This window comes from Lithobates pipiens, unplaced genomic scaffold (assembly GCF_037356315.1).
Source record: "Lithobates pipiens isolate NorthernLeopardFrog02 unplaced genomic scaffold, aLitPip1_a1.2 Scaffold_19, whole genome shotgun sequence".
Taxonomy (NCBI): domain Eukaryota; kingdom Metazoa; phylum Chordata; class Amphibia; order Anura; family Ranidae; genus Lithobates; species Lithobates pipiens.
In genome coordinates this window covers 554,973,680-555,117,858 of record NW_027507764.1, presented here as the reverse complement: position 1 = coordinate 555,117,858, position 144,179 = coordinate 554,973,680, and the positions used below count along the sequence as shown (strand labels likewise).

Sequence of the window (144,179 nt, the reverse complement as noted above, 5' to 3'; positions counted from 1 at the left end):
GATATACTACTTACACTGTGTTGTCTCTCAGCTTTATTCATCTTGTAGTGCAGTTCAGTGATATTGATCATTTTTGTTACAGATTTAAAGAACTCTCAAATAATTTCTTCATTGTTCTGCCCCCAAGGGGTCAAAGTACATGGCCTACATAGTCCTTTGTTCCTACATGCTTTGTAGGCCTAGCTACAAGGTTGGATGAGACGCCTAACAACGTAACTAGCAAAGAGACAGCTGTTTGTTAACAGACGCTGGTCTCCACTCCAAGAAATTGGGTGGGTGTGTTGGATGGCCTTCGTGAAGGTGGGGGCTCCCCTGTCTGATCTTCTAGCTAGGCTCACAAAATACGTAGGAACATGTAACTAAGTACATGTACTTTGTCCCCTGGGGCAAAGAACACTTTTTTTATTTTTTAAAAATAACAATCATGTTATACTGACCTGCTCTATGCAGTGGTTTTCCACATAGCAGCCCCGATCCTCCTTTTCTTGGGTCCTTTGCCAATGCTCTGGGCTCCTCCCCCCTGCTGAATGCCCCAACAGCAAGCAGCTGGTAAGTTAGTGCATGGATTCCAGAAAGAACATGCTCCATAAGGATAATAACACTTCTAAAAAGCATACTGTACATATGTTTATCTAAACCTGAAAACTATAGTAGATAAGGGGATTATACTGCATTAGCCATTGATTAATGCCGAAAGTTTAGTATTTTAATGATGCATTTGTTTTGGATTTACACACAATGCAGAAATGCATGAAAAATGCATAATAAAAAAACACATGACCGTATATGAGACATGCATGTAGTAAACACATACAAAATGGGAGTATTCAATTATGGTGAGGTTAGTAGACCTTGTGGAGTGCCATACCTCACTTTCTGCCAATTGTATTTTCTTGCCTAAAATTCAGTTCTGTAATCTGTTTCTTCCTTTATTGTAAGTTGGCAGTTATTTGCCTTGAATTTGATTTTTTTCACCCTATGTTGTCATCTGATGGGGACTTTTGGTCATATAACTGGTTTCAAGTCTATAGCTCCTAGTTATAAAGCTAAAACAATTGTATTTCATTGTGCTGTGTTTTTTGTATTTGGCCACTAATCTTCCTCTAGATTTTCTCCTGTTGAAGTACTGTATATGTGTAGTCATGCAATGCAAATTAAGCTATGACATTACATTTTTAAATATTAATGCATTCTTTTAAAAAAGAAAAAAACTTCCCGTTAACTGTATTTCATAGATTTATCAGACATGACCCTCAACCCAAACCATGAACTATGTACACATCACAGCGTAGATTTTGGTCACACTTAAAAGGTAAACAGTTACATGATCAAAGGTCCTTTAACTGAAGAAACTCCTCAACTAAGTAATCATTTGAAATCTAAAGTTTCCAACTTTAAACTTCTGTTGATCTCATTCTGTTGTGCTACTCAATATGTGCCTGACTTCTAACCCTACAGTGGCCCTTTCATGGGTCCATGTTGTCTTCAAGATCATGCTGTCATTTTTGATGGCCCCTTCAATTAATATTTTTTTATTGTACTTATAGCAGGGCTGGATTTTCATCATTTGATGCCAGGAATCCATGATTTTTGCTGGTCATCTTGGCCTTCATTCACACAAATAAATGCATGTCAAATAAACAAGCAGTTGATGTTCTCAGTACTCTCATGTCACGTTTGAACTGCCTCCAATTATCAAAATAAAATATAATCACAAAAGTGTAAATAATCGTCAGTGATACACTAATATTAATGCACAGTAGAGGCCGTGTTCGCGGTAAAGTGCCAATCCTTTTAGTGGCGCTTTACTGCTGTTTAAGCAGCGCTTTTTGGGGCGCTAGTGGGCCGCTTTTAACCCCAAAGAAGGGGATAAAAACTCCTGTGTTGCGGCGCTTTGGAAGAGCTGCCCATTCATTTCAATAGGCAGGGCGCTTTGGGAGCGCTAAATACAGCAATCCCAACCCACCCCAAAGATGCTGCTTGCAGGACTTTTCGGAACATCCTGCAAGCGCACTGTCAGAGTGTGAAAAGTCACACTTGAATGAATGGGAGATGGTTTTCAGGCGCTTAGCAGAGGCTATTCCCAGCGCTAAAGCGCCTGAAAACCGCCTCAGTGTGAAAGGGGTCTTAGAGTAGCACTCACCAGACTTAATCGCCATTCATTCTCATAAGTGAGTCTATCTGGGGAGTGTTCTAAAGGGGGTGGAACACGCTTTTCTCACTTTGGTGGATTTAAGGTGCATCATCTCCAGCAAGAATTAACACTTGTGTGTGACATCTATATTGACTTTTATTTATAGGACTTATTTGTACATTGATATTTTCTCATATTTATTTGCTGAGTATTTTTCTTGCGTTACTGTGTAGTATTATTATTCATGTATCACTGATGATATTTTTCACTTTTTGATTATATTTTTAATATGAAGTTCCAGCACAGATAGGAATTTCACAGAATATTGTGTTTGACGACTTTAAAGATCGCGGTGGAATTTTGATGTATATCAAAATAAAATATTTCCCGCAGTAGCACTTCAAGTCCCCACCATATATGGTAGCAACAGACAACGTATACAGTTTCCTATAGTTGGACGTTTAGCTGTGATTATTTCATTCTGGGGATGTTGTAGCTGTACTTGTAAATTTAATTCAGCGACTAGCATTTAAACCAGTGCATATACAGTTGTGCTCATAAGTTTACATACCTTGGCAGAATTTACGATTTCTTGGCCATTTCTCAGAGAATATGAATGAAAACACAAAAACATTTCTTTCACTCACGGTTAGTGTTTGGCTGAAGCCATTTATTATCAGTCAACTGTGTTTACTCTTTTTAATTCATAATGGCAACAGAAACTACCCAAATGACCCTAATCAAATGTTTACATGCCCTGGTGATTTTGGCCTTATAACATGCACACAAGTTGACACAAAGGGGTTTGAATGGCTATTAAAGGTAACCATCCTCACCTGTGATCTGTTTGCTTGTAATTAGTGTGTGTGTGTGTGTGTGTGTATAAAAGGTCATTGAGTTTCTGGACTCATGACAGACCCTTGCATCTTTCATTAAGTGCTGCACTGACGTTTCTGGGTTTTGAGTCATGGGGAAAGCAAAAGAATCATCAAAGGATCTGCGGGAAAGGGTAGTTGAACTGTATAAAACAGGAAAGGGATATAAAAAGATATCCAAGGAATTGAGAATGCCAATCAGCAGTGTTCAAACTCTCTAATCAAGAAGTGGAAAATGAGGGGTTCTGTTGAAACCAAACCACGGTCAGGTAGACCAACTAAGGGTTCAGCCACAACTGCCAGGAAAATTGTTGGAGATGCAAAGAAAAACCCACACATAACTTCAGGTGAAATACGGGACTCTCTGAAAACATGTGGTGTGGCTGTTTCAAGATGCACAGGAAGGAGGCACTTGAAGAAAGATGGGCTGTATGGTTGAGTCACCAGAAGAAAGCCATTACTATGCAAATGCCCCAAAGTATCCCACTTACAATACGCCAAACAGCACAGACAACCCTCAAACCTGGCACAAAGTCATTTGGAGACATGAGACCAAAATTGAGCTTTTTGGGCACAACCATAAATGCTACATTTGGAGAGGATTCAACAAGGCCTTTGATGAAAGGTACGCAGGTGGATTGCTGATGTTTTGGAGATGTGCGACCTACAAAGGCAAAGGAAATTTGGTCAAAATTGATGGCAAGATGAATGCAGTATGTTATCAAAAAATACTGGAGGAACATTTGCATTCATCAGTCAGGAAGCTGCGCATGGGACGTACTTGGACATTCCAACATGACAATGATCCAAAACACAAGACCAAGACAACCTGTCATAGGCTACGGCAGAATACTGTGAAGTGAAGGTTCTGGAGTGGCCATCTCAGTCTCCTGACCTCAGTATCATTGAGCCACTCTGGGGAGATCTCAAACGTGCAGTTCATGCAAGACAGCCCAAGAATTTATGGGAACTGGAGGAATCCTCTTTTTGCCAAGAGGAATGGGCAGCTTTACCATCTGAGAAGATAAAGAGCCTCATGCACAAATACCACAAAAGACTTCAAGCTGTCATTGATGTTAGAAAACAAACGAATAAGCCTGGACAGCAGCACTCCAATACAACACCTTTATTGGGTTAAAATCCAGTGTACAGCAGTCAATCCATATGGTACAAAAGAGGGGGATGCAAGCAGTTTACATGTTTCACACCTGAATCTGGTGCTTAATCATAGCATGCCATTGATGTTAAAGGGGGAAATGCACGGTATTAAGAACGGGGGTATGTAAACTTTTGGTCAGGGCCATTTGGGTAGTTTATGTTGCCATTATGATTTAAAAAGAGTAAACACAGTTGATTGATAATAAATGGCTTCAGCCAAACACTAACCATGAGTGAAAGAAAAGTTTGTGTTGTTATTCATATTCTCTGAAAAATGGCTAAGAAATCATAAATGTAAACTTATGAGCACAACTGTAAGTGGATGGTACGCTCTATGGCTCAAAGTTTATAGACTCCTTACCATCACACCTATATGAGCTTGTTAGACCTCCCACTCCAAACCCATGAGCATTAATATGGAGTTGCCAACCTCCCCTCCCTTCCTCGCTTGCAGCTATAACTACCTCAGCTCTTTTGGGAAGGCTTTTCACAGTATTTTTTTATTTTTTTAGTTCTGTGAGAATTTGCCCATTTATCTAAAAGCGCATTTGTAAGGTCAAGTACTGGTATTGGATGAGCACACCCAGCCCATAATTGGCATTCTAATCCCAAGGATGTTCAGTGGGGTTGAGGTCAGGGCTCTGTGCATATATTTTCTGTTTTTGGATCCTTCTTACTACATTTAGAGTTTAACTATTCTAATACTAGGAGAGGAATTGGCTGCATATACTATACAGAGACTTAAATAGTCTATTGTGCCAGTGGCCTCTTGGGTATCGTGATGCTACAAGTTAAAGATGATCTGTACTATGGAGGCTGTGCCCAAAAAAAGGAGGGCAAAAAAAATAGAACTACAGCTTTTCCCTATTACCAACCTGCCTTACCTCATATTGTATCTTTATGCAGGGGTGGAGACTTGGGGGCAGGGCTTTGCCTTATAACAAAATAATGGGTTGGGCCACTACATGGCAAATGGTTTATTGTTGAAAAATTTAAAGTAATGCATTTGGGTGCTAAAAATACGAATGCAAGTTACTCTCTAGGGATAGAACCTCTGAAGGAATCCAGGATGGAAAAGGATCTGGGGGTCCTAGTAGAGGACAGGCTCAGCAATGACATGCAATGCCAAGCTGCTGCAAGCATAGTTAGCCTATTAGCATGCATTAAAAAGGGTATTTGCTCCAGAGATTAAACAAATTCTGCTACTCTCCTAGACACTGGTCCGGCTGCATCTTCAGTATGCCATCCAGATCTGCTCACCAATCCTCAGGAAGGAAGTGCTGGAACTAGAGAGGGCCCAGAGAAGGGCAGCAAATCTAATAAAGGGACTGGCGGACCTTAGTTATGGTGGAAGATTACAGGCATCAAAATTATTCTCTATAGAGAAGAGATGCTTAAGAGGAGATATGATTGTGATATACAAATACCTCAATTGTGACCCTAGAATAGGGAAAAAACATTTCAGTGAGGCGTTTAAAAGACACGGCCATTCATTGAGGCTGGAAGAGAAGCAGTTTAACATTAAACTGCTTAGAGGGTTCTTTACTGTCAGTGGTGAGGAGTTGGAACTCCCTTCCACAAGCAGTGGTATCAATAGGGAGTGTCGCTAGTTTCATAAAACTTTTAGATAGGCATCTTAACGATTGCAACATACAGGGATATGGGATTTAATATTGACATAAAGTTGCACACAGTTTTAACTTGTGTCTTTATTCAACCCTACCAACTACGTTGCTTACACAAATTGGAGCTGCCCCCAACTGGTGATTCACTAATAAGAAAGGGTAAAGCCCAAGAAGGATCAGAAGTGGTGCAGAAATTACAAATCCACAGAATGAAGCAGAAGCAATAGAATCCTTGCACTGTAGATCCCCAGATACAGCTCCCACTCCAGCAAGGGGAACAGTGGGGAGTACAGTAGTGACATGCTCAAATCTCATACCAAATCTGTTGAGTCTAGCAGTCCGAAGCAGCAATGCTTAGATGATCACTCTTTAATAAAGTATTCTGAATCTTACATATTAGAAATACAGCTATGAAGCTCGGGGTACAGGAGTGCCTAGGCACAAGTAGTGCACTGCTATTTTCAGCCTTAAAGAAGAAATGTACATTATTTAGGGTACTGGTAGAGCACAAATAACATGTCTAGATAGGAAATCTTCACTATTTTAGTTCTAGGACACCCATGCCAGTTAGAGGTGTTTTTTCTTTTTTTTTTTTTTTTGTTAGCTAGAAGCAGTTTTATTTTTCATCGCAATAAGTCTAGTGTCACGTATTAAAGCAAAGGATTGGATTCACCTCTGCTGACAAAATAGGAGCCTGACATGATGAAAAATCCAGCCCTGATATATGCCATTGTTCTCTAATTTCTCTATGTACTTGCTTTGGGGAAACTAACCTTTCCTTAAAAAGAGTTATGTTGGAAACATCCATACACAGCCTGTAACCTTTCATTCAGGACTGGGCTAAGCCAGGTCCATACGACCAGCCTGTGATGAACACGCTTCAGAGACGCAAACGTGAAGTTGACCCTTCTTCAGGAGCCCAGTTCATGCATCCCGGACTAGTTAATGAGGCTCATTCACCCCGCAGTACAAGATTGCTCGTGGCATCAAGGGTAAAGTGTCATCTGACCAAAAAGCATGTCTCTAACACTTTGTTCCTTTTATTCTCAGATACTTTTCTTTCTCTAGCTGCTAACACCAGTCTTCAGGAAACTGTGCTTTTTTTTTTATCTATTTATTTTTTTTTACTTTTTTGCAGCTTAATTAGAAACTCTTAATACCTTGGCAACTGCAATATACTATGCTTAAGCGTAAAAATTACCATGACAGGACTCTTTTAACATTCTTGATATCTTCTCTGTATGCTTTTCGACACTCAACTTTGAGTTTGCCAGAATGGATATTTGATTTATTGTTGTCTAGAGCAGAGGTGCCCCACCATTTTTTTAACAACAGGGGAACAGTTAGCCTACAATTGTGGCACAGTAAATGAACAAAAGATGGGCCTATTTCAGTTATGACCCCAGACTGCAGTTTTAGGGCAACTGCCCTTCATCATTTGGCTTATTCTTTCAGTAGTCTCAAATTTCTATTTGCCTTTGTTCTAGAACTCCAAGGAGTTTTGTTTTAGCAGAACAAATGATATATCTGATTGGATCATAATCCTCAACTCTGGCACCTCTGGTCTGGAAACAACCTGCAGGTCTTCAGCGAAGAGTTAGGCATGTCGGCATTGCTCACAGGGTCTCCGGAGGTTGAGTTGAAGCACAATTGAGCATACTTTCTAGCACTTTACCAGTTGGAGGCCTGCGGGTTGCCCTTATCTGTTTACCACAAAAGACACTATCGCAACCTGTGCTTTACTAGGAATTTTTCATTTACTCATCGTCTTTCTTGTGTCCCCCACCAGCAAGGGGAAGAAGCAGACAACTGTGACGATCTGGCTCTTGCCCTGAGCAGAGGACTGCAGCTGGATACACAGAGGAGCAGTCGGGATTCCCTGCAGTGCTCCAGTGGATACAGCACACAAACCACCACCCCATGCTGTTCAGAAGACACCATTCCATCACAAGGTAAGAGACACAATAGTCCTTATTCTAAAACATCACGGATGAAAACTGTGACACACAGCCTCGAATTAGCATCAAAGTTATTGTAAGTTGTTATATTAAAGAGAGCCAGTCATAACCAGGCTTATGCAAAAATCTGAATATTCAGTCCTACGTTGGTAGAATTTTGAAGGCTTAAAGTGTAAGTTCAGGAAAAATTGAAAACTCATGTGTGCTCTGTCAGCTGGTCAGAGAGTGTGTGGGTAATTAAATACTCTTTAAACAGGGAGTCCATGTAGGATAGTTCATGTGCAGCACAATAATATGATGATGGTCTCCGGTGTGGTGACTGAGGACGGCTGCCGGCTTGTAACGAGCTAAAAGGGGCTCTGCAGGAAACAAGACACAAAGGAGAGCAGCGCCAATCTACATGCAGCAATGTAAAAACATTTATTCAAAGTAGACATTCAAACATTCAAAGTAGACAATTGGTAACTCAATCATAGAACAAGATCATAACTTTGTCAGCGCATTGGAATATTAAGGAGGTTCATTCACTCATTATGGGAAGGCGATCGGATCGCAGGTGGAGAGGCAGCTGGCAGTCCGGCTGATGCTGGTGGCTCCCAGCGCTTCGGCTGGGGTGGTCATACACGTCTCCTCCTCCCCACTCCTCCTCCAACCGGAAGTGACGTGTATCGACACCCCCGTCTTGGAGCCACCAGTGTCAGCCGGAATACCATCTGCCTCTCCACCTGCGAGTCAACCGCCTTCCCATAATGAGTGGATGAACCACCTTAATATTCCAATGCGCTGACAAAGCTATGATCTTGAGTTACCAATTGTTTGCCTTGAAATAAATGTTTTTACATTGCTGCACTTAAATTGGCGCTGCTTTCCTTTGTGTCTTAAAGTGTAAGTTCACCTTTACAGAAAAAAAAAAGGTGAACTTACACAGGACCCCCACCTTGCCCCCCAATCCTGCTGACCTGCATGGCAGCGATAGCCTGTTCTAAGCCCTGGTATAGCCACCTCAGGGCTCCAGAGCTTAGAAATCCTCTGAGCTTTCTCTCTTCTTCCCCACTAAGAAGACTGGCTAGGCGGCTTCTGATTGGTGATGCACCGCTCATGTGATGGCGCCAACCAATTAGGATACTCTTGAACGTATCTCCTGATGGGGTATATTTAGGAGATCAAGTTTCTGGGGATTTCTAAGCACCGGAGCCATGAGGCGGCTATACCGGGGCTCAGAACGAGCGATCGGCTCCATGCAGGTCAGCAGGATGGGGGGGGGGGGGGGGGTGAGGTGGGAGTCCTGTGTAAGTTCACCTTTACAGAAAAATCTGTAAGGTGAAAAGGTGAACTTACCCTTTAATGATGGTGGAGCAGAGCAGTAATGACTAGGCCTCAATTAGCAATGTCCTGGGAGTATTCCATTCAGGCTTCATGAGGTATGTAATTTGCCTACACCTATAGTAAGGGCATTATTTAACTTTAATCAGAGCTGCACAGTTTGTTTTTATCTAAAAACACCCCTTATCCTGCATAGGCATTTTGTAAAGATGAACTAACCCTTTAAGACCAGTCTATCGTGTACTGTTTGACCACTTGACCTCCGGAAGTTTTATCCCCCTTTTGTGACCAGGACATTTTTTGCAATACAGCACTGTGTTACTTTAACTGACAATTGTGCAGTCTCTGCTTTCCAGGGACACAAAATCCATCACTTTTTCCCAGTCAGAACGGAGCTCCGCTTTGTTTACATAGGCAGAGCTCTGTTCTGTGTGTCTCCTCAGTGGGTGCCGGCAGACCTCTATTGGCACAGCTGCGGCACGTGCCACCTACCTGGAAGTGCCAGGTGATCCAGCACAGGCGAGTCGCTCTGTCGTCGTATGTCCACGTTATGCGGTTGGCAAGCGGATAAAGTCCATATTTATCATTTATCAGGGGGGAACTATGTTTGTTTCTTTTTGTTCATAGCAATCTTTTCTTTTTTTATGCCTGTCTGGGAGAATGAAAGGGAAACCCTGGTTGCATGTTATAGTGAAAAATAACTAAGCAATAAAGTATTTACCCCAGCCACATAATAAATATAAAACCGCATAGTATTCTACAGGATATGCACTTCACACTTATACCTCCCTCTTTTTTTCTAGTTTCAGATTATGATTACTTCTCGGTGAGTGGAGATCAAGAGCAGGAGCAACAGGATTTCGACAAGTCCTCCACCATCCCGAGAAACAGTGACATCAGTCAGTCATACCGCAGGATGTTTCAATCCAAGCGCCCTGCGTCTACTGCAGGATTGCCAGCCAACTTTGCGCCTGTCATAGTCACTCCTGGTGTGGCCACTATCCGGAGGACACCGTCCACCAAGCCGTCAGGGAGACGTGGCACCATTGGAGGAGGTCCCATTCCAATAAAAACACCAGTTATCCCGGTCAAAACCCCAACTGTCCCAGATGTTCCAGGTGGGCTTCCCAGCAGCACCAGTGAGGAGTCGCCTGAGCAGACCCCCGACTCTCCATCCATCACAGAAGGAGCTGTGCTGGGCGGTGACATACCCGCATCTTTATGGAGCGGACAAGCTTCTGTAAACCCCCCACTACCGGGAACGCCTGGCGTTATTGCTGAAGAGCAAAGGCCAGGTCGGTCAGAAAATGAAGACGAAGAAGATGAACAGGATGGTCCTGTCATTTCTGAACCAACAGGCCAACCAGACCCGGAGACAGCAGATACTGCTCTGACAGATGCACCACAGGGAGAAGATATGCTCAATGCAATTCGCCGTGGGGTCAGGCTGAAGAGGACCACCACAAACGATCGCTCGGCTCCTCGAATCTCCTAGAGAAATAAAATTTAAAAAACGAGTGTCTTCCGAGCCGGGTACAAGGAACTGCACCCTGACACTTGTCTTTAATCCATTCCAATCTACATCTACGATCGGAGGATTTTGTAGGAGCATACACAGGGTTGACAAACTCTTCAAGAAACAAATACTACAATAGTTCCAAAAACAGCAGCGTAGAAAAGACAACCTTAGAATCTGTTGGTGTTCCAATTGTATATAGTGATTTTACTTCTGCACATAGTTAATCCCTTTGTTTTTTCCTGCTTTTCATTTCACAGATTCATTTTTATTTCCATAAAGTGCCAAAACCCATATTTTAGTTTCAAGGAAACCCTTGTAAATTATGTAAGCTTTGGACAGGAAAAAACAAACAAAAAAAAGCAAGAATAAGAAAGTGTTCCTACGGAGAATGAAGGACTGGGGGTTGTCTTGCGCCTCCTCTTGCATTCTGTTTTGGACTTGTACAGATGGACAACGGATGACCCGTCTGCTTGGCAAGGGGCAGGTGCAGTTCAATGGAACAGCCATGGGGCTACTTAATAAGAGGTGTAGACCACCTTTGCATCAGAGCAACCTTACTTTTCCTATACAAACACTACGGCTAAGATTTTTTTTTATTATTATTATTTTAAATTCTTTTTTTTTTTTTTTTTTTTTTTTAATGCTGATATTATAAATTATTAACAATTATGAGCAATATAAAAATTGAAAAAAGTTTTAGCATGTAACGGGGGATTTAGTGATGAAGACTACCATTGTGACCCATACTGTCGCACTGTAATCTAGACATTACCGCTTGCATCTACCATGGTGATACAGTCCAAATAAGCCATACCGTAATAGTTTCCCGTTTCTTTTGTTAAATGCTATTAAATATCATCCTTTTAGTTGTAGTTTAATACCAGCATGCCACTTTAATTACCTAGTGTATTGCAGTGTAGCCAGGGTTAAAGTGTAACACAGTCTACCAACCATAAAGATGGCCGTTTTGTGTTTTGATCAGTGGTGGAGACCATTTTGTCACTGAACAAATACAATCTTGAACCAATTTTGGCAGTGTTACCTCTGTATAGTCTATAGACGAGGCTTTCTCAACCAGAGTTCCATGGAACTCTTGGGTTTCTCCAGAGGTTGCTAGGGATTCCTTGAGCAATTTCTCCCTCTCATACAAGTTCTCATTGATCTTTTTAGCTATCTGTAAGGGGGTAATTCTTTCCAATGGCCTCAAGTATAGGGAGCATTCTCCCCACTGACTGTCAGACTAATGTATCATGAGTTGTAGATATAGAAAATTTTAGCAGCTGTTCTCTGCGACCGGAAAGTTATTTCAATGGTTCTTCTGTGTTGAAAAGGTTGAGAAAGGGTGCTATAGACTTTACAGTCTTACAACCAGAGACATCACATGTAACTTCTATTAGAGTACTTAAAGGGGAACTGAACTCTGGAAGCTGTGCCCAAAAAAGGCAAGCAGAGAACAATTGAGCAGTATTTCCCATGGTCTCCCTGCATCTGAACTTTCCCTATTACTGACTTAGTATGGCTTGTTCTGCACTGTTTTTTGTGGACGTGGCTTTCTTGGTAAAGGCAGGGCTTTTCTTCCTCATTGATATCATAAAACCTCACCCCAGATCTTCTGATACTAGCAGTCAGAGGCAGCAGTGCCTTAGATCTCACACTGCAGATATGTAGCTACAGGAGAGCCTAGGCACACTCACATGCCAGGAAGTGCACTGCTCATTTTCAGGAAGAATTTAAGACCAGTTATCAGGATACTGCTTGGGTACAATGAACCTTTCTAGATGTTCTCTATAACAAAGCACATCTTGGCCTTTTCAGTTCAGGTCCAATTTAATAGGCTGAAATTCCATCTTCTCAATATTTTTGACCCAACAAAATGGCTACACCACTGCTCACATAGATAGTGCACTTTAAGTCTCTGCCTCCTTTAAAAGGGATTGGTTTTTATTTCGATGTTAAATCCTAAAAAACACACTCTTGTGTTTGTGCTCCTCTCTTCTGTGTGCTCACATTATTTCACTAATTAAATAAAGGGATAGTTATAACAAAGGTAATTATAATTCATTAAAAGGCTAAGGCAATTTATATAATTATATTTATGGTAGCAGGGAGTATATTAAAAAAAAAATTACATATGCACCACAGGACCTAGCTGGCTGGGTCTCATTTGAACCCCCCTAAACACGTTAATGTAGACGTTCGCTGCACTGTTAAAATTAACATAGAGGCAAGTCATTTTTAAACCATGTTAGAAACATGTAGCACAGAATTTTTTTTTTTTGCATATGCCGATTGAAGGAACGTCAGTACTGTCTTTTAAAAACTAGAAGTGAAGTAAACTGATCAAGCAGGCCAAGATGAAACCTGATTGGGTGGTAGGACTGCACGACTTCATCCCAGTCTAGTTTTTAAGGGACAAAAATCCATTTTATAAAGTCTATTCTCACGAATGACTTTTTGTTTTTGTATTCTATGTATTTTAGGATTGTTCATAGATGGAAAAGAAAACTGTATAGATTTTGTTTTTCTTTCTTTTAAATTAGACGTGAATAATTAACACTGTCTTTTGCTGTGATACCCACTTTTAGAGGTCATAGGATATCTGCAGAAATGGCTATTTGGAAATTTGAACTCTTATTTCCCAGGTCAGATTTATTATTATCACATAAGTATTGGTATTATAGAAACTGCATGCTCAAATGTCTGAAGGAAGCAACATATTGATTTCTCTGTGGAGACTGAAAAGGAGAATCTCATTCACACACTGAGGCCTACGTTTATGTGGTTAAACCAATTTCTTTTGTACGCGTAATTCGGTTAGGCATAACCATTAAAAAAATAAAAAACTGTATAGTAAAAATAAAATTGATACTTTAAGGGGAAATAAGTATTATAAATCGGGGTGTACTTAAAGCTATCTACAGAGGTAGTACCCAGCATCAAAGGTGTGAGGTGACTTAAGATGGCATTCTTGTACTTGAATATTTGTGGAAGAAGTGCCAAGCGTAAATGGTATATTTTTACAAAAATATTTCTGATTTTATTACAAAAAAAAAAGCAGAAGAAAATATTTCAATCATTTTTTTATAGTAAAGGTAATTCTTTGTCTATTGTGCACTTGGCATATACAGTAAGCAGGGCTGGTTCATGGGACCAAGGACAGATATGGATTATTAGGCTTACATGGGCCTGAGAAATAGAGCCAGACATCCCCAACCAAGATTTCAATGGAACCTTAGGTCTCCTCCAGAGGTTACTAGGTGTTCCTTGAGCTGTGGCTGATTTGAGATTAACCTCCTATCAGATGGTGACGAGCACAAGCTGGTTACTCGATGCTGTCCGAGATCCAAATCTTTATTTACTATGTGTTAAAATTACAGTGGATATAGCTATTGTGTTTTGGCCATAGTGCCTATAATAATCATATCATTAAGGCTTCTACGGCCAAAAAGTGTTAGCTGTATCCACTGTAATTTTATAATGTAGCAAATAAAGATTTGGATTTAGGAATACACAGAGTAGCCGGCTTGTACTCATTACTGACTTGTTTTGGGAGTGAATATCCCAGCCCAGTGCATTGGTTTTCGGCAACGCAAGGTTAACAGAGCAGTAGAGCTTGAGTCCTGTTACTTGTTATAGTTCTGTCAGATGGTGCCTGCCAACTACAGAGCAATGCCACTTGGCAAAACCAGCAGCATGACATCAATGTTTTTTTTTAACTGTATGAGTGGCATTCTGACTATCACTGTAAGGGGCATTATTGTTACTGACCACCACTGTAAAGGGCATTCTTCCCACTGACTTTAATGTAGATGACCCTCAATATATAAAAAAATATTTTAAGGGTTCCTCTGTGGACAAAGATGGAACAATGCTGGGTTATGTTATAAATTAAAGAAATTACATTACTTTAACCTCAAGCCACAGCTCTGCCATGAGAAACTTTTGGGGGTAACTAACACAATTTTATCTCAGACAATAATCAATTTCTCAAAAACAAAAAACACGAAAGTGCAAATGTTAGAAAAAGACGATAGGTATGTATCCTTGTCCACCAAAGATGCACCAAATGGCTACAGCCATTTTGTGGGCTATACCAATGAATACCGTCATTAGCTGTTTATACCAACATTGAGAATAACGGAAGATCTTGTGATCACAAATGTACATTATTAAACCTCCTAATTTCCCCATTTTACCCATTAAGATCATTGGCTCTTAAAATAATGCACAAAGACTTTAAATTAGAGTTTCTAGATCCCTGGCAGAAACCACAAATATTTTTGTGAAAGATAGAAGAGGCTGCAATTTGTTGGCCGTGAAAGCTGCCATTTTGGAACCTGTGGGTGTCACAGATGAATCGAGCGTTTCATTAAACTAGTCTGTGGGCTGGAGAGAGGTTACCTAGTTAGGATGATATAAATAATCTGTCCTTTTGAGTTCAACTAAAATGCAAACGCATACGCATGAATTATACCTCCTTCAATAGAATCATAAACCCACAACTGATGCAGAAAAAAACAAAAAACCTTTATATGGCATGGTCCTTTTTTATTCTATGAGGCAAAACCTGATTCTCTAAGACAGTAGGATACTCCCTGTCCTTGATCAACAATCTACAGTGTTATTTCTACAAATAGTCCGGTATATTTTGTGCAACATAACAAGCTACTAATATAGTCAATCATGTTGCACCACATAAAATGGCTGTGGATAACTGTAATATGATATACTGTTTAATCTAGCGGATTCAAAATGGCTTCCTGCTTTTTGTTTAACACTGATTGGACAAAACCTGACTTTTTTATTTTTTTTTGCCAGTTCCTGCTTTGTAATATAACTAAATCGCCCTTTGTTCACTGTCATATGTCATTTTATTAGTCACATTATAATAAAGTATTAACAATGCTTATATTCCATCCATAGTGCACAGTAACAACTCCAGAATCATTTTGTAAAAAAGAAACAAATCTTCCCCCACACAGTGCTCTTTTATAGAGAAGGCATGTTCATACAAATACATATTTTTTCTAGAGCAATATCATTTGTTTAACCTATTAAAGTATATAAATATATTTAATGTCACCGACTACGCTCATTGGACAACAATGATTTTTGTGGCTTAGCCGAAATGCAAAGTGAGTTGTCCAGCCACCGAATTAGTTTGATGCCAAAATATCCATACCGTAAAGGTGCTAGTCTCAGAGAAACAATGTCTGCAAATTTATTGTTGGCTGTTGTTAATGGCGTAAAATAGTATGTGAAGTTGTCGTGTTAATATATGAAGATGTACACCGCTGTGACTCCTTTCAAGATGTTATGTTACAGTATGACAATATTATTAAAGGGCATGGTTCAAAAGTATGTCATTATTTTGCTTCCTTTCGGTGTCAATATGGTAAGTTCGGTTACAGTTAGTTTGGGCAGTGACCACACAAGGGAAAAAAAAGGTATTGGAAAACCAACTTTTTTAAATACAAAGAATGGCGTTGGCACTGTCCACAAGCTAGGCCTTTGGAAGATTTTTCTTTGGGATGTACCTCTTACCTGTACACAGTGGGGGCAGCCAAGTTTTGAAGTGAACCAGGAACTAGTAGCAACACCAGAGCCATGTTATGCTGAACATATGCAAAACCTAATGAATGAATAGTAATGGAGTCTTCATTTCCTTATCTCCAGTGACAACACCAGGAGTATTTTGTTTTGTGAATAGGGTTTCAACTCGTCTGCTAACCAGGAGTACGTAATGAAACTAGTCTTTTACCTATCCTTTAAAGTGAAGCTTTTTATTTTCCAAGCATGTAATTATAATCTGTTCTATTGGATGATTCAAACTCACTATTTCTACTGATATGTAAATTTTGACTTTTTGTTAATAGTCATGAGCTAAGGTCTAATGTTCATGTGCGCAAGCATGTGAAACAGCGCTACAACCTCCCTAATATCCACGACTCCACGTACCGGGTGTTCAGGCAAAAGTACTCTGATAGTCTCTAATATTATGTAGTCCACAGGGAAAAGCCGGCACTTCAATAGATCAGCACAAATGGATATTCCTTATTGAAAGAGGGGAAGTACAGCAGATAAAAACGCCAATGTGTTTTGGCAGTCAGGCCTTAATTATAGCCATGATTAAGGCCTGACGGCCAAAATGCATTGGTGTTTTTATCTGCTGTACTCACCATCTTTCAATAAAGGATATCCATTTGTGTTGATATATCAGAGTTCCGGCTTTTTCCTGTGGACTTCATGTTCATCTACACCAGTGAATGTCACCCCCACTGCTTTATAAATATGCCCCTTAGTGTTTGGCCACTGGTTCTCTTACAATTAGCCTATCCATTCACTGGAAGGAAGTGACCAAACAAAGCTCATTTTGTGCATCGAACAGTAAATAGTGTATCCATTTCACAGTGAACATATGAGGGTTCTTCAAAACGTTTTTGCACTTTTCTTTTTTAACCTTATTAAATATAAAAAAGTGCGGAAACTTTTTGAAGACCCTTCGTACTAAGTAATTTGTTTGAACAGATAAAGTTGCTCACCAGTTCACCAGAGACTATTGACAACACAGAAGCCATTTTGTAAAAGCAAAAAAAAACGATGCCAAGCTTTGCCATCTAGTGGGACCACTTTGGGAAGGATTTAATTTATTCATTAGGAACCAATGATGATGGCAATGCCATTTAGATTAAACAAAAGTAGTCGTATTGGGAAGTGTAGACAATGGTTTCTGGTGCTACGTGATATTGCTAGTTCCTGGCAGACTGGTTGAATGGTTATTTGTTCACCCCCACAATATGGCTGTCTGCACAGTGCTACGGCAATTGGTACATTTTATGCAATACATATATCACAATAAAGTTAACGTTCACTGTAGGATTCTGCCCTCTTTTCCCATAGGACTGTTCCTTTGTGTTCTATTGCATCCTGTATAGCACTGTCCTAGCAGAAGAGATGTGTACATGACAACAAAGATGTCTTCTGCTATGTTAGTGTGTTTAGTTGATATTCTGTACTGAGAGTTGATCTCTCACACTCTCTCCCTGTGCGGGTTGTTTTCAAATTGTTTCAATACATTTTTTGCTGTAATTGTGCCTCCCTCTACATTGTAATGACTGCTTCAGCCTACATAAAAAAAAAGAATAAAGAAAAACTGGATAAAGACATTCACTTGTGTCTCATGGAATGTTCAGCTAGGAATATGTTACAGCTTTATGTACACTGGGGTTCGAGATTTACTGCTGACCAGTGAAGATGTTTTAGAGGGACTGGCATGCAGTTTTGGAAAATTTCATTTGGGTTGTATGGAACAATGTTCACCTGAGTTTGTTGCCTTTTATTGTATCCTTTTAACAAGGCTGGTTTCTTGGCCATTATGTCAAGCAAAAGACTTCAGTACTTTGTGCCAATGACCCAGAACATGTAACTTCTAAAGCTTTGAATACAGTGAGGATGGGGAGGTTAGAAACCTTGTCAAATTTTATTTGCTCTCTGTATATCTTCTAGGGAGAGTCACCCCTCTATTTGTTCTGGTGACCTCTTACCTGGCACAGAAAGTGATGGGAAATTTAAATTTTACTGTTGTCACCAGAACAAGAGATATGGGGAAAACTGCTGGTGTCAAAGAATAAGTTCACCTTTCAGAGCATGTTATATATTACACCCATAATTCAGGTATAATGTGAAACATGCTTTAGACCTGCCCCTCCGATCTTCTCCCTGCACCAGCTGTCACATTTTGAAACCGGCGAGGCTATGCGGGGCTCTGCCCACACAGCCACGTCGTTCATTCCCAGCGATCCATGAATGAGACAGCTTCAAGTACTGTTAGCTATTGCGGCTAACAGCTTGTAGTTGCATAGTCTGGTTGAAAAAAAAGATGCAAGTCCATCCAGTTCAACTAATAAAAGGAAAAAAGAAAAATCATACAATCCCATATACAACCCCCCCCCAGCAAAGCATGATACAATTTTCTCCAGGAGGGGAAAAAATTCCTTCCTGATCCCCTGAGAGGCAATTGGATATTCCCTGGATCAGCTTTACCAATAAATGTTAGTATCTAGTCGATTAACTGCAAGGGTGTTCCATACAACCTAACTGAAATTTCCCAAAGCTGCATGTCCAAATCAAGGCTTGAAAACTAGGGGAGGGGACACGTACACAACCCAAACAAGAGGAAACAAGACCAACATGAGGCAATGGCAAAATGCACTGTGCCAAGCCCCAGGAAAATAGGTCCCTAAATGTAAACTTGGAAAAACAAAAGTCCATAACTAGCCCATCAACAATAGAAGCCTCAAACTTAGTATTCCTAACCATTGGAATTCAGGAAAAGGTGGATATTTGATGAGGAAAGAGGTTGTCTAATCAGACTCTCTCGCAGCAACAGAACAATGGTAGTGAGAATCCTCACAGTATAATACCCCAAAAGATAGGAAAAATTATTCCCAAAACTGTTGGAAAAACCAAGGGTACAAACCTTGAAGTCCTAGACTCCTGACACATTAACAAATATAATGAAAAAATGAATATCACAAAGTCCACCCGATGAAAGATGAAAAAAAATTGATATGAAGCTGACAAACGATGCACCCAAAGAATGTGATAGAGAGATAACTTCCACCGCTACACACACTGACGCTTACTGACTTCCAATGATCTCCTATCATGGGAGATCACAAGCAATTTCGGCTTAATACCCAGCCCGTGCCTTTGGTAAACACAGCAATGGTTTCAGCCTCTTCCTGGATAACACCACCCAAAAGGTACATATTGCCATACGATCCCCATAAAGAAATTAAAGGCTTCCATAGTGTAAAATCTTTATGGTAATTTAATAGGTAAAAAAGTATTGCACTTACAGTTAGGTAGAATATGTAAAGCATAAAAAACAAGGCGACTGGCTCTCCAATGCAGCCCATCACAAGAAGTTGCAGCTTGGTTTCACAATTTGTTTGTAAAACCTTGAAGTCCACCTGAAGGAGGGGAAGGGTGAGCTAGCAAAGGGACAAAGGGTCCAGTGAAGTTTGCCCAACCCTAGACTGGTGCACAAGAACAGCAGAATCAGAAGGATGAGCAGGACCTTACAACCAAACACCCAGAGGTGTTCTTGAGGGTGGTAATCTGAAAGCTTGCTTAATCCCTTACCAATTTCATGATTCTAATGCCCTGCAGACACAATCGGACTTTCCGACAACAAAACCGTGAATTTTTGTTCGAAGGTTGTTGGTTCCAACTTGTCTTGCATACACACGTTCACACAAATGTTGGCCAACAATTACAAACATGGTGACGCACGGTGAGCCGATTTAAAAAGGAAGTTCGTTAGTCATGCGCCACCCGTTTGGTCTCCTTCTGCTAATGTTGTGTTTGATGAGGATTGATTCCGAGCATGCGTGTTTGTACTTTGGACTTTTGTCCAACGGACTTGTGTACACATGATCGGAAAGTCTGACAACACACATTTGTTGGCGGAAAATTTGAGAATATGCTAGCCAACATTTGTTGGCGGAAAGTCCAACAACAATTGTTCGATGGAGCATACACACGGTTGGACTTTCTGCCAAAAGTTCACATCCAACATTTGTTGGAAAATCGTGTGTATGGGATTCAGCCCCAGGCCCCTCTGGTTATCGGGTGCCACATCTGGACAAACTCTCGCCCATAAGTGAGACCTTCAGCATGTTCTGCCTCCTGACTTTCCAGGCAGTACAGGGCCATCCAGCAATGGACACTTACTTCCAAGCTGGAAAGTAGAGACACTCAAGTGCTAAACCCTTGTGGAGACCATATGTTAAGGGGTCCAGAAGATCTCTAGAAGACAGTGTAGTACTGCACATGGACTGGGTCACCCAACCTGTGGCAGAGACTGGTGTATTGGTTTATTTTTGGATTGGAGACCATCTGCCCAGAGTCCATGCTCTCAAACATAAAGGAAGAGGCTGAAAAGTACTGAGGTGGATAGACTGACAGTTGTGCCAATGATTTTGATGGAAAAGCTGGGAAAGGGGGTACAGGGAGGAAATATTATGAGCTCTGTGTTGGAAGGATTTAGTTTTAGGAAATGATTTGACACGCATACTATCTCAGTTGGGAAATTTAAGTGATGGGCAGGCATGTCATCAGTGTATGACCAAGGGAGAAGGTGTAGCTGGAGAACAGAAGTGGTCCAAGGAGAGACTTGGAGGACCACTATGGAAAGAGGAGGAGAGGACAGTCAGTAAACCATTATTATAGAAGGTTGCAAAATGAGTTTCACAGAAATTATGATGGCCAGTTGTCAAGCCCAAGCACTGTCGCACGGGGCTTTGGATACTTTGTGGTAATCCACAGAATGGGTTTTTTCTCATCTTACCTGAAAATATGCAACTTAACACTATTAGATTTTGTGAAGATTTCTGTCTTCAGATTTACCGAAACATGTAGTGCAAGGGCCTGCCTGACTGCATACAAATTGAAACACTTAAGGTTTGACCTCGTATTATATGGTTTTGGTAAATCTGAAGACAAAAATCTGCAGAAAATCTAATAGTGTGTATGGGGCCTTAAAAGCGCTGAAGCCAGAAGCAACACTCTTCAGGTGGTCACCATTAGCAGTTCATGACCAATTTCCTTGATGCCAGGATCCATTTGACAAGTCAACAAAGTTAGATGCAGGTGTATCCAAAGCCAAAACATTTTCTTTTAGTTTAAGAATAGAGTAGGGAACGGTAAACACATGTGAGTAGTTATATTTGTTTTTTTGAGGTTTGTCCCATCACAGGAATTTCGCTTCACTCCCTGCCTTGTAGACAACAAAAGGAAGGGAGAGGAAATCCCTCTTGGATAGTTGCCACCAGAATAGGAGCCTTGATGGGAGATTCTCCTCTGTTCTTGCTTTGGTGGGAACTCAGTGTTGGCGTTTCCCTGTCTCTCATTCCTAGTGACATAATTAGGAGAGATCAGGAGGGTGAATGACCAATGCAAACCCAACAGGGTTATCGTTTTCCATATTTACCTACAAGAAAAGCTGTCCAGTAACAGGACAGTAATGAGTTAGGACTAACAATGCTTTGTCAGGCGTCAGTTTGCAAATGTGAAAAAAATGAATTCTAAATATGTGACATAAAACAATGGATTATATACTGAATATTATTACATGCATAACCAGCATACAGTTATTAATTAGGAGGACTTGTGTATTTGTGCAAATTAGCCAAATGCATTGCAGCATAAAGTCATGCAGATCCAATTCAGAAGCTTTAGTTATTGTTCACATCAAACATCTGAATGAGGAAAAATTCTTAGTGATTGCTGGTGCCAGATGGGTTAATATGAGTATTTCTGAAGCTAATGAACTCCTGTGATGTCCATGCACACCCATCTATCAAGTTTACTCAGAATGGTATGAAAACATAAAGAACAGCCAGAATCAGCAGTTCTGTGAACATAATTATGAATTGTTGATAAGAGAGAAGAATGGGCAGACTGGTTCAATGCTGATAAAGGGCACTTTGATAACTTTACAACAGTGAAGAGCAACTCAGAAAGTTCACCTTGAATCTTCAGGCACATCAGGTTCCACTACTGTCTTTAAAAGCAAAAAGTGAGGCTGGAGTTGGGATAGACTCACCAAAAGTGGATGATTGAAGACCTGAAAAATAGGATTTTTTGTACTCACTTTAAAATCCTTTTCTCTGTAATTCACCGACCGACACAGCACCTCTCTTAGCCATTGAGTTGTTAGCATTATTACTAGGAGAATACTAGGCATTAGTTGTAACACACTCAGAACATAGTTCCGCCCAGGGGGGCGGCGCCTTGGGTAACAACCCTACTGTCTGCCAGACAGACCTCAGTATGTCAACAAGCAGTATAACGTAAAGAGAAAAAGGAGGGGCGGGTGCTATCTCGGAATTACAGAGAAAAGGATTTCACAGTGAGTATAAAAAAATCCTAATTTCTCTTATATTCACCGACCGACACAGCTTCTCTCTTAGCCATTGGGATGTCCCCAAGTAGTGCCAAAGGGGTGGGAAAACCGCATACAAACTTCATCCACCATGGCCAGTGGGAACTAGTGAAACTTTATCCACAAAAAAAACAACAGTGCGTATAAAAAAAACGCCACAAAAAAACAGGATATCCTCAACAGGAGTGATTACCCAAAACCGCACCAAAACTGCGGAAGTAATGCAACAGTGCATTGACACAACAGTACTGTGTTTTATCGAAAAACCAGGAAAAACAGAAAATATATATTGCATATTCAATTGCAACTATACGGCCGCCTGCAAAACTTTGTTGCCAAAACAGGCATCAGCCGATGCACTGACATCTACCTTGTAGAACTTGGTAAACATGTGGACAGATGACCAGGTTGCAGCTTTACACACCTGAGCGACAGACGCTTGGTGTTGGAAGGCCCAAGACATTTCCGATTGCCCTTGTGGAGTGGGCCGTGACCGGAAAGGGGGGGCACCTGCCCCTTCAAGGCGTAGGCTTGTACCACAATCTGTCTGATCCACCTGGAAATGGTGGCCGACAAGACCGCCATGCCTTTCTTTGAACCAACCACTGAAACAAACAGTGAGTCTGACTTCCGAAAGGGAGCCGTGGCAAACAAATACACCTTCAGAGCCCCGAACCACATCCAGAGTGTGAAGGGTCACCTCCTTAGGGTGCTTCGGCTTAGGACACAGAGATGGTAATACAATGTCCTCATTGATATAAGACCACTTTTGGTAGAAAAGACTGTTGCGGACGCAACACCACCTTATGCTTGTGGATAATCAGGGAGATTTGCAAGACAAGGCCGCCAGTTCCAAAACCCTCCTGGCTGATGTGATGGCCACTAGAAAGACCACTTTCTGGGAAAGAGTCAGCAATCTCTCTGATATTTTCAAACGGTGGCTTTTGAAGCGCTGATAACACCAGGTTCAAATCCCAAGGGGGTAACGGACGCACCGGAGGGACTACATGTCGTACCCCCTGAACAAAGGTACTCACTAATGAGTGAGACTCCAGGGGTCGCTGAAAAAAGACAGCCAAGGCTGAAATTTGCCCTTTAATGGTGCTTAATGCCAATTTATGGTCTCTTTGCTGAAGAAACAGCTAAATCCTGGATATAGAAAAGAAGCGCGGATGCCATCCTTTATCCTCACACATGGAGATGTAAGTCTTCCAGGTACGATGGTATATCTTCCTGGGAGGAAAATTTTCGTGCTCTTAACATAGTTGGGATCACCGAGTCTGACAGACCCAGGTTCCTCAACACCTGGCTCTCAATAGCCATGCCGTTAAAGCCAGCAATGGTAAAGCAGGATGGAGAATCGGACCTTGAGAGAGAAGGTCCTCCCGCAACAGCAGTCGCCAGGGAGCGTCTGCCACCAGACGTACCAGGTCTGAATACCAAGGACGCTGAGGCCAATCTGGGGCAACCAGTATCACTGGGATCCCCTCGGCTTCCACTCTGCGAAGCAGACGTGGTAACAGTTTCAGTGGAGGAAAGGCAAAGATCAGCTGGTACTGATCCCACGGAGCCACCAGCACGTCTGACGCGTCTGCCCACAGCTCTTTTCCTGGACACGAATCTTGGCACCTTCCGATTGAGACGGGAGGCCAGCAGATCCACGTCTGGTGTGCCCCACTTCAGGCACAGTAACCTGAATATCTCCGGATGCAACGCCCATTCTCCTGGGGCCAGCATCTGTCAACTCAGATAGTCCGCCTGCCAGTTCTTCACTCCCGGGATGTAAATGGCCGACAGGGCCGGTACGTGTCGCTCTGCCCACCGAAGTATGTGAGCGACCTCCCGTGCAGCGGCTGAGCTTCTTGTTCCCCCTTGGTGATTGATGTATGCCACCACAGTGGCATTGTCTGACTGGATCCTGATCCGACGCCCTTGCAGTCTCATTAACCATGTGGAGAGGCACAGCCTGATCGCTCTCAATTCGAGCAGATTGATCGGCCAAGAGAGAAACTCTTTCTTGTAGCCTGTGGAAATCAGATCGCAGACCCATTGGTCGGATAACTGGCAGGACCACCGGGCTGCAAACTCCCGAAGGCACCTCCCCACCCGAGACATGGGTGGGGGCAAACCTTCATGCGGTAGCATTTTTGCTCGCAGGCTTGTTAGGCTTGTGGTTCCAGGGGCGTTTTTGTCCGTCCGTGGACGTCCTTTCGGGCTGGGGACGACTGATCAAAGCTCCGGATGGACTAAAAAGCCATTTGTTAGCGGAAAAAGAGGGTCCTTGCCTACGGCGCAGCTCCTTAGCCTTCCTGGCCTGTGGGAGTAAGGTACCACTGGTGGAATTTTTAATAATGTCATCCAAAGAGGCTCCAAAGACCCAGTCGCCAAGGAAGGGAAGATCCGTCAGGGCTTTTTTGGATGCCTGGTCAGCAGACCAGCATTTTAGCCAAATCAGGTGCCCCAGCACCACAGCTGACACTGAAGTCCTGGAAAACAGAGAGAGAGTATCCAGGGCCGCATCACAGACATACTTAAGGCCTTGTACTAGTTGGTCTGCTAGTTCCATGCAGACATGAGAAGCCTGTTGCTCTCCCAGTTCGCAGTGTAAAAGTTTTGCCCACTGAGTCAGTGTCTGCGACACAAGTGCGGATGCCAGTACTGGTCGTACGGCTGACCCTACAACCGTAAATGGGGAACGAGCCACTGTCTCGGCCTTCCTGTCCATGGGATCCTTAAATGCAGGAGTCCCCTCAAGCGGGATTGTGGTTACTTTATATAACCTGGATGCGGGGGGGGGGGGTCCACGACCGGAGGAGCCGACCATTTTTTGAGAAGGCTCTCCTCAAAGGGGTAACGCACCGCCATGTATTTGGGGACCTTAAAAGGTCAGTTGCGGGCGACCCCATTCCTTGTAAATTAACTTGTCCACCTAAGGTGTTCCCATATCTGACTTATTTTAACGTGCTGGCTTGCGGGATCCAAAAGGGACCAGTTCATCAGCAGAGCGATCTGCTGGCTCCAGAATCTTCAGGGTATAACGCACAGCTGTGATAAGTGCTCCAACAAGCGCTTTGTCCGAATGGTCCTGGTCCGTGTCATCTGACAAGACAGAGCAGGGGTCACCAGCCTCAGCAGGACCCGAGTCCGCATCAGAGCTCTCCCCAGAGGACGGGGGGGCCAGACCTGCTTTAGTGCACCTTTCTTCCCACGCACCGCCTCCATCTTGGCAACGAACGAATTGAGGACCGCCGTCAGGGTGTACATGGGCACTGCGCAGTCCACAGGTGACCCAGTTACAATTGCCTGGATTTTGGGAGAAGAAACACCAGTTTCTGAAGCCATGCTGACCGTAACCTGTCTGCCACCCGAAGGGGACTTAGGACAGTGACAGTCCCACCCTCCTTGCTGTCGCTGACTGAGGGACTCTTTCCCGCCGGACTCACCACCCTGAGCAGTTCTGCGCTGTCCCATAAGTAGTGCCTGTAGTCCCTGAGTGCTCCCAAGTGCAGAGGAAACAAAAGCTGTGTCGGTGGCAGCCGCCATAAATAGCGCCAAACCACTCTAGAAATGGGCTCGGGCTTCAATAAAATGGCCGCCCAGCGTCCAGTACAAAGACAGAAAACACAGGAAAATTGGCCGTGAGAGCACATGAGTTATGTTGCTGGAAGAGAACACTGAAAACGTGTTCGGGCTTCCAGAAAATGGCCGCCAGTGTCCTGAATAGGAGATCACTGGGAAAATGGTCGCTGAAGCCCAGGAAGGCATGTTGCCCTCGCCCACACCTAAAATGGTGGCCAGTAGCTCCACGAGGTACAGAAAGAAAAACAATGGCAGAGAACACAGCGCGGCACCAGACAACAGCAGACCCTCACAGGCACCTTCCAGGGGCATAAAACACAGGACCCAGGACACCGCTAGAGCCAGCCCCCCCATTCCAGGTGAGAGCCCACCAGAGAGCCCCTGTATATGCACACCTCAGCAGCCCCATGCAGCATCCCCCCAGTGGAGGGGGAGAGGGAAGATAGGGACAGGGAGAGAAGAGAGGGAGGTGAGGGACCCCCGAATCGACCTCCCAGGGAATGCCCAGCTGCTCAGCTCCACGAGGCATGGAGAGCTGTACTTACCAGTCCTGAAGAGCTGGGAGACATTCCATTGCAGAACCACTCACTGATCAGTACAGGGTGGCTGCTGGCCTCGGCCCACTGTGACGCAGACATCAGTAGCCCGGTCATAGGTGGGCCCTGGAGCATAAAAGCTCACTGACGACCTCTGGAGCTGAGGTTTTGTTGTGACCTGCCGAACGAGTAGCTGCTGCTTGAACATGCTCGATGGCCAGACTGGGGAGACTACAAGGATAAGGGTATCCAGCCTGTCACCCAGCCGGCTGTTGATAGCAGATCACAGGATCATTCATCATGCGCAAACAGTCAAGCTTCTGCATAAAAAAGCACGGACCGATGGGCCTGCAGGGTTCTTAGGTCGTTCTCCTTCACTAGGCAAAATAAAACTGAAGTCTGTCTGGCAGACGGGAGGGCTGTTACCCAAGGGACTGCCCCCCTGGGCGGAACTAAGAGTTCTGAGCGTTGTGTTACTACAAATGCCTAGTATTCTCCTAGCGATAGGTCTAACAACCCAGTGGCTAAGAGAGGAGCTGTGTCGGTCAGTGAATATAAGAGAAATAGAGCCTGGTTTATATGAATCTCCGTTTCTGCTCAGGCACACAGATGGTCAGTCTGGGTGGTCACTAAATTTAAGTCCAGTGGAACACCAATGGGATGTTGGAGAACAGGAGATTCACAGCAGGAGTATAAGACCCCTTTAACAGCTTTTCAGGCGGCCCCGATCAGACCATCCATAGCTCTATATGGAGTGGTGGGTGTCCACGCATCCGATCCAGTCCGCTAAAAACAGCCATTCCCCATCGATCCAGCAGATTGGATCGGATGATAGTCAGATACAAATGGACAGGTAGTTTGTTTCCATCCACCGCCCCATGGAGAAGAGCGCGCTGTGTCCGTGTTCGCTCAGCAGGGATTAGCGGACAGATCGCTCCCTAAGCAGGCATATCTGCCTTGTCTGCAAAAGAGGCCTAAATCTGACAAACATGCTAAAATGGAAAATTGCTTAGCGTAATCATATCAACACAGGACAAAATCTCAAGGAAATGTTTGTGGAATCCATGTCACAAAAAAAAATAATGCGTTTTCATTCAAGAATATGTAAACCCAACATTTCATATTCCTGATATGTACTTATGAAACAGTATCCTGTTTTTTTTTTGTATTGCTTCCTTTGTGTGAAATCCCTGGTGTTCCTGCCAGGCCCTCTGTTTTTCTATTAAAAACTGACCACTCTAGGCATGACAGCACAGCGTGGTAAGTTCTCTAGGTAAGGCAGAAACTCAGCCTGCTCTCCTCCAATGAGACTTGACCTGACACACACCCACTACTACAAAAAAAAATGCATTTTCTTTCATTCATTGACAGACACAGCATCTTCATCTTGACCTTAGGGTTATATCGCCCCTTTAGGAGAGGACTAGGCAGAAAGTGTTAAAAACAGCAACACTTGCACAGTACCGCTCAGGGGACGGTCCTACTGGCTATAACCCCTCACACTGAATCCAGCAGCTCAGTTTTTTTCTTCCTAGTGTAGAAGAACCTGGCTCCTGGTGGGACCATTGGTTACATAGTTAGGTTGAAAAAAGTCCATCCAGTTCAACCACAACAAAAAAAATATATATATATCATACAATCCCATATACCCAATTCTATATCCACAGTTGATCCAGAGGAAGGCAAAAAACCCCAGAAGAGCTAAAGCAGGGGAAAAAAATTCCTTCCTGATCCCCCCCAAGAGGCAATCGGATTTTCCCCGGATCAACTTTACCTATACATGTCAGTACCCAGGTATATTATGTACATTTAGGAAATAATCCAGGCCTTTCTTAAAGCAATCTACTGAGCTGGCCAGAACCACCTCTGCGGGGAGTCTATTACACATTTTCACAGCTCTCACTGTGAAGAAACCTTTCCGTATTTGGAGATGAAATCTCTTTTCCTCTAGACGTAAAGAGTGCCCCATTGTCCTCTTTGTTGACTGTAAAGTGAATAACTCAACACCAACTTCATTAGATGGACCTCTTATATATTTGTACATGTTGATCATATCCCCCCTTAATCTCCTCTTATCAAGAGTGAATAAATTCAGTTCCTCTAATCTCTCCTCATAGCTGAGCTCCTCCATGCCTCTTATCAGTTTGGTTGCCCTTCTCTGCATTTTCTCCAGTTCCCCAATATCCTTTCTGAGAACTGCTGGCCAAAACTAAACTGCATATTCCAGATGAGGTCTTACTAATGATTTGAACAGGGGGGCAAAATGATATCATATCTCTCTCTCTGGAGTCCATACCTCTCTTAATACAAGAAAGGACTTTGCTCGCTTAGGAAACCGCAGCTTGGCATAGCATGCTATTATTGAGTTTATGATCTACCAAAACTCCCAGATCCTTCTCCACCACGGATCCCCCCAGTTGTACTCCCTCTAGAATGTATGATGCATGCATATTCTTAGCCCCCAAGTGCATAATTTTACATTTCTCAACAATAAACCCCATCTGTAGTGATGGACGAACTTCCGACGGGACGTTTTGCGAACGCGGACCGCAAACGTGGCCGATAGTTTGCGAACCGTAACGTTCGCGGCGGGCCCCATTGACTTCAATGGGAGGCGAACTTTGCAAACCTACAGGTCAAATTTGCAGCCACAAAATAATTACTAGCTGTGCAAACATAGTCCCACCACATGGCCAATGACATAACACATGTATGAGGTGAATCTGGGATCGACAACTACAAGCATTCTTTTTTTATATGTGAAATTGTGACAATTCAGGACTGTGGTGCGCATGAAGGCAATTGAGGAGAGGGAAGGTCAGGGTAGGCAAAGAAGAGGGTGCAGGAGATGATCACCAGTAGCGTGACATACAGTAATGACACCTGCACCGTGATAGTCATCTGACACCAGCACCGTGATAGAGAGCACTGACATCAGCAGCGTGACATACAGCAATGACACCTGCACCGTGATAAAGTGATCTGACACCAGCACCGTGATAGAGAGCACTGACATCAGCAGTGTGACATACAGCAATGACACCTGCACCGTGATAGAGTGATCTGACACCAGCACCGTGATACGGAGCACTGACATCAGCAGCGTGACATACAGTAATGACACCTGCACCGCGATAGAGAGCACTGACATCAGCAGCGTGACATACAGCAATGACACCTGCACCGTGATAGAGTGATCTGACACCAGCACCGTGATAGAGAGCACTGACATCAGCAGGGTGACATAAAGCACTGACACCAGCACCATGATAGAGAGCACTGACACCAGCACCGTGATAGAGAGCACTGACACCAGCACCGTGATAGAGAGCACTGACAGCAGCGTGACATACAGCAATGACACCTGCACCGTGATAGAGAGCACTGACATCAGCAGCGTGACATAAAGCACTGACACCAGCACCGTGATATACAGCACTGACACCTGCACCGTAAGCAGCCCCAGGAGAAAGTCAGCATAGCACAGGGATGGTGGGAGCCCCTCATAATGAGCATAGCACAGGGATGGTGGGAGCCCCTCATAATATGCACAGCAGAGGTACAGCCCCAGGAGGAAGTCAGCACAGCACAGCACAGGGATGGTGGGAGCCCCTCATAATAAGCAGCCCCAGGAGGATGTCAGCATAGCACAGGGATGGTGGGAGCCCCTCATAATAAGCAGCCCCAGGAGGCAGCACAGCACAGGGATGGTGGGAGCCCCTCATAATGAGCATAGCACAGGGATGGTGGGAGCCCCTCATAATATGCACAGCAGAGGTACAGCCCCAGGAGGAAGTCAGCATAGCACAGGGATGGTGGGATCCCCTCATAATGAGCATAGCACAGGGATGGTGGGAGCCCCTCATAATATGCACAGCAGAGGTACAGCCCCAGGAGGAAGTCAGCACAGCACAGGGATGGTGGGAGCCCCTCATAATAAGCAGCCCCAGGAGGATGTCAGCATAGCACAGGGATGGTGGGAGCCCCTCATAATAAGCAGCCCCAGGAGGAAGTCAGCACAGCGATGGTGGGAGCCCCTCATAATGAGCATAGCACAGGGATGGTGGGAGCCCCTCATAATATGCACAGCACAGGTACAGCCCCAGGAGGAAGTCAGCACAGCACAGGGATGGTGGGAGCCCCTCATAATAAGCAGCCCCAGGAGGAAGTCAGCACAGCACAGGGATGGTGGGAGCCCCTCATAATAAGCAGCCCCAGTAGAAATATGACACCGCTCAACCTCTTCAAACAGGAGGGTACGGGCATATAGTACGGTGTGCTTTTTTTGGACAAGGAAGTGAGCCAAATGAAGAAAGAAGGTCTGTGTGCTCGATTAAAAAAATCGTTTATAGACATATACATGGTCTACTGGTCACATGTTTTGAATTCCTCCGAGATCCATGCCTCATTCATTTTTAGAAATGTGAGGTAGTTAACACTGTCGTGAGCTAGGCGAGTACACTTATCGGTCACGATCCCCCCTGCTGCGCTGAACGTCCTTTCGGACAGGACACTGGACGAGGGGCAAGCCAACAGTTCGATTGCAAATTGGGCAAGCTCTGGCCAGAGGTCAAGCCTGCCCACCCAGTAGTCCAGGGGTTCATCACTCCTCAGCATCCACATCGGCCGTTAACCCGATGTAGTCGGACACCTGACGGTCTAGGCGTTCCATGATGCTGGATCCGGATGACACCTGTCGATGGGTCGGCTGAAAGAATGACCTCATATCAGAAGTCACCAACACGTCTTCAAACCGGCCTCTTCTTGCAGGCGCTGTTGGATTGGTACCCGCAACTCCTTCTCTGGGAGTGGGACTTGCTCCTCTGCCAGCGCACGCAAAAGCAGAATGCAGCATTTCTCGAAGCAAGGCCTGGAAGGGCTCCATTCTGACAGCCCTCTGTGACGGCGGTAACATTTCCGCAATTTTGTGTTTGTACCGGGGGTCTAAGTACGTTGCCACCCAGTACTGGTCCTTGACCCTTATGCTTTTTATACGGGGGTCCCTATTAAAACACTGGAGCATGAAGGCCCCCATTTGCACTAAACTGGAAGCGGTGTGGTGGCCTGGCTCCTGCTCATCATCCAGGATAATGTCGTCCTCTTCATTCTTCTCTCCCCATCCACGCACAACAGGGATCCCAGAAAGATACATTCACTTGCCGCTGAACATGGCCATATAGCTCTGGGATGCCCTTCTCTGAGAAATACTTCCTTCCTGGGACCTTCCATTGTGGTGTTCCAATGGCCACAAATTTTCGAAAGGCCTCCGAGCCCACCAGTTTATATGGCAGTAGTTGGCGGGCTATCGGTTCTGACAAGCCAGCCGTCGACCGTTGGGCAAGAGGGTTATCCGGCGTCATCATTTTTTTACGCTCGAACATTAGGCCCACGGAAGCCTGCCTTTTTGCAGAAAAAACATGAGCTTGGCGTGATGGAAGGTGGAGTGGAGGACAATTGTGAGGAGAGAGGAGAAGGAGAAGTAGAAGACGAGGCTGGACGGTGAGAGCCTGGAGCGTGGCTTTGTGTGTTCCGTTGCTCCCACTGGGCTCGGTGATGGCTGCTCATGTGCCTTCTTAAGGTGGTCGTCCCTAGGTGAGTGTTGGGCTTACCGCGACTAATGCGTTGACTGCAAAGATTGCAGATGGCAACACTATTGTCAGCAGCGGACACGTTAAAAAAAGCCCACACCGCGGAGCCATGTGTCGGTGTCCTGGGAGCGCCAGATGTGACCGTACGTGGTCGATGACTCGCTCCTGATACATTAGCAGTCTGCTTTGTCCCTCCTGTGCAATGTAAGTTATTCCTGCTTCTCCTCCCTATCTGCTGGTCCATATCTCCCTCTGAACTCCCCTCCTCTTCCTCTCTTGTGGGCACCCACGTGACATCACTAGACACGTCATCATCGACGTCACCTTCCCCACCGCTATAAGTAGAGATCTCGGAGTAGGCAGCAACACCGGGGACCAACTCCTTGGGCTGATCTGGGTACTGTCGTCAGACCGCTGAGTGGCGGTTGTTGCTACCTCCTCTTCCTGATCCAATCTCAAAAGTGGCTGCGCATCAGAAATGTCTTAATATGGATCGGAAAATAATTCCTGTGACTCAAGCGGAAGGTATGTGGTGGTGGTGTTGTTGGTGGTAGTGTCTTTGGGGGGTGCACATAGCAGAGAGTGAAGAAGAGGGTGCAGATCGAGAGGATGAGGAGGGTGCAGAAGAGTAAGGCTGAGTGAGCCACTCAACCAAGTCTGGTGCGTCCTTTAAAGTAATTGAACGCACCTTCTGCAACTTCCCACTTTGGCTCAAGCCTGTTGCTCCTGCCCTACCCCTACCACCCCTGTGGAAGGGCCTGCCTCTTCCTCTGCCTGTCATTTTTTAAATGACCCTGTGACAAAACTCTCAGTCCCTATACTTATAAAGGACTGCTGCAGTATAGGGCAGCAGTCAGCAGTAGTGCACCTCAACCCTATATATTGTGGACCTATACCAGTCCTTAAGGAACAGTAGACTGTACCTCACTCAACCCTATGTACTGTAGTACCCTATACCTTACCAGTCCTTATAAGGACCTGTGTGGAACTAGTAGGTTGTGAATGATTAGCAGACTGTACCTCAGTCCCTATACTGATAAAGGACTGCTGCAGAAGAAGGGCAGCAGTCAGCAGTAGTGCACCTCAACCCTATATATTGTGGACCTATACCAGCCCTTAAGGAATGGCAGACTGTACCTCACTCAACCCTATGTACTGTAGTACCCTATACCTTACCAGTCCTTATAAGGACCTGTGTGGAACTAGTAGGTTGTGAATGATTAGCAGACTGTACCTCAGTCCCTATACTCATAAAGGACTACTGCAGCAGAAGTGCAGCAGTCAAGTATAATATTCTTTCTATATTTGGAAGAAAGAATATTATACGTGTACAAGCCTATTACCATACCAGTCCTGAAAAGAACCTTTGTGGACCTAACAGTAACAGCTACTGATTAACCACTTGACCACTGGGCACTTAAACACCCTTAATAACCAGACCAATTTTTAGCTTTTGGTGCTCTCACATTTTGAATGACAATTACTCAGTCATGCAACACTGGACCTATATGAAATGTTTGTCCTTTTTTTCACACAAATAGAGCTTTCTTTTGGTGGTATTTAATCACCTCTCAGTTTTTTATTTTTTGTGCTATAAAAGAAAAAAGACCGAAAATTCTGCGGAAAAAATGAATTTTTCTTCGTTTCTGTTATAAAATTTAGCAGATTAGTAATTTTTTCTTCATAAATTTTGGCCAAAATTTATACTACTACATATCTTTGGTAAAAATAAGTACAAATTGGTGGATATTATTTGGTCTTTGTGAAAGTTATAGAGTCCACAAGCTATGGTGCCAATATCTGAAAATTGATTACACCTGAAGGACTGACGGCCTATTTCAATTCTTGAGACCCTAACATGCCAGAAAAGTACAAATACCCCCCAAATGACCCCTTTTTGGAAAGAAGACATTCCAATGTATTTAGTAAGAGGCATGATGAGTTTTTTGAAGTTGTCATTTTTTCCCACAATTCTTTGCAAAATCAAGATTTTTTTTCCTTTTTTTTTTTTTCCACAAAATTGTCATATTATCAGGTTATTTCTCACACACAGCATATGCATACCACAAATTACACCCCAAAACACATTCTGCTATTACTTCCGAGTACGGCGATACCACATGTGTGAGACTTTTACACAGTGTGGCCACATACAGAGGTCCAACATGCAGGGAGCGGCATCAGGCGTTCTGGAGCACCCAGGACAATTCTGACATTTCTCTCCTACATGTAAAAATCATCATTTATTTGCTAGAAAATTACAGCGAACCCCAAAACATTATATATTTTTTTTTAGCAAAGACCCTGGAGAATACAATGGTGGTCGTTGCAAATTTTTATCTCACACGGTATTTGCGCAGCAATTTTTCAAATGCGTTTTTTTTGGGGAAAAAACAGTTTTGTGCTTAAAAAAAAACAAAAAAAACAGTAAAGTTAGCCCAATTTTTGCATAAAGTGAAAGATGAAGTTATGCTGAGTAAATAGATATCGAACATGTCACTCTTCAAAATTGCACATGCCCGTGGAATGGCGCCAAACGTCGCTACTTAAAAAATCCCCATAGGCGACGCTTTAAATTTTTTTTACTGGTTACATGTTTTGAGTTGCAGAGGAGGTCTAGGACTAGAATTATTGCTCTCGCTCTAACGTTCGCGGCGATACCTCACATGTGTGGTTTGAACACCGTTTTCATATGTGGGCGGGGCTTACGCATGCGTTCGCTTCTGCATGCGAGCACATGGGGACGGGCGTTTTAAATTTTTTTTTTTTTTTTTTTTTATTCATTTTACTTTATTTATTTTAGTTTGACATTTTTTTCCCCAAAAATACATTTTTGATCACTTTTATTCCTATTACAAGGAATGTAAACATCCCTTGTAATAGGAATATGGGGTGACAGGTCCTCTTTACAGTGAAATCCGGGGGGTCAATATGACCCCACATCTCACCTCTAGGCTGGGAAGCCTGAAATAAAAAAATAAAAAAAAGATTCTGGCTTTGATCGTACTGGCAAATTGGTAGAAGCACCGGAGGGCGGTGAGGGGTGGGGGGCGTCTATGGCTGGGTATTTCAGGGTATCACCGAGTATGGCTGGGTATCTCCGAGTATGGCTGGGTATGGCAATTTATGGCAGGGTATTGCAGAGTATTGGCGGGGTACTGCAGAGTAATGGCAGGGTACTGCAGAGTAATGGCAGGGTACTGCAGAGTATTGGGGGGTACTACAGAGTAATGGCAGGGTACTGCAGAGTATTGGGAGGTACTCCAGAGTATTGGGGGGTACTGCAGAGTAATGGCACGGTACTGCAGAGTAATGGCAGGGTAATGCACTGCAGAGTAATGGCGGGGTACTGCAGAGTAATGGCGGGTACTGCAGAGTAATGGCGGGTACTGCAGAGTAATGGCGGGTACTGCAGAGTATTGGCGGGTACTGCAGAGTAATGGCAGGGTACTGCAGAGTATTGGGGGGTACTACAGAGTAATGGCAGGGTACTGCAGAGTATTGGGGGGTACTCCAGAGTATTGGGGGGTACTGCAGAGTAATGGCAGGGTACTGCACTGCAGAGTAATGGCGGGGTACTGCAGAGTAATGGCGGGGTACTGCAGAGTAATGGCAGGGAACTGCAGAGTAATGGCGGGGTACTGCAGAGTAATGGCGGGTACTGCAGAGTATTGGGGGGTACTGCAGAGTAATGGCAGGGTACTGCAGAGTAATGGCGGGGTACTGCAGAGTAATGGCGGGGTACTGCAGAGTAATGGTGGGGTACTGCAGAGTATTGGCGGGTACTGCAGAGTATTGGCGCTTACTGCAGAGTATTGGGGGGTACTGCAGAGTAATGGCAGGGTACTGTAGAGTATTGGGGGGTACTACAGAGTAATGGCAGGGTACTGCAGAGTATTGGGGGGTACTGCAGAGTAATGGCAGGGTACTGCAGAGTAATGGCAGGGTACTGCACTGCAGAGTAATGGCGGGGTACTGCAGAGTAATGGCGGGGTACTGCAGAGTATTGGGGGGTACTGCAGAGTAATGGCAGGGTACTGCAGAGTAATGGGGGTTACTGCAGAGTAATGGGGGGTACTGCAGAGTAATGGGGGGTACTGCAGAGTAATGGCAGGGTACTGCAGAGTAATGGGGGGTACTGCAGAGTATGCACTGGTATTGCAGAGTATTGGCAGGGAATTGAGGGGTTAAATTCAGTGAGCAGCGATGTGGGCACTGCAGATGCAGCCCACATCGCTGCTGACACCGATCTCTTTCCCCTCCGCTGTACCGATCGGTACAGAGAGGGGAGGGAGGAACCGGCGTCATAATATGACGCCGGTTTGTTTACAAGTGATCACTCCGTCATTTGACGGAGCGATCACGTGGTAAACGGCCTCGATGAGCGGCCGTTTACCGTGATCCGTGATGCGCTGGGTCCTGTGGACCCGGCGGTCACGGATGCTCTTGAGTGCGCGCCCCAGGGGGCGCGCGAGAGCAGAATTCTGGGAGGCCGTTAATTAACGGCCTCTCAGAGTTAAACAACCGCCCTGAAGCCGTTAATCGGCAATGGGCGGTTGTTAAGTGGTTAAACTGACTGTCCCTGCTGCACACAGCGTCCTGTCCCTCTCTCTACACTGACAAAAGACAGGCTGCTGCAACAATCACTAGCACAGCAGTGCCTCAAACCTATATCCTGAACTACACCTAACACCTATACCATACCAGTCCTGAAAATAACTTTTGTGGACCTAATAGCTAGCGATTTGGGTCACTGCAGTCTCTCCCTGCTCCACACAGCAACCTCTCCCTATAGTGACATACGAAAGAATGTAAAATGGCCGCCTGATCGGGTCTATTTATAAGTTAGGGGGAATGTCCAAGTGTCCATGTGCTGTAATGTCTCAATTGGCTGTCCTGTACCCCATGATGGATGTATCATCATAGGTCAAAGTTCTTTTACACAGTAAACACGGAAGTCCGCCGGGCGAACGGCGGCAATAGTCCGCCGATTGGGCGGACCGCGAACAGCCGAAATTTGCCGCGAAACGACCGCCGGACGAACCGTTCGGCCATCCCTACTCATCTGCCACATAGTCACCCAATTAGGCAGAGCATTGAGGTCGGCTTGTAAATTGGAGACATCCTGTAAGGACGTTATTCCACTGCATAGCTTGGTGTCATCTGCAAAGACAGAAATGTTACTTTTGATCCCAGACCCAATATCATTTATAAAGATATTAAAAAATAAGGGTCTCAGCACTCAACCTTGGGGTACACCACTGATAACCTTAGACCATTCAGAGTACGAATCATTAACCACTACTCTCTGAATTCTGCCTTTTAGGCAATTTTCTATCCATTTACAAACTGATATTTCCAAATTGGTCCTGGGAATTTTCTTTTTTCTGCAGTTTTGATTCCTGTGATCTACAATCAACAGCCAGGCTGGGTGACAGGCTGGATAATATAGATCCTTGTAGTCTCCCCAGCCTGGTCATCGAACGGGAGCAGGCCCTACCTATGCGCTGGGTCCACCATGACATGACCAGTCTGATCCAGGGGCAGCTGGTGAGCTTTATGCTCCGGTGCACACATATGACCAGGCTACTGCTGTCTGTGTCACAGTGTGCCATGGCCGACAGCCACCCCGTACTGCTCGGGTGATGGGTCTGTCTGTGGAATGCGTCCAGCAGTCCCTGCAGGAGGGGTAAGTATGGTTACACCTGTCTCAGCAGGATGGAGCAGTTGGGCATTCCCTGGGATATGATATGGGCCACTGTGTGACTGGGCACATACCTGAACGGGGGTCCTCCGGAGGGGGGCTCTGGGTCCTGGCAGGGAGCTGCGCTGGGTGCTGGGGGTCCGCTCGTCCTCTTCTCTGTATCTGGGCTACGGTGGGGTGTGCTGTGTTTGACATGTGGGGAGGCCGCCACACGCTCCGTGGCCATTTTTTTGTAGCCACAGACAGTTTTTTTGCCTTTCAGACATTTTCTTGGCACCCTCATACATTTTTGCTGAGGCGGCAGGTGGCCATTTTCTAGTAGCCTCAGGTAGATTTGCCTCTAGCGCTGGGTGCTTGTTTCCTTCTAGAACAGCAGGCTTTTCACACAGACATTTTGTGGATGACAAAGGGGAGAGCGGACATCAGCAGCACAGCTCAGTACCTGGGTCAGAGTGGCATGTTCTGCAGGGGGCCCCTCAGTCTGTGGCAGTTAGGAGGGTGGACATTTTGTGTAACTTGCCTTAGGTTCCTAAGTGGTGACAGGCGAGTGTGGGTCAGCATGCCGTCAGGCGGCCTCTGTTCTGACGTATCAAAGAATGCGGACCAGGACCATTCAGACAGTGAGGATGACTCTGTGTCTGGGTCAGCGCAGGAAAATACACTTGTAGGAGCACTTATTACAGAGGTGCGGGATGCACTAAAAATGGAGAATACGGCAGGGGCATCTACAGAGGTGTCAGTCCCTTTCAGGTCCTACAAGCCGGCCCGCAAGCCTAAGGTGTTTGCTTACCCAACTTATTTTGATAAGTTTATTTTCAGTCCTGAAACGCATGGCGGAGCGTTACCCTTTTGAGGAGAGTTTCCTGAAGAAATGGACATCTCCTCTGATTGTTGACCCCCCGGTATCCAGGTTAAATAAGGTAACCGCGATTCCGATGGAAGGGACTACGTTCAAGGACCCTGCCGACAGAATGGTCGAGGTGGTTGCCCGCTCCATGTTTATGGTAGTGGGGTCAGCATTGTGGCCAATGTTAGCCACGGCCCTGGTGTCACAGACACTTACTGAATGGGCAAAATTGTTGCACCGTGAGTTGGAGAAGCAACAGGCTTCCCAGGTTTGCATGGAGCTGGCGGACCAGTTGGTGCAGGGCCTTAAGTATGTCTGTGATGCAGCCTTAGATACGCCCCCCTTACTCTCTAGAGCCTCTGTATCAGCAGTAGTGCTACGTCGCCTGATTTGGCTGAAATGCTGGTCTGCAGACCAGGCATCTTAGAAAGCACTGGCGGACTTGCCCTTCCAGAGAGAGAGGCTATTTGGTGCCTCACTGGATGACATTATTAAGAATGTTACTGAAGGTAAGAGTACGTTGCTCCTACAGTCCAGAAAAGGGAAGGAGCCACGCCCGGGTTGGCAGGTAAGCGTTCCCAGTCCGACAAGGTGCCTGCTGATCGACAAAAGCATCCCTGGTTTTGCAAGCCAAACAAGCCTGCGAGCAAATCTGTTACCGCATGAAGGTTTGCCCCGCCTGACTCTCAGGTGAGGGGTTGCCTTTGGGAGTTTGCAGCCCAGTGGACCTCCCTACTTTCCGACCAGTGGGTCTGCGAACTGGTTTCATCAGGATACAAGATAGTTTCTTATCCGCCAAACAGATTTCCCCCCCCCCAACTTTCATCTTCTGGCTTGTCGGGAGTCCCTGTTTGGAGCAGTACAGGACCTGCTGCCGCGTGGGGTGATAGTACCTGTACCGACGCCGGAAAGGTTTCAGGGATTCCACTCCAATAGCCCCAAAGAAGGAAGGGGTCTGTCCAGTCCTGGACCTCAAGGCCCTCAACAGCTTTGTGAAGGTACAAAGGTTCAGGATGGCATGAGTTCGCTCAGTGGTCGCTGCACTCCATCAGGGGGATTTTCTGGCATCCCTGGACATGAAGGACACATACTTGCATGTCCCCATATGCATCAAGCATCAGAGGTTTCTGCGATTAGCGGTCGGGGATGAGCACTACCAGTTTGTAGCTCACCCCTTTGGCTTGGCGTCGGCACCGAGGGTCTTCACCAAGGTGCTAGCTCCAATTTTGGCTTTGCTGAGGCAGAAATGGCTTGCAATCATGAGTTACCTGGATGACCTACTTCTGAGGGCAGCTTCCGCCTCAGAATTAAGGGAGGATGTGGTAATCACCATGCAAACTCTTCGGGAGTTTGGGTACTGAACCTACAGAAGTCGGTGTTGGTGCCGACTCAACGCATGGAGTACTTGGGCCTGCTTCTGGACTCCTCAAGCTGCGGTAAAGTTGTTGGTGTCCCGCAGGTAGTCGTTGCTGCGTTTTTGCATGCGAGTCTTGGGTCTCATTGTAGCCACTTGAGAGGCGGTACCGTATGCTCAATTCCACACTCGAGTCTTGCAAAAGGAGATCCTGTCCAAATGGGACAAATATCTGTTATCCCTGCGTTGTCAAATTTGGGTGAGCTAGCTAGTCAGGGATTCCCTGCTCTGGTGGCTGAGGTCACCGGCCCTTCGGACCGGGAAGTCGTTCCTTCCTCTTCATTGGACGGTGATCACAACAGACACCAGCCTGACCGGTTGGGGGGGAGTTTGGGGCGTACAGTCAGCCCAGGGTCACTCGACCCCTGAAGAATCCCACCTGCCGATCAACGTGCTGTAACTTCGGGCAATCAGGTGGTGCCTCTACACATGGTCAGAGGTTGCAGGGGCGTCCGGTCAGGACCCATTCGGACAACCCCACAGTGGTGGTGTATGTCAACCATCAAGGGGGAACAAGGAGCTTGTCTGCTGCACTGGAGGTCACATTCTACGGTGGGCAGAGTGGGACGTGCCAGCTCTGTCGGCCATGTACATTCCAGGAGTAGAAAACTGGCAAGCGCACTACCTAAGTCGTCAGATGCTGGTCCAAAGGGAATGGTTGCTACATCCGAATGTATTTTGGCTCCTTTGCCTAAGGTGGGGCATGCCAGATGTGGATCTCCTGGCTTCTCGACTCAATCGGAAGGCACAGAGGTTTGTGGCCAGGTCAAAGGATCCCCAGGCGGATGCGGCAGATGCGTTGGTGGCTCCATGGGGGCATAATCGGCTGATTTATGCTTTTTCCCCCACTCAAACTTCTACCACGTTTGCTTTGCAGCGTGGAGGCCTAGGAGATCCCGGTAATTCTGATTGCCGCAGATTGGCCTCGACGTCCATGGTACACCGACATAGTAAGAATGGTGGCAGATGTTCTTTGGCAACTGCCGATGGGACAGGACCTTCTGTCGCAAGGTCCAATACTTCATCCTGCTTTACTGTCACTGGCTTTAACGGCATGGCTGTTGAAAGCCAGGTGCTGAGGGTCCGGGGGTCTATCGGATTCTGTAATCTCCACTATGCTGAGGGCGCAGAAGTCATCTTCTCGGAAAATTTATCATCGTACATGGAAGGCCTACATCTCCATGTGTGAGGAGATTGGGTAGCGTCCGCTCACATACTCGATTTCCAGGTTCCTGCTGTTTTTTCAGGGAGGACTGGATTAGAAACTTGTCTTAAAGTGGAGCTCCACCCGAATCATAACTCATATACTCTTAACATTGTTATATGCTCTAATTTCATTATAGCACCTTTACCTTGCTGCTACATTCTTCTGTCTTTCTTTTTTTCTTTATTTCCTGGTCCTGGACGCTGCGGATATGGGCGGGGTTTCAGCGGCCAGGTCTGAACTTCCTCTTGGCCGCACTGTCTCCTGGGATCCTTTTTTCAAGTTCCCAGGAGTTTGTGTGGCGCCGAGGTGCGAGTTATCGCGCGATTAAGAAAAAGGAAGTTGTTGTCAGCGCTCGGATTAGTTTTAACTGTGCATGCGTGAGATCGGCGCTTGAATGGGCGGTGCATGCTGGGACATCAGCAGCACAGTGTCCCAGAAGAGAATGCCTGTGGGCTTCACATGGCCACAGGCAAGATGGATACCAGCAGCAGAAGATTTTATAAATTAGTATCTTTTTGGAAAAATGGCAGCAGGACATTTTAAAAAGGGAACAAGTAAGTGCAACATTTAAATATAGTACTCCTTGTGATTTCCCCCCACCAAAAAAAAAAGACGGTGGAACCCCGCTTTAAGCACCATCAAGGGGCAGATATCAGCTTTGGCTGTCTTTTTTTCAGCGACCCTTGGCGACTCATTAATTGGTGAGTACGTTTGTTCAGGGGGGTTTGACATGGGGGCCCTTGGGTATGACCACCGCTACCTCCTTGGGATTTGAATCTGGTGCTCTCGGTGCTTCAGAAACCGCCATTTGAAAACATTAGGCAGATCCCCTTATTGGCACCAACTCATCAAGTATTCTTTCTAGTGACTATGACATCTGCCAGGAGGGTTTCTACAAGGATAAAGCCGTGCTGCATCCGCAGCCTTTGTTTCTTCCAAAGGTTGTTTCGGCCTTTCATCTAAATGAGGACATTGTGCTTCCATCCTTATGTCCTCGCCGTCACACCCCAAAGAGGTAGCCTTGCATTCCTTGTACGTGGTCCAGGCTCTGTGGGTGAATCTGTCTGCTATGGCTCCTTTTCAGAGGTCAGACTCGCTGTTTGTATCGGTGGCTTCGGCCGCAAGGTTTTGCAAGCGGCTGTTTAACCCTTTCATAACTAAGCCTATTTTTGGCATTTGGTGTTTACAAGTTAAAATCCATATTTTTTGCTAGAAAAGTATTTGGAACCCCCAAACATTATATATATATATATTTTTTAGCAGAGACTCCTGAGAATAAAACGGCGATTGTTGCAATATTTTATGTCACACGGTATTTGTGCAGCGGTGTTTTAAACACAACTTTTTGGGAAAAGGGACACTTTCATGAATTAAAAAAAAAAACGAAACAGTAAAATTAGCCCAATTTTTTTGCATAATGTGAAAGATAATGTTATGCCGAGTAAATAGATACCAAACATGTCACACTTTATAATTGTACGCACTCGTGGATTGACGACAAAGTACGGTACCTAAAAATCTCAATAGGCGACGCTTTAAATTTTTTTTAAGATTACCAGGTTAGTGTTACAGAGGAGGTCTAGTGCTAGAATTATTGCTCTCGCTCTGACGATCGTGGCGATACCTCACACGTGTGATTTGAACACCGTTTACATATGCGGGCGCGACTTCCGTATGCTTTTCTTTGCTTCGCGGGGACGGCGGGTGCTTTAAAAAGTTTTTTTTTTGTTTTTATTTATATTAAAATGACTAAGTTGTTTTTTTAAAAAAAATAAAAAATTTGATCACTTTTATTGCTGACAGGTACTCTTTATGGAGGGATCGAGAGGGTCTAAAAGACCCCCCACCCCTCCTTTATACTTCAATGTATTCAGATCGCCGAAAACGGCAATTCTGAATACCGTATATTTTTTAAAAACCGGCGCCATTGGCAGCCGAGTAAAGGGGAAGTGATGTCATGACGGCTTCGATTACGATTACGGCTTCGTTTCAGTTCCTCCCCAGCAGCCGGAGGCGTCGGATCTTGAATCGATGCTCCCGTGCGAGTGGGAGCACCGGTAACAGCGGTGGGAGGGGGGACGTCCCCTCCCACTCCTTGTGCTTCGGTTGTTATGGCTGGATAGCCAATCGCCCGCTGGAAAAAACGGTACTGGGATGATGCCTGCAGGTGCGGGCATCATCCCGGTATACCCCCCGGAAGCCGAGTACGCAGATCTGCGTATGCTCGGTAGGAAGGGGTTAAGATTGCAACTCCTCTATTGAGGAGCACTGGTTGTTATGGGTGGAGTTATTTTCTTGTTGTTCCCACCCCTCGTTTCTTTGACACTGCTTGGGGACGTCCCTAAGTTCAAGATGAAGATGCTGTGTCCGTCGATGAACAAAAGAGAAAATAGGATTTTTGTACTCAACATAAAATCGTTTTCTCTGAAGTTCATTGACGGACACAGCACCCACCCTCCTATTTATGTTTGTACTGCTTTTGGCGAACTGAGCTGCTGGATGCAGTGTGAGGGGTTATAGCCAGTAGGCCCCCGCCCCTTGGGCGGTACTGTGCAAGTGTTGCTGTTTTTAACACTTTCTGCCTAGTCCTCTCCTAAAGGAGCGATATAACCCTAAGGTCAAGATGAAGATGTTGTGTCCGTCAATAAACTTCAGATAAAAGCATTTTACGGTGAGTACAAAAATCCTATTTTTACAAACAAACTCATACCAATAAACAGCCAAAACCTGACAAACTACCCTGTTTCCCTGAAAATAAGACCTAGCGTGATTGTCGGTGATGGCTGCAAAATAAGCCCTATCCCCCAAATAAGCCCTACCCTGAAAATAAGACCTAAACGTCCTTTAACTAGGACTTATTTGGGGGGTAGGGCTTATATTGAAGCCATCACCGACAATCATGCTAGGTCTTATTTTCGTGGAAACAGGGTATTATAGACAGACTTAGATGCAATAAAACAAAGTCATAGCCAGAAACACCTGGGGGTTGATTTACTAAAGGAAAATCCACTCTGCACTACACGTGCACTTTGAAGTGCAGTCGCAGAAGATCTGAAATCAGGGGAAGCTCTGCTGATTTTATCATCCAATCATGTGCAAACAAAAATTGTGTTTTTTTTTTGCATGCCCCCCTCAGATCTACAGTGATTGCATTTCCAAGTGTACTTGCAGTGCAAAGTGCCCCCCCCCCCCCCCCCCCGAGTCATTATTTATCATACACAGTGGCCTGCTAGCAGGGATATGCAATTAGTGGACCTCCAGCTGTTGCAAAACTACAAGTCCCATCATGCCTCTGGGTGTCAAGCTTGTGGCTGTCAGAGTCTTGCTATGCCTCATTGTAGTTGTAGATCTGCAACAGCTGGAGGTCCGCTAATTGCATATCCCTGTGCTAGAGGATCTACTGCCAATTATCCAAAATACTGTATGGTAGCATAAGAAGGGACTCGCTCATCACCTCTCCATAGCCCAGCTCTCCCAAACCAAATTTTGCTAGTGTGCGTTAGAGGGTTGTGCACACACACCCATATTTTGTGGAGCTGCCCATTCATTTATAAGATTTTTATTTATTTTTTTTGATAACATTAAAAATGTCCCCACATCTTCTTCTAGGACTACCCTTTCTTCAGAAATTGCACTCCTCTCTGCAACCCCTGGCTATATTTCAGCTGTTAGTCTTTCTTTCCTTGCACCCAGAGAACTTCTCCCTAGATACTGGCATTCCATTAAAGTGCTACTAAACCCCGGACCCTGCATTCACTTTATCTGGTCTCCCACAGTACAGAGCAATACGATTATTTTAGTAAATATAAACAGCTAAATACCTTTTCTCATCAGCAGTATATAGCAGTCTTGTGACTTCTGTCAGTGTCTGCTTGTAGGAGGAGTTTTAATTCTCCTCGGACTGTCCTATGAGGCTGCAGGACCCCTGACCCTCTCTCTGGACAGTGCTGATTGGCATTGTCCTGATCACATGCACCCTCTCAAGAAAAAAAAAAACTGCTCTAGCAATACACACCAAACTGAGCATGTGCAGCTTGTCCCCTAGCCCTGGTCTTATCAGGAGATGGATTGGGGGTCAGTGGAAGAAGGGGAGGATCAGAGAAGACAGGATCAAACAGCCTTTTTACACAATGCACAGGATTAGCCCCTTAGGTTTCACAGTGAGTATAACACGCATGCTTTACTGCGTATACAGACAGATTTTACTGTTGTGGGTTTAATAACACTTTAAAGTGGTTGTAAAGGCAGGTTTGTTTGTTTTTCTTAATGCTTTCTATGCACTAAGATAAAGCCTTCTGTGTACAGCAGCCCCCCTCACACTTACCTGAGGTCCTTCTCTGTCCAGCGATGGCCACGAGTGTCTCAGCCGTCCAAGATAGTCTTTCCCGATTGGCTGAGACACAGCAGCAGCGCCATTGGCTCCCACTTCTGTCAAAGTCAGCTTGCCAATCAGGTGAGAAAGGGGGTGGGGCCAAAGCTCCATGTCTGAATGGACACAGAGAGCTGAGACTCGGGTCAGATGCCCCAATAGCTTGCCATGGGGGGGGGGGGGGGCTGCGCTCAACAGGAGGGAGAGGCCACGATAACAGAACAAGGACCTAAAAAGAGAAGGATTCCGGCTGCTTTGTGCAAATCCACGGCAACAGAGCAGGTAAGTATACCACGTTTGTTTTTTCCCTTTAAAAATAACAAACAAAAAAAAAAAACAAGCCTTTCACAATCACTTTAAAGCTAAATTCCAGGTATGCATTTTATACAATAGTTACACTGGTCTCGCTTGGACCAATGAAAGCATGCATATGCCATATGTGTGGGATCCTTGTAATAATTGCTACTACAGTTGCTACTTTTGTTTAAAAAAAAAAAATGTAAAAAGACCAAATTTAAAAAAAAAATATATATATATTTATTTATTTTATTATAGCATTTTAAAACAGGTAATTTTTGTCCATCATTGATGTACACTGATGAGGCGGCACTGATTGGTTACACTGATTGGCACCACTGGTGGGCATTGTCAGATGGTAGAATTGCCTCTTCCTCTTTGGGACCGATGTCCCTTTAAGATGAGCTGGTGATCGGCTTTTTTTTTCTCCTCCACTGTCAGTGTGAGGGGAAAAAAAAACGATTACTGAGCTTTTGTTTTGATCACATGGTAAGGTGCCAGGACCGCCCCCTTACTCGGTCAGTGATCACCCGAGTCTTAGTGATCACAACGTGCGCCCTGAAGGCCTGTGTTGGCCTCCCAGGAATTCAGATCCGAGCTGTGATCATCATTCGGCTATAGCGCGGATGTCAAGTGGTTCTAAAGCTTAAACATTTTGCATTATGGTAAAAAAAAAAAAAAAAAATAAATATACATCAGCATATTCCCCCCCTTTTACTTACCTGAGCCCTCATTGGATCCAGCACTGTGCATGTCTGCAGCTCTCCTCTCCCCTCACTTCCAGGTCTTGCTGACTTTGCTGGGGAACCAAGAGCCATTGCCTCCCAGTGCTGTCAATCACAGCCAGTGACAAGAGGCCGGGGCTGAGTCCTGCTGTCGGTGTTAATGGAGGTAGCTGTGGCACACACACGCACACACACACACGCACACACACACACACACACACACACACACACACACACACACACACACACACACACACACACACACACACACACACACACACACACGATTACCCCCATGGTAAGCTGCTTCCTATAGGGGTACTGGACTGAGAAAAGGGGTCAGCAGTGCTGGCAGGGGACCCAAGAAAAGGAGGTTTTATTTTTATTTTTTAAAGAATGATGTTCATATTTGCCAATGAATCTTCCTGGTGAATGCACTTAAAATATAGTGAATGAGATTCCACATTCACTCCCTATAAATCAGAAATATTCTTAGGTCATTTTGTGTGTACCGCATGTGTCACACCTACCTACACATTTTCACTACCTAAATTCAGCAAACTGCTATTTTGCAGCAACATGTTTATGTTTTTATTGCATCTTCACGTCAGCACTCAAAACGTTTATTTTTTTTCATGCATCTTTAGGCTAGGTTCACACTATTGCGATGCGGGAACGCCGCGAATCCGCGGCGTTTTCCCGCATCGCATACCTCCCGCCGGCAGTTCACACTGCCCTATGCGGACGGCTGGGGGTGTCAATGTTATGTTAATGACACCCCCAGATCCGTCGGCATATCGCAGTGCGATCTGCCGACTCGCACAGGAATCGGATCGCATGGTGTGAACCCCCCATGCGATCCGATTCCGTTGCGGACCCAAAAAAGGGTCCTGTGCGAGTTTGCTGCGGGACAGCTGCGAGTTCAGCCATACTATCTGTATGGCTGAACTCGCAGTGCTACGGAGATCGGATGTGATTTGCTGTGCGAATCACATCCGGATCTCCCCCCGCAGCAGTGTGAACCCAGCCTTAATATCGATCTTGCAGGTTTTAATCGAAGCTCAATACTCAGTAAATGGAACAATATTTCCTTAGGATTCAAGTTGTTTAATGGATATTGGTGAAGTGGAGTTGAAACATAAATTACATGCTGCAAAAATACAGCAATTTAGATGTTTAGAGCTGTTTATCGCATCCCTTGTGTCTGGCAGATACGACGTCCAGCTGCCTCTTCAAAAAAGTTTATGGCGAGGTCGGGTCACAAACTCCCACCAAAACGGAGGAAGATCGCCCTCCTTACGGGCTGGCGGCAGAGCTTCAGTGCGTGGTCCTTCTGCTGGGGTCTCCTCTAACAGCTGCTGAACCTGAGGGAAGACATAGCAATACATTCTGATCAATAACACATGGCTTAATCCAAGGCGCTATCCCAGGTGGGGGGCAAATTTGGGAAAATATGGCCACTGACTAAAATGTGGACAAATAGCCGATACTAAGCCATACCAAGAGTAGAGTTTAAAAAGAGATTTATTATCAATGATCTTTATTTGATATTGGAAGACTACCCAGTCCGGAGGTGCGGGGGCCAGTGGATTGGTAAGGCCCATTTCACACAGGATTTTCGATCAGGTCCACCTATCAGTTTTTCAGGTGGACCTGATCGGATGCTCCATTTACTCCTATGGAGCGGCAGTTGTAAACTCTATTTTCAATCCGTCTGGAGGATTGGATGAAGAAATAAATAAATAAATAAAAAAAATTAAAAAAAACGGACAGGCGGTCCGTTTTCATCCCATCTCCGCATAGAGAGCAGGTCTGTCTCTGCACAGTGAGCGTGCAGAGATGGACTGCTCAGATGAACGGCTCGATCCCCCGCTGAAAAAACTGGAGTCTACCGGGCGGACCACCTGTGTAAAAGGACCCGAACATGTTCTACCCTGAATACGGGTAGAACATGTAACAAAAAGGTGACCTTATCCTTTAAAGTACATCTAAAAAGGTTTTGGCGTGGCAGTCCAAAATGACTTAAACCTGCATATCAAGATTTTACTACCACTTTAAAAAAAAAAAAAAAAAAGGACTCATGAACATGGTAGAAAGGAAGGGAAAAAAAAAAAAAGCCACTTTTATAGGCGTTTGAATTTTTTTTTTTTTTCAGGCTGTAAAAGCACCTATAAATTAGCCATATTATACATATATTAGCACCTATATATTAGCCACGCATTTACAGGCAGGAAAAAAAAAAAAACCCTTAGAAATACAGTCACCGGTAAGTCTATGGGCCTTTCAGGACAGCACCTTGGAGAGATCGTAGCGCCACCTCTGAACAGGAAACACTACATGACAACGCCCCTTTAAAATCAGCTGCTTCTACCATGCCATCAGTTGTTACCGGGAATTCCTCCGACATGCTGGAAGATAAACAGACAATTACCGAGCCCAATGATTATAAATTTATACATAATAACCTAGGGAGGGAAGTAGGCTGCTGTCCTGAAAGGTTCGTAGAAATACCGTCACCGGTAAGTTTAAGGTTTTCCCCCTTTGCCTTTCAGGACAGCCCCTTGGAGATGATAACCGAGAACTTACTTCAGGGTGAGACCATTGCTTGTAAAACCTTCCTGCCAAAAAGGACTGGTCTGAGGCTGACAGTAGATACAACCTGTAGTGCCTTATGAAGGCTGAAAAGCTGCACCACATGGCAGCCTTGCACATCTGCTCTGGTGATGCCTCCACCCTCTCTGCCCATGAAGCTGCCACTGCCCATGTAGAATGAGGCAAAGTAACCTCTGGAGGCTCTAATCCTATGTAAGGGTATGTTTCTTTAATCGCCTGTTTTAAAGACCTTCTTAGGATACCTTTGGAAGCTTTATCCTCTTTGTGACTTCCTTCCATTAGGACAAAAAGAGAAGATGTCTTTCTGAGATTCTTTGTTACTTCCAAATACTTTAAGAGGCACCTTCTGACGTCCAGAGTATGGAAGGCTTCTTCTCCCAGCCCAGAAAGTAGGGAGTATGATCTCCTGTGTGTGGTTTTTCATAGCACACACCTTAGGGAGGAAGGCTGGATCTGTCCTCAGCACTATCCTATCCAGGAGACATCTCATAAAGGGCTCCTTGATTGATAATGCCTGTATTTCACAGATTCTACGCGCAGACGTCATTGCAACCAGAATTGTTTTAAGGGTTAAGAATATTAAAGATATCTCTTCTAGCGGCTCAAAAGGTGATTTAGTAAGTCCCTGAGGAACCAAAGATAAATCCCACATGGGAAAACTAAAAAGAGGCCTAGGCCTAATTTTTGCCATAGCCTAAAAAAAAAAAAAAATCAGTCTATCATTGAGAGCACTTGCTGCTAAATCTTTCTCCATTCCTTCCTGGAGAAATTCTAAAAATGAAATAGTGCTAACGAAATTAAAGTTCTTGCTAGAACACCGGGAACTGTAACACTTCCAGAAGTAAATTGCCCTGGTGAGCTTCTTCCTATTTGCAAGAAGGGTGTCAAGCTTTTCAGGCCCCTCTTTTTCTTAAAATTTCTTCCTCAGAAACCAGGCAGTTAGATTGAGGTAGCTGGACCTGGATAGAGAATCTGACCCAGAAGGTCCTCCCTGATTGGTAATCTCCAGGGAGGTTTTGCTGAGAGATACAATAGGGTAGAGAACCAGGGTCTCTATGGCCAATAGGAAGCAATTAGGATCAGATCTGTGGGCTCTGTTCTGAATTTTGTCAAGACTCTTGGTATTAGCTGCAACCGGGGGGGACAGAGGGAAGTCCCATTTGTGAGCTAATGAGTCTATTCCCAGCACCTTCTCCCGTCTCTGGAGAGAGAGAGAAGGCTGATGTTTTTGATTTTTTTTGGGGTTTACAAAGAGGTCCATCTGATGAAGAAAGCCCCAACTCTCAGGGATCATCTCAAATAACTTGGTTTAATGACCATTCCGCCTCCCTTACTTCCATTCTGATAGGGTGTTTTCTGTGCCCTTCAGATGGACTGCGGACAGCAAGGCCAAACTGTCCTCTGCCCAACTCAGTATTTCATGAGCTAGTTCCATCTGGGTCTTTCTCCTTGTGTCCCCTGCTTTGTTCGGTATAATACTGCCATCATATTGTCCAACAACACCTGGACATGCTGTTCGTTTAGGGTCTGCTGGAAGAATAATAGAAGGCTTAGATGGATAGCCTTTAACTCCCTTCAATTTGAGGACCTTTTTGCCTCTGGCTTGGACCAAACTCCCTGTGTTGTCTGCTATTCAAGGTGAGCACTCCACCCCCATGCGTTTGCATCTATCATTATTCTCCGTGATACCGGAAAAGTCCAGGGGAGTCCTTTTGAGATGTTCTTTTGGTCTCTCCACCACCAAAGTGACCTTTTTGCTCTTGTTCCTATTTTGAACTTCTTTTCCAGAGGAGCCTGAACCTTTTCTAGAGGAAGTACGCCCATGTCCTCAAATGCTAGATCAATCCTTCTAGACACTTGGGAGAAGGTGGTATCAATTTTTGGCCTTTTATTCCATACCGATGCTTCATCCTCCTCAAAAGGAAACCTTCTTTTGAGGGCTCTGGAAAAAAAAAAAAAAAAAAACAACCACACTCCTTTTTCTGGATCCTTCCTTTCCTTAATTGTATCAGTCGGGACTTTATGGACAGGAAAAAATGTTTTGTCTCTTCTAGCCCTGGTACATTTTGTCATGTAACAACAGCTGGGCTTATTCTTCTTGAATTTCTAAAGTGGTATAGACCGCTTTTAGCAAGTCATCCACTTCTTCAAGCATTCGTTTATATCGTTTATATCTAGACGTTCTCATCTCCTCTTCCCCCTCCATCTTCCTCTGAGGATGAGAATATTCTTTCTTTCTCTTCCTTTCCTTTGATTCACTTTCAATTAGTCTTGAAGTGTTAGGAGGAAGACTGGACTGGGAGCTCTGTTCCTGGCTGGAACTCTGGCCCTGTTTTTTCATAAGGGAACATACCCGTCCCTAGGGTCTCTGTAAATTCCTTTCTCACTGAGGAAAAGAGCTCCTTACACTCCTGTGTGGACTGTTCCCTTACTAAACCAGCGATGCAAGATCTGCAAAGCAGTTTGGGTCACGAGTCCCTTAATGGGTTTTTTGCATGAAGGGCATTTTCTTCCTGCAGTTCTCTCAGTGGCTTTCTGTAAGTAGTAAACAACTCCCATACCTCTATTAGGGCGAGATACTATTGTAAGTGGAGAAACGAGAAACACAGTGCCCAAAGCATACTCCCCACCGTGCCCCAGAGTCTCCCTCCATGCTGAACTGCTAATAGAACATATCATCCTAGCAGACAGCTGCAGGCTCTAATCATCATCAAAAACAATCATCCAGTGAAGAAAAGAAAGCAGCGTCTGCACCTCTCCTACGTGGGCCTGGTCAGGAACCTGGGCGCCTGCATCCGCCATTGCTGCCAATGACTCAGTCTCTTCCATCCCAAGCACGGCAGTAGCCGTCTGTGCGTCTCCTTAAATGCAGCTCCTCTAGCATTCAGTGCTCAGGAGCAGAAAAAAGGCCCGGCGAGATGACCCCCCACCCCTTCCTCCTGCGTTCCAGCAGCCGGAACCATGTGCTGCTACGCCCCGCTGGAAGTCTCCAGCCCCTGGGAATGATGTTACCCGCCATCCAGGACTCGGCACATACGCTCCATCTGAGCACACCCGCGGCCCCCTGAGCACACCGGGCGGATGACCACCAGCGGACCCTTACTCTTGTGAGCCGGACAAGGAACAGGCACAGGAGCCACCCACCTCTCGTGCGGAAGGGGAGTTGGGATGGTCCCATACAGAAACAACAAAAAAGTACTGCCAAAACCCCCTCCTTGGAGAGAGTGCAGCCCCTCCCCAGTAGTACCTTCCACCATGGAGGAGCAAACACTAAAACAACTGATGTCATGGTGGAAGCAGCTGATTTTAAAGGGGCGTTGTCACACAGTGTTTCCTGTTCAGAGGTGGAGCTAGGCTCTCTCCAAGGTACTATCCTGAAAGGGGAAGGGAGAAAAACACATCATCAGCACATTTAGAAGAAGAGCTTTTGGGCAGAAAAAAAAAAAAAGGATTTGATGCACCTAAACGCTAGATACATTTAGGGCTTGAACGTTCATTCATTCCAAAAGGAACAATACAAGGAATAGAGCGCATGAACAACCAAGTGTAATACAGTTTATTGATAAAATAAAATGTGCAAGCCACCACACATGCACGCACATGTTAACAAAGCATGTCTTCGCTCGTCCCACCTCTCCTCAATGGCCACTGCAAGATCCACGGCTGAAAGCTCTCAATGGAGCCTGCTGACATTTGCAAGCCAAATCGCCGGTCCTCGGCGTACCGAAGCTAGTGTGGCCATTGATGAGAGGGGTGATAAAACTGAGAAATGCTTTGTTAACCTCTTAACATTTCCGTGCATGTATGGTGGTTTGCACATTTTATTAATAAACTGTATTACACTAGGGCAGCCATGCACTCTCTTCCTTGTATAGTTTCAGTGCACATCCGTTACCCAGTGGGATTGTTGGAGAGCAGCAGAGCCCAGTGTCATGCACAGCTTCAGAGAACGTTCTTGACAAGGTTGCAGTTGCCTTAATGCAGCCCAGCAGGAGAGACTTTCCTCTCCGTTTTTTTTTGGGGGTTGAACAATGAGCATTAGGTGGGAGAAGACCTGCGCAAGTGGTAGGGGTTTTGTTATTCATTACAAAAGGGCAGAATAAATTATGGCCAATGGATACATAAACACTCAAATGCCTGAACGCCTGTCCAAAAACATGGCTTTGGCTGCATTTTTTTCCTACCAGGAGTAAAAGGCGTTTAGAGGAGCTGAGCAAATGCTCAGTGTGCATGAGACTTAAATGGTAGGCGATAAGGCTTTGAAGAAAAAAAAAAAAAAAAAAAAAACACAACACACCACAAGCCTGAGCTTCCAAGCACACTTTCACAAAGCTTAAAGCTGCGTTCCACCCAACTTTACAAGGTGGTCTTAAACTAAAGACTACCCCTTGTTTTTGGATATCTATATACTTTTTTTTTTCCTTCTTTCCTACCTTTTTAGAAGTACAAAGTGTACTTCTGACCAGCCATGCCGTGGTGAAGGACATAATTTCCTTTGCTACGGTGAGCCCTCCTCCTTCTACCCCACTGCCTTCTGGAGCCTGTGTGTGTGTCTCCAGAAGACAAAGGGGCCATTCACAAAGCGCCGCGCAACTCGCGCATGCGCATTAAGAAACCGCCTGAAGGCCCCACTGCCGGGTTCCCTTCGTTGTAATGGCAGCGATTGCACCCAAGCCGGTGGACCGACATTGCGGGCTCCCAGGTAAGTGTAGTACTTGTAGCTGATGACTTTAAAAAAAATTAAATAAAAAGTCCCTCTTTAAAGCGGAACTTCAGTCATAATTTTTTCATCTTTCCATCTATTAAATTTTTTGCCCTTGTTATTTCAACTTTGAATAGTAAAACATTTTTTTTTCTGCCAGTAAATACCTTATACAGCCCACTTCCCTGTTTCTTGTCTGGTCATTAGCCTAGGCTGCACAACTCTCTCTCTCACTTTCATGACAGTTTGCCAGCAAGGGAGGGGGGAGAGAGTCATAAGAGGGCCAACGAGAGCTGCAGGCGTGCCTGTGTGTAAACCCAGGAAGGGAACAGGCAGCAGCTTCAGCTGCCCACAGTTAAAATGATTGGCGCCAGACTTAGTGGAGGGAGATCTCTGCAGCATATTTGGCAAGTACAGAATCAGTGTGTGTGTGTATGATATATACACACACACACACACATACACACACACACATACACACTATATATACACACACACACACAAAGTGGTTGGAGGGAAGCTTCAGAATGGCAAGGATGTTTTTATTACAGATTTTGTGAGCAGACTGTAGTTACTCTCCGAGTGTTACTTGAGAGCCAGCTAGCAGTTAGTTGTCGATGTCTAGAAGCCCAGGCCAAAATGTATCCAAGCTAACAGACTGACTGGAGACTGCACTGTCCAATAACTCTTTCCTAAGACCGGAAGTTCAGGGAAGCAGCACAGAGAGCAAGAGCCAGCAGGATTTAAAGTTGAAAACAGCAAAGAATTTTAACAAATAGTGTATTGTGGAATGTTTATGTTATCGTGCTCAATGTGATAGACTGGAGCTTTATGAGCTGGAGCCTGCCAACTGCTTCTTTCAAAGTGTCTCTGTCAGAGGTACAACGCCGGTACAGCATCCGGCACCAGCTTGTTTGTAATCATCATGTGATCGCCATGATCTTCTGGTGATCACATGACTAGAAACTATGGGGTTGATTTACTAAAATTGGAGAGTGGAAAACTGGGTGCAGTTCTGCCAATCAGCTTCCAGATTTTATAGTCAAAGCTTAATTGAACAAACTGAAGTTAGAAACTGACTGGCTACTATGCACAGCTACACCATCAACCCCACAGTGTTTGGTTCCTGATCGCTGTATCTGCTTTAGGCCGGGAACACACATGTACGAATTAGATGTGGGTTTCCTTGCATTCCACTTCGCTTAACATGCGATTGCGACCAGCTCTCAATGGAGCCGGTTCCCACTTGTCCAGGGCGGCCGCGGTCCGCATTCCAAAAGGATTCTGTGCGTGTTTGGGTCCAGCGCAGGTGCGAATTCAGGCCAAATTTCAAACCAGATTTGCACCTGAAACTGAACAGAAACCCCCCCGGACCCCATGCTGGGAACCACGGCCGGACATATGTGAACCCGGCCTCAAGGCAGAGACATTGGTTGGTTGTAGTAATCTTATTCAGTCATTGTTACAATGGAAAGCTGGCTGAACATGCTACAAAATCTGCTTTTGTGCTTGATTGGCATTAGGACCAAAGCACCAAATACGTGCTAAAAATTAATTTGTGTGTTTTGGAAACCAACTAGTGATTACTTTCACTGGGTTGGGGCTCTCAGTGACACTCAGACACTGACCTCACGTTCCCAACTCTCCTCCCGAAGTTTCTTCCATTCCTCCCTCTTTGCAAAATAATCCGGGTACTGGGCCTTCTCCGATGGGTGCCAGTAGTCCAGGGCCCACTCTGGAACCTGCACAAAACAAGTTGGATTAAAATGAAATAAAACATTGTATATGATCGCAAAAAAGGACATATGTTGACAACATTAAAGCAAAAAAACTAGAGAGGGAGATGCATCAAAATTTTGGCAGCCGAAACATATTGGGCAAAAATTATGTTTTCAGCATTTTTCAGAAAGAGAAAAAGAGGCTGAGGTGCCGACAATAAATTCTTATTAATTAAAAAGTTGAGTATACAGTGCTTTAAAAAAGTATTCATACCCCTTAACATTTTCCACATTTTGTCACCTAACAGCCAAAAAGCTAAATGTATGTTATTGGGATTTTATGTGATAGGCCAACACAAAGTAGCGAAGTGGAAGGAAAATGATTTTCAATTTTTTTTTTTACAAATAAATATGTGAAAAGTGTGGCGTTCATTTGTATTCAGCCCCCTTTACTCTGATACCCCTAACTAAAATCTAGTGGAACCAACTGCCTTCAGAAATCACCTAATTAGTAAATAGAGTCCACCTGTGTGTAATTTAATCTCAGTATAAATACAGCTGTTCTGTGAAGCCCTCTGAGGTTTGTTAGAGAACCTTAGTGAACAAACAGCATCACGAAGGCCAAGGAACACACCAGACAGGTCAGAGAAAGTTGTGGAGAAGTTTAAAGCAGGGTTAGGTTATAAAAAAATATCCCAAGCTTTGAAAATATCATGGAGCACTGTTCAATCCATGGCCGTCCACCTAAACTGACAGGCCGGGCAAGGAGAACATTAATCAGAGAAGCAGCCAAGAGGTCCATGGCAACTCTGGAGGAGCTGCAGAGATCCACAGCTCAGGTGGGAGAATCTGTCCACAGGACAACTATTGGTCGTGGACTCCACAAATCTGACCTTTATGGAAGAGCGGCAAGAAGAAAGCCATAAGAAGTCCCTTTTGCAGTTTGCAAGAACCCATGTGGTGGACACAGCAAACATGTGGAAGAAGGTGCTCTGGTCGTTTTTTCGGTATAGGGCTTCCCTGCTAAATACATACCAGGTGACAGGGCTAGCGAGGTGTTAATCTCGCCGATGGAGGCACCGACATTCACTTCCTTCGCTAGTTTCGTCTACCTGGAGCCACGTTCAAAATTAAACGGACTTTACTCCGTATGTGGGCAAGTCCGTTCATTTCAAAAGTCCGGTCGTGTGTGGGTAGGTTCACTCGTTTGGAAAATGCGACGGACCTCCGCTGCAAAGTCCGGCGGATTGTCCGATCGTGTGTACACGGCATTAGAGGGAAACCTGTTAGAGTCTGGAAAAGACTTGAGACTGGGGTGGAGGTTCACCTACCAGCAGGACAACGACCCTAAACATACAGCCAGACCTATAATAGAATGGTTTAGATCAAAGCATATTCATGTGCTAGAGTGGCCCAGTCAAAGTCCAGACCTAAATCCAACTGGGAATCTGTGGCAAGACTTGAAAATTGCTGTTCACAGACTCTCTCCATCCAATCTGATGGAGCTTGAGCTATTTTGCAGAGAAGAATGGGCAAAAATGTCACTCTCTAGATGTGCAAAGCTGGTAGAGACATCCCCAAAAAGATTGCAGTAAAAGGAGGTTCTACAAAGTATTGACTCAGGGGGGCGCCATACAAATGCACGCCACACTTCTCACATATATTTGTAAAAAAAAAAAAAAAATTAAAACCATTTATCATTTCCCTTCCACTTCACAATTATGTGCCACTTTGTGTTGGTCTATCACCTAAAATACATTTATGTTTTTGGCTGTAACAACAAAAGGTGGAACATTTTAAAGGGGTATGAATACTTTTTCAAGGCACTGTACATAGTTGTTTGGGCCAGCTAGGTTTAGGGTAGAATTCTACTTCAATGTAAACACAAATTCACATAACTAAACCAAGTGAAATTCACTGTGCAAAAAAAAATAAAAAATCACTTTGCTGTGTACAGCCTCTATATAGAAGCGGAAGGGGTGGGGGAGTAAATGCCACCCATTGTATTGTTCCGCAGCCACCCGGGACACGTCACAAGAGGCTACCGAAGTTATTCACTGTGGTATCTCACGCATGCGCAGTAGAGAGCTGGCTGTGGTTCCTCAGGATGCTACAGCTGGCTCCTGTATCCAAGGTGATGGCCTGGAAACTGGCAGCAGTAAGAAGCAGCAGCTGCAGGAAGACTGCACTGGACCCTAGGCAATGGAAGTACCTTTTTTTTTTTTCAAAGTAAGCCGCTATAGTATTTGTAGCAGCTGACTTTAACCACTTGCAGACTGCATAATGTAAATATATGGCGGCAAGGTGGCTCTCCTGCTCTGGATCAATATACGCTTATTAGGATTTTTTTATTTCATTTTTTTAAACAAAAATATGTAGCAGAATATATATTGGCCTAAATTGATGAAGGCATTTTTTTTTTATATTTTATAGCAAAAAATAAAAATAAAAATATTTTTTTCTAAAATTGTTGGTCTTTCACCTTTCCACCTTTCACTGCAATTACAGCTGCAACCACAGAGGTGATCAAATACCACCAAAATAAAGCTCTACTGGGGGGGGGGGGGGGCATACATTTTCTTTAGGAGTCGCACAAATACTGAATTGTCAGTTAAAATGGAGGTCCACCCTAAAGTGGACCTTCCGCTCATTGGAATCCTCCCCTCCTCCGGCGCCACAATTGGCACCTTTCAGGGGGGAGGGGGGTGCAGGTCCCTGTACAGTACAGGTATCTGCACCCACTTCCAGCATAGCTATCTGCGGAAAGGGGTGTAGATTACGCCCCTTTCTGAAAGTCCCCCGCTGCCTGCTGGGAAACACACAGATCCCAGAGGCAGCGGGTCCATCTTTATTGCGCAGCGCGACTTGCGCATGCGCAGTAGAGAACCGGGAAATGAAGCCGAAAGGCTCCACTTCCTGATTCCCATACCCAAGATGGTGGCGGCAGCATCCGAGAGACGATCGAGAGATCGGCTTCAGGTGCCGACATCACGGGCGCGCTGGGCGGGTAAGTGTCCTTATTTTAAAAGTCAGAAGCTGCAGTATTTGTAGCTGCTGGCTTTAAAAAAAAAAAAAAAAAAAAAAAAAAAAAAAAAAAATGGCGGAACTCCCGGTGGACTCCCGCTTTAAAGTAATGCAGTGCCGTATCGCGAAAAATGGCCTGGTCAGGAAGGGAGGTAAATATTCCGGAGCTGAAGTGGTTCCTTCACTAGGCAAAATAAAACTGATGGCTGTATGGCAGGCTGGGGGGGGGGAGGGTTGTTACCTAAGGGACCACCCCTTGGGCGGAACTAAAACTTCTGTGCTTTTTGATAACCTGTAATGCCTAGTCTTCTCCTAAAGGTGGCGTAACAACCCAATGGCTAAGTGAGGAGCTCTGTCAGTCGGTGAATACAAGAGAAAACTAAATATAACAAAAACAAACTGAAGTTCCTCTTAAAAAACCCCATGGTGTCAGAGTGTAATAGAAGTGCTTCCAGACTAGAAAATAAAAATGAAGAAAATAAATAAATAATAATATCTGTACTAGAGGTCCATCCCCAACATCTGACCTCACTGTTGGGGGGTGCATATGGTGGTATATCCAGAATGCAAACCCTGTCACACAGTAATTGCTGCTGACCTTCCAGCGGTCGTATCTCTCATAGCAGGTTCCTTTCGGGGAGTGGGGGAAGATGTATGGCAGGGGGTGCTGACGTTTATCAAATTCTTCCTCTCCAGCCTTCAGCAGTAAGGTGGCTTTCACCAAATCTTTCTCATCTTTATGCTCGTCGAAGCGAGCTCTCAGGAGACAAACCTCGTAGCGGATTTCAGCTCTGTGATGAGAAAAGCAAAAAAAAATTAATACATACATAAAAAAAAAAAAAAAAAAAAAAAGAATTGAAGGGTTCCTCCTACTTTAGAACAGGGTGGATTTGATTTAACCACTTACAGACCGCCCTGCCGTCGTCATAAGTCGGTACTTTGAAGAGGGGTATTGTTATGGCAGCAGCTAGCTACCATGTCCCCGGTACCCTCTTCTTCAGCGGGCGGGGCTTCAGGGTTTAGGGTTCTAAAGTTTAAAGTTTTTCGCCATTTCAGTCCTGAGCACATGTGGAGTCCAGCGGCGTGCAAGTGTCATCAGTTCCTGGGGGGGGGGGGGGGGGGGGAGTACAAAGGGACAGCAGGACTCCTCCTCCTCCTCAGGAGTCAGTAAATTAGTTAGGATGGGGCTTGACAAATTTGCTTTGAATCTAGGAGGCAGCTACGGCCTCATACACCCTGGATGTTTTCACAGCGGCTGTTTTTGGCTTCAGATGTTTTTTTTTTTTTTTTATCTACAGTCAATAAACTCTCCATCATGTTATAGGTGTCAATGCACATATAGGCTGTTATCAGCAGTTTTTAGCTGGGGTGTCAACTGCATATGTACGGCGCGCTCTCCTTCTGCGTGGACATTCAGGAACGTCCCTCAGGAGGGGGCTCTCGTGCGTGGGCGCAATCCCAACACGCTGGTTTCACCCGGACACAGCGCATCTTAGATCGGCCCTCCTAATTGCATGACAGCCGTGTCCAATCACGCCCGTCATGTGATGATGATCGCTAGGCGATCGGCTCTCCGCACACGGAAGTTTTCGGTGAGGAGAGCGGATCTCTGCAGCCGGCTGGTGATCAGCGAGTATAAGCCATTTTTTACAGCTTTTTACTCACTGATGGCCAACCTAGTGTCCCCACAATGTAAAATACACAGTGAACACAAGTAAACACGAATGTCCCCAAAAACACACGTCCCCGCATAGTAATGATCCCCAAAACACATGTCCCCCACATATATAAACAGTAAAATCACATGTCCCAATGATCATTTGCACACACATGTCCGTGATCACCTGCGCACATCCGTACATGATCATTTGCACACACATGTCCGTGATCACCTGGGCACTTCTGTACATGATCATTTGCGTACATATGTCCGTGATCACACAAACCAATTATTATACACTTAAAGGGATTTTTTTTTTTTTTTTTACCAAAAACATGTAGCAGAATAAATTTTGACTGAAATGTATGACAAAATTTGATTTTATTGGATTTCTTTTAAAATAGAAGAAAATATTGTTTTGTTTTCAAATTTTCGGCTTTTTTTTCCGCTTATATCATTAAAAAAATAAAAAAAAAATAAAATTAAAAAAAAAAAACGGAGTCGTGAATAAATACCACCAAAATAAAGCTCTATTTGTGCGAAAATGATAAAAATGTAATTTGGGTACAAAGTTGTATGACCGCGCAATTGTCATTGAAAGTGCGAGAGCGCTGAAAAAGATGAAAATTGGTCTGGGAAAGAAGGGGGCGAAAGTGCCCGGTATTGATGTGGTAAAAAAAGTTTTTTCTTGTTCAAAAAAAATAAATAAATAAAAAAGACCCCGCTAACAAGGAAAAAAAAAAAAACGCTAATAAATGCTGTTGCAAAAATGTTGAAATACTCACTGCAAAGCTACATTCATTTTTATAATGTTATTTTTCCATCCAGTGTGCACGAGGCCTAGTTAGGAGCCAGTTTTTTTTTTTGTTTTTTTTTACTAACAAATCTTATGGAAATCTTTCTCCTTTAACCCTTTCATAGCCAGAGAAGTAAAGCATTATATATTTTCTGAAAGCCAACACCCCAGATCAGGGTCTCCAAACTTTCTAAACAAAAAAGACCAGTTTACGGTCTTTCAGACTTTAGGGGTGTCAAAGTGCCCAGTGGGAGTAGAAAATGTCCCAGCATAAGGGGGAGTAAACAAATTACATAGCGCCTGTAGTCTGCAGAAGGAGGAATAGTGTCCCGCGATTGGAATTAGAGAGAGGAATAGAGCCCCATCATTGGAGTCAGTGGGAGGAATAGAGCCCCATCATTGGAGTCAGTGGGAGGAATAGAGCCCCATCATTGGAGTCAGTGGGAGGAATAGTGCCCCATCATTGGAGTCAGTGGTTGGAATAGTGCCCCATCATTGGAGTCAGTGGGAGGAATAGTGTCCCATCATTGGAGTCAGTGGGAGGAATAGTGTCCCATCATTGGAGTCAGTGGGAGGAATAGAGCCCCATCATTGGAGTCAGTGGGAGGAATAGAGCCCCATCATTGGAGTCAGTGGGAGAAATAGTGCCCCATCATTGGAGTCAGTGGTTGGAATAGTGCCCCATCATTGGAGTCAGTGGGAGGAATAGTGCCCCATCATTGGAGTCAGTGGGAGGAATAGTGCCCCATCATTGGAGTCAGTGGGAGGAATAGTGCCCCATCATTGGAGTCAGTGGGAGGAATAGTGCCCCATCATTGGAGTCAGTGGGAGGAATAGTGCCCCATCATTGGAGTCAGTGGGAGGAATAGTGCCCCATCATTGGAGTCAGTGGGAGGAATAGTGCCCCATCATTGGAGTCAGTGGGAGGAATAGTGCCCCATCATTAGAGTCAGTGGGAGGAATAGTGCCCCATCATTGGAGTCAGTGGGAGGAATAGTGCCCCATCATTGGAGTCAGTGGGAGGAATAGTGCCCCATCATTGGAGTCAGTGGGAGGAATAGTGCCCCATCATTGGAGTCAGTGGGAGGAATAGTGCCCCATCATTGGAGTCAGTGGGAGGAATAGTGCCCCATCATTGGAGTCAGTGGGAGGAATAGTGCCCCATCATTGGAGTCAGTGGGAGGAATAGTGCCCCATCATTGGAGTCAGTGGGAGGAATAGTGCCCCATCATTGGAGTCAGTGGGAGGAATAGTACCCCATCATTGGAGTCAGTGGGAGGAAGAGTACCCCATCATTGGAGTCAGTGGGAGGAAGAGTACCCCATCATTGGAGTCAGTGGGAGGAAGAGTACCCCATCATTGGAGTCAGTGGGAGGAATAGTACCCCATCATTGGAGTCAGTGGGAGGAATAGTACCCCATCATTGGAGTCAGTGGGAGGAATAGTACCCCATCATTGGAGTCAGTGGGAGGAATAGTACCCCATCATTGGAGTCAGTCAATCTCCAACCACGTCACTTATGGTTTCGACAGAAAACCGGCAGTGTATAAACTACAGTACACAGTATAACGAGTGGATATTGTTAGTCCACCCGCTAGTAACCAACAACATCTTTCCTATAATTAAAGTGTATTTTGTTTTCCAAAAAAAATGCATAAGAAAGACCGCTGCACAAACACAGTGTGACATAAAATATTGCAATAACCAGCAATTATATATATATATATATATATATATATATATATATATATATATATATATATACACACACACACACACACACACACACACACACACACACACACACACACACACACATATATATAAAAAATGTGGGCTTTTAAGTAATTTTCTAGCTAAAAATAATGATTTTTAGCTTGAAACCAACAAATGTCAGAAAAAGGTTTTAGTCTTTAAGAGGTTAAACTTCCCTCATTTACAGATTGAAGTTCATTCCTTTGATCTAAAGAGCAAAAATGAAAACATTACAATGTTTATAGTTAGCTGGATGGAGGTTGTGAAACTTGGCAGACTGCCTGTTTTTTTTTCTTTTTTTTTTCAGCCATTTTTTCTGCTCCAGCAGACAATTCTTTGCATAGAAATAATCGGGAAAATGCTTTGTTAAAGTGACTGTAAACCCTTACAAACCACTTTGACCTACAGGTAAGCCTAGATTAAGGCTTACCTGTAGGTCCAAGAAATATCTCCTAAACCTACACAGTTTAGGAGATATTTACAAAAAGACAGACGCCGCTGTCTACACAGGCGCACTGAGCATGCCACTGCTAAAGACTATATGCTGTTAGTGGCGGCTCCCGTGCGCATGCGTGACATCATAGCTGCTCCGGCGCTGTGAGTGGCCGGAGCAGTGATACCTGGAAGAAGGTGGACGCTTTGTGCTACAGGGGACAGCGGTCACATCGCTGGCTCCTGTGTCTGGTAAGTGACACATAATGGGCTATAATGCGATGCCATAGTAGCCCATTAGGCTTTACATTTGCAGTCAGACAAAGAGGAAGTAAACCCATCAGGGTTTACTTCCTCTTTAAGATCGCGGGGGGGGGGGTGAATTGCGATCTCGATTCTTTATGATTACTCGTGCAGCTCCATCATGTACTGTAGTACTGTGCAAATAGTCAAGTCGTCAAAATCTGCAATTACTGCTGCTGCTGTCGCCGGAAGTGACGTTATTGGAGATGTTGACAAAACAATCGGATAAAGGCAAACAAAGGGCCGCATTTGGACCACGGGCTGTAGTTTGGAGACCACTGCCCTAGAGAATAAAATAGCGGTAGCTCCAATTTTTTTTTTTTACGTCACGTGATATTACCGCAACAGGTCGAGGAAACATTTCAGTAGAAATCAAAACAAAACTCACATTAAAAGTTAATGACCCAAATTTATGGTAAAATATAAAAGCAGAGGTTGCACCGAGTAAATAGATACCCAACATGTCAGCACCCTACAGGTCATCAGTTTAGCGTTATGAAGGAGGTCTGGTGCTGGATGTATTGTTCTCACTCCAGCGTACATGGATCGCAAATAGACATTTTCAGGCATAGGCGCCCCCCCCCCCACGTATGTACATGCGTATATGTGGGGAGTATAAAAAAAAAAAAAATGTTTGGGGGGGGGGATTTTATGTGCTTAGATGTAACTTAAGAAATTCTTTTTTTTTTATTATTATTTAAAGTGATTGTCAGGCTGCTTTCACACGGAGACGCTTTACAGGCAATATAGCACTATAAATAGAGCCTGTAAAGAGCCTCTGCCCTCACTCCGAGGGATTTCACACTGGAGCGGTGAACTGGCAGGACGTAAAAAAAAAAAAAAAAAAAAAAAAAAAAAAAGTCCTGCAAGCCGCATCTTTGAGGCGCCCTCCAATGCCCTCTTTGAGGACCCCACCAATAGGAAGTCCCCGCATCACCCAGGTCATCTTACTCCAAGACGGCCATCTTTGTTCTGGCATCCTCCAAGGGCGCCATCTACTGTCTGGACGGAGATGACACCAGGTCGCAACGTGCCAGGCTGTGCTCACCACAAATCTGCCCCTGCTGCAATCTGATCGCTTTCTGACTTGCTACAATGTCGCAGTCTGATCACTAGGGGTGAGAGAGGAGACTGAGGAAATGCTCCCTCCTGCCTGACTGGAGCTCAGGGAGGGCTTTATACTGAGAAGAAGTGGAGTTTTCTGAAATACGACCCCTTCAGTACACACTGGGGCATGTCAGGGATTGGTTCAATCACTGACAGGTCCTCTTTACCTGACCATTACAAGTCATACCCCTCCCCCTCTCCTGCTGTCATTGAGTGTCCTCCCCTCTCCCTGGCACCCACCCAGCCCCTCCATTACCTGTGTACCACCCAGGACTCCGTGTGCCGCACCGCCCTCTTATACAGCCGCAGCACTTTCTGCTGGTGGGTCAGGTACGCCGCCATCTTGCCCCCCTCTCCTCTAGGCTTCTGAGCGTTCAGAATGTCCTCTGTTTCTATTGGTCTACTGCTGGCATGTGATTCCCCCAATCCTTCCCGGAATACAATGTGTCTTCGACACTTTAGCCATTGTGTATAGGGGTCGGCCATTTTTCCGGAGACCTCTCTCTGTACACTTCAACAACATTCTGCTACCAAAAATGGCTTCTGTCATGGAGACATGTCAAACTCATCGTTATCCGTGATTGGCTGGCTGCTGACCCTAGATTACCGGAAGGAGAGCACTGAAAAGAATGCATCTTCCAATTAAAATACAGAAGGGTGAGGAGGCGGACATTTTTCCGTAGACCAAATGGATGAGGGAGAGTCATCCTTAAAGTTTTAAAATACAGTGACGGGAGAAAAGTGAGGGCTCGCCTCATAAATCTGTGAATGGTTTCAATAAGTATTGTTAGAATTAGTATGTATTAATAGTAGGAATGTTGCCGTACGCCGCCATCTTTGTACGCCCCTGTGCAGCAAAAATAGGATGTTGCAAGGCATGATGGTATTGGAGAGAGACAGAACCACGCTGGATCTACCATGGCACTCTTCAAGCTCATTGGTGAGATCTGACAGCTGCTCTTTCTCCCATTCTGTGTGTGAATAATCACTTCATTCACATAGTGGGGTCCCCTAAATGTTCTGCACCCCCAATCATTCATATAGTGGGGGCTCCTCCACAGACTGCACCCCCCCAATCCCCACACTGACTTAATACATTCATATAGTGGGGTTCCCTACATGTTCTGCACCCCCCTTCCCCCCACTGACTCTATTCATTCATATGGGGGGGGGGGGGCTGCTCTATGGACAGCACCTTCATTCCCCCCACTGGCTTTATTCATTCTTATACTGGGGTCCCCTACATGTCCTGCACCCCCGTTCCCCCCACTGACTCAATTTATTCATATAGCGGGGGCTCCGCTATGGACGGTATCCCCAATCCCCCCCACTGATCTTATTCATATAAATGGGGCTCCTCCATGGACTACATCCCCCAGTCCCACCATTGACCTTATTCATGCACATATACTAGGGTCCCATACATGTGTTCCACCCCCAATCCCCCCACTGACACTATTCATATAGTGGGGTCTGATACATGTTCTGCACCCCTAATCCCCCCTCGATGACTCCATTCCTTCATATAGTGGGGTCTCCTCCATGAACAGCACCCCGCATCCCCCCAGTGACTCCATTCAATAATATAGTGGGGGTTCCTCCATGCACTGCACCCCCAATGACTCCTCCCACCACATTTTATAGTAAAGGAGAACTCTGGATGTGTGTGGTATGTTGGCAGTGTTGTGCTGAAAAGCTCTGATGAAGGTTTGCTGTGTGCGATGTGGCACGTGTAGTTGTACACCACAGTGTAGCTAAATACAAAAATGTAACAAAGTACCCCCCTGTGTAGGGATTCACCATATACCTCTATCACATTCCCCGGTGTAGGGATTCACCATATACCTCTATCACATTCCCCCGGTGTAGGGATTCACCATATACCTCTATCATATTCCCCCCGGTGTAGTGAGTCACCATATACCTCTATCACATTCCCCGGTGTAGGGTTTTATGAAATACAATACAACTATCACATTTGCCTTGTGTAGGGATTCACCATATACCTCTATCACATTCCCCCAGTGTAGAAATTCACCATATGCCTCTATCACATTCCCCGGTGTAAGGATTCACCATATACCTCTATCACATTCCCTGCTGTAGGAATTCACCAAATACTGTACAACTATCACATTTACCATGTGTAGGGATTCATTATATACCTCTGTCGCATTCCTCTGATGTAGAAATTCACCATATACCAGCACTACATTCTTCTGGTGTATGAGTTCCTCATTTACATCCATCACATTCCCCCAGTGTAGGGATTCACCATATATCACTATCACATTCCCTAGGAGTAGAGATTCAACACATACGCCCATAACTTTCCCCCAGTGTATTTTTGCTGAGATATAACCAAGCTGCACTCCACACACTTCCCCTTTACAACTGGAATAAAGCTGACCCCATGTTACAGTCTCCCTTAGATTGGATGATCTGGTTACCCATTATACAATCATTTCTCCACCTTGATAATAATCATATTTGTTAAAGTGATATAGAATGGTCACCGGGATTATAGAAAAACCTATGGGCATTCTGCTGATGAGGTGGTGTATCCAGCCTATCCATAGATAAGGGGAGGAGGGTGGAAGGATCCATGTTACTCTGATGAATTATTCATGTATTGATTTTTATGTCACTCATGAAAAGGAACGCCTCCATTTATTTACAGTTATTTATATTTTTGTTCTAGATATCGGGATAAATCTGACAGATCCCATGTTTAGAGGCATTTACAGAGGAACAAAAAAGCATCAAGGTAAACATTATTAGCCCTGCAACACCTATGGCAAAATAAAATAAAACCCTCATTACCAGGGGGCCCATATAGGGCAGCTATGTCTCTGAGAACTTATTTTCTTTCACATCAGGGGCTGGGGTTTCTTTTATTGACATCTAAGGGGCTGGGGTCTCTTTTATTGACGTCTTAGGGTCTGGGGTCTCTTTTATTGACGTCTTAGGGTCTGGGGTCTCTTTTATTGACATCTTAGGGGCTGGGGTCTCTTTTGTTGATGTCTCGGGCTGGGGTTTCTTTTATTGACGTCACAGATGCTGGGGTCTCTTTTATTGACGTCTGAGATGCTGGGGTCTCTTTTATTGACGTCTCAGATGCTGGGGTCTCTTTTATTGACGTCTCAGATGCTGGGGTCTCTTTTATTGACGTCTCAGATGCTGGGGTCTCTTTTACTGATGTCTCAGATGCTGGGGTCTCTTTTACTGATGTCTCAGATGCTGGGGTCTCTTTTACTGACATCTCGGGGCTGGGGTCTCTTATTGACATCTCAAAGGCTGGGGTCTCTTTTATTGATGTCTCAAAGCTGTTTTTTTTTTTACTGATGTCTCAGATGCTGGGGTCTCTTTTACTGATGTCTTAGGGGCTGGGGTCTCTTTTACTGACATATCAGGGGCTGGGGTCTCTTTTATTGACATATCTGGGGCTGGGGGCTCTTTTAGTGACATCTCAGGGGCTGGGGTAACTTTTAGTGATGTCTCAGGGGCTGTGGTCTCTTTTAGTGATGTCTCAGGGGCTGGGGTCTCTTTTAATGACGTCTCAGGGGCTGGGGTCTCATTTACTGATGTCTCAGGGGCTGGGATCTCATTTACTGATGTCTCAGGGGCTGGGGTCTCTTTTACTGATGTCTCAGGGGCTGGGGTCTCTTTCATTGACGTCTCAGGGGCTGGGATCTATTTTATTGGCGTCTCAGGGGCTGGGATCTATTTTATTGACATCACAGGGGCTGGGATCTCTTTTATTGTAGTCTCAGGGGCTGGGGTCTCTTTCAGTGACATCTCAGGGGCTGGGGGTCACTTTTATTGACGTCTCAGGGGCTCAGGTCTCTTTTGTTGACATCTCGGGGCTGGGGTCCCTTTTATTGATAGCTCAGTGGTTGGGGTCTCTTATTGACAACTCAAAGGCTGGGTTCTCTTTTATTGATATCTCAGATGCTGGGGGTCTCTTTTATTGACATCTCAGGGGCTGGGGTCTCTTTTATTGACGTCTCAGGGGCTGGGGTCTCTTTTATTGACGTCTCGGGGGCTGGGGTCTCTTTTATTGACGTCTCGGGGGCTGGGGTCTCTTTTATTGACGTCTCAGGGGCTGGGGTCTCTTTTATTGACATCTCAGGGGCTGGGATCTCTTTTATTGACTTCTCAGGGGTTGGGGTCTCTTTTATTGACGTCTCAGGGGCTGGGGTCTCTTTTATTGACATCTCAGGGGCTGGGGTCTCTTTTATTGACATCTCAGGGGCTGGGGTCGCTTTTATTGACTTCTCAGGGGCTGGGGTATCTTTTATTGACGTCTCAGGGGCTGGGGTCTCTTTTGTTGACATCTCGGGGCTGGGGTCCCTTTTATTGACGTTTTGGGGGCTGGGGTCTCTTTTATTGACTTCTCAGGGGCTGGGGTATCTTTTATTGACGTCTCAGGGGCTGGGGTCTCTTTTATTGACGTCTTGGGGGCTGGGGTCTCTTTTATTGACATCTCAGGGGCTGGGGTCTCTTTTATTGACGTCTCGGGGGCTGGGGTCTCTTTTATTGACATGTTAGGGGCTGGGGTCTCTAGGAGCTGGAACATCTAGCTACACATTTCTTTGTCACTCCAGCTAAACTTTTCATTTATCATTGAACACATTCAGGCAATGGTTACAATTTTCGTCAGGTGTTTTTCTGTTTGTGACCCCACTGGGAAGATGTTCCCTCACTTGCTGACCCTTTGACAGCAAGTGGGGGGGGAAATATCCCCAACAGAGACACCGATAGAAATAAAACCAGATGCCGGACAGATGTACCTGTCATTAAAATCTTAAAGCAGGACTTTACACATAACCGTTTGATGACAATTAATGTTTTTTTAACATAAGAACATACATTTCACATTAATAATTGTGCTACCAAAATTAGTGTGTGCTGTACATTACCTCCAGCATTGCTCGTGTTTCTTCTTGCTGGAGGCTGCCATTTTGTTGAAGCTCAGAGCAGACACTTCCTTATTAGACACTCTCCCCCTATCCTTGTCTTCAAAAACTGTCACTTTCTGCAAATAAAATATGTACATTTGCAGCCTTGAGTGTATGTCTTGGCTTAGCTAGAGAGTAAGTCTGACAGAAGCTTACAGTGCTGAAGATCAATGGCTGGCTATAAAAAGAGTAAGGAGAGTATATCAGGGCGCTAAGATTTGACTCTATCCTTGTAAATTTATCTCTCTTGTGTTTCCGTGGCAGCTGAGTTTGCCTAGTCACTTCTTCTGATTTTCTCTTCTCTCTCCATAATCTGTGTTCCCTAGTCACAGTCTGTGTCATTCCTGTTGCTTTCTTCTCCATTCAGCAACAGTAAATCTCAAAGCTGTCAGTTGATCAGCCTCTAGTGGCTCTGATTTTAGGCACAGTGCAGAGAATAGAGAGTAATGGAGCATGGGCAGAGCAGGTGCTTAGGCAACGCCCCCATCCAATAAATGAAATGGGCTAGCCGGGGACAGTAAGGCAGGAGCGAAAAGGACTAGACGACGCTGGATGTATTCCAGCCAGGAAATGAGGCAGGTTCTGTCTGACTTGCTGCAGCTTTGAGTGTACATTTTGAGACGCTCACAGTGTGCGGTGAAATCAGAGTAACCAATTTCAGTACAAGAGAGGAGCCTGTATAACTGTACAAGACTGAGGGTAAATCAGAATTTCTGACAATAAGCTCACATCGAACATTTGTTGTCGGAAATTCTGATCGTGTGTAAGCGGCATTAGAGTGCAAGTTTGATGGTTATCTAATTCTATGTTTATATTCATGTGACAGATGACTTTGCCGACATCATTGAACGAGCCGTGAAGGTTGGAGTGCAGAAGGTAAGATATTATCTCCTTCCTGATTACATTACCATAGATAAGGTGGTGGCTGGAGGAATAGAAGAACAATCTGACCTCAGAAAACTCTTTAAAGGTCCAGCCAAAATATACAATAGTAATAGGTAAGCTCTGGTGGACTGAAACATTTTCTGGCTTCTTATAAATGGTAAAGACCTATTGTCTTAATTTGTAAAATATGAAAGAACCCTCCTACTCCGGTGCAGTCTCTGATCCCACCACTTTCACCACTGTTACTATTATGTGATGGTGGCAGTCTCCAACCCCACTGCTGCCACCACCATGTGATGGTGGCAGTCTCCAACCCCACTGCTGCCACCACCATGTGATGGTGGCAGTCTCCAACCCCACCGCTGACACCAGCATGTGATGAGGGCAGTCTCCAACCCCACCGCGTCTACCAGTATGTGATGAGGGCAGTCTCCAACCCCACCGCTGCCACCAGTATGTGATGAGGGCAGTCTCCAACCTCACCGCTGCCACCAGCATGTGATGAGGGCAGTCTCCAACCTCACCGCTGCCACCAGCATGTGATGAGGGCAGTCTTCAACCCCACCTTGTCTACCAGTATGTGATGGTGGCAGTCTCCAACCTCACCACTGCCAACAGTATGTGATGAGGGCAGTCTCCAACTACACCGCTGCCACCAGTATGTGATGAGGGCAGTCTCCAACCCCTCCGCTGCCACCATTATGTGATGAGGGCAGTCTCCAACCCCACCGCTGCCACCATTATGTGATGAGGACAGTCTCCAACCCCACCGCTGCCACCATTATGTGATGAGGGCAGTCTCCAACCCCACCGCTGCCACCAGTATGTGATGAGGGCAGTCTCCAACCCCTCCGCTGCCACCATTATGTGATGAGGGCTGTCTCCAACCCCACCACTGCCACCAGTATGTGATGAGGGCAGTCTCCAACCCCACCGCTGCTACCAGTATGTGATGAGGGCTCTCCAACACCATCGCTGCCACCAGCATGTGATGGTGGCAGTCTCCAACCCCACCGCTGCCACCAGTATGTGTTGAGGGCAGTCTCCAACACCACCGCTGCCACCAGCATGTGATGGTGGCAGTCTCCAACCCCACCGCTGCCACCAGTATGTGTTGAGGGCAGTCTCCAACACCACCGCTGCCACCAGCATGTGATGGTGGTAGTCTCCAACCCCACCGCTGCCACCAGCATGTGATGAGGGCAGTCTCCAGTTCTACCACTGTCACCAGTATGTGATGAGGGCAGTCTCCAGTTCTACCACTGTCGCCAGTATGCGATGAGGGCAGTCTCCAGTTCTACCACTGTCACCAGTATGCGATGAGGGAAGTCTCCAGTTCTACCACTGTCACCAGTATGCGACGAGGGCAGTCTCCAGTTCTACCACTGTCACCAGTATGCGACGAGGGCAGTCTCCAGTTCTACCACTGTCACCAGTATGCGATGAGGGCAGTCTCCAGTTATACCACTGTCACCAATATATGATGAGGGCAGTCTCCAGTTCTACCACTGTCACCAGTATGTGATGAGGGCAGTCTCCAGTTCTACCACTGTCACCAGTATGCGACGAGGGCAGTCTCCAGTTCTACCACTGTCACCAGTATGCGACGAGGGCAGTCTCCAGTTCTGTGGGCCACCAGGCCCGGTTATGGATGAGGCCGTGTGGGCACATCCACTGTTGTATGTTTGCTATAAAATCAATAAAAAGATAAAAAAAAAAAAAAAATGTAGAACTATAGGCAACACTTTTTATTTTTTTGGATAGAGGTTATCCTGTCAGATTGTTTTCCTCCATCTGTGTCCCATTGGGGAGATTTCCCTTCACTTCCTGTCCCATAGCATGAGAGGAAATCCCTGCAAATTAAAGGAATCTCTTGGGGACCCCAAGGTCACTAGAATTACTATCTCCATTGGAAGATTTCCCTTCTATTACATTTCTGGGAACATCCTAAAATTTGGGATTTTCTTTCAGTTTCCTGTTTAAGGCTGGGTTCACACTGCTGCGGGGGGAGATCCGGATGTGATTCGCACAGCAAATCACATCCGATCTCCGTAGCACTGCGAGTTCAGCCATACAGATAGTATGGCTGAACTCGCAGCTGTCCCGCAGCAAACTCGCACAGGACCCTTTTTTGGGTCCGCAACGGAATCGGATCGCATGGGGGTTCACACCATGCGATCCGATTCCTGTGCGAGTCGGCAGATCGCACTGCGATATGCCGACGGATCTGGGGGTGTCATTAACATAACATTGACACCCCCAGCCGTCCGCATAGGGCAGTGTGAACTGCCGGCGGGAGGTGAGCGATGCGGGAAAACGCCGCGGATTCGCGGCGTTCCCGCATCGCAATAGTGTGAACCTAGCCTCATGATAATAGTAAACAGGACAAATAAAGAGGGTGAATCTCCTTAACGTAGACACAGACAGCAATAACATTGAAAGGGGTTCTAATCCCTCTCCATTCTATCCAAAATGAAAAAAGTGTTTTGCTTTTAGATATACTTTAATTTGTAAAAAATAAAGAACCCTTTTCCCTCATCGAAAATGTTGCTTCCTACCTTCCATCTCCAGTGCTCCCTGTGACATCGTCAGTCTCTGATCTCACCATATTTACCAATTTGTGATGGCGGCAGTCTCCAAAACCACAGTTTCCATTAATGGGTGACCACTGCCCCTATTATGTAAGGACGGTTGCCTCCAACACCACCAGTATGTGGGGACTGCACTGTACAATTCTGCCACCAATATGTGAAGGGGGCAGTCTCTGATCCCACTGTTGTCAGCAAATTGTGCTGATTGTATATGTTAGATTTGGTGGGTTGAATTCTTCTCTGACTTCTTATAACTGGTAAAGACCAGCTGTCTTATTTAGTGATGAACCAAACACCCCCTGGTGCGGTTTGCACCAGAACTCCCCAACAGAGAAAACGTTTGGACCCAAGCCGCAATTAAAGTCTATGAGACCCAAACATAAAAAAATCAATCTTGAAGGCTTATGCTGTATGTAAGTTATGACCATAAAAAGGGTATGGGGGCCCAGGTATTGCCCTAGGGGACATGTATCAATGCAACAAAAACGTTTAAAAAAGATTGTTTTTTTAAAAGAGCAGGGATTTTAATTATGCTTAATGCGAAATAAAAATGTAAAATTCCTTTAAATAGTGCCTGGGGGGTCCCTTTAGTCTGCCTGTAAAATGGCACATCTGTATCGTGCAGAAGCTGCTGCAGAAAAACTGACATTTGTAAGGGAAAAAATAAGACATTTAAACTGATTATCGCGGCTGCACGCCATTGCGGGCAATACAAAAAAACTCCATGCATACCAGGCCCCACTCAAAATCCATACCAGACCCTTATCCAAGCATGCAGTCTGGCAGGCCAGGAAAGGGTGGGGGTTAACACACGAGCTCCCCCTCCCCTCCTTAACCATACCAGACCACATGCTGTGGTTGTGGGGTAGGGGGTTTATTGGAATCTGAAAGCCCTCTTTAACAAGGGGGCCCCTAATCCCCCCCCCTCATGTGAATGAGTACGAGGTACCCCTACCCATTCACCAAAAAAAGTGTAAAAAGACAAATAAAGACAGGAGGCAGTTTTTGACAATTCCTTTACTAAAAAGATAATGTCCCCTGATGAAGATCTATCGTCAATCATGATGCCCGCTGCCACTGCCAGACCCCCCAAAAAAAAACGCTCCGCCCGCTGAATGCCTGCTTCGCCGTTTGACAGTTCCTAAAGTGATATTAAAGTCTCTGTTTTTTTTGTATTATTTAAAAATAATAAACATGTTATACTTACCTGCTCTGTGCAATGGTTTTGCACAGAGCAGCCCAGATCCTCCTCTTCTCAGGGTCCCTCGTCTGTGCTCCTGGCCCCTCCCTCCTGTTGAGTGCCCCCACAGCAAGCAGCACTCGACAGGAGGGAGTGTGTCCATTCAGATATGGAGCCCCGGTTTGGTCCCCCCCCTCTCCTGATTGACTAACTGACTTTAACAGCAGCCGGAGCCAATGGCACCGCTGTTGTATCTTAGCCAATCACGAGGATGGCTAAGGCACATGTGAACATCACTGGATAGAGCTATGGATCAGGTAAGTGTTAGGAAGGCTGCTGAACACAGAAGGCTTTTTATCTTAATGCATAGAATGAATTAAGATAAAAAAAAAACTTCTGCCTTTACAACCCCTTTAAATAGATAAGGAGCGGAGCCATCTGGTGATGTCACCTGGTGGCACCGCCCCCGTGTGACGTCGCCGATTGGTGCAGTGCTGGGTGTGTGTGTGTTTGTTTATTTTTTGACACTTTTTTCTTTAGTGAATACTTCATCTTCTGTTTTTCAGTTTATGATTACTGGAGGAAACCTGCAGGAGAGCAAAGAAGCAATCGAACTTGCCCGGACCAATGGTATTGTTCTTTATCATTTCTTATATAGACTTACACAGTGCACATCCGATCAGTGACAGTATGGTAAAGATTTACATTGCCCTTTTTTTTTCTCTCCCCCTTCCTATGTTGGCTAAAAACAGGTGTAGTCACTAACCACTTGAATAATTGGTGGTATCAATTAAATATGCTAATTTTCGGTGACACTAACCTGATGGGCCAATGGAGTTTGCATATGTGTATATGGGTATATTTATATTCTTTTTCATATTTGTTTCAAACCAGCTACGACTAAGGCTTTTGCCGAAACGCGCCACATTTATTGTTTTATTGTCACTCTGATGTACCAATAAACGACACGTCAAAGATTACAGTGTTGCCGGCTCTTCTTACTACTGTTGCACTGGAGTGTGTTGGGACACATTGAGCCTTGGCACCTGTGAGTGGACCTGGTGTATGGATTGAGTTGTCACTGCAGAGAGCGCTGTTACTTTTCTTCTTTTCCAGTATGGTAAAGATTTACAAAGAAGAACCAATCACAAAGGAGCATTTGCACTAATCTGAATCTCCACTTTCAGTTATTATATTAGCAGAGTCTCATCTCACAGAGATTTCTGATTATTTATCAGTATTCTAGTTCTGTCAAAATAGCCATGTCAGGCTGTAATGCCCCATAAATGGCTGCTCTGCCTGAACTCAGGTCAGACATTTAAAAGATAACTGATAACCCAGGAGCAAAAATGTAATATATTGCAGCTCAGGGCTCGACAAAACCCGGGCGCCAGGTCGCATTTGCGACTAGAATTAGCGACCTGGCGCCTGGGGCAGCACAGCTAGGGGTATCCTGTCTCTGTGGACCCCCCCCCCCCTTCCCCCCAGCGTGATCGCGACGGGCCGTGCCACCGCCGGCCGGTAATTGAGCTTTGAGGCCTTCTGTGATCCTATGGTTCCTTCTGGAATCTGGCGCCCTCTTGTGGTGGCTGTTGGAATGACAACCTTCCCTTTATTCCCTTTGTTTATTCTAACACCCTAGACCAGTGATGGCGAACCTTGGCACCCCAGATGTTTTGGAACTACATTTCCCATGATGCTCCAGTACACTGCAGAGTGCCTGAGCATCATGGGAAATGTAGTTCCAAAACATCTGGGGTGCCAAGGTTCGCCATCACTGCCCTAGACAATAAAATGGTGGTCATTGCAATAATGTCTGTCACACCGTATTTGCACAGCGGACTTACAAGCGCACTTTTTTGGGGAAAAATAATTTATTTAATAAAAAATAAATAAATAAGACAACAGTAAAGTTAGCCCAATTTTTTTCTATATTGTGAAAGATAATGTTATGCCGAGTAAATCGATACCCAACATGTCATGCTTCAAAATTGTGCCCGCTCATGGAATGGCGACAAACTTTTACCCTTTAAAATCTCCGTAGGCAACGTTTAATAAATTCTACAGGTTGCACGTTTTGAGTTACAGAGGAGGTCTAGGGCTAGAATTATTGCTCTCACTCTACCGATCGCAGCGATACCTCACATGTGTGGTTTGAACATCGCTTTCATATATGCGTTCGCTTCTGCATGCAAGCTTGGCGGGACAGGGCGCATTTAAAAAAACATTTTTTTTTCTTATTTTAACTTTTATTTTTATTTTTTTTCACTGTTCTTTTAAAAAAAAATGTGTGTCACTTTTATTCCTATTACAAGGAATGTAAAAATCCCTTGTAATAGAAAAAAAGCATGACAGGTCCTCTTGTATATGAGATCTGGGGGGTCAGAGAGACCTCAGATCTCATATTTACACTAAAATGCAGTTTAAAAAAAAAATTGTCATTTGAAAAAAATAAAATAAATAAAATATCCCTCTAAGAGCTATGGGCAATGACTTGGAGACAGGTGAGGGGCTGGGGGCTACCTTCCCCTCACTCGTCTCCATGTCAGGCCAGGGACAGGTCCAGATCACCGTCACGGACCCGGCTCCTAACTTTTTTAGCTGGCTCCTAGATTCCAAGCAAATTTGTCAACCCCTGTTGCAGCTTACCAGTCCTTAAATGTGGTGGCTGCATTTGTTTTCTTGTTTAGGGCTAAAAACAACCAATCTTCCAACCCCCATCTGTTAGAAGAAGATGAAAGATAACTAGGAATGGGTATCGCAGACAGAATGTCAAGGATCTGAGGAAAGAGACAGTGGGGTTGATTTATTAAGGATGAATTCACATTTTTTAGCCATGAAATTGCAAAGAAGCTGGACCGAATCAGCGCTTCATACGCTCTGTATTGCCAGCTGCCTAGGGGAAAGTGTGGTGTGTGATTCAGTGCACTGCACCGCACCATCCCTTTCTTTTTTTGGATTGTACTATCTTTATTTGACATGTACAAAAACGTACAGCCTGACACCTCTGCTCTGACAGGGAGAGAATACAAGTAAATGACAGGACACCTACCTATGCTGGGGGGGGGGGGGGGGCTGTATAACAACTTAATATTTCAGATAAAAATTCTAGAAAATGTTTATTCTTGTTCTCTTTAACAACCACAGTTTGGATGGAATGATAAACTTTAAATGTGGTGGGGGAGACTCCTGCCGGCTGGCAGGGCTGACTACTTTGATGGAGATTTCAATGCAGCAGAGACATTGAGGTTGAAAGCGTCATAGTTAGTATTTTTCTTCCTCCAAACACGGCAAGTCCTCCTCCTCAGGAAGACGCATGTGCAGTCATGACAATCTAAATGATTGAGAGAAGGATTGGGAGAAAGTGCTGTGGTCAAATGAGACCAAAATTGAGCTCTTAGGCATTACCTCAACTCGCCGTGTTTAGAGGAAGAAAAATGCTGACTATGACCCTAAGAACATCATCCCTACAGTCAAGCTCGGAGGTGAAAACATTATACTTTGGGACTTTTTCTCTGCTAAAGGTACAGGTCGACTTTGCCGCATTGAGGGGCTTATGGATGGGGCCGTGTATTGTAAAATCTTGGATGAGAACCTTCTTCCCTCAGCCAGAATATTGAAGATGGGTCGTGGATGGGTCTTCCAGCATGACAATGACCCAAAACATACCACCAAGGCAACAAAGGAGTGGCTCAAAAGGAAGCACATTAAGGTTATGGAATGGACTAGTCAGTCTCCGGACCTTAATCCTATAGAAAATTTATGAAGGGAGCTGAAACTTCGAGTTGCCAAGAGACAGCCAAGAATTCTTAAGGATTTAGAGAAGATTTGTAAAGAAGAGTGGACCAAAATACCTCCTGAGATGTGTGCAAACCTGGTCACCAACTACAAGAAACGTCTTACTTCTGTGATTGCCAACAAGGGTTTCTCCACCAAGTACCAAGTCATGTTTTGCTTGGGGATCAAATATTTATTTTACTCACTGAACTAAAACTCAATTTATAACATGTGTTTTATGTGTTTTTTTCTGGACTTTTGGTTGATATTTTGTCTCTATCATTTAAAATACATCTATGATAAAAATGATAGACCCTTCATTCAGTGGGCAAACTTACAAAATCTGCAGGGGATCAAATAGTTATTTTCCCCATTGTACATGTATGTGTTGTAGAGATAAACTGCATATGTTTCAAGGTGTTCTTTGTAATTTGTCATGAGATACGGTACATCTGCTCACACCTTCAGTTGACCATTGAGCTGCCAATCAGGTCTTCAGGAGGAATGTTCAGAGCTGGTGGCTCAATTGCTCACTAAAGGAGTGTGCACAGCAATGCTGCTGCTAATTGCAAGCCAATAGATCTGTGTTGTCAGCCGGCATTGGGGAGTGCCATTTCTGCATCTCTAGTGTGACAAGCTTTGCAATAAATAAATAAAAAAAGAAGATATATATATATATATTCCACTCCATACAGTAAAGCATGATGTGAAACCTATAATAAGTTTACATACACTTTAATGCAGCGAGGAGGTCTCTAACCATGTGATCTTGTCAGATCGATTTTACAGTACGGTCGGCTGCCACCCTACCAGGTGCGGAGAGTTTGAGGGTGGAGATCCTGATGGGTATTTATCCAGCCTGCAGAAACTGATCGAGGACAACAGGGAAAAAGTTGTAGCCGTCGGAGAGTGTGGTCTGGGTAAGTCACAAGACGGTGCCTGAAGAGAAGCTTCAACCACACGGTTAAATTTGTAGCTAATATGGTCTTTAGAAGCCTGACAAAGTATGTAAAGTGATGCACATTCTCTTTTGATTCCCTTAATGTGCTGTACTATAGGGCTATAAAAAATAAAGGATGACAACACTTTCCAAAATCCACATTGGGGTAAATTTGGCTCTGATTTCAAGAGTTAGGCCTCGTTCACACCATGGTGCAGAGACGTAATTTTTTTTCAGCACGCGTTTTGCAAGTGCAAAAACCATGGTTCTCTATTCACACCACAACGTGCAGATTTTTTTTCTGCATGGGAACCTATAATGTGTATTCAGTTTTCTGCACGGGGAAAAAACTGGCATGACATCCACATTGGTTTGAATAGGTCACGTAACTGAAGCGCATGAAAACTGATGTAAAGTGATGTTTCTGCAAGTGAAATCTGTGCAGTTTTCATGCACGTATGGTGTGAACGAGCCCTTAAAGTGAAAGTAGACCCTCCTAACCTTTTCGGCCAAGGAAGCTGCCATCTTATGCCGCGCACACACGATTGGAAATGCGGCTAGCAAAAGACAGATGAGAGCTTTTGGTCAGAAAATGCGATGGTGTGTATGCTCCATCAGAATTTCGGCCAGCAAAAGATTGAGAGCATGTTCTCAATTTTATGGTCGGAAAAAGTTCCTATCCGAAAATGCGTTCATGTGTATGCAATTCCGACACGCAAAAACGCACGCATGCTCAGATTCAACTACAAGACAGAAGCTATTGGCTACTGGCTATTGAACTTCCTTTTTCTAGTCCCGTCGTACTAGAAAAAGAAAGTTCAGTAGCCAATAGCTTCCATTCTTGATGGTTGGAATTTGGTGTGACCGTGTGTATGCAAGACAGCTTGAGCGAAATCCCGTCGGAATTCCGTCAGGAAAACCATCAGAGCTTTTTCTGACCAAAATTCCGATCGTTTGTACGCGGCATTAGTCTCTGATTTGCAGCTGCATGGTGCTGTACATGTGATCGGTTGTGACACTAGCCGTTTCATTGTTTGACAGTTTAGTTAAAGTGGAGTTCCACTCAAAAGTGGAAGATCCGCTTGTTTGCTTCTCCTACCTAAAAAAATCTGTGCCTGCGTTTCTTTTGTGTTGTTGAAACGCGATGCACAGTCCCACCGGCATAGGATTGGCCAAGCCACTCTGACAGGCTTCTCTTAAAGGATGAATACACTTTTATCCTTAAGGCTGGGTTCACACTAGCTGTGGCCACGGCTTGCAGCTCTGTTCTCTGATTCAGGGGTGAATCGGGTGCGAATTTTTGCCTGAATTCGGACCTGAAACAAAGCAAAAGATGCACAGCCGCTCCAGAGGTGTGTGAATCGGCTCCATTGAGAGCCGGTCTCAGTCTCCCGGTTTGCGAATTGGATGCGGAGAAAACCAACATCCGATTTGCATAAGTGTGAACCCAGCCTAAAGTCTGTAGCTGTTAATTATTTAGAATTGTTTGTAAAATATTTTTTTTTCTTTCCCTGATAGACTTTGACAGGCTGGAATTTTGTCCAAAGGAAACACAACTAAAGTAAGAGACATTTTAATACTCCTATTCCAAAAAGAATGTCCGTTAACTTTAAAAATGTTACCCCATTTCATATTCCTGGTATGTGTCTGCTGTACCATGTATGAGAAAGTCTCCTGTTCTCTTTGTATTGCTTCCTTTATGTGACATCCCTGGTGATCCTTCCAGTCGCTCTGCTTTCCTATTTCTGGCTGTGCTGGGAACTCAGCCTGCTCTCCTCCAGTGATCAGCCTTGTACTGACATGCCATCTTTCTTCTAATCTCTCTTGGTCTACCTGACTTTGGCTTGGTATCAAAAGATCCCTGAATTTTCCACTTCCGAATAAGTGATTGAACAGTACTGATGACGAGCATATTCAAGGCTTTGGATATCTTTTTATTTCCTTTTCCATCTATGTAAAATTCCATTACCTTTTTACTAGCGATCGACCAATATAGTTTTTTTGTTTTTTTTGATGCATAACGTCACTTCGCCCAGCCGTGCCATTCTGCCTCAGTACAACGTGGCGGCTGGTCGGCAAGTGGTTAATGAATATATCACATGTATTTCACCAGATAACCACTGAGATTTCTCAGATCACCTTTGTCCTGAAATCCTAGAGAGCATGAAATCACCCAATAACTATACTATGTGGCCGTGGATGGAGAATCTATCCACAAGCCCCATACCTTGTTGAACTTTCAAGAAAACCCATGAGATTCAGACGTTGTTTTATAAAGGGGTTTTACCTAATTTACCTGGATTTTCCAAAATTGTAAGCTAGGGGCCTCCTTAAACTTCCACTTCAAAGTAATGACCTTACAGGCATAAAAAAAGCAACAGACTGGCATAGGTCCTAAGAGGCCGAAGGAGGGAAGGTTTTATTTTTAAACCCACTTACTGCTTGATAAGAATTTGGGAGTAGTTTAATGTAGATAGTCTGGGCATAGGTGCACTTAAAGTTTACCGTCACGATCGATGCATATTCCCACAGCTCGGATCTGTGGGGTTTGTTGATGGGTCTTTCAGATATTACCTGGATATTAGCTGGAGAGACCTCAGCTGTCATGGTGAAAGCCGGGGCGTGGTGGTGGGGGAAGAGGATCCGAGCATACGGTGTATGCACAGGGTTGTTTGATAAGGTTTTCAAGACATAAGTCATATGCCGAAGCTCTGCAACTTTTTATATTGTGTCCCCAATGGAGTAAATTTGGATTTTTCTCTTTGGAAAGGTATTTTGAGAAGCAGTTTCATCTGGCCGAGCACTCCAAACTACCCATGTTCCTGCACTGTCGGAACTCACACAAAGAATTTTTAGGTGAGTGTCATAAAACAAATATATATTTATGAGAAGGGATATGAATTCAATATACAAATACCATACTGGTGACCCCACAATAGGGATAAAACTTTTTCACAGAAGGGAGTTTAACAAGACTCGTGGCCACTCATTAAAATTAGAAGAAAAGAGGTTTAACCTTAAACTACGTAGAGGGTTCTTTACTGTAAGAGCGGCAAGGATGTGGAATTCCCTTCCACAGGCGGTGGTCTCAACGGGGAGCATCGATAGTTTCAAGAAACTATTAGATAAGCACCTGAACGACCACAACATACAGGGATATAATACTGATATATAATCACATACATAGGTTGTGTCTTTTTGAGCTAAAGCATGCATGCAGTTAGTAAAGTCAGAACTCCTGATCTGCATTTCCTTTTCAGGTCGGTAAAAGTCTTGAAACCATTAGACAGGCAGGAGAGAAGAGGTTAGCAGTAAAAGCACAAATAAGTCTCTAAGCACAGGTTGCCTTTCCAGTCCAGTAGCCTTGGCTAGAGGCTGTAGGGAGTCGGTTTCTGGAGTCTACAATACATACCCAATGTACAGTTTGCTATCGAGAACAGGTGGAGGGTCCAGGGATGACACCTTGATGTCTTTTTCTAATAGATGCAATATTTAACAGATCACATTCTGTACTTCTTTAGTTATAGTTAGCAAGGTTGAATAAAGACACCAGTCCAACCCGAGTGAGTGTCTACAATTGTCCCTATCCCTGTACATTGCACACTCACATCGCTCCCTACCCTCAAGGAGCCCACAATCCAAGGCCCCCATTCATATACTAGGGCCAATTTTGGACAGCAGCCAAATAACCTAGCAGCATGTCTTTGGAGTGTGGGAGGAAACCAGAGTACCCGGAGGAAACCCACGCAGGCACAGGGAGAACATGCAAACTCCAGGCAGGTAGTGTCGTAGTTGGGATTCAAACCAGCGACCCTTTTTACTGCTAGGTGAGAGTGCTAACCACTACACCACTGGGCCACCCATAAAATTTTTATTCTTTGTTTTCTGTTTGCCTGGTTAGCTCAATTGCTAGAGAATGAGGCACTTTTTTGGATTCTCGTTTTCTTTATTTACAGATATTATGGGAAGAAATCGGGATCGATGTGTTGGGGGAGTGGTGAGTAGAAGTGGAAATCAAGACTGATTCAAGATAAGTCCTATTAGCAAGGCTTTTTTTTCTCAAAGAATAGGTGCATGAACCCCTTCCCTCCCCCCAGCAACAACTTACCAACCCAACAACATTAGATCTCCCAGCAGCCAGCATCAATAGACCTCTCCTTCAACAGTAGAATGACCCCCCCAGCAACAATAGACCTACCCAGAAACCCCCACACAAAAATAGATCCCCACCAGCGACATTAGATCCTCCAGCAACTAGCATCAATCGACCCTTCAGCACTCCTTGCCATATAATAGGGGTGTACTCACTTTTGTTGCCAGTGGTTTAGACATTAATGGCTGTGTGTTGAGTTATTTTGAGGGGACAGCAAATTTACACTGTTATACAAGCTGTACACTCACTACTTTACATTGTAGCAAAGTGTCATTTCTTCAGTGTTGTCACATAAAAAACTATAATAAAATATTTACAAAAATGTGAGGGGTGTACTCACTTTTGTGAGATACTGTATATCTAAAGGCGCTATTGACAGTTCATTTTCACCACATCTCGGTACACAACCCATGCAATTTATACATACGAAGAAACCCAAACAAATAAGTTCAGAAATTAAGCTATGTGTAATAAAATGTAGTAACACCAGGAAAAAATATGAAGAAGGGGGAGGTGCGATAAGGCATGGAAAGCCAAGACACTATCCGTAATTAGAAAGCAATCCTGCCCCTTGTCAGTGCAAATTAATATCAGCTGGTTCAGTCTCAACTGATGGCCTATAAAAAAGTGTCTCATTATCAAGGTGTCACACAAGAAACATCTCATAATGGGTGAAAGCAAACAGCGCTCTCAAGACCTTTGCAACCTTATTGTTGCAAAACATACTGAAGGCATTGGTTACAGAAGGATTTCTAAACTTCTGAATGTTCCAGTGAGCACTGTTGGGGCCATAATCCGGAAGTGGAAAGAACATAATTTCACCACAACCAGGTGCTCCTCACAAAATTTCTGACAGAGGAGTGAAAAGAATAATCAGAAGAGTTGTCACAAGAGCCAAGGCCCACTTGTGGAGAGCTTCATAAAGAAAAAAATAAGTAATGCACTCAACTGCCATGGCCTGTATGCACGCAAGACTGACGAAAAAGCATGTTGAAGCTCCTTTAAAGTTTTCTGCACATTTAGACAAGCCTGTGAAATAAATACTGGGAGAATATAGTCTGGTCAGATAAGACCAAAATTGAACTCTTTGGATGCCATAATACACACCATGTTTGGAGGTCAAATGGCACATCACCCCATAAATGCATACGGTACTGGTAAACTTCAGATCATTGAAGGAAGGAGGAGGTGTCTTGAAGCTGTCATTACCAACAAAGGATTTTTATACCAAATATTAATAATATAATACCAAATATTAAATAAATTTAAGTTAGCTTTTTAAATTCCGATCGTGTGTAGACAGTTCCGACGGACAAAGTGCCACGCATGCTCAGAATAAATTTCAAGACAAAAGCTATTGGCTACTGGCCTTTTTATAGTTCCGACGTAAGTGTTGTACGTCACCTTGTTCTGAACGATCGGATTTTCCGACAACTTTGTTTTGTGCGACCGTGTGTATGCAAGACAAGTTTGGGCCAAAATCCTTCGGGAAAAATCTGATGGATTTTGTTGTCGGAGTGTTCGACCGTGTGTACGGGGCATTACAGGTTTTCTTCTAAGATTGTCCTGTATTTGGCTCCATCCATCTTCCCATCATCTCTGACCAGCTTCCCTGTCCCTGCTGAAGAAAAGCATCCCCACAGCATGATGCTGTCACCACCATGTTTCACGGTGGGGATGGCGTGTTCAGGGTGATGTGCAATGTTAGTTTTTTGCCACACATAGCATTTTGCTTTTAGGCCAAAAAGTTTAATTTTGGTCTCATCTGACCAGAACACCTTCTTCCACATGTTTGCTGTGTCCCCCACATGGCTTCTCGCAAACTGCAAACAAGACTTCTTATGGCTTTCTTTCAACAATGGCTTTCTTCTTGTCACTATTCCATAAAGGCCAGATTTGTGGTGTGCATGACTAATTGCTCTGTAGACAGATTCTCCCACCTGAGCTGTGGATCTCTGCAGCTCCTCCAGAGTTACCATGGGCCTCTTGGCTGCTTCTCTGATTAATGCTCTCCTTTCCCGGTCAGCCATGTCTTGGTAGGTATGTAGTTGTAACATACTCTATCCATTTTTAGATGATGGATTGAACAGTGTACCGTGAGATGTTCAAAGCTTTGGATATTTTTTTATAACCTAACCCTGCTTTAAACATCTCCAACTTTATCCCTGACCTGTCTGGTTTGTCCCTTGAACTACATTTACTAATTATGTGACTTCCGAAGGCAATTGGTTCCACTAGATTTTAGTTAGGGGTATCAGGGTAAAGGGGGCTGAATACAAATGCACCCCACACTTTTCAGATATTTATTTGTAAACAAAATGTGAAAAACATTTATCATTTTCCTTCTATTTCACAATTATGTGCCACTTTGTGTTGGTCTATCACATAACATCCCACAAGAATACATTTATGTTTTTGGTTGTAACATGACAACATGTGGAACATTTCCAGGGGTATGAACACTTTTTCAAGGCACTGTATGTATATCAGATGGGGACCAGAGGCGGCTCTCTAATTAGGCAAATTAGGCGGTCGCCTAAGGCCTCCCACTCCCAGGGGCCTCGCGGCCGACCTAATTTGCCTACCGTGTGTGGGAGTGAATGTCCCCTGGTCAGCGTCCTCAGAGCCTTTAATGCGGGGCAAAAGCCTACGGTACGCGCAACCAGGTTTTCCCCGGCCACTTGAGAACTGCCCGAGAGCTCAGGAGTCATGATCCCAAGTGGCTGCATGTAGTTCCCTCCTCTGGCTCCTCCCCTTCTTCCGCGCTCTGAGGATCTCCTTCTCCTACCATGTGCACTTGCAGACAGAGCTCTGATAATGCCCGCAGCGGCTGAGCAGCTCCCTGATCAAATCCGTAATGGAGCTGGCGCCTGCCGATCATCCAGGTCTCAAGGTACTGCACGACACTACCGGACACAAACGGCATCCCATGACCGGCGCCCAGAATATCACCGCTGCCGGCCACTGCGTCCTCACTCAGACACAGAGCAGTACACTGATGATATGTTTGCCGTTCAGCATATGATGCCACCTACTGACCCCTGTCATCATTATCCTGTTCCTGGGCCTGGCATCCTATCATCATACTTCTTATCATCCCCCCTGCACTCCTCTGCCAGCATTCCTACATCCATACCCCTTGTCATCTTCAGCCCTCTGCCAGGTTCCTTCCACCCCACCCCCTGTCATCTTCATTCCCTCTGCCAGCTTCCTACCACCCCGTCATCTTCATTTCTACTTTCTACATCCCCACCCCCTGTCATCTTCACCCCCATGTACCCCTTTGCCAGCTTCCTACCACCCCACCCCTGTCATCTTCATCCCCCCTGCACCCCTCTGCCAGCTTCCTGCCACCTCACCCCTGTCATCTTCATCACCCTTGCACCCCCCTGCCAGCTTCCAACCACCCCACTCCCTGTCATCTTTATCCCCTCTGCCAGCTTCCTACATCCCCGACCCCTATCATCTTCATCCCCCTGCACCCCTCTGCAAGGTTCCTACCACCCCGTCCCCCTGTCATCTTCATCCCCTCTGCCAGCTTCCTACATCCCCACCCCCTGTCATCTTCATCCACCCTGCACTCCTATGCAAGCTTCCGACCAGCCCACCCCTGTCATCTTCATCCCCCTTGCACCCCTCTGCCAGGTTCTTACCAACCCATGTCATCTTCATCCCCTCTGCACCCCACCGCCAGCTTCCTACTCCATCCCCTGTCATCTTCACCCCCTGTACCCCTCTGCCAGCTTCCTACCACTCCAACCCCTCATCTTCATCCCCTGTACCCCATCTTTGAAATCCTATCACTCACCCCCTGTCATCTTTATCCCCCTGCACCCCTCTGCCAGGTTCCTACTACCCAACCCCCTGTCATCTTCATCCCCTCTGTCAGCTTCCTACATCCCCGTGCCCTGTCATCTTCATCCCCTCTGCCAGCTTCCTACCACCCCACCCCCTGTCATCTTCATCCCCTCTGCCAGCTTCCTACCATCCCAGCCTCTGTCATCTTCATCCCCCCTGCACTCCTCTACCAGTTTCCTACCACCCCATCCCCTGTCATCTTCCTCCCCCTTGCACCCTTCTGCCAGGTTCCTACCACCCCCTGTCATCTTCATCCCCCCTGCGCCCCTCTGCCAGCTTCCTACCACTCCACCCTTGTCATGGTCACCCCCTTTACCCCTCTGCCAGCTTTATACCACTCCACCACCTCTCATCTTCATCCCCCTGTACCCGAACTCTGACACCCTATCACCCCACCCCCTATCATTTTCAACCTCCCCAGTACCCCTCTGCTAGCTTCCTTCCACCCCACCCCCTGTCATCTTCACCCCCCTGTACCCCTCTTCCAGCTTCCTACCACCCCACCTACTATAATCATCATCATCCCCACACCCTACTTCTGACATCCTACCACCCTGCCCCCTGTCATCAACATCCCCATCACCCCCCTGTACCCCACCTTTAGCATCCAACAATCTATCCCCATCATCCTCATCTTCATCCCCCCTGTTCCCCACTATAATTATCCTACCCCCTCTGCTGAAATCCTACCACCCCACCCCCTGTCATCATTACCCTGTACCCCACCTCTGGCATCTTACAACCCTGCCTCCTGTCATTATCATCCACATCCCTCTTGTACCCCACCTCTGGCATCCTATCATCCTACCCCCTATCATTATATGGGAGATATCTCAGCCTCTCACCCCAATGCTGCCACCATCAACCTAAACTGTATCCTGTATCCTGCCATCCAACCAACAGTACCCCAAAATTGCGTCACACACCACAATACTGCTCTGCCACCCAGTGAGCAGTAATGATGTGCTGTAACCCCTTTCAAACAATCAGTGATTATTAATAATATGCAATAACCTCTAGCAACCAGAGTGATAATGATAAGCCATAACCTATAGCAACCAATCAGTGAGCAGTAATGATGTGCAGTAACCTACAGCAACCAATGGATAAGCGGTAATTATGTGCAGTAACCTCTAGCAACCAATCAGTGAGCTTGAAGCAATTAGTGAGTGTGAACCAGATCTTTATGGTTACATTATTAACGTGTTTTTTTTTTAGTTAATACTCATCAGCTGCAGGCAATAGCAAGCTCTACCGCCATCCTAGCCTTCACCCAAAGCCAGAACCACATTGCAAGGCAGGAGTTGTAGTTCTCCACACCACACACTGGACTTGGTCCTCTAGTGCCTGCGCTCTGCAGAGACTACAACTCCCAGGATGCACTGCAGGGCACCCAAAGCGAATGCGTCAGCTCCTCCTGCTTGTAGTAGAGGACAGAGTAGTGTATAGAGGGATTATCTGTCTGAACTCTGTCTGTGGCTCTAGTGTTTTGTGGGTGCTGCAGCAATGTGGCGTTATCGTGTTGTATCATGTCTGTGGCCTCTCACCATCTCTTGCATCATGTCTGCAGCCTCTGACCATATCTTGTGTCATGTCTGCGGCCTCTGACCATCTCTTGTGTCATGTCTGCGGCCTCTGACCATCTCTTGTGTCATGTCTGCGGCCTCTGACCATCTCTTGTGTCATGTCTGCGGCCTCTGACCATCTCTTGTGTCATGTCTGCGGCCTCTGACCATCTCTTGTGTCATGTCTGCGGCCTCTGACCATCTCTTGTGTCATGTCTGCGGCCTCTGACCATCTCTTGTGTCATGTCTGCGGCCTCTGACCATCTCTTGTGTCATGTCTGCGGCCTCTGACCATCTCTTGTGTCATGTCTGCGGCCTCTGACCATCTCTTGTGTCATGTCTGCGGCCTCTGACCATCTCTTGTGTCATGTCTGCGGCCACTGACCATCTCTTGTATCATGTCTGTGGCCTCTGACCATCTCTTGTGTCATGTCTGCGGCCACTGACCATCTCTTGTATCATGTCTGCGGCCTCTGACCATCTCTTGTGTCATGTCTGCGGCCTCTGACCATCTCTTGTGTCATGTCTGCGGCCTCTGACCATCTCTTGTGTCATGTCTGTGGCCTCTGACCATCTCTTGTATCATGTCTGTGGCCTCTGATTATCTCATGTATCATGTCTGCCGTCTCTGACCATCTCTTTTATCATGTTTACGGTCTTTTCTGCAGCAATTTCTATTGCTCAAATATTTTTTTCAGTTATGGGAGTGAGTGGGGCCTCATGTCTAAGGTTTGCCTAAGGCCTCACAAAGCCTAGAGCCGCCTCTGATGGGGACCTTAGATTGTAAGCTTTTTGAGGGCAGGGACTGATGTGAATGCATAATATGTAAAGTACTGCCTAAATTGTCAATGCAATATAAATACCTGTATCAAATACATAAACCTAACCCTCTGATAAATGCTGGTATATTTAGGTCCATTCATTTGATGGAACCAAAGAAGATGCAGAAGCTATCATGGATCTGAATCTCTACATTGGCATTAATGGCTGGTAAGGAGTTAAGATTAAGTTGTTCTCTTTCTTATATAGTGCATCTGGAAAGTATTCGCAGCACTTCACTTTTTCCACATTTTGTTATATTACGGCCTTATTACAAAATTGATTAAATTAATTATTTTCCTCAAAATTATACAAACAATACCCCATAATGACAACTTGAAAGAAGTTTGTTTTGAAATCTTTGCAAATTTATTAAAAATAAAAAAGAGAAAATCACATGTACATAATAAGTATTTTAAAAGCTTTTATTGAGTATTAAAAAGAAAGGTACTCACATTTTGTTCAAAAGAAATTTGCGTATACACAAACAGTAAATCGAAAGTAAACTCCGCCGTCCGCTACTGCTGCTGGCTATCGTAAGGTGCACGTACGTGGCCACGCCCTACGCGTTTCGTCAGAGTGACGTCTTCATCACGTCGTGGCGTCAGAGAAGACGTCACTCTGATGAAACACGTAGGGCGTAGGGCGTTTTCACATCAAAGGATATTTCTAGGGACTTTAATATTATTTTGCATGGATTTTGCTTGACTGCCGAGATTAATTTAATTGCACATGTGAATTATTTTTATTTTTATTTTTATCTTGATATATGTATTTTCTGCATTTGTTCTTGGTTTTAGGATTTTCTAAAATTGCAATAGAAGTAGAACCTAGACGGGTTACCGTAGCACTAGCACTCTACACATAAGTTTGATAGCACTGGTAAACTTGATGCGCATACACCTATATGCACAAGCTGCACACACTTTGGGTTTTAGCGCCATAGCCCACCTTTTAATTTTTAATTTTTCACTTTGCACCTCCCCCCTTCACTTAAGGGTGGGAGGATTCAGGCATAGGCAGCTCTAACCCTTTATTAGTGTCCTTATTTACAGTTTCATTTATCCACCTATTCACCTTTGTCACAGATTTTTTGACCACAGATTGAGAAAATAGTCCGTAGCGCGACTTTACCCATTTATCCGCATTGGTCCATGTGCCAGGAAGTCAGCACAGCGCTAATCACAGGCAGTGAGACATTGCCCCGATATGCGGCTGCAGAGATCGGGAAATGTCTCACTGCCTGTGATTAGCACAGCGCTGCACCGACTTCCTGCCGGGCTCTGCACGTGGAGCATGCGAACACGCCTGAGCTCATCCTTATTCACAGCCTTTGCCATGGCACTCAAAATTGAGCTCAGGCACATTCTTTTTCCACTGATCATCCTTGAGATGTTTCTACAACTTGATTGGAGTCCACCTGTGGTAAATTCAGTTGATTGGACATGATTTGGAAAAGCACACACCTGTCTATATATAAGGTCCCACAGTTAACAGTGCATGTGAGAGCACAAACAAAGCTATGAAGTCTTAGCCCACGTACACACGGTCGGAGATTTTGCCAACCAAATCCGTTGGATTTTGTCCGACGGATTGTGTCCGAAACTGTTGCATACACACGGTTAGGCCAAGTTGGCGAAAAATCCGATCTTTCAGAACGTGATGACGTAATTTCGTTACGATGGGACTACATTCAGGCTAGTAGCCAATAGCTTTGATGTAGGAATTTGATCTGAGCATGCGTGGCACTTGGTCCGATCAAAATGCTCTACACATGATCGGATTAGGTCCGTCCGGCCCAGTTGGTCGGGAAATATTTCCAACATGTTGGAAAATTGGGTCGGATGGAGATTCGGACGGAATCAGTCCGATGCATACCACACACAGTCGGATTATCTGACGACACGGTCCGATAAGACGCATTCCGACCGTGTGTACAAGGGCTAAGGAATTGTCAGTAGACCTCTAAGCCCTTGTACACACGGTCAGACATTCCAACCACAAAATCCGTCAGATTTTTTCAGACAGATTTTGTCTTAAACTGGTGTTGCATACACACGGTCGGACAAAGTTGTCGGAAAATCCGTTCGTTCGGAACGTGATGACGTTCGTTCGCTACAACGGGACTACGTTCAGGCTAGTAGCCAATAGCTTTGGTCTCGTAATTTGATTTGAGCATGCGTGGCACTTTGTCCGATCGGAATTCCCTACAAACGATCGGACAATGTCTGATCGGATCATGTTGTCGGAAAATTTTAGATCCAGCTCTCAAACTTTGTTGGTCGGACATTCCGACGGAAAAAGTCCGATGTGCCATTTTCCGTCGGAATGTCCGACCGTGTGTACAAGGCTAAAACAGGATTGTACGGAGGTACAGATCTGGGGAAGGGTACAGAAAAAATTCTGCACCATTGAAGGTCCCAATGAGCATATTGGTCTCCATCATCCATAAATGGAAGAGTCCATCAAAGATAGTTCAATTCGCATGTCACATCCCTAAATCTGGTGTATCAAAAAAGTATCTGTAGTAACAAAGTTTTAGTGAAATTTTTAATGTTTTATTTCATTTATTTTAAAGAAGTAAACATATAATAATATTATATGTTTACTTCTTTAAAATAAATTAAATAAAATATTACAAATTTCACTAAAACGTTGTGCCTCAATAGTCCCATATGTTACTACAGATACTTTTTTGATATATAAATGGAAGATGTTTGGAACACCCAGGAATCTTCCCCATCACTTCTCTCCCCAACCTATGTCGAGTTCTAGATGACTTTGCCAAAATCTCGGGGCTGCAGGTCAACTATTCTAAATCCCATGCCCTCAATGTATCCCTTCCCCCTCAATTGGTCTCCATGCTACAACATTCGTTCCCATTCAAATGGAGAGACACGTCCATTAAATATTTAGGCATTTCATTGACTGCCAAGATAGAGATGCTCTACACACAAAATTACCCCAAACTCTTCAGGCAATTGGAGGCCGACCTTAAATTATGGTCCAAACACGAATTGTCCTGGCTGTGCCGTCACATTTTATTAAAATGACCCTCCTCCCCAAAATTCTCTCTTTTTTCGAGCACTCCCTATCTCAATGCGGAAGGATCATGTACGCTCATTACAAAGTAAGATTCTAAAATATATATGGGACAACAAGGGTTACCGCATCTCACAGAACACACTTTTCCTTCACAGGCGTAGGGGAGGGTTGGGTCTCCCTAACCTGCACAAATACTACCTAGCAGCTCGACTGGCCCAACTGTCCATGATCTACTCCAAATATGAAAAACCGGACTGGATAGCTATACAACATCAAGCCACCCCCTCATATATATTGGATTTCTTACTATGGTGGCCACCCATCCTCTCTCCCACCCTCTTCCACTCATGCTCCCTACGCCTACTACCGAATCTTGTCTCAGCCGGGCACCCTCTAGCACACCTTTTTCTCAAACCAGATTTCCCTCCTGGCCTAAATATATCAGCCTTCAAATGGTGGCTGGACAAGGGGCTATACCGGATAGGGCCCTATTTCACTTCCAAGGGTCCGCTCACTCTAAACTACTGTATCGAACACCTGGAGCTCCCTGACATGGAAAGGTTCCGCTTTCACCAAATCTCCTACTTTCTCCACTCGATCTGGAAGGAAAAGCCCCTCCCGCCCGTATTTACTGGTTATGAGTCATGGTGTAGACAGGCTATGGAGCAGAGGGGCGGCATTTCGGTCATCTACTCGGCCCTCACTTGCCCAGCGGACAAAACCCCCTACATGACAGCCTGGGAGGCGGACCTCCAACTCAATCTCAGTCTGGAGACCTGGCAAGCTGCTCTAACTCGATCCTTTCAAGGTGTCCAGAACACTTCCCTCATGGAGGCCAGTGTTAAACTGTTAACAAGATGGTATCTCACTTCTACCAAATTGGCAGCAATTTATCCTACGGCAAATCCTCTGTGCTTTCGAGGATGTCAACACCTAGGATCCATGGCCCATATTTGGTGGGAATGCCCTAGGCTTCGCACCTTTTGGAGAAAAATCTTTAATATGATATACAGGGTCACGGGCTGCCCGATCCCCAGGACCCCAGAGGTAGCTTTGCTGAATGCTCAATCCCCATCACTTCCCAGGGCAGTCCAGGGATTGATCCACTTTATCCTCCTGGGCACAAAAATTTCAATTGCAGCAGCTTGGAAACAACCCAGGCCCTCTTTCCTAGCAGTTAAGAGGAAGATATCATGGATCATGTCTTAGGAAAAACTGACCAGTATTTTGATGGATACCTCAACTAAATTCCGCAGGGTTTGGGAGCCTTGGGCCAGATATGTTGGAGTCTCTCTTTTACCGGGAGTGCCTCCTCGCTCTCCCTGCGACCCACGGCCCTAAAATGGCCTTGATAGCCTTCTACTCGGCAAGTGGAATATCTTTACGTCATTCACCCCCACTGATCTAAGATGCTTCCCCCTCCCCATCCCTCTGTCCACCCTTCTCTTTTTCTTTTCTATCCTTTCTCTTCTATAACTTACCTACGTTGAACACACAGATAGGTCTGTGACCAACATAAACTAAGCACAGACCTGGTCCTCACTAGGGGATCTCCCATCCTGAAATTGTGCAGAGGCTACCAGTTTGAGAGTGCCAGGGAGTCTTGGGGGGCCTTCACTCCTCTCCCAACACAGTCAGATCTCGATAGGGGTGTCGGGGAGGAGGGGGACCCTCAACCCTTCCGACTACTAAACCGGTTTCGGGATGGGCCAGATCACTTTATTTTTTAGCCACTCACATAGAGCTTTATACTGTTAGCCACTTTGCTATATACACACCCCTGTTTATGTTGACTGTTGACTAATGTTTAGTTCACTTATGGCAGGAGGCCTACCCTACTGCAAATTGAAAAACGTTAAGTATACAAGGGTTTACAATCACTTTAATCAGGGTAACCTGGATAAATACTGAGCCCTGTTTGGTCTTTTATGGCAAGTTTATCACATGTTATGTGTCATTTATTCCACTGTTTGATTGTGATTTATCTAGTAGTATTCCACTTTATTATTCTCTATGATTTGTTTGAACTAATGAATTATTATGGTGCATCATCTGATTGTTTTTTGCATATTTCTTTATCGTGGGAAGTCTAATATTTATTGATTACTGGTAAGCAGTGCAGCACTTATTTTAGTTTATTTGTCTCGAATTACATCTGATTTCTGTGGAATCGGCTGAAATTCAGGCCATGGTTGGCCCTGTGGCCACCACTCGACTTAACAGAAGTCAATTTACCCACTTTCCTACTGGGCACTTTCACCCCCTTCCTGCCCAGGCCAATTTTCAGCTTTCAGTGCTTAGCCATAGTAACACGGGAGATATAATTCTTGCCATGTATTGTAAATGAGGCAAAATGAAGACACTGGAGGGTAACTGCTCTTGTTCTGTATGGACAGGAGGGTGACCAAATTTACAGGTTTTCATTTCTTATCTCGCAGTTCATTGAAAACAGCGGCAAACCTGGAGGTCCTGAAGACCATCCCCAGTGAGAGACTGATGATCGAGACAGGTGAGCTTTATACTGCAGCATCTCACACACTTTTTGGAGGATAATGATTTTCTTTTGACGAGACTGTATTAGACCAGAAACATCCTACCAGTTTAACAAGGAATTATCTTTGTACAAATAATATAAATGCACCACTCGAAATAACACAATATGAACCAATAGAACATAAGGGTTCATGTGACAACTACTATCAATATAAATAAATACAATTCATGACAGCTCCATGTAGTTGGCTCCATTTTGTCTTGTTTACACTGACGCCGCCCTCTAAAGAGCGATCCGCGTTGGATCGCTTTTGAGAAGATGTTTGGCAGGCAGTGAGGAGCTGTTATGTTGCTTCCTCGCTGTTTGTTTAAACCCCTAAAAACCTGGCCCTGTTCAGTTGAATGACTCCTATTTGGCAGGTGGTACTGGCTGACAAATATGACGGGGGGATTATTTGCCACAAAGCACCATAGCATGTGTACACTCCCCTCTGCTACCTTTGCAACATAAGGGGGAGTGGTTAGAGGGCAGTAAATGCATGGCTTAGTCCCCTATTTTTTTAGAGCTCCCCTGATAATATCAAAGGAAAATAAGCCTGATGTGTCTCATCTGACTTTTTTCTGGCATTTATCTAAAGTTCTGGGGGAATAACTTTTATCTATAAATCATTTATGTTACAATTTCTCCTGATTCTCATGTATTGGCCTTTGGGTATAGCTTGCTATGGGCACATGGCCATTCCTATCTGTCTTTTTGAAGAATGTATTGTTACTAATGTAGTTGGATGTGTTTGTCAGTACTAGGTCCAAGTAACTGATAAAATTCTCAGCCACATGGAATAAGCAATCTAACTCATAGTTGTTAGCATTCATGGTCCCTATGAAAAATTCTAAACTGGTCTGTGGCCCTTCCCACAGCATTATGATGTCATCTATGTAGCGTTTGTAAAATTTAAGGCCTGACCATTTTTTTTCCATATACACTTGATTGTTCCTATTTGTTGAGTACCAAGTTGGCCACGCTAGGGGCATAGCGGATCCCCATGGCAACTCCTTTGATCTGTTTGTAATATTCCCCTTTGAACCAAAAATAGTTGTTACACACAGCCATTTTGAGTTCTTCCAATATATGTTTGATTTGTGCATTTTTCAACTGAGATTGATTTTTTTAAAGCCCATTTTACAGCTAGAAGCCCATCTTTTGTTTTATATTGGTATACTGGGATTCCACATCCACTGATCGCCAGATAGGTGTTTTCATTGGTTTCTAGTTTAGAGAGTAGTTTAATAAGTTCTCGGCTATCTTAAGTAGGACCTACCCTGTAAAACCAAAGGTTGGAGAAATGTATCAAGACATTCCTCCAACCTGGAATACAAGGACCCGATCCCACTAATGATGGGCAGTCCTGGTGGATTTTCTTTAGATTTGTGAACTTTTGGGACTATGTATAGAACCAGAAGTATAGGAGCATGAGGGATAAGGTATTTGGTCCCTTTTTTTATCCAATATGTTATTCTTAGTCCCCTTTTTTACCCACTCAGTAAGTTCAATTTTTAGTTTAGCTGTGGAGTTACTGTTAAGTTTTGTATAAGTAATATTATCAGCGAGTAGTTTCAACACCTCCCTGTTATAGTTTTCTTTTGTCAGTATGACCAGTCAGATGGTCTAATCACCACCTGTTTATTTTTCTCTAATTTCTTAATTTCTTTGGAGAGGTACTCATCAAAAAAGAGCCATGTCACAGAGCAAAACAAAATGGCTGTATAAATTAGACACTTTGCAGCCTTTAGGTATGAATATAGACCTAAATTGCTTCCTAACCAATGACTGACATTTTAAACACTTTCCTGCCAGTCCCTACACCCCCAAACCATGGCATATCCCATTATGTATTTTTATGCCTGTATAAAGAGTATGGGAAACTAGGGCATACATATCCTAACCATACTTGTGTTTCTGTGTGTCTTTCTATGCATGTTTATGCATATATATTTTCATATTCTTTTTAGGCATTTTTTAAATTAAATTTTATTTGTTGTATTATTATTTATACATTTTTATTTTTTATATTATTTTATTATTTTTCATAAATCATTTTTTTCTATATTTTTTCTATATATGGTATTCACTGAGCCTTTCATGTACAATTTTTTCATATTTTGGATAAATTCAAATTATATGTAAAGGGTATTACATCAGGGCTTTTTTGCAGAGTGGGTTCCATTGAATGTGGTTTTGTAGTCACAGACATGGGGGTTGTGCCTTTTTTAAATTGAGAGATGTGAGTGGTGGAGACAGTTATGCTCCGCCAATCACATCCCACTTTGAAAGTATTCAACATAATCTGCCTTGTGACCGGGACGCTTCCTGATGACGCTGTAAAGCGAAACGTATGTCGAGGCGCATCCCGGTCACGTCACTTCCAGTTTCATACACCACGGCGGTGGAATGCACGCCAGATACGGAGAGGAGGCTGCGCACTTCACCACACTGTGTATATAACGTGGATTGCGCTAACTATTACCACAAATTTTTAAATATAAGTTCCACAGTGTTTTACAAAACACCACAAATTGCTGTGCATATATTAATACTGCCTATAGGATATCCTACTCCCCCCTCAAGTTACTAAATATCACTTCCACAGTGTTTTACAAAGCCCACAAAGTACCGTGCTTATATTGACACTCCTATAGGATTACCTACTCCACCCTCAATATGAGCATGTAACCTCTACAGTAGTATCAAATGGTATAAAGTGCAATTCATTACTGAAAACAATGCCTCAAAAATGCTACAAACAAAAGAAACCAAAAATTTATATACGAACAAAACAATTAATTCCAGTGCACAATGAATGTCCTAAGTGAGCGATCACTTCAGTGCCAATCAATTCCTTCTGTGTAAAGTGCTCCTTTTATAAAGTGCTTCTTATATTCACCAAACAAGTGACTTCACCACCAACAGCTGCAATGGCCACTCACCAGATCAGATCTGTATATGCGCCTTTAGTTCATTTTAAGATAACCACTCCTTTGGGGATTTCACCAACTGCCTCTCCAAGCGGTAAATAGAAACCTGTCGTGCTAGTTTTTCTCATAAAGATATACAAATGGCCATCATAGTATAGTATATCAAAAATGTATTTAAAAAAATATAAAACAACAAAATATACACTCACGTGTGCTTGTGCCTAAGCCGACACCAAGCATGTCCAGCCGTGTACGTGGGGATGGGGGTCAGGTCTGTCACCCTATTAATTATATCCCCTCTGAGTAGCGGCGTGTGTCCCACAGCCTCCGAGTGCATTCCAAGCCTCGTTCTCGTATACCGGAAGTGATAAACGGAGTTCCCAGCAGCCTCTATGCTTTGCAAGGTATATTGCGTCATCAGGAAGCCACTTCACCACATAGTTTTTTTCTGTAATTCCCAGTGCCGGTGTAGTGTCATGTTTTGCTCCCCATCGTAGAATGCTCCGGAAGTGGCGTTGAAATTTCGCACTGCGCATGCGCGATGCATTCCAAACACTTGCGCCATGCATTCCAGAGGATTTGCAACAATGCAGTTCAGTGAAACCGTCAGATAATGTGACGGAAGTGACGTTAAACTTTAGACGGAGCTGAGAGAGAGTGGGTAATGTCCATTTGGTGAGTAGGCAATTCACTCACACCCTATCAGGTGATATTCACAAGATTTGCCTTGGTGACAGTGTTCTGGATAAGATCCAGAGCACAAAAGATTACTTATGGACTTTGAAAAATAGATTTATGAATGTATCACCACTATTATGAATTTTTATTCAATCGGTACGATGCACTTTAATTGCTTTGATTAACAAAAAATAAAGAACTGCTATTGTTAATTTGAAGTTTCTAGTTCTCTAGCTCCCCTACCACTTATCACTCTAAGGACATGGATTACTGGAACCATGTCCTGTGGTATGATGAGACCAAGATAAACTTATTTGGTTCAGATTGTGTCAAGTGTGTGGCGTCAAGCAGGTGAGGAGTACAAGACAAGTGTTTCTTGCCTACAGTCATGCATGGTGGTGGGAGTGTCATGGTCTGGGGCTGCATGAGTGCTGCCAGCACTGGGGAGCTACAGTTCATTGAGGGAACCATGAATGTCAACATGTACTGTGACATACTGAAGCAGAGCATGATCCCCCTCCCTTCAGAGACTGGGCTGCAGGGCAGTATTCCAACATAACGACCCCAAACACACCTCCAAGATGACCACTGCCTTGCTAAAGAAGCTGAGGGTAAAGGCGATGGACTGGCCAAGCATGTCTCCAGACCTAAACCCTATTGAGCATCTGTGGGGCATCCTCAAACGGAAGGTGGAGGAGTGCAAGGTCTCTAACATCCACCAGCTCTGTGATGTCATCATGGAGGAGTGGAAGAGCACTCCAGTGGCAACCTGTGAAGCTCTGGTGAACAACATGCCAAAGAAGGTTAATTAAGGCAGTGCTGGAAGATAATGGTGGCCACACAAAATATTGACACTTTGGGCCCAATCTGGAATTTTTTTCACTTAGGGGTGTACTCACTTTTGTTGCCAGTGGTTTAGACATTAATGGCTGTGTGTTGAGTTATTTTGAGGGGACAGCAAATTGACACTGTTATACAAGCTGTACACTCACTACTTTACATTGTAGAAAAGTGTCATTTCTTCAGTGTTGTCACATGAAAAGATATAAAAACAAAATTTACAAAAATGTGAGGGGTGTACTCACTTTTGTGAGATACTGTGTATGTATGTATGTATGTATGTATGTATGTATGTGTATGTATATATATATATATATGTATATATATATATATATATATATATATATATATATATAGCAGCTTCCATGTGGCGTGGTGAATACAAAAAAAAGAAAAACTGCAAAAAAAAGTCTACAAATATATGTTAACAAATATATGTTATTTAATTTTTTCTAAACATAATGTCTGTGCTAAAACTGGTGTGACTGCCATTTTCTGTGTTATGAACAGACGCCCCCTGGTGTGGAGTAAAGAATACACATGCTGGGTCCAAGTACGTGAAAACCACTTTCCCAACTAAGAAGAAATGGGAGGCCGGTCATTGCTTGAAGGACAGGAATGAGCCCTGCCACATTGTGTAAGTGATTGAGGTGCACAGACCATTAACAGATCGTTTTCAGTGTAAACTGCAGATGCAGCAAATGTCTTCAGGTAGGGTTCAATCGCACCAGAACATCGTGATTACAACACACATATGTATGCTTTCTCCTTTGCACTGGTGCAGGACCTATTTTTTGTGGGTCGGCAGCCCATCCATTTACTAAAACTGGAGCACTCAGAATGGTGCAGCTGTGCATGGTAGCCAATCAGCTTCTAACATCAGTTTGTTCAGATAAAGCGGAGTTCCCCTCGTTTTTCAGTTTATTAAAAGTCAGCAGCTACAAAAAGTGTAGCAGCTGACTGTTAATAAACACACACTCACCTGTCCCACAGCTCAGCGAAGCGGCCGCCCGAAGCCTCGGTTCTCTCCCCCACCTCTCCTCTGTGCCAGTATCACTAGTGTGGGCACCCGGCTGTCCTGAATGGCTGTGCAATCTTGAGACCTGGGAGGTGTCCCAGAAGATTGCAGGGAGGGAGGGGGAGAGGAGGAGTCGCCTAGGCAGTGTGGGCAGAAGTGGGAGCTGGGTACCTGTCAAAACTAGGTGCCCAAAAAAAACAAAATGCCAAATGCGGCATGTCAGGGGGTTAGGACTCCTTAAAGCCAGAAGTTCCATTTTTGGGTGAAACGCCGCTTTAAGCTTTGACAATGCAGCCTGGAAGCGGATTCCAGAGCTGCACCAGATTTTGCACACTCCAGTTTTAGTAAATCTCCCCCTCCTTTGCATCTGGTACAGAAGAGCATTTAACTGTGTTTGATTATTTAAATCTGACGGTAAGTGTGGTCTATGAGCTGTACATACATGCTAACATTTGGCCTGCCTAGCTCAGTGGCTAAAACAAAAAAGAGGGTGCACCAGCCTTGTGCATTACCATAAAAGAAATGTATTGAATTAAAATAAAAAAAGATTCCAATATACTCACAAGAGAAAAGCCCCATACACACTTAGCGGAGGCGCCCATGTGAAAGGGGCCTTAAGCCCCATACACACTATCAGATTTTCTGCTGATTTTTTGTCTTCAGATTTACCAAAACCATGTAGTGCAAGGGCCTGCCTGATTGCATACAAATTAAAACTCCTAAAGGTATTATATGGTTTTGGTAAATCTGAAGGAAAAAATCTGCAGAAAATCTGACAGTGTGTATGGGGGCTTAAGGCCCCTTTCACACGGGTGCCTCCACTAAGTGGAATCCGCTTGCTCAGCGAGGGATCTCTCCGCTGATCCCCACTAAGCAAGTGAATGACAGGTCCGTGTCTGCCCCGCTATGCAGTCCCACTCTTCTATATGGTGCAATTGAATGGGGAATAGGACTGTCTGTTTTTCGCAGATCGGATCGAATGTTGGCCGGTGTCAGTGGACATGTGTCCGCTAACATCTGCAGCTTCATAGAAGAGAATGGCAGGTCCTATCAGGGCTGCCTAAAAAAAAAAACTGACCCGATTGGACAGCCCATGTAAAAAGTGGCCTAAATGAATTCAGGGACACCTATAAAATCAGTAAAACCCACCAACAGAATGTATAGCTTATGCATTTCAAGGACAGAGCCCTCTTCAGCAGTAGCTCTGATGAAGAGGGCTTTGCCCTTGAAACCCGTAAGCCATATCTCCTGCCGGTGGGCATCACCAGAGCATTGTCCTTGGATTGCGTTCACTGGTTTTATTGTGATAGAATTAATTTGCTCTTGTGAGTATATTGGAATCTTTTTTTGTTTTTATTTTTTATGTTTTATGGTAATGCACAAGACCGGTGCACCCTCTTTGCCATGTGTCTAAGAATTTCGCTGATCTAAAGATGGTAGCAAAGCCTACGCATATTTGAAAAAAAAAAAAAAAACTGCCGTTGGGATGATATCAGAAGAATTTGCCTTGACAATTGACTTTCTTAGTATGTACTGAAAAGTGCCTGTTGTACTTTAGCGCTGATTGTTGTTCAGTCTAGTTGCCTAGCTCAATGCCCCAGACGGGGAATGTAAATTAAGGTATCTGGTGTATGTAAAGTGCTTGGTAAGGGTTAAAAGCACCTGAGAGAATTTGACAGTGTGAACAATCCCTGGATTTGCCTGGTCTTGCTGGACATACAGTGGATATAAAAAGTCTACACACCCCTCTTAAAATGTCAGGTTTCTGTGATGTAAAAAAAAAAAAAAACATTAGACAAAGCTAAATCTTTTCAAAACCTTTCCACCTTTAATGTGACCTATAAGCTATATAACTCAGTTGAAAAACGAAAATAATAATAAAATAATATTGTTGCATAAGTGTGCAACACACTAATTGAAGCACCTTTTGATTTTTTACAGCACTCGGCATTTTTGGGTATGAGTCTATCAGCATGGCACATCATGACTTGGCAATAATTGCCCACTCTTCTTTGCAGAAAAACTCCAAATCTGTCGCCTGTGCACAGCCCTCTTCAGATCACCCCACAGATTTTCAATGGGATTCAGGTCTGGGCTGTGGCTGGGCCATTCCAAAATGTTAATCTTCTTCTGGTGAAGCCATTCCTTTGTTGAGTTGGTTGTATGCCTTTGGTCGTTGTCATGCTGAAAGATGACGTTCCTCTTCGTGTTCAGCTTTCTAGAAGAAACCTGAAGGTTTTGTGCCAATATTGACTGGTATTTGGATCTGTTCATAATTCCCTCTACCTTGGCTAAGGCCCCTATTCCAACTGAAGAAAAACAGCCCAAAAGCATGATGCTGCCACCACCATGTTTCACGGTGGGTATGGTGTTCTTTTGGTGATGTGCAGTGTTGTTTTTGCGCCAAACATATTTTTGGGAATTATGGCCAAAAAGTTCAACCTTGGTTTTATCAGACCATAACACATTTCCCCACATGCTTTTGGGAGACTTCAGGTGTGTTTTTGCAAAATTTAGCCAGGCTGGGATGTTTTTCTTCATAAGCAAAGTAATGCCCCGTACACACGTTCCGATTATCGGACCACAAAAGTCGCTTTCGGACAGATCGTTCGATAATCTGATCGTTAGTACGCAGCTTTCGACAGCCGATCACGACAGTCCGTCCAACCAAATTCGAAGGGACAAACAGGAAAACTTTGGTCGGATGACAGCCCATCGTACGACAATCGTGTAGTCAGTACAGTATGCGTCCGATAAAAGTAGTTCAATAAACACCACGCATGATCACAAACACAAAAATAAACCAGAAGCACACACGGGTCACACGTATTTGACATCATTTAAAATACGTAGCTACGCACGACGGAAGATTTTTCCAGAATCGTACGACAAAAATCTTACACACATTTTGCACTGTTGTATTCGATCTTAGTTGTATGCAACAAAATGTGAACGATCTGTCGTACGATAATCGGAACGTGTGTACGAGGCATAAGTCTTGCCACTCTACCCCATAGCCCAGCCATATAAAGAATACAGGAGATTGTTGTCACATGTACCACACAGCCAATACTTGCCAGATATTCATACAGCTCCTTTAATGTTGCTGTAGGCCTCTTGGCAGTCTCCCTGACCAGTTTTTTTTTTCTCGTTTTTCATCAATTTTGGAGGGACGTCCAGTTCTTGGCAATGTCACTGTTGTTCCATATTTTCTCCACTTGATGACTGTCTTCACCGTGTTCCACGGTATATTTAATGCCTTGGAAATTATTTTGTACCCTTCTCCTGACTGATACCTTTTAACAATGAGATCCCTCTGATGCTTTGGAAGCTCTCTGCGGACCATGGCTTTTGCTGTAGGATGCGACTAAGAAAATGTCAGGAAAGACCTACTAGAACAGCTGAACTTTATTTGGGGTTAATCCGTGGCGCTTTAAATGATGGCAGGTGTGTACTGACTCCTATTTAACAGTTTGAATGTGATTGCTTAATACTGAACACAGCTACATCCCCAGTTATAAGAGGGTGTGTACACTTATGCAACCACATTATTTTAGTTTTTTATTTTTACTTCTCCCCATAAAGATTTCAGTTTGTTTTTCAACCGAGTTGTACAGTTTAGAGGTCAGATTATAGGTGGAAAAAGTTCTGAAATTATTTATCTTTATCTCGTTTTTTTACATCAGAGAAACCTAACATTTAACAGGGGTGTGTAGACTTTTTATATCCATTGTATACTGTAAAACTGGGAACTGAAAACCATGGCTGTCCTTGCCTAGTCTATAACATTAGTCAAAAAGCCCTGAGACAAAAGCTTGAGTCCTTCTGTAAAATATTATGCTATTAAGCCATTAACTGCAAATTTATTTCTGTTGCCAAATATCTAACTTCCATGCCTTTGGTGGCTGACGGGTATCTCTAATAAAAAAACATTGTGCTTGATTTTGCAGACAAGTCCTGGAGATTATTGCGGCGGTCAGAGAAGAAGATCCAGAGGAGCTCGCGAAAACCCTCTACAACAACACAAGCAAAGTCTTCTTTCCGGATAAATAGGAGAATAGCCAAATCAGCTTCGGTCACCCAGTACTTAGACTCCAATTTATTAAAAAGTAACTTATTTTCAGGTTCCATGTGGCCCTGTAGTGCGATTTTTTTCCTGCATTAGGTGTCGCACTGCAATGCATGACGCTGGAGAACACATTGGTGACCATTCACATTAATGCAACATGGTGCAGTGCGATTTTTGAAAAGGCGCAGATGATTTTTAGAGGGCCAGTTCACATGCAGTCCAGTGCGTTTTTTTTTTCTGCATCAAAAATGCATGGAAAGTAAGTTATATGGGTTTGCAGTGGCATAGTTCACACCAGTGCTTGCAGTTCCAGAAAAAAAAAAAAGTAGAACATGCTGCATTTTTCCTGCATTGGAACACTAAAACACTTCAAAAACACACTGGAATGCGTATTTAAGGTTAAGAAAAAGGAGGGGAAATATGCACTGGATTGCATCTAAAACGTGCATGCAGAAAAGCATCTGGACTGCGTTTCTATGGTGTGAACTGGCCCTGCATTTTTGGCCCCATAGACTTAAGTCAATGGTGTGCCTGCACTTTTTGCAAAGTTGCTGAATTGGGGGATTTGAGGATTTAAGTCCAAATAGCTGCCTGCCACATTGTAACAAGTTTATGGCTCTGCTAGAGGATAAACTCCACTCTCGAGTCTGTGAGAGAGGAGAGGCTATGCCTGGCCCCTCCCTTCTGTTGTCCATTCACAGAAGCCTTTGTATTTTGTGAATGAGGTCACGCAATACAAAGGCTTCTGTGATTGGGAAGGAGGAGGTGAGGGGCGGGCACAGTGGCTGCACCAACTCTACACTTTGAAGGGGGCTGAGTCCAGCGTCGGGGCTCTGAAAGTCATGTTGCTGGAGCACAATAAACCTGTCCGATATAAATGCGAGTGCATGAAAAACATTATGTACATGCTGTTTTTGGCAGGGTTTTGTGCTTAACAACCTAAATGTCCTTTCCTCCTACAAAAAAACAAAACAAAAAAAAACACAAGCATGAAAACGCATTAAAAAAGCATGTAAAAATGCATGAATATGCAGCATCACTAATGTTAATGGAGGCTAACAGAGCTCATCTGAATACTAAGCTCTGTTGACTCTCAGGCATCATCTCCATGATAAACAGAGGCATGTTAGTGCACGCCCACACAATGGTGGACCAGAAATACAGTTCTATTCATATTTGGTCTGCTAATGTGTGGACTCAATAGTGCACATGATGTACTCTGCAGTAACCTCCATTCATCATAGAGATCGAAGACTTTTACACTTGTTTAGGGACTCAATTATAATGAACCTGCTTTTTACCAATACAAGGCAAAGCAATAGGTTTGCTTAACCACTTGGGTACCGCGCTATTGCAAAATGACGGCAATAGCGCGGACCCACATTTCCGGGACTACGTCTATTGACGTAGTCCTGGTTACGAGCGGCCTGCACGCCCCCTGAGGGGCGCGCGCGGCGCGCTCTGTGATCGGCGAGTCCGTGAGACTCGCCTGATCACCGATCCGTGTAAGGGGTCGATCCCGACCCCTTATCACGTGATCAGCTGTCAGCCAATGACAGCTGATCATGTGATAAAACGGAGCCGGTAATCGGCTAGTATTCCTCCTCGCGCTGACAGCGCGAGGAGAAAAAAAAAAAGCCGATCGCCGGCGGCCGTGTTCGGGACATCAGTCCCGATCACGGCCAGCATATCCAGCGGACACCTGCCCCCTGCCAGTGCCCACCTGCCACCCGCAGTGCCATCCTGAAATAAAGTAAGTGCCCCCCTGTCAGTGCCACCCAGCAGTGCCCATAGTGCCCACAGTGCCACCCAGCAGTGCCACCCAGCAGTGCCCACAGTGCCACCCACAGTGCCACCCAAAATCTGCCTCAAAGGTGCTGCACCCCAGTGCCGCCCATCAGTGCCCAGCAGTGCCGCCCATCAGTGCCCAGCAGTGCCGCCCATCAGTGCCCAGCAGTGCCACCTATCAGAGCCACCTATCAGTGCCACCTATCAGTGCCCATCAGTCCCATCTATCTGTGGTACCTATCAGTGCCCATCCGTGCCACCCATCCGTGCCACTTATCCGTGCCACCCATCCGTGCCATCTTATCTGTGCCCATCTTTGCCCATCAGTGCCGCCTTATCTGTGCCCATCGGTGCCGCCTTATCTGTGCCTATTAGTGCCGCCTTAACTATGCCTATCAGTGCCCACCAGTGCAGCCTATCAGTGCCCACCAATGCAGCCCATCAGTGCCCACCAATGCAGCCCATCAGTGCCCACCAATGCAGCCCATCAGTGCCCACCAATGCAGCCTATCAGTGCCGCCTAATCAGCGCACTTCAATGAAGGAGAAAAATGACCCGTTTGCAAAATTTTATAACAAACTATTAAAACATGATTTTTTTTTTTGCATCTTTTTTTGTTTGTTTAGCAAAAAATAAAACTCCGAGCTGTAACTAAATACCACCAAAAGAAAGCTCTATTTGTGGGAAAAAAATGATAAAAATTTCATTTGGGTACAGTGTTGTATGCCCACGCAATTGTCATTCAAAGTGCATCAGCGCTGAAAGCTGAAAATTGGTCTGGGACTGAGGGGGGTTTAAGTGCCCAGTAAGCAAGTGGTTAAAGTAGAATTCCAGCTTTAATATCACTCTAAATCGTTTGTGTGGGTCAAGTTGGCCCAAACTATACTTCTATTATGTACCGATACGGCTGGTGCTGTACAGTAATATAGTGTAGTAGTATAAGCTGCATACAGTAAGCTGGGCTATGTTCTGGCAGCGGTTTGGGCGATTCTCTGCCTGCTGCAGATATTGAAGAAAAGTCAGGCGGCACGTTTCCCTGACCTTCAGAAGAAGCCTTGTATTTCTATCAATGAATACAAGGTTTCTTTTGATTGGCTAAAAGGTAGAAAATAGTGACGTCCTCTACCCCCCTTCTTCCACTCCAGCCAATCAGAGGAACCATTGTTTTAACCACTTACGGACCGTCTGCCGCAGTTTTACATCGGCTGTTTGAAGGAGGATATTGTTATGGCAGCAGCTAGCTGCCATAACCCCGGTAACCTCTTCTTCAGTGGGCGGTCCGCTAGAAAGGTAAAAGTGGTCTCTGCGGCAGATTCGCCGCGAGATCACTTTTATCAGTGGCCCCCCCGCCGCTTCTCAGAAGCGATCGCGTCCTGTCGGGTATGGAGATGTGCGAGGGGAAGATGGCCCCATGCTTCTCCATACAATTGTTGGGCGAAAACGACATCAAAACGTCACATCAGCCCATAGCACTTAAAGGGACATTTTTTTTTAATTACTTTTTTTTTTTCTTTTTTTATTGCATTTTAGTGTAAATATGAGATTTGAGGTCTTTTTGACCACAGATCTCATATTTAAGAGGTCCTGTCATGATTTTTTTTCTATTACAAGGGATGTTTACATTCCTTGTAATAAGAATAAAAATTAAATTCTTTTTTTTTTAAAACTGTGTAAAAATAAAAGTTAAAATAAGAAGAAAAAAATAATTTAAACGTGCCTCATACCGACGAGCTCACGTGCAGAAGCGAACGCAAATGTGAGTAGCGCACCGCATATGAAAACGGTGTTCAAAGCACACATGTGAGGTATCACCACGATCGGTAGAGCGAGAGCAATAATTCTAGCCCTGGACCTCCGCTGTAGCTCAAAACATGCAACCTGTAGAATTTTTTAAATGTGCCTATGGAGATAGGGTAAAAGTTTGTCGCTACTCTACGAGCAGGCGCAATTTTGAAGTGTGACATGTTGGGTATCAATTTACTCAGCGTAACATTATCTTTCACAATATTAAAAAAAATTGGGCTAACTTTACTGTTGTCTTATTATTTAATAAAAAAAAAAAAAAGTGTATTTTTTCCAAAAAAAGTGCGCTTGAAAGACTGCTGCGCAAATACGGTGTGACAGAAAGTATTGCAACGATCGCCATTTTATTCTCTAGGTTAGAAAAAAAATGTATAATGTTTGGGGGTAATTTTCTAGCAAAAAAAACACCCGTTTTTAACTTGTAAACAACAAATTTCAGAAAGAGGCTCGGTCTTTAAGTGTTTAAAGCAGAATTGAAGTCCCCTATAAAATTAGCTTTTTAGGGCCCCACCAGGTGGGTTATGCCATAATGTGTTAGTATGCACAGCATATTGGTACATTATGGCAGACTTACCTGTCACTACCTTACTCTTTGCTTTTGGCAATATCTATGACGGGTGATCTGACTAACTTATACTGAAATAAACCTGAGCTTGACCAAAGAACAATGCTCCAATCCTCACCCTACTCCTAACAACCTATGCCGATGTTGAAACGACTCAGATAAAGCTTGGAGACACATTGGTACACAGTCATTACTAAGCGAGACACAGTGGGGTGAATTTACTAAAACTGGGGAGTGCAAAATCTGGTGCAGCTCTGCATAGAAACCAATCCGCTTCCAGGTTATTTTGCCAAAGGTTAACCTCTTCAGCTCTGGAAGGTTTCCCCAGGTCGCAGTTCATGCACATTTCTTTCTCAATATTTCTTGCAGAATTCTCCCATCGTTGATTAGAAATTTGTTAGTTTTAAAAAAAATTCACAACATGCCCGTTCGCTCAGATTTGATGGCCACATAAAAATCGCCCATTGCTGCACTAATGGTGCGAAATTCAAACGTAAACGGTTAGATACAAGTTTCCAGTGAACATTTTTTTTTCAGAATTTGATCCATGTATGGCCAAGCTTTAGAAGTCGATTGTCTACCATGCAGAGCTGCACCAGATTTTGCACTCTCCAGTTTTAGTAAATCAACCTCTGTTTCTAGCTTTCTGAAGCTATATATACTTGCAATAAGCAGATGAATGTCATGTGAATGTTCCCTGCTGTTCTAGCCTTTATTTTATAATAAATCTGTTACACTACATCAAGTCCCTTTTCTATTTCATGAGCAATGCACACAAATATGCTGGTATAAAAGATTATAAAGTGCTTTTGAAATGCATTTAAAACGGGACGTCAGGTGTCATTAAAGGGACATCTAGTCAGGGTCATTCAGTTGACACACCTGGATCCCCTGACCCCCCCCCCCCCCCCCCTTAGGCTTTAGTCAATCTGGCATGACTGCAATGACGACCATGATTCTCCCTGTCCCCAGAGAAGATCTCTTTTTGCCTATTCTTTTTTTTTCTCCTCTTTTTCTCAGCCTCGCACTTCCCCCCCCCCCTCCATACTTGAAATGCATTTAAAATTGACCACCTATTTAAAGGCTAGATTCACCGTTCTGAACATGTTACACCTGTATTTAGGATGTAACGTGTTCAGTAACCTCCCTATGACAGCGGGCAGGGGATCCTCTCCATACACCCACTGTCACATTTTGAAAACAAGACAGCTGTATGGGACTCCATGAGTGAAAAAAACAAATCTGTGGCAGATAGACTTGCAGTTTGAATGGGCTGCAAGCATGATGATTAGAACAATCAAATTCACACTCCTTTCAGCTTACAAGCTAACAGCCTGTACAGAGGTATGGGCTGACTGCTGGAGGGGATGTGCAGAAGCCTGAAACTGCACTATTTTTTTTTTTTTTTTTTTTACAAGGATTTTTTTATCATGTATATTACTTTGCTCGTAGAGCAATTAATATATATTTTTTGATGTTGAACGTCAGTTTCCAGATGTGTCCTCTTTGTACTCTGAATGCACTACTAGAAGATCATTCAGGTTAGGTGCTCTGCAGGCCACCATAGAGGGTCTAGAGCCCAATTGGAAAATGGAAGGATTGGCTGTGAGAATATTCCAATGTTTTTGCAGGATAGGATTCAAGGCCCCCCCCCCCCCCCCCATTGTTGTCCATATTTAGTAATGAATGTAGTGGGTCTCTGTTTTTTTCTAGTGCCCTTCGATCTTCACTTCCCCAATAGTGTTCCAAGGTCAGTGTCTATAGAATTTTCTTAGGACTTTGTGGGAATATCCTCTTTCTCTGAAACATTGGTACATCTGGGTGGCCTCTTGTTTAAAATTAACTGCATCAGTACAGTTTCTTCTAATTCGAAGAAACTGACCTACCGAAAAAACGTTTTTTAGAGATTTTGGATGGTGGCTATCTGCATGCAGCAGAGTATTAGCCCCCATTTATTTTCTAAACGTTTTAGTCGATAGCTGGTTTTCCCATTATGGAAACTTTCAAGTCCAGAAATGGGATGTTTGAATCAAAGTTAAAGGTTAGCTTGATGTTTCTTTCATACTATGACGTGGAACTGAAATCCAACTTAGAGTTAAAATCAATGAAAGGATCATCAAATGACAATGGGGGAACCTTGAATCTATCCTGTAAAAACATTGGAATATTCTCACGGCCAATCCTTCCTTCCATTTCCCGAATAGTTGGCCCTAGACCCTCTATGGTGGCCTGCAGAGCACCTAACTTGAATGATCTTCTAGTGCAGTGATGGTGAACCTTGGCACCCAAGATCCTTTGAAACTACATTTCCCATGATGCCCATGCACTCTGCAGAGTAGTTAAGTACCATGGGAAACGTAGTTCCAAATTATCTGGGGTGCCAAGGTTCGCCATCACTGTTCTAGTGCATTCTGAGTACAAAAAGGAGACACCTGGAAACTGACTTACCCAGATTAACTGGAATGTATCCTTGTGGCCATTGCCAGGTTCGTCCCGATGTTGGGAAAAAAAAAGTACGTATTAACTGATTTGGACCATTTGAAAACGTTCGACATCAAGATTTATGAATTGCTCTATGAGCAAAGTAATATACATGATGGAATGTTGTAAAAAATAGAGCTGCATGATGAAATGTAAAGAATCATTATTGCAATTTTTTCCCCCTTGTGATCTTAAAGCATTTTCCCAATTCTCTCTATGCAGAGAATTCTCTGGTGAAGCCGACATCTGTCAAAAAGGGGTTGTAAACCTATAAAAAAAAAATAAAATAAAAACCTGTAGTGCTGCAGCCCCCCCCCCCGCCCCCTTTTTACTTACCTGAACCCGGTTTTCTTCTCCCTGGGGATGAGCACACCAGCTCTAACTGGTGTCATGTCCTGATTGGATAGATTGCTAGCAGCACAGCCATTGGCTCCCACTGCTGTCAAATTCAATGATGGAGCGCGGCCAAGTCCCGCTTTCTGTGTCAATGCACGCAAAAGCAGTACTCGGGAGCACACCCGTCCACCAAAGACATGAACACTCGATGTGGGAAGGAGCTACTAGAGCTGATGGGGGACCCCAAAACAGGTGGATCGGGGTCACTCTGCAAAACAAACTGCACAGTGGAGGCGAGTATGACATTTGTTATTAAGGGATTTTTGAATAATCCCTCCCTCTTCTGAAGAAGTTCACTGATTGATGGATGAAACATAACAGACTGATGTCATCACACACGATACGAAAATCGGATGAAAAATTTGTATGATGAGCTGGCTGGCGATTTTCGGATCATTATTGCGGTGCTTTAGACAGCCAGTTTCACTTTGTCTTCAGTCAAAAGCTGGATGTACAGACGATAAAGTTTTTGTGGGATGTGAACTCAAAGTCAATTTTCATTTCATTTCATTAGTACAGGTTTCGTATGGAAAAAAATAAAATAAAAAATCCTAAGGGTTCTTTCACATGGGGCGGATCAGTGATGATCCGCCCCGTGGATATCTGCTTGCTCAGCGGGGTTGGCCGGAGCGATCTCCGCTGAGCAGGAAGATGACAGGTCCGTCTCTGCACAGTGTGCAGAGACGGACCTGTCACAGCGCCGCTCTCCCCTATGGGAGATTGGGTGACGACGGACCACAGTGTCCGTCATCACCCGATCCGATGACGGATGGAAAAATAGCTTTTTCCTCCGTCACACTTTTTTGGATGTCAGCGGACATGTCACCGCTGACATCCGACGCTCCATAGACCTCTATGGAGCATCCGTTCAGGTCCGCCTGAAAAACTGACAGGCGGACCTGAACGGATCGTCCGTGTGAAAGGGGCCTAAGAGCAATACTATACATGGACAAAAAGGAAAGAATACATACAAAACTATTCAACACATTATGTCACTTCAGACTTGGATTCTGTCCTATGAAAATTTTCGTATTGTGAGTAACCTCTTCACTTTCAACACGAGACTAGCATGCCACAAAAAAGCGTGTGTACGAGGCTTAAATGTCCTCATGCCAGTATACGTCTCCAGATGAGGCTAAAACAGCCGGAAGGCTTGTAGATGACCTCGGCTTCAGGGACCGAAGGACTAAGGAATCTTTCACAACATTATTCTGCAGCCTGGAGCCACAAGCGACGCGGACCGCATAGGAGCATGAACAGATTAGAGAGCATACAAAAGATAAAGCAGTAAGTGGCTTTACACTAGTGATAGATTAATATCCCGCCTACAGTATGGGAGGTTTGTTTTATCTGAAGCTTGTGAAGCCTACTAATATCATCCCAGGTGATGAGTCCCTATTGGATTGATAGAGCAATAGTTTTGTATCTATATTAAATAACCAAGATTGTTTTTATTTTCATGTTGTATGTGTATCTTGTATTTTTTATCCTTGGTAGGTGTTTTACATCTACCTTTTTAATCAATTTAATAAACTTTTTGCATGCTAAACTCCTTGGTATATTAGTGCTGCCTACTATATGACAATCTGTACAATACAGCTGCAACCTCTATGATTATCTAGGCTTCAATACCACACCGTACCTTGGTGAGTTAGTGAGCATGTGCCAAGTGGCATACATTTTTGCTAATAATGTGATTGTAAACCTCAGGACATAAAATGCGAACAAAGCATCTCCCTCTATAGCAGCCTTTTTCAAGCAGGTTTCTTCAGGGGTGCCTAGGAAAAAATGCCTAAAAATTGTATATAAGCCAGCATGTGGATGAAGACTGTATTTTAGTTACACAAAGCCACAGGGTCTTCATTGTGCACCATTACAACTTTCTAGCTGCCTGCATCCCAATGACTGATTACATCATCAGTTGATAAGGATGATGTCAGTCCCCTGCACAGCATCCTTGTTTGACCCGACACTGCCCCTCTCCATCAGCGTTGGGGGTTACATTAGCCAAGTGATAGAAAAAAAAAATAAAAAAAATAAAAAAAAAAAAAGTGAGAAGAGAAACATTGGGACAGTCCACGCCAGTTTTCAAAAGTGTATTTGCTTTGGAAGAATAAAATCACCTCTAACGCTGGGTGTCCTACTTGTGTGGATGCAAAACTATTGGAACCATTTTTACATTTGAGAATGAGGTGCCTCGAGACTCTCCATAATGTTTAAAGGGTCCAGAGCACTAAGTGTAATTTCTGTCTGCTGCCCCATTCTCCTCTGCTATCAGCATGAGTCACTTTTGACAAGTATCCTGACAGCAAGAGAAAAATGGTGACAGGGGAGAGCACAGCCTGTGATTGACAGCCTCAGCTCTGTTCCTATGTGAAAGGGGGGGGGGGGTGGGGTGTCTTCCTTCCCTCCATTCAGTTCTGCAGCATTCCACCAACCATAACAAGAGTGATATGCACATAAAAATGTGAAAAACATTTTTTTATCGTAATATAAAAACAAAATCTTTCTCAAAGTGAAGACAAGGTCTTGACCCCAAAATGTTGATCATACAAATATTTTTTTAAAGATTTTTATGATAGATATTTGGATCAAGATATTGTCTTTACTTTGGGAAAGGTGTAGGTTTTGTTTTGGCTTTAAATTTTAATTTTATGATAAAAAGTTTTTATCCATTTTTTTATTTGCATGTCACGGGTTGGTTCTGGTTGGTGGCAACTTTTTTCGAGGTGTCTTTGACCTGAGGTTCTTTTTGCATAGTGTCAAATCTTGCCTAATTCACATTCCCATTGGCAATTAAAGCAGGCCATAGATGGTCTGAATCAAAGCAGGTTCAGCAGGGACCAGCCCAGATTCAAACCAACTAGCCGCACACTGGAACAAGAAGTTTGTGTGACAAATCTTTGTCACATGCCAGACAGATGATACAAGACCAAGGCTGGTCCTGTATTAGCTGTCTGGCATATGACAATAATGATTTCTGTCAAGCAAAACTTCTCTTTCAAGTGTGCGGCCACATTCTCTTTCTTCTACACACTTCAGCAATGGTGGTGAGCCGGGGCGAGCTCCTGGAGAGACATTTGAAGGCACTGGCCTGATCGGTGTATGCTTTGTGTTGGACAAGATTCAAACCATCTGTTGGCAAGCCGATTGACTTTGGTACAGCCAGCATGCGATTACCAGCGGCTATAGCTGCCAGCAGGAATCAATGCGTTCTCCCGGCAGGGACAACTCCCTAAGCCGGGAGAACACAACAGTTCCGTGGGAGGCATTTCTCTATTTAATACAGAGCATGTTGATGGGGAAATCAAACAACCCTGGGTTGTAGGGAAAAAAAACAACACATCTGTGACCTGCCTAGGCCACCAGAACAGGGCCGTCTAACGCGGGGCAAAAGGGGCAGCTGCCCAGGGCCCTGTCATTGTTTGGGGGCCCTGCGCTGCCCACTGGTTGCATGTTGGCTACTTGTTAATGTCACTTGGAAAAACAGAAGCGCTGCTTCTGTATTTCCAAGTGACAGTGCTTCTCTCCCGGTGGCCACTCTGATCATTCTGATATACACGCTCTATGAGAGCAGAGGAGGAAGGGGGCGGGGAATCTGCACAGGGGAAGCTACCTCACACTGTCATGGTGCATGGACATCGGGGGACTGGACAACAATGCTGCGAGTAGCTTTTGGGACAGAGGAAAACTCTGTACTGGAATGGCAGGGGGGAGCTTTGAGGGAGAAAAGTTTTACTTTGTACTTGGTGGGAGTGGAGTGTGGAGCTCTGTACTGGAATCTGGAGGGGAGGAGAGCCATGCATCCCTGCACCCACCCCTAACCCCCTCCCCTGCAGTCGGCACCCACCCCTCACCACCTCTAGCAACAAATCAGCAAGTGGAAATGATGTGCTGTAACCTCTATCAGCCAATCACAATCGCTACCTGATCTGCTGCAGTAAACTCATTTTGAGTCTGCTGAGGGTCCAATCAATATTAAAGACGGCCCTGCACCAGAACAATGTGTAAGGGACAGGCAAGCTTCAGCAGTATTCAAAACTTTTACAATCAGATTAGGGTTCAGTAGAGGGACTGCAGGATAGCAAACAGTTTTAGCACCTCTAGGTGTATGCACTTTGTTAAACATGCTAGCAAGAGTCACTTTAAAAAAAAAAAGTTTCAATGTTTTTCTGTAGAGGAAGTGCATCTCATCAGCATCTACAAACTGAAACCTGTGTGTAATATGCCGATTCATATAAAACTTCAGAGGCAAGGATTGAACACAAACCAAGGAAGCCAAGTCTCTCTCTAGATGTAATTTAAATAAAGTGGTTAACCCAGCCCAGGAAGAAAAAAAAGTGGGATTTCATGAACTGAGTTCTGCACAAACATGCTCAACAGAGCAATCTATGGCTTCTGGCATTTAAATAACTCCAGGAACCAGCATGGCCCTTACATCTTCTGAACAAAGCATGACGTGGCTTGCAGTTTATAATCAACCAAAAAGCCACAGGTTACACATTTGCTTATGTATGTTATGCCAACAGAGACACCCATATTCTCAAGGGCTGGTCCTGCCACCAGTAAAGTGCATGCAACAGTTTAATGGGCTTTCAAGAAAGCAAGTGATGCAAAATCAACTTTTTTTTTTATTCCATGTACAAGAATGTACACATTTTAATTAGGTCACAAAAGAGACCAAGAAATATATTTACAATAGCACTTAGACACTATCCATCCAGGCCTTGCTTCAAGATTCTGATTGTGCTTTCAGAGTTAAAGTATAGCTAAAGCCAAACACTGTATTTTAGGATAGAGTAGGGATTGGTTACAACCATGGTCAGGCTTGCCAGCAATTTGTCTCATTAGGGAGATTTCACTTTTCTCCTGTAAAGCTTCGCTCACATGAGCCGATTCCATCCATGCCCCATGCAGGGTCATGTTTTACTAGTATGGGGGATGCATGGGTGATCCATGCATCCCTGTGGGCAGTATCATTCATGCCTATAGAGATATAGCAGCTGTACGGACACAGCTGCTGTGTCCCAATATGACATTTGTGTGGGTGTGTGTTCATCTTGGGTGCATTTGGGGCCATACACCCACATAGATTATACATTTGGAGGAGCAGCAGCTGTGTCCGGCTTGGGGCATGGATGATACATTTGCAGCAGCGGCGGCTGTGTCCTGCTTCGGGGCATGGATGTAAACACTTCATGTGAACGAGGCCTAAAGTGGAAGGATATCCTTCCAATGTGAGGGGGGGGGGGGGGGGGAAGTCCCTTAGACAGCTGTCATGGGAACAAGTGTTCCCAATGGAACATTTATCCTCTATTTCTTTCTGGTGACAACCTAAAATTTGTTTTTACCATTCCCAATTACACTGGTGATCATTACAATTACAGAGGACAAATCTCTCTAAAAGAGACAGACGGCAATTAAAAACCTGACCTATCCCCTTTACCACTCTATCCAAAAAAAATTAAATAATAATCTTGCCTTTAATTATACTTTAGAGGACTAAAGGAAGGAAAAAAAAAAAAAAAAAACACACACATCAGAAGACCCATCCTTTGATGTTTTTGTATTGACACACAAAAGCAAAAAAACAAATAAATAAGGTTCAGTCCCCCAAAGCGTGAACGTCATTGATAAATTCTTCCTCGTCTGTGGCTGAATTGTGCTGTTCGGCTGTCCATTCCTCTTCCTCCTCCTCATCATCACTAAGATCATGGTCATTGAGCTCCTGCTCCAGCTCCCCATCTCCAATATCTGGAATGGGCTCCTCATTGGGGGCAAGATTTCCATTATTGTTAGAAAAGGTTGAGCTCTCTTTTGGCTCCTCATCAATATATACTTTCTGATGGCACATTGGGCAGGTATCTTGAATGTACAGCCACTTCCGAAGGCAAAGTGCATGAAAATAATGATGACAGGGCGTAACACGGGCAGACATGCGGAACTCCTGATAGCAGATAGCGCAGACGTCATCTATTTCATTCCCTTCAGAAACATTGACTTCAGGTAGCGAGTTGATCTTCTTGACAGCTGTCCTACGGTTGACAAACGTCTTCCACCCATTCTTTGCTTGAAGGTATATATTGAAGTAGGCATGAAGACACATCATGCAGGCTCGGATTTTGCTTCCCGACTCAAACATCATTGTGTAGGCTCCGTTGCCAAACATGATCACTCCAAAAATAAACTCAATGATACTGCCAGTTGAGCGTACATAGTAAACGTAGTCGTCCAGCTTCTCCCACACTACACTGTAGTGGCCGTCGATCATAAACAGTGTGTACACAGTCAGAGAGACAATTACTTTCATACAAAGTTCGACACAGAAGGCCGTGACAGCAAACAGCCAGGTATTCAGGACATAAAAATGCCACAAGACGCAGCTGAGCAGGACTGGAAGCACAAAAAGAAAGGCCGAAACCAAGAGCACTGGGAAATGTCTACGGAAAGAAGACACGTGGGAGGCACTGAGTGACATTAACACTGGGTCGGTCATTCCATGGATAAAATGTAAGATGGCTGTCAACAAAAGGCACATATTTCGACAGAGGCGTACGAGTCTTTCTTCGGGCTGTAAACCACTCAGGCCAGTTTGCAGGGCAAGTATAAAAAACAAAACAGGAGCTACAAAACCCAGACGTTTGTCCTCTTCTTCAGTAGAGCCAATAAAGGCCAGAATTCCTAGTCCCAGATAGTGTGCCATAGATGAAATCACCGCACTCATACCCAACACGGTTAATGTGGAATCACAACCACTAATGATGAGGGTGCAGACAAGTTCCCAGAATTCACTCCAAGGTAAAAAGTAAGATGCCTCTCCAGCATTGGCACTTGACACTTTAACCATGTAGACTAAAAATACAGCTTGGGTGGCCAACCTGGTCAGCCAGAACACTCGAAGCACATCAGGAAAATGAATCTTCTTCCAGGCATCTTCAATCATCACTTGTATTCCATAAACCTGGTACATATGTTTGAGCAGGAGCACTGTATATTTTGTGGAATAATAGAACCACTTAAACCTGAGCAACAGGCATACTGTAGTATAAATGGCAAGCACAAGACCAGAAATAACAACCAAGGTCTCTTGAACATCAGCTGGAAGTTCTAGGACAAACCCAACACTGGGGACTATAAGATCCACTATGATGAGCTGGGAGTAGGTGGACTGGACTTCCAGCAATGTGACAAAACCAATACCAAATATGAGCTGTAAGACAACTAGTGGCATCCATAGCGATGGGCCGCTGGCAGGAAGGAGTTCCACTTTATAAGCAGAGTTGGAGTTCATGTGCAAAATGGTATAATAATTAACCAACACTGAAGTTGCAGCAATCACAAGGGCCATACTGATGGTGTAAAATTTGAAAAGCGCTCTACGTGATAACACCAGCACAACGATAGATGCCAGGATACCTGCAAAAAGAAAAAAAAAAAAAGACAGCTATTAGCAAAGGATAGCAACCATATTTTCTGCACATCACACAACAATGTTTTAGGTGAGAACAAACTAAAGGACTGTAACGTTTACTTGAATGCAATATTCAATGGAACATAAGGATTGGGTTTCAGTATTTTTTTTTTTTCCCCGGAGGATCACCTATTCTAGTGTCTGTAGATCACACAAGAATTTATAGAATAACCTCTGCTAAAAATGCTTAGATATTCATCTTGTTTTCAAGTTCAAGACAAGGTGACATCCCGCTGTCTGTGTCAATGGATGCAGCAGCAGGTCTGGGGTGCGGTGCCAGCCTGCACAATTCCCCCCTCTATGGGAATTATCTTCCTATTGGGGGCACCAGAAAGAGAGGAGTACCAGTGGGGGACCCAAGAAAAGGGGGATCAGGGCCACTCTGTGCAATTCTATTGCACAGAGCAGGTAAGCATAGACATGTTTGTTATAGGGCTGAAACTACTAATCGATTATGAAATTAATCGATTAATCGGCCAGTAACATAATGGGGTAAAAAAAAAAAAAAAAAAAAAAAAAACTCAAATGAGCCCTTTATAGCAGTGGTCATCAACCCTGTCCTCAGGGCCCACTGACAGGCCAGGTTTGCAAGATAACTGAATACATCACAGGTGATATCATTTGCTGCTCAGTGATTGCAATATTCTAGTCTGCATCTCTCCAAGGTAATACGTAAAATCTGGCCTGTTAGTGGGCCCGGAGGACAGGGTTGATGACCACTGCTTTATAGTACACAAAGAGCAAATAACCCCTACTGTAAATATTACTTTCACAGTTCTACAGTAAAAAATAAAAAAAATAAAATGAACCCCTTAAAGTAGCGATTATTTGCTTTTTTTGTACTATAAAAGGGCTCATTTTCGTTTTAACCCCATTATGTTACTAAGCGTCTTAGGCCTGATTTCACATCTATATGTTTATTGGTGCTTTTTGTAGAAACGCACTACAGTTCATTTACATGGTTTCCTATGGGACACGTTCACATCTATGCTTTTTTTTCAGCCGCTGTGTATTTGGAAAGGGTCAGGGACTTTTAAAAAACGCAAAACGGTGCTTCTTTGGTTCAATATACTTCAATGGAGAAGCTTCAGAAAAGTGTGTAATGCGTGTTTGAAGCAATTTGTGTTTTCTAATCTGCCCAAAAAAATGCAAAAACGCAAATTGCAGTAAAATCACGTGCGCAGAAATCAAAAAACGCACAGCAATAAGCGCTGCAGAAACAGATCAAAAGCAAACTGCATAGGTGTGTATCGAGCCTTATGCAGATCCATTTTCAGATAAGAATAGTCAGACGAAAAAAATCTTTGTACATTGAGTGAATGAAATAATTTTGTTTGAAATTTTCACTTGTTTTTAAAATCAAAGTAATTTCTGAATGAAAACCACATACACTGTCTGAAAATTCTTTTGACCAAGCAGTTTTCTATTTCCAAATTGTCCCGTTACTGTGGTTGAAAATGAACGTCAATTTGACCCACTTTTTTTCTGGTTATTAACCGATTAATCAAAACAATAAATCAGCCAACTGATCAATTATGAAAATAAGAGACCGACCCCCCCCCCCCTCCCTCTAGCTCCAAGACCTTCCCCCCTCCCCATTTACCCTTCTGCCTCTTATTTCGCCATCTTTTTTTCTCTTTGCTCTTTTCGCGAGTTTTCCTCCCTTATATGCGCGCTGCGCCTCCGCAGTGGTAGCAGGTTCTTTAAAGAACCTTGATTCCCTGCAAAGGTAAAGCATAATGGACTACTATGCATCGCATAGTAGTCCATTATGTGTCACTTACCTGACACAGGAGCAGCGAAGTCACCGTTGTCCCCTTGTGTACGGAGCCTCCATTCTTCTTGGTGGGTCTCGCTGCTCCGGCGCTGTCATTCGTCGGAGCCGCGATGACGTCACTCCCGCACATGCGCACGGGAGCCTCCACTTGTGGGATATCGCCGCTAACTGCAGCGCGCTCAGCGCTCCTGCGTCTACTGCGCATGCGCCGTAGATAGCGGTGCCCGTCTTTCGGCAAATATCTCCTAAACCGTGTAGGTTTAGGAGATATTTCTTGGACCTACAGGTAAGCTGCTGCCTCCAGGGAATAGACAGAGAAGCGAGAAGCAGCCATGAGAGCCGAGCCGCACACTGAAGTGATAAGGTAGCGGCTATACAACTCAGTACAGTCATTTCTATGACAAGTGCCCCATTATCCTAAGTATTTCTGAGGGTGGGGGAGGCACAGTGCCCCCATCATTGGTGTTCCTGGGAGGCACAGTGCCCCTATTTTTGTTATTCTGTCTCTCACTGTTAAAATAAACCTACCATTAAAATTACAGACTGATCATTTCAGTGTCAGTGGACAAACATACATCAGCAGGGGAATAAAATAAATTTTTGAGAACATACAGTGAGGGGGAAAAAAAAAAAAAAAAAAAAAAAAAGCATGAAATTGCAGGTATGTGGTTCCAAAGCCCAAAAGGTATTTTGCTGTAATGAATTATATGCATTAAAGCGGAGGTCCACCCTAAAGTGGACCTTCCACTCATTGGAACCCTCCCCCCCCTCCGGCGCCACAATTGGCACCTTTCAGGGGGGAGGGGGGTGCAGGTACCTGTACAGTACAGGTATCTGCACCCACTTCCGGCGTAGATTCCGCAGAATCTACGCCCCTTTCCAAAAGTCCCCCGCTGCCTGCTGGGAAACACATGGATCCCAGAGACAGCGGGGACCATCCTTATTGCGCAGCGCGACTCACGCATGCGCAGTAGGGAACCGGGAAATGAAGCCGAAAGGCTCCACTTCCTGATTCCCATACCCAAGATGGCGGCGGCAGCACCGGGCAGGTAAGTGTCATTATTTTAAAAGTCAGCAGCTGCAGTATTTGTAGCTGCTGGCTTTTTTTTTTTTTTTTTTTAAACACCTGTGTTACAGGATCCCCTCTTGCCCCCTTATACTTACACGTGTCAGATTTTAATTCAGCTCTGTGCCCGAGAGCAGCGGCTCTCTCTGCTGTCTCCCTCCTCACAGGGCCGATTGATAGCAGCAGAAGCCATTGTCAATCAAATTCTGTGACAAGGCAGCAGGAGGTAGCGCTGAGCCATGCTGTCTTTGTCAATAGATGCAGACAGGGTGGTCCATGAGCAAGAGCGCACGAGTACCGCCAAAAGTCTTTTTTTTATGGGGGCATTACCAAAGAGGAGCAAGGATCGCCGGTGGAAGACCCTAAAAGATGACCGGGGCTGCTCTGTGCAGAACAATTGCACAGAGCAGGCAATTATAACAGTCTTGGTATTTTATATAAAAAAAAATAAAAATAAAAAATAAAACACTTTAAATAAGTAACAAGACAGGTTCTTAAAGTTTCATAAACCAGGAATGGATGTAACAGAGAAAATGGAGCCACAAAAATAACACTTCAGTCAAGCGTGTCCTACAAAGGAATATTTCTCATACCAACAACCAGAAAAACTACAATGCCCCATGTTATTATCCAAAATATTTTTAAAGAGCAAAGTGACTACACCACCCATTTACTCATCATTTCATTAAAGTGGAAGTTTAGTAAGAAAAAATTAAGTCCTGCTAGATCACTTGAGGCTGGCCGCTTTTGCAGGTATAGGTATATAAAACATTAAAAATAAATGCCTATACATATATAAAAAATCCTGGTCAACTCCCCATCAGGGGCGGACTGACCATTGGGCTACTCGGGCACTGCCTGAGGGCCCCATGCTGCTAGGGGGCCCCATCAGGGTTGCCAGCCTCAGTAAAACCAGGGACAGTATGCAAAAATTAGTTTTTTTTTTTTTTGTTTTTTTTTTTTTACATCCGTCTCTGAAATGTCCCTTACCGACATCCTTTTGGTCTAAAAATCCTGAGATTATAGCTGCCCCACCTCTCCAGTACCTTCTCAGCCAATAGAAACATGTCTATGTATACTGTGCGATTGCATAGTTAGAGTGTGCGTCCCCATAATCGGATTGCCTGGGGGCCCCATAATCTATTGCCCGGGGGCCCCATGATTCGTCAGTCCGCCCCTGCTCCCCCTAGTGGTAGCATTACTATAATTAACATGGTATTGCTCTGGTCACAGTATGTAAAAAAAAATAAAATAAATGTTAACACGGAAAATAAGATAAAAGTTTGCAATTTAAAATAACAAATATGTTATACTTATCTGTTCTGTAATGATCTTGCACAGATTTCATATAATTGTGAAGTGGAAGGAAAATTATAAATAGTTTTCTAAATGTTTTATAAATAAATATGTAAAAAGTGTGGGGTGCATTTGTATTCAGCCCCCTTTACTCCGATACCCCCAACTAAAATCTAGTGGAACCAATTGCCTTCAGAAGTCACCTAATTAGTAAATACTGCATGTAATTTTTTTGATCTCAGTATAAATACAGCTGTTCTGTGAAGCCCTCAGAGGTTTTTTTTAGAGAACCTTACTGAACAAATAGCATCATGAAGGCCAAGGAACACACCAGACAGGTCAGGGATAAAGTTGTGGAGAAGTGTAAAGCAGGGTTAGGTTATAAAAACACATCCCAAGCTTTTAACATCTCAGAGAGCTCTGTTCAATCCATCATCTAAAAATGGAAAGAGTACGGCACATCTGCAGACCTACCAAGACATGGCCGTCCACCTAAACTGACCGGCCGGGCAAGAAGAACATTCATCAGAGAAGCAGCCAAAAGGCCCATGGTATCTCTGGAGGAGCTGCAGAGATCCACAGCTCAGGTGGAAGAATCTGTCCACAGGACAACTATTAGTCCTTCACTCCACAAATCTGGTATTTATGGAAGAGTGGCAAGAAGAAAGCCTTACCTGAGTGATCTGTAGCTATGCAAACCTGGTCACAGAGATGAGCGAAGGAGAGATGGCCTCCGCTCATCTCTATAGCCTAGGAGGCCCGAAGCGATGTCATTACATAACTGCCAGTTCTGGCACAATGTAAACAGGGCTATATTTTTTTTTAATGCAAAATATCAAATTTTATATTTACTTTTTTTTATAGGCCCAGCCCCTCACGCTCATGCGCAGTGGTGAACGTATACATAGGTCACTCCCACAAACGTAAACAGTAGAGGTCGACCGATATGGGTTTTTCTCTGGCCGATGCCGATATTTAGAAATCGGGGCGGCCGATGGCCGATATATGATGCCGATTTTTGCAGCCGATTTTTGCAGCCGATTTTTTTTATTTTTCCTTCATTAAATCTAACAGTTTAGTTAAATAATAAAGAAGGGATACAGAAAATTGCTTAAATTAACCATTTATTAAACAGAAGTACACAAGCCTCCAGTCAGTGCAAATGTCAGTTAGATAAAAACATAACTATGTATCTTAAAAATACACAAAAACAGGTGAGGTAATCAAAACGTTTGAAAAAAAAAAAATCAACGTAATCAACAGAATAGATAGTAAACAATAGAAAAGTGGAAATTTTCTTTAGTTTTAGGCTTTTTGCTTCAGTTCCAGTTCCCGATTCTTTTCTTCACTCACATCACCTAAAAGTTCTCTTGGTACTCCCAGTTTAAGAGCTTCAGGTTGTAGTTCAGGAAACAGAGCCTCTCTGCATTTTCTCCTGTGAGCCTGCTCCTCTTCTTGTCATAAATGATCCCAATCTCGCTGAACACTCTTTCACTGGGAACAGAAGAGGCAGGTGGACAGAGAAATTTTCTTGCCAGTGGTGCAAGGTGACACAGGCGGGATGCATTCTGTTTCCACCATTCCAGTGGCAGACCAGTCCGTCTGTCTATCAGTGGCTCTCGGAGGTACTTTTCCAACTGCTCAGAAATTAACTGCTCATCACTCTCTTCAGCAGGAGTTCCATGAGCCCCCAAAATGTTCGCATACATTTTCTCCAGAAGTCCAGAGGGACTGGGTTCCTCCTTCACTTCTGCCCTTGTCCTGGTCCGTTTTGGTTCTGGTCCTTCATCTCCACTGGTGGCTCTTTTTTGTTCGGACACAATAGCATTCTCTTCTCGCAGCCAAGTTTTTGCTTTGCTCAGTGTGTCACTTGCAAATACATGAGCCTTGTACCGAGGATCAAGCAGTGTTGCCAGCACCAAGCATTTGGTATCTTCAATCTTTGTGAATCGTCTCTCCATGCTTTGCCACATGGTTTCCCGAAGTGTTTGGATCCCCCTTGTGGTGTGACCCTCTGCCTGAAGCACCATCTTCAGTACAGCAATGCATGGGATGATGCAGGAGATGGAGGCCTCTGCCTTGCTGATATCCAAAGTCACTTCCTCAATAGGGCCCAGTGTATCTATCAAATTTGAGATGATATCCCATTGTTCTGCTGGAGGTGTGGTAAACTTGCCATGTTCTGCTACATAGAGATTGAGGGCACGCTTCTGCTCCAGCATCCTCTGCAACATATGTAATGTGGAGTTCCAGCGGGTGGGAACATCCTGAATGATGCTGTGCTGGGGGAGGCCAAGATCTTTTTGGATGGCTCCAAGACGCTGCTTTGCAAGCACAGAGTGGCTAAAGTGTGTAGCACAAGTCTTTAATTTGGCAATGATTTCCCCACTACTCGCTGACTGCTGATGCCCTCTTTCACCACAAGTTGTAATGTATGTGCACTGCAGCTTAAGTCTGGTATATCTGCCAGTCTGAGGCCTTTAATCATGTTGGCACCACTGTCTCGCAGCACAAGCACCACTCTGTCTTGGTTGATGTCCCAATCATTAAGCATGCTAAGGAACATCTCCCTGATATAGTCCCCAGTATGGGAGCCAGACATGGCCTTGACATTTAGAACTACCTGTTTCCTTTCCCAGTTACTGTCTATAAAATGACATGTTAGGCTCATAAGTGATTCTGCTTCACCAGACCAACAGTCTGTTGTGAAGGACAAATAGGGTCCAGCATTTTCTGTTGTAATTCGTTTCTTAATCTGCTGTGTAACCTTCTTGTACACACTGTCCAGCATGTCTGTGCGGTAGTATTTTTCACTTTTGATTGAATATCTTGGTTCTATGGTTGCCAACAAGCGTTGGAAGCCAATATCTGCAACAACTGTAAAGGGCTGGTTGTCTGTGGCAATCATTTCTGTGATTAGGGTATCAATTTTCTTGGACCGGGGATCAGTATTTTGCCATTTTATTTTAGAATCAAACATCTGTACTACAGTGGGCTGGAAGTTGGCAGAAGAAGAAGCTGCATCTTCTTTCTCCCTCTGTGCTCCTTTATAAGCTTGGAGGTGGTGGACTTTCAGATGATTCCACATATTTGTGGTATTTTTAGCCTTTCCTTTTTCTGCTCCCATGCTCAGCAATTTCTGGCAGATATTGCACTTGCCCTTCCCTGATGTTGGCTCACTGAAATACTGCCATACTGGGTTTGATTTCTTTTCAGCCATCATCAAACTGTAATTATTAAAAAATTTAAAATTACAATCTTAGTCATTTTAAAGGAGGGCACAGCAGTGGCGGCTGGTGCTCAAACATTTTTTGGTGGCGCAAACAAACTGGAAAAAAAAACCCCATCAAACGCAGCCACTGTGCCCCATCAAATGCTGCCAGTGTGCATCCCCCATCCGCCCTGCACTTACCTTGTCTCGGTAAGGCAGTGGGTCATGGCGGCGGTGTGCTCCACAATCCTCAATGTCTTCTCCTGTCCTCTGTATAGGCGTCCAATCAAACTGACTGTCGTTTCAGCCAATCAGGTGACAGGTAACAGACCCGAGCATCTGATTGGCTGAGAGGCGGTTCAGGGTTAGGAAAGTGAATGAATCGGTTTCCTAATACAGCGCTGAGTGAACAGCGAGCACCCAGCACCTTTTTGGATGCCTATTAGAGCCTATGGCTCTAATCGGGTGCTTCCAAAAAAAATGCCATGCATGAACTTATGGTGATAGATATGTGACAGGAGAGAGGCGCCAGCGCCGTCTGCCCCTTATGGATGCACCTCCACTGGGGTACAGAGAGGCGGCTGTGGAGGAGGTGGGGATACAGAGAGGCGGCTGTGGAGGAGGTGGGGATACAGAGAGGCGGCTGTGGAGGAGGTGGGGATACAGAGAGGCGGCTGTGGAGGTGGGGGGGGTACAGAGAGGCGGCTGTGGAGGTGGGGGGGGGGTACAGAGAGGCGGCTGTGGAGGTGGGGGGGGGTACAGAGAGGCGGCTGTGGAGGTGGGGGGGGGGGTACAGAGAGGCGGCTGTGGAGGTGGGGGGGGGGGTACAGAGAGGCGGCTGTGGAGGTGGGGGGGTACAGAGGCGGCTGTGGAGGTGGGGGGGTACAGAGGCGGCTGTGGAGGTGGGGGGGTACAGAGAGGCGGCTGTGGAGGTGGGGGGGGGTACAGAGAGGCGGCTGTGGAGGTGGGGGGGGGTACAGAGAGGCGGCTGTGGAGGTGGGTACAGAGAGGCGGCTGTGGAGGTGGGGGGGGGGGGTACAGAGAGGCGGCTGTGGAGGTGGGGGGGGGGGTACAGAGAGGCGGCTGTGGAGGTGGGGGGGGGGGGGTACAGAGAGGCGGCTGTGGAGGTGGGGGGGGGGTACAGAGAGGCGGCTGTGGAGGTGGGGGGGGGGGGGTACAGAGAGGCGGCTGTGGAGGTGGGGGGGGGGGGTACAGAGAGGCGGCTGTGGAGGTGGGGGGGGGTACAGAGAGGCGGCTGTGGAGGTGGGGGGGGGGTACAGAGAGGCGGCTGTGGAGGTGGGGGGGGGGTACAGAGAGGCGGCTGTGGAGGAGGGGGGGTACAGAGAGGCGACTGTGGAGGAGGGGGGGTACAGAGAGGCGACTGTGGAGGAGGGGGGGTACAGAGAGGCGACTGTGGAGGAGGGGGGGTACAGAGAGGCGACTGTGGAGGAGGGGGGGTACAGAGAGGCGACTGTGGAGGAGGGGGGGTACAGAGAGGCGACTGTGGAGGAGGGGGGGTACAGAGAGGCGACTGTGGAGGAGGGGGGGTACAGAGAGGCGACTGTGGAGGAGGGGGGGTACAGAGAGGCGACTGTGGAGGAGGGGGGGTACAGAGAGGCGACTGTGGAGGAGGGGGGGTACAGAGAGGCGACTGTGGAGGAGGGGGGGTACAGAGAGGCGACTGTGGAGGAGGGGGGGTACAGAGAGGCGACTGTGGAGGAGGGGGGGTACAGAGAGGCGACTGTGGAGGAGGGGGGGTACAGAGAGGCGACTGTGGAGGAGGGGGGGTACAGAGAGGCGACTGTGGAGGAGGGGGGGGTACAGAGAGGCGACTGTGGAGGAGGGGGGGGTACAGAGAGGCGACTGTGGAGGAGGGGGGGTACAGAGAGGCGACTGTGGAGGAGGGGGGGGGTACAGAGAGGCGGCTGTGGAGGTGGGGGGGGGTACAGAGAGGCGGCTGTGGAGGTGGGTACAGAGAGGCGGCTGTGGAGGTGGGGGGGGGGGGTACAGAGAGGCGGCTGTGGAGGTGGGGGGGGGGGTACAGAGAGGCGGCTGTGGAGGTGGGGGGGGGGGGGTACAGAGAGGCGGCTGTGGAGGTGGGGGGGGGGTACAGAGAGGCGGCTGTGGAGGTGGGGGGGGGGGGGTACAGAGAGGCGGCTGTGGAGGTGGGGGGGGGGGGTACAGAGAGGCGGCTGTGGAGGTGGGGGGGGGTACAGAGAGGCGGCTGTGGAGGTGGGGGGGGGGTACAGAGAGGCGGCTGTGGAGGTGGGGGGGGGGTACAGAGAGGCGGCTGTGGAGGAGGGGGGGTACAGAGAGGCGACTGTGGAGGAGGGGGGGTACAGAGAGGCGACTGTGGAGGAGGGGGGGTACAGAGAGGCGACTGTGGAGGAGGGGGGGTACAGAGAGGCGACTGTGGAGGAGGGGGGGTACAGAGAGGCGACTGTGGAGGAGGGGGGGTACAGAGAGGCGACTGTGGAGGAGGGGGGGTACAGAGAGGCGACTGTGGAGGAGGGGGGGTACAGAGAGGCGACTGTGGAGGAGGGGGGGTACAGAGAGGCGACTGTGGAGGAGGGGGGGTACAGAGAGGCGACTGTGGAGGAGGGGGGGTACAGAGAGGCGACTGTGGAGGAGGGGGGGTACAGAGAGGCGACTGTGGAGGAGGGGGGGTACAGAGAGGCGACTGTGGAGGAGGGGGGGTACAGAGAGGCGACTGTGGAGGAGGGGGGGTACAGAGAGGCGACTGTGGAGGAGGGGGGGTACAGAGAGGCGACTGTGGAGGAGGGGGGGGTACAGAGAGGCGACTGTGGAGGAGGGGGGGGTACAGAGAGGCGACTGTGGAGGAGGGGGGGTACAGAGAGGCGACTGTGGAGGAGGGGGGGTACAGAGAGGCGACTGTGGAGGAGGGGGGGTACAGAGAGGCGACTGTGGAGGAGGGGGGGTACAGAGAGGCGACTGTGGAGGAGGGGGGGTACAGAGAGGCGACTGTGGAGGAGGGGGGGTACAGAGAGGCGACTGTGGAGGAGGGGGGGTACAGAGAGGCGACTGTGGAGGAGGGGGGGTACAGAGAGGCGACTGTGGAGGAGGGGGGGTACAGAGAGGCGACTGTGGAGGAGGGGGGGTACAGAGAGGCGACTGTGGAGGAGGGGGGGTACAGAGAGGCGACTGTGGAGGAGGGGGGGTACAGAGAGGCGACTGTGGAGGAGGGGGGGTACAGAGAGGCGACTGTGGAGGAGGGGGGGTACAGAGAGGCGACTGTGGAGGAGGGGGGGTACAGAGAGGCGACTGTGGAGGAGGGGGGGTACAGAGAGGCGACTGTGGAGGAGGGGGGGTACAGAGAGGCGACTGTGGAGGAGGGGGGGTACAGAGAGGCGACTGTGGAGGAGGGGGGGTACAGAGAGGCGACTGTGGAGGAGGGGGGGTACAGAGAGGCGACTGTGGAGGAGGGGGGGTACAGAGAGGCGACTGTGGAGGAGGGGGGGGGTACAGAGAGGCGACTGTGGAGGAGGGGGGTACAGAGAGGCGACTGTGGAGGGGGGGTACAGAGAGGCGACTGTGGAGGGGGGGTACAGAGAGGCGACTGTGGAGGGGGGGTACAGAGAGGCGACTGTGGAGGGGGGGTACAGAGAGGCGACTGTGGAGGGGGGGTACAGAGAGGCGACTGTGGAGGGGGGGTACAGAGAGGCGACTGTGGAGGGGGGGTACAGAGAGGCGACTGTGGAGGGGGGGTACAGAGAGGCGACTGTGGAGGGGGGGTACAGAGAGGCGACTGTGGAGGGGGGGGTACAGAGAGGCGACTGTGGAGGGGGGGGTACAGAGAGGCGACTGTGGAGGGGGGGGTACAGAGAGGCGACTGTGGAGGGGGGGGTACTGAGAGGCGACTGTGGAGGGGGGGTACTGAGAGGCGACTGTGGAGGGGGGGTACTGAGATGTGACTGTGGAGGGGGGGTACTGAGATGTGACTGTGGAGGGGGGGTACAGAAAGGTGACTGTGGAGGGGGGTACTGAGAGGTGAATGTAGAGGGGTGGTATATAGAGGTGACTGTGGAGGAGGATCATCCATTTTCTAAATGGCAGGTTTCACTTTAAAAGGATATTAATTTATACAGTAGCATACTCCATTTTTTTGACTCACCGTGCATACAAGCTGGCATCTATCTGTATGCACGTGACCCAATAGCATGCACCTAGCCCTGATGAGCTGACCAGCCAATCACAGTGAGATAGAAACAGGCTCCGCCTCCGCAGGGAAGGAAGAGGATCTTAGCTAGTGCTGGCTACGATCTCCTGCGGAGGCTTGTGATATGTTATTGATGTTCCTCTGCTACTGCCTGGGGAAGGGAGGGGCGGGGCAGTGCCAGTGAAACTTTCTCCTTCCACTCTATAGTGGCCAGCCGCACGGGTGAAGGATGGAGGATTAATTGTACATGCTGCTGCAGCGGGGACACAGGTCTGTACTGCAGGCGGCCGGGTATAGCGTTACCCGCAAATCGGCGTGGTATGCACAATAATCGGCCGATGCCGATTTCTTAAAAACGGCCAAATATCGGTCGACCTCTAGTAAACAGCATTCGCACCACAATAAGATATCGCCACGAATGTCAGAAAGAGCAATAATTCTAGCACTAGAACTCCAAACAGGTAACCGGTAGACATTTTTAAAGCGTTGCAATGGAGATTTTTTTTTTTTTTAATTACTGTAGCTTGGCACCATTCCACAAGCGCGCTCAATTTTAAAGCATAACAGGTTGGGTATCCATTTACTCAGCGTAACAGCTTTCATATTTTACAAAAAATGGGTATATTTTATGTAGGGATGCACTGAAATTTCAGCCGCCGAAAATGGCCCTATCGGCAAAAAGCCGAAAGGGAATTCCTGCCGATACTGGCGCCGAAAATTGGGCAGGACCTGGGTGGTCCCTGGTGCCGCCAATCGGGGGGCTTCCAATGGGATGGGTGATCTGTCTATCAAAGTGCCTGCACAAGGGGGAGGGGATGTATGCGACGGCCTGCAGCGGGGAACACACAGCTATCGAAATTAAAGCTGTGATGTTACCGGCGCTATAATGAAACAGGCGGCGGCTCTCCTCTCCCTTCACTGGATGCAATGGGGACACAGGCCGCACTACTGAGGACACTGGTAAGGTTGCATCTGACGGGCACTGGTGAGGCTGCATTGATCTCCTGTGCCATGTCCCCAGTCCCTGACCATCTCCTGTGCCATGTCCCCCAGTCCCTGACCATCTCCTATATCAGGGATATGCAATTCGCGGACCTCCAGCTGTTGCAAAACTACAAGTCCCATCATGCCTCTACCTCTGGGTGTCATGCTTGTGGCTGTCAGAGTCTTGCTATGCCTCATGGGACTTGTAGTTCTGCAACAGCTGGAGATCCGCTAATTGCATATCCCTGTCCTATATAAAAATATTTTTAAAAACAGTCACTTTCGGTATTGGTTTTCGGGATCAAGGAAGATTTATTTTTGGCATCGGTTTCGGCACCAAAAAAAAAAAACCCCATTCGGTACATCCCTAATTTTATGTTTTGTTAGTGTATTCCCCCCCCGAAAAAGGTGCGTGTGAAAAAAGGCTGCCACATTAAAAAAAAAAAAATTACAATAGCCACCATATTATTCTCTAGGGCCTCTACACAAAAAAAAAAAAAAAAAAAAAAAAATTATATTATATATATATATATATATATATATATATATAGTAATTTTCTAGCAAAAAATACAGAATTTTACTTGTAAACCGAGTGTCAGTAAAAGGCCTGGTCTTCATGTGGTTAAACAGAGACCACTCTGAAAGAACAATGTGCGTTACACAATGCTCTAGCATTCTTGCTCTGTGCAGGGTAAACTCTTGGTCCTGGCAGCGCTGGCACAGATAAAAATATATATGCTAAATGTCGAGGTACAAAGGTTAATGTGATTAGTAAAAAGGCAGTCTGTACAGGCAATAAGTAGCATGATGAAAGCACTCTTCAGTTCTCGCTTTAGCATTCACACCCAGGGGGACAAAGTATATGCCAAGCCAGAATGTTTTGTTCTTAGTATCGGATAGCGAAATGACCGGAAAAAAAAAAAAGGCAGATTTTTACAGTTGTCTAGATCTGCAGTAGGGCTCAGTCACCACCAGTGAGAGTGTTCAGTAGCACTTGTCCAATGCAGGAACAAAGCAATTTGCTTTATGACCTATGGTTTTAATTCACACCAAAGTGCTGGTCATGGTGGACATGTTGCATTTGCACACTGCAGAACATAGAATTAAAGTTAGCATAAAAAAGTTGTGAAACAAAAAAAAAAAAAAAAAAAAAACGCAATACATTTTCAACACCACGTAGCTTGAGTTATGTGCACAACACCACACACTGTGTGTTTTGCCAGACAGTAAATAAAACTCTTGACTTCTCTTGCAGACCCCAGATCTCTCCATAAAGTACCTGTCCTTGCCCATTGCTGTCAAAAGATGTTTACATTCCTTGTGACTGCAATAAAAAAAAATTAAAGCGACAGTATAAAAAAATAAAGCAAATTTAAAGTGCCCCATGCCAGCGCACAAAGGTGAACCTGCGCTTTGGTCCCCAATACACACAGCAATCGTCCCACATGAGGTATCATCGGGAAAGTCAGACCATGGGTAGTAATTTTAGCACTAGAGGCACCTCTGCTCATCTAAAGTGGTGACCTGTAAAGGCTCACCGCTTGAAAGCATTAACTATTTAAAGTCGTTTACGTACATTGCACAATTTTAAAGCGACATGTTTGGTATTTATTTACTTGGCATAACTTCATCTTTTACAAAAAAATTGTGTTATATAATTTTTTTTGCATTAAAATGCAAAAAGCGTATTTGAAAAACCGCTGTGCAAATACCATGTAACAAGAAAAAAAAAATTGCAAAACCCACCAATTTATTCTCTAGGGCGGTGGTTCTCAACTCCTGTCCTCGGGACTCACTAGCAGGCCAGGTTTTAAGTATTGTGAAAAAAAGTGGCTGATACACAGCAACTAAAACTCTGCGCCACAAAAAATAATAAAAAAATATCAAATTAACCTATAGTCAGTGAATCAAACAACTAATAGCTGCTCCCTAAAAGAACAAGAAGAAAACTTGTCATGCTGAAGATATAATGATGATAGGGGCGCTAGAGTAAATATAAAAAAAATGTGAAAATTTGATAATTAAATGGTATCTAAAATAATACACACCATATTACAAAACTGCAATAAACAAAAAAATTACTACAACCAAAATATAGTAAAAAACAATAATAAATAAAGTCCCAATTGGGTGATGACACCAAAAGGAAAACAAAAAAAACGTAAATATCTATAACTCCAAAGTCCAAAAGACAGTGATTTTTTCAGTGAAAAACTCCTTCTGAATCCATAAATCAAAAGACTGCTGGAATCTTCTATAACACAATGAAACGTCCCTTCACCAAAAAACTTATGGACATAGAAACAACACCCCACTTGTGAAGATAAAGATGTCTTCTTACCAGATGCTGTTGACTACTTTAATTAAAAAAGATAGTCAAATAGGCTTATGCAGGTTGATTCCCTGCTCACATGGAATAAGGTGGACCTCGTATGGACAGAAGCTTCTCCTCATAGACTCAGATAGGTCATAAAAAAAGCCAAACAAAAATCCATAGCGTAACACCGTTTAATAAAAAATAAATTTAAAAAACATAAGGCCAAATGGCTGCTTACATATGTCGGTGCCCAACCTGGCACTGGGGCTGCTTCAGGTGGTATCCAGTCACGTTCGTTTACGTCTAGTTCCGGTCGTCTTTGGTTATCGGCTGTCCTTTGGTGGAACGCACGCCTACACCACGAGGAACTACGTATCCATTACGAAACGTTTGTTTTAAGCAAGCAGCCCCAGTGCCAGGTTGGGCACCGACATATGTAAGCAGTCATTTGGCCTTATGTTTTTTAAATGTATTTTTATTATTAAACGGTGTTACGCTATGGATTTTTGTTTGGCCTTTTTTATGACCTGAGTCTATGAGGAGAAGCTTCTGTCCATACGAGGTCCACCTTATTCCATGTGAGCAGGGAATCAACCTGCATAAGCCTATTTGACTATCTTTTTAATTAAAGTAGTCAACAGCATCTGGTAAGAAGACATCTTTATCTTCACAAGTGGGGTGTTGTTTCTATGTCCATAAGTTTTTTGGTGAAGGGACGTTTCATTGTGTTATAGAAGATTCCAGCAGTCTTTTGATTTATGGATTCAGAAGGAGTTTTTCACTGAAAAAAAATCACTGTCTTTTGGACTTTGGAGTTATAGTTATTTAAGTTTTTTTTGTTTTCCTTTTGGTGTCATCACCCAATTGGGACTTTATTTATTATTGTTTTTTACTATATTTTGGTTGTAATCATTTTTTTGTTTATTGCAGTTTTGTAATATGGTGTGTATTATTTTAGATACCATTTAATTATCAAATTTTCACATTTTTTGATATTTATATTTACTCTAGCGCCCCTATCATTATATCTTCAGGTTTTAAGTATTACCTTGGGGGAGATGCAGACAAGAATATGGCAACCACTGAGCAGCAAATGATATCACCTGTGATGTATTTCAGTCATCTTGCAAACCTGGCCTGTTAGTGGTTCCCGACAGGAGTTGAGAACCACTGCTCTAGGGCCTCTGCTTTAAAAAAAAAATCATCATGTTTGGGGGTTATAGCCAATTTTAGAAAAAAATAAAAAATATGCTTGTTACATGTACACAAGAAGTGCCAGAAAAAGCCAGGTCTTCAAGTGGTTAAAGGAAACTGGTAAGTGAAATACATAGGCTGGCATTACTGACTCTGCTGAATAATACTAGCTGCTGGTCTGTTGTGTTGCTGCTTTGGTACCAGTAGTGCTCTAATACAAGGAGTTGGCTTCCCCATCTCACCAGCTGCAATGCTTGTTCAAAGTCTGTGACTCAAAAATCACTGAGGTTCCATTGACACTTGTGTGACTAGTCATGACATACAGTCGCATAGCAAGTTGCAGCCCATGTATTTCAATGGAAGACGTTAAAATCTTTGCAACTTAAGTCACAGGGACTTTAAAAAGGTTCCTGCACTTTTAAATTTTGGCGTAAAATCCTTACCAGACCCGAAAGGGCCTGGTATGGGTTGGGGACCCCCATGCTGTTTTTTTTTTTCACACATTCCGCTGTCAGTAGGAGAACCCCTCTGTCAGCTGATGAATCATCCATTATGGACACGGCGGCCAACTTCCAAGCCCACTCCTTAACCAGCTAATGTTAAAGAGACGTGGGTTCACACTTATGCAAATTGGATGTGGGTTTCTCTGCATCCAATTTGTATGACAGGAGAGTGCGATTGCCTCTCTATAGAGCCGGTTCACACTGCTCCGGGGCGGCCATGGTCCACATTTGGAAATGGTCCTGTGAGTCTTTGGCTCCAAACCAGATGTGCAGACTCTATTTGCACCTGAATCGGTGTGCAGTGACGCACCGGACCCCCTGCTGGGAGACGCATGTGTGAACCCGGCATGAATTTGCATGTTCTTTCAGGGTCAGCGCCTCAATATTCTGAAGCCTAAAGCAGTCAAGGAACAAGTCATTTCAGAAACAGGTCAGAAGCGGTCCAAGTTCTTCCACACTTTTGTTGCTCGTTTCTGGTCAGTAAGTCAAAGAATAAAACCCAGTTATCCAGGTAGATAATTTGCAGACAGAAACTTCTCTGCCATACTCCCTGTGCTATAGTTACAAAAAAATAAAATATATATATATTTATCGTGTCCCTATGAATTTATTTAATTTTCTTACCGAGGCCTGGCTTCATGACCAGCCAAGACATCAGAGGGAAGTTGACCTAATAAAGGAAACTGCCAGCATGCTGCAACGTCTGCTCTAAGGCAGGACTTTTAAAAATAGTAAAAGCCGAGTACAGGTTCCCCAGACACAATCTATATGCAACAACCACATACACCAAAGATGTCCATAGGTCTGAAGACCTTTCACACTTGTGCAACCTGAAATAGTGCAAATTTGATGTGACTTGAAGCAATGCCTGTGTAATCTTGAGGTCTATGGACTGCAAGTCGCATTAAAGTTGGTCCAAAGTAGTGCAGGGACTACTATGAAGTGGCAAATACATGAATGTTACTCAATGGAAATCACGGGGTATGACTTGTTGTGTGACTTGGGGCTGAAAAGTCGCATAAGTGTGAAACGGGCCTTACCCTCATACCAGAGAGCTCTGCTCACAAATCTTTTTTGTTTGTGAACTCCGTGCTTACCTTGTTATACATTTATATATAAACCAGTGATGGCAAACCTTGACACCCCAGATGTTTTGGAACTACATTTCCCATGATGCTCAGCTACACTACAGAAATGGGAAATGTAGTTCCAACAACATCTGGGGTGCCAAGGTTCACCATCACTGGTATATACTGAGGGGAACAATATTGCTCTCATCAAGTAGTTTAAGGTGGGTGTCAGGGGGTGGGACCCAATGAATTGGAATATTCAGTGACACATACTGATCTCTATACAGAATTGGTACACAGCACAGTGCTGGAAGGACCCCCCACAATGCATTACACTGCGACAAGGACATCTATGCAGGAACTTTGTACCCAGCAGAGGGAGGGGGATGAGGCACAGGACAGTGATTGGCAATATTTTCCCCTCCCTTTATTGGAGATTATATATACACATTCATACACACACACACACACACACACACACACATATATATATACATAATGGGGCTGCATGAGTGCTGCCAGCACTGGGGAGCTAAAGTTCATTGAGGGAACCATGAATGCCAACATGTACTGTGACATACTGAAGCAGAGCATGATCCCCTCCCCTCGGAGATTGGGCCGCAGGGCAGTATTCCAACATGATAACGACCCCAAACACACCTCCAAGATCACCACTGCCTTGCTAAAGCAGCTGAGGGTAAAGATGATGGCAAACAGAAGCTGGAGGAGCACAAGGTCTATAACATCCACCAGCTCTGTGATGTCATCATGGAGGAGTGGAAGAGGACTCCAGTGGTCACCGGTGAACCTCTGGTGAACTCCATGCCCAAGAGGGTTAAGACAGTGCTGGAAAATAATGGTGGCCACACAAAATATTGACACTTTGGGCCCAATTTGGATATTTTCACTTAGGGGTGTACTCACTTTTGTTGCCAGCGGTTTAGACATTAATGGCTGTGTGTTGAGTTATTTTTATGGGAACAGCAAATTTACTGTTATACAAGCTGTACACTCACTACTTTACATTGTAGCAAAGTGTCATTTCTTCAGTCTTGTCACATGAAAGATATAATAAAATATTTACAAAAATGTGAGGGGTGTACTCACTTCTGTGAGAGTGCATATATATATATATATATATATATATATATATATATATATAACACACACACACACACTATCAGGCAGTGTGAGGAATATGTGGTACAGCACAGGGATGGTGGCCCCGCTCTGTATGGGGGGTCACATAACACAATGATCAATACACGGTGTGTACAGGAATGGGGCCCCTGTATTGGGATTTATAGTGACAATGATATACAATGTATGTTGGACCCCCAGTTTCAGGAACTACAGTCCTGGGAACCAACGCTAATTGTAACTACAGTCCTGGGAACCAACGCTAATTGTAACTACAGTCCTGGGAACCAACGCTAATTGTAACTACAGTCCTGGGGTACCCAGTTAATGGGATTTACACTGACAGGGAATCCTGATATTGGAATTTATTGATATACATGGGGGGGGGCTGTAATAGGATATACACAGCGAGGGGGGGAGGGGTGTATTGGTGTGTGTGTGTGTATATACACAGTGAGGGGGGGAGGAGTGTATCGGGATATACACAGTGTGGGGTGTATCGGGATATATTCCTCCTCTAGCAGTGTACGTAGCACAACACACAAGGTGTATCTCTTACCCAGCAATGTGAGGAGGAGCTGGGCCAGCACGGCCAGGTACCCGGCAGAGGCATCATGGGCCGAGTTTAATATGGCGTCAATGATGAAGACAGGAGGGACCCGCAGGGCCACATCCAGCACGGCCCGCATCCGCTGAGGGGCCGCCATGGGGGTCTCCGGGGTGAGGTGAGGGAACCCCCCGTCTTCCCCGGGGCTACTGTCCTCCGGTGTCCTCCTCCGCCCGCACCGAGTCCATGTCCGCCAACCGCACCTGCTGCGGCCAGGAACTCCGTCACCGCCCGCCCGACACCTCCTCTGACATCACCGGCATGGCGGACCGGAGACCCCTCCCACTGCGCATGCCTACAGGATATCCCATCCTTTTTTTTTTCCCTTCACTGAGCTTTATTGTACTATTAACAACCTCCTACACAGGTAGAGCATAGTCATAGCGGGGAAGAAGAGAACTCTGCTGGCTGGATAGGACATTACACATACATGAGATATTAGTGGTGTAGCGTGCAATCTGAAAGTCTAGCTAAACTATTACAGAAAGCAAATTACTTGCCTTCTCTAAGGGTACCATTTGTCTCCATTGTGAAAGAGGTCTGTCCCCAGAAAACCAGCATCCTTGGAATAATCCCCTGCACATCATGCGTTACTCACTCCTGTCCCCTGCAATTTGTACATTACTCACTTCTGTCCCCTGCAATTTGTGCGTTAGTCACCCCTGACCCCTGCAATTTGTGAGTTACTCACTCCTGTCCCCTGCAATTTTTGCATTACTCACTCCTGTACCCTGCAATTTGTACGTTACTCACCCCTGACCCCTGCTATTTGTGCGTTACTCACTCCTGACGCCTGCAATTTGTGCGTTACTCCTGTCCCCTGCAATTTGTACGTTACTCACTCCTGTCCCCTGCAATTTGTATGTTACTCACTCCTGTCCAGGGGCGTACCTAGAGCATTTGGCACCCGGGGCGGATCCTATATCTGGCACCCCCCCCCCCCCCACCATAAAATGTAAAAACACCCACCGTGTCCCCTGCATACCTCTGCATCCTTCAATATCTTTTTGTCACTACTGTGTACCCCCCCTCTCCACAACTGCACCTCTGGACCCCTTTAAATTACACAGCACCCTGCACCTCTGGACCCCTTTACATTACACAGGACCTTGCACCTAAGGACCTCTTTACATTACACAGCCCCCTGCACCTCTGGACCCCTTTACATTACACAGCAGCCTGCACCTCTGGACCCCTTTACATTACACAGCTCTTGTACCACTGGACCCCTTTACATAACATAGCACCCTGAACCTCCTGACCCCTTTACATTAAACAGCGCCCTGCACCTCTGGACCACTTTACATTACACAGGACCTTGCGCCTAAGGACCTCTTTACATTACACAGCAGCCTGCACCTCTGGACCCCTTTACATTACACAGCAGCCTGCACCTCTGGACCCCTTTACATTACACAGCTCTTGTACCTCTGGACCCCTTTACATAACAGCACCCTGAACCTCCTGACCCCTTTACATTACACAGCCCTTGTACCCATGGATCCCTTTACATTACACAGCACCCTGAACCTCTGGACCCCTTTACATTACACAGCCCTTGTACCTCTGGACCCCTTTACATTACACAGCACCCTGCACCTCTGCACCCCTTTACATTACACAGCCCCTCACAGCTCTGGACCCTCTGCATGTTACACAGATCCCCTACAGTGCAGACCCCCCTCCCTACCATACAGACCCCCATCTACAGTGTAGACCCCCCTACAGTACAGAATCCTCCCCTACAGTGCAGACCCTCCTACAGTACAGACCCCTCCACCCTATAGCGCAGACCCCCCCCCCCTACAGTGCAGACCCTCCTACAGTACAGACCCACCCCCCTACAGCACAGACTCCCCTACAGTACAGAATCCTCACCTACAGTACAGACCCCCCTACAGTGCAGAATCTTCCCCTACAGTACAGACCCCCCTACAGTGCAGGACCCCTTCTACAGTGCAGGACCCCCCTACAGTGCAGGAACCCTTCTACAGTGCAGGACCCCCTACAGTGCAGGACCCCCTACAGTGCAGGACCCCCTCTACAGTGCAGGACCCCTTCTACAGTGCAGACCCCCCTACAGTGCAGACCCCCCTACAGTGCAGGACCCCCTACAGTGCAGGACCCCTACAGTGCAGGACCCCTTCTACAGTGCAGGACCCCCTACGGTGCAGGACCCCCCCTACAGTGCAGGACCCCCCTACAGTGCAGGACCCCCCTACAGTGCAGACCCCCTACAGTGCAGGACCCCTTCTACAGTGCAGGACCCCCCTACAGTGCAGGACCCCCCCTACAGTGCAGGACCCCTACAGTGCAGGACCCCTATAGTGCATGACCCCTTCTACAGTGCAGGACCCCTTCTACAGTGCAGGACCCCCCTACAGTGCAGGACCCCTTCTACAGTGCAGGACCCCCCCACAGTGCAGGACCCCCCCCTACAGTGCAGACCCCCTGCAGTGCAGACCCCCTACAGTGCAGGACCCCCTACAGTGCAGGACCCCCCCTACAGTGCAGGACCCCCCTACAGTGCAGGGCCCACCACAGTAAAGAACCCCCCTACAATGCAGGACCCCCCCTACAGTGCAGGACCCCCCTACAGTGCAGGACCCCCCCTGCAGACCCCCTACAGTGCAGGACCCCCCTACAGTGCAAGACCCCCCTACAGTGCAGGATCCCCCCCCCTACAGTGCAGACACCCTACAGTGCAGGACCCCCCTACAGTGCAGGACCCACCACAGTAAAGAACCCCTAGTGTACCTGGAGCCCAAGGCAGTGGCATTGCAGGGGGGAGGTGCGAGCAGCACCCGAGTGGAGTGTCACCTGTCGGCTCAGTGATCCGGGACCCGGCGCAATAATCCCCTTCTCTCTGTAGTCACGTGACTCACATCGCGCCGTTCAGATCAGTCTCAGGCAGCGGCTGTCACTCACAGCCGAGCAGAGTGAAGCCGCCTCCCCCTCCTCGTCTACACAGTGCTGTGCATGGAGGAGGGGCAGGCGGCTTCACTCTGCTCGGCTGTGAGTGACAGCCGCTGCCCGAGACTGATCAGAACGGCAGCGCGACGCGACCACAGAGAGAAGGGGAGCCGGGTCCCGGATCACTGAGCCGGCAGATGTCACTCCACTCGGGTGCTGCTCGCCCCCCCCCCCACCCGCAATGCCGCCCACTGCCAGTGCCTCGGGCTCCTCATGGCGCTGTCTGACACTTCAGTTGCGGAGAGGGGAGGGGGGGGGGGAGGGCGCTGGCCTGACACCCCCCCAGTGTGTGGCACCCGGGGCTTACTCACTCCTGTCCCCTGCAATTTGTGAATTACTCACTCCTGCCCCCTGCAATTTTTGCATTACTCACTCCTGTCCCCTGCAATTTGTACGTTACTCACCCCTGACCCCTGCAATTTGTGCGTTACTCACCCCTGACCCCTGCAATTTGTGCATTACTCACTCCTGATCCCTGCTATTTGTGCATTACTCACTCCTGACCCCTGCAATTTTTGCGTTACTCACTACTGACCCCTGCAATTTGTGCGTTACTCACTCCTGACCCCTGCAATTTTTGCGTTACTCATTACTGACCCTTACAATTTGTACGTTACTCATTCCGGTCCCCTTCAATTTGTACGTTACTCACTCCTGCCCCCTGCAATTTGTGCGTTAGTCACCCCTGACGCCTGCAATTTGTACGTTACTCACTTCTGACCCCTGCAATTTGTGCGTTAGTCACCCCTGACTCCTGAAATTTGTGCGTTACTCACTCCTGTCCCCTGCAATTTGTGCGTTACTCACTCCTGTCCCCTGCAATTTGTGAATTACTCACTCCTGCCCCTTGTAATTTTTGCATTACTCACTCCTGTCCCCTGCAATTTGTACGTTACTCACCCCTGACCCCTGCAATTTGTGCGTTACTCACCCCTGACCCCTGCAATTTGTGCATTACTCACTCCTGATCCCTGCAATTTGTGCATTACTCACTCCTGACCCCTGCAATTTTTGCGTTACTCACTACTGACTCCTGCAATTTGTGCGTTACTCACTCCTGACCCCTGCAATTTTTGCATTACTCCTGACCCCTGCAATTTTTGCGTTACTCATTACTGACCCCTACAATTTGTGTGTTACTCATTCACAACTACCCTTCAGCCTGCCCCTGCAGAGCTGACAAATCTGCCCCAGCATGGCTCCTGTCCCCCAAGCACACCAGCTCAAGCATCGCATTGCATATTTTTGCCTTCGTACTTGCATAGCCCCTTGAACGCCTACGGAGCACCACTGGTTCCAAGGACAGAGCACAGGAAGAGGCCATGGAGGAAGAAGAAAAGGAGGGGGTGGAGAAGAGAGGTGTGTCAGAATCACCAGTAGTAGCATTTTGGAGGCGTGGTGGCGGAACAACCTCCAACACTACTGCACCTTGTTCTGCATCCTTCCCAGCTGCCAGCAGAGTCACCCAATGCGCAGCGAAAGATACATAACGTCCCTGTCCATGCCTGCCACTGAGGAACCGCACATTGTACAAACTCACAGAAGGGGGCCGAGTCTACCAACTGAAAAGGCAGCAGTTGAAGTGCTAGCAATTTAGCCAAGCTAGCATTCAACCGCTGGGCATGTGGATGGCTGGGAGTGAACTTCTTTCGGCGGTGCAGCAGCTGAGGCAGGGAAATTTGCCTGGTACAATCTGACGTCGGTGTACCGATAGCAGAGTTCCCGGAAGCACTTGGCTGTGACACACCTAATTCTACATCTTCATTCCTCTCAGTGCAGGTTTCAGAGAGGACTGAAGGTATAGTGGGGTTGGAGATCCCAGCTGATGAGGAGCAAGGAGAGGTCCGCTTTGTTCTTTGGTGTGGGTCTTTTAGGTACGCTTGCCAGCGAACTGCATGGCGAGTCGACATATGTCTGGTCAAGCATGTGGTGCCCAAGCGGTTGATGTTTTGGCCACGCGATATATGTGCTTGAGACAAATGTTGCAAATAGCAGCGGTGCGATCTGATTCACTCGTCTCAAAAAAGGCCCACACCAAAGAACTTTTGAAATAACACGCAGCGACAGCAGCACCCTGCACATGTGGAGCTCTGCGGTGTGATGCAGTTGGTGTGCTGCCCTTAAGCAGGCCCCTGGAGGGCATCCTGCCTCATTGGAGATGTGCCTCATCCTCCTCTCCCTCCTCTCCTCCTCTCTCTCTCCTATTCAATGGCATCATCACTGTCTTCCGGGCCCAGCCAGTTGTGCCTCTTGAGGATCCCCCGAACTGTTGAGACTCACAGTTGGGTACATGCTCAGGAGGATGCCCAGCGTTTTGAAGGCTCTCACCCCCTCTCTCTGGGCTCACGTTACTGCCTTCCTCTAGCTGGGTACCATCATCAGAGCCTTCAAAACGCTGGGCATCCTCCTGGAGCATGTACCCAACACTGTGGTCAAACAGTTCGGGGGACTCCTCAGGAGGACATGGTGGGGCGGAAGGAGTGACTGATGCCATTGAGCCGAGGCAAGAGGTCGCGTTGGCAGCTGCTTTGCCAAAGTACCAGTGAGAGAGGATGAGGAGGATGAGGACAGCTTGGTCATCCATTCTACCAAGTCT

The 144,179-nt window shown here is 45.3% G+C and overlaps 4 protein-coding genes across 11 annotated transcripts in view; 2 read left to right on the top strand and 2 right to left on the bottom strand.

Annotated features, from left to right (window-relative positions):
- Window positions 1-17,758, top strand: part of MTSS1 (MTSS I-BAR domain containing 1) — a 250,529-nt gene extending 232,771 nt beyond the window's left edge. For 6 of the 8 annotated variants that reach the window (XM_077493314.1, XM_077493311.1, XM_077493317.1 and 3 more), the window contains exons 13-15: window positions 6,626-6,784; window positions 7,582-7,744; window positions 9,877-17,758. In XM_077493314.1, coding sequence (XP_077349440.1) covers window positions 6,626-6,784; window positions 7,582-7,744; window positions 9,877-10,568 — 1,014 coding nt within the window. In that variant the 3' untranslated portion in view covers window positions 10,569-17,758. The remainder of the gene's footprint in view (window positions 1-6,625; window positions 6,785-7,581; window positions 7,745-9,876) is intronic. The other 2 variants (XM_077493315.1, XM_077493316.1) reach the window with 1 other exon arrangement.
- A 30,136-nt stretch (window positions 17,759-47,894) lies between these two features.
- On the bottom strand, window positions 47,895-65,419 carry NDUFB9 (NADH:ubiquinone oxidoreductase subunit B9). Its single transcript, XM_077493309.1, has 4 exons — window positions 65,175-65,419; window positions 59,464-59,656; window positions 55,752-55,865; window positions 47,895-48,172 (listed from the first exon to the last, which is right to left on the bottom strand). Exons 1-4 carry the CDS (start codon window positions 65,402-65,404, stop codon window positions 48,041-48,043), a joined length of 669 nt encoding a protein of 222 aa, XP_077349435.1. The 5' UTR covers window positions 65,405-65,419; the 3' UTR covers window positions 47,895-48,040.
- A 251-nt stretch (window positions 65,420-65,670) lies between these two features.
- TATDN1 (TatD DNase domain containing 1) lies at window positions 65,671-104,822 on the top strand. The gene is made up of 12 exons (XM_077493308.1): window positions 65,671-65,858; window positions 67,620-67,685; window positions 70,706-70,755; window positions 75,102-75,165; window positions 79,089-79,232; window positions 80,771-80,813; window positions 82,023-82,108; window positions 83,209-83,249; window positions 89,742-89,818; window positions 95,131-95,201; window positions 100,187-100,313; window positions 104,645-104,822. Exons 1-12 carry the CDS (start codon window positions 65,837-65,839, stop codon window positions 104,745-104,747), a joined length of 894 nt encoding a protein of 297 aa, XP_077349434.1. The 5' UTR covers window positions 65,671-65,836; the 3' UTR covers window positions 104,748-104,822.
- Window positions 104,823-116,409: 11,587 nt separating this feature from the next.
- On the bottom strand, window positions 116,410-138,900 carry RNF139 (ring finger protein 139). The gene is made up of 2 exons (XM_077493307.1): window positions 138,563-138,900; window positions 116,410-119,212 (listed from the first exon to the last, which is right to left on the bottom strand). Exons 1-2 carry the CDS (start codon window positions 138,708-138,710, stop codon window positions 117,402-117,404), a joined length of 1,959 nt encoding a protein of 652 aa, XP_077349433.1. The 5' UTR covers window positions 138,711-138,900; the 3' UTR covers window positions 116,410-117,401.
- Between the last annotated feature and the right edge of the window lie 5,279 nt (window positions 138,901-144,179).

Coding starts and splice junctions, on each gene's coding strand:
- NDUFB9 (XM_077493309.1), bottom strand. CDS start 65,404: ATGGCCGACCCCTATACACAATGGCTAAAGTGTCGAAGACACATTGTA. Junction 59,657..65,174: donor GAGTCCTGGGTGGTACACAG/GTAATGGAGGGG, acceptor TTCTCATCACAG/AGCTGAAATCCGCTACGAGG. Junction 55,866..59,463: donor AGAGATACGACCGCTGGAAG/GTCAGCAGCAAT, acceptor TGTTTTGTGCAG/GTTCCAGAGTGGGCCCTGGA.
- TATDN1 (XM_077493308.1), top strand. CDS start 65,837: ATGGCACTCTTCAAGCTCATTG. Junction 67,686..70,705: donor AGGAACAAAAAAGCATCAAG/GTAAACATTATT, acceptor TTCATGTGACAG/ATGACTTTGCCGACATCATT. Junction 70,756..75,101: donor TGAAGGTTGGAGTGCAGAAG/GTAAGATATTAT, acceptor TCTGTTTTTCAG/TTTATGATTACTGGAGGAAA.
- RNF139 (XM_077493307.1), bottom strand. CDS start 138,710: ATGGCGGCCCCTCAGCGGATGCGGGCCGTGCTGGATGTGGCCCTGCGG. Junction 119,213..138,562: donor GCTCCTCCTCACATTGCTGG/GTAAGAGATACA, acceptor TTCTTTTTGCAG/GTATCCTGGCATCTATCGTT.